Consider the following 110890-nt stretch of genomic DNA (forward strand, 5'->3'; position numbering starts at 1 on the left):
CAAGCCATGATTTAAAGCTTGGAATTTTCACCCCTACTTCCGATCCTCCATAGAGGCGAGGAGGGCTGGAAATAGGAGTTAGTAATTGATCATGCCCACATAAGGAAGATCCCATTAGTAGGTGGTTCAGAGAGATTCCAAGTACCAGATGCATTCCCATTTGGAGGGCGATGCATCCCAAGTCCACATGACAAAAGTTCTTGTACTCAGGATTCTCCCATACCTCGTCCTGTGTATCTCTTCATCTGGCTGTTTGTCTGTGTCCTTTATCATATCCTTTAATAAACTGGTAAGCATAAATAAGTATTTCCCTGAGCTCTGTGAGCTGCTCTAGAAAATCAATCAAAACTGAGGAGAGGGTTGTAAGAACCTGCAGTTTGCAACCCAATCAGACAGAAGTTGCGGGTAACCTGGGGACTTACTACTTGCAATTTATACATGAAGTGGGGTAAAAGAGGCATTGTGGGATTAAGACCTTAATCTATGGGGTCTGACATTATCTCCAGATAGACAGTGTCATAATTTAGTTAAATTGTAGGACAATTACCTGGCATCACTGAATTGCTTGGTATGGGGAAAAAACTTCACACACTTGGTGACCAGAAGTAAAGTATTCTCTGTGGAGTGTATGGTGTTGAGTGGTGAAAGACTCTCAGGAAAGTGAACCCAGAAGGAGGTGGGGAGCTCAGTTTTTCCCTACTTTGGAGGGAAACAAACTGAACTTTGAAAGATCTTGTACTCACTACCTGGAATCTCCAGACCTCAGCACAAGGAGGGAGAGTCTGTAAGTCTCACTAAATAGAAGAGATGGTTGGAGGCAAAAGAGCTGCAGAGAGAGAAAGAGAGAGAGAGAGAGAGAGAGAGAGAGAGTTCTGGAGATTTGCAGAAGGGTCCCTTGAGTCTTTGGCTAATATTTGTCTTTCTAAAACCACCTGAGAATGTAGCAGAAAAAACCAACAGTACTCAGAACAATCCTTCAGATTCACACTGGGCAGAGAATAAGCTGTACTAGCTGGAGTGGGAAAATCTCCAAGTAAGTGGGGTATTAAGGAAAGCAAGCCTTGAAAGGATCAAGCTGATTCTAATTAACTGAATTACATCCCAGGAAAAAAATCCCAATATTTAAAGAAGCATCAGAAAATCCAGCAACTAGCAATGTAAATATCCAAAATGGCCAGCATCCAATCAAAAAGAACCAGGAAAATATGGGTGATTATCCCAGAAAAAAACTCAATCAATAGAAACAGATCCAGAAATGACACAGAGGATCAAATTAGCAGACAAGGATGGCTATTATAAATATATTCTGTAGGTTCAAGAAGGTAGAAAAAGTGTAAACAAGTTAAGGAGAACAATGGAAGACACACAAAAAGTTCAAATGGAATTTCTAGAGATTAAAAATACAATATCTGAAATGACATATACACCAGGAGGGATTGAGAGCAGATTGGGCACTGCAGATGGAAATATAGGTGAACTTGAAATCATAGCACTAGCAAATATCCAAACTAAAACACAGGTGGAAAAAAAGACCTCCTCAAAATTTAAGAGAGCTCTGGGACAATATGGAACATCTAAAATGTATATAATAAGAGTCCCAGGAAACAAGAGGGTGGCAGAACAAATATTTAAAGAAACAATGGCCAAAATCTTTTCAAGTTTCATAAAACTATAAACCCACAAATTCAAGAAGCCAAGCAAACCCCTCACAGAAGAAACATGTAGAAAACCACACTAAAGCACATCATAATCAAACTGCAAAAAAAACAAAAAACAAAATATCCAAAGAGTTGAATCTAAAATAAAGAACTCTCAAAACTGAACAGTATAAAACACAAATAAGCAAACCAATTAGAAAATGGGCAAAATATGTGAGCAGACATTTCACCAAAGTGGATACATAGACAACAAATAAGAACATGAAAAAATGTCCGACATCATTAGCCATTAGGGAAATGAACATTAAAAGTATAGTATCATTATAGATCTATCAGGTGGCAAAAAATAGTTTAAAGTGATAATGCTAAATGCTGGAAAGGATGCAAAAAAACTAAATCACTCATACACTGCTGGTGAGAAAATAAAATAGTGCAGATGTTCTAGAAAATGATTTATAAGTTTCTTATAAAACTAAATATTCATTTAACACATAGCCTAGCAACTGCACTCTTGGAAACTTATGCCAGAGAAGTAAAAATTTATGTTCACATAAAAACCTGTACATAAATGTTTATAGCAGCTTTATTTATTATAGTAAAAAACTGGGACCAATTCAAATGGCCTTCAACTGATGAATGATTAAACAGATTGTGGTATGTTCATGCCATGTAATACTACTCAGAAATAAAAAAACAAAAACAAAGAACAAACAATGGGTATGCAGTGATTAGAATGGACCTTTAGTGAATTATGCTGAGTGGAAAAGAAAAGCGAATCATGAAGATTACATACTGTAAAATTTTAAGATTGAAAAGAGATTAGTGTTTGCCATAGGGAAAGTGTGGCTATTAAGGGTGAACAAAGGAGTCTTGTGGTCATGATGAAATTGTAAAAACTATATAGAAATACACACAAGAACAGTACATGTAAAATGGATGAAATCTGAATAAACTCTGGAATGGATTATATGAATGTCGATTTCCTGATTTTGATACTGCACCATAGTTATGTAGAAGGTAACCATTGAGGGAACTTGGGTAAAGAGGAAACAAGGAACTTATCTTTTTCCTTTTGCAACTTTCCATGAATATAATAAAGCACCCAAAGAAAAATATCACATTATGTACATAGGAAAAGGAATAAACTGATTTATACAAGAATATGGATGAACCTCAAAAATATTATGCCAAACAAAAGCCAATCCAAAAAAGTACATATTGCATGATTCCATTTATATAAAACTTTAGGACAGACAAAATGATCTACAGTGACAGAAAACAAATCAGGAGTTACCTGTAGCACAGTGGAGTACAGTGTTTTTGCAAAAGACTACAAGAAAACTTTACAAAATGAAATTTCTTTATCTTGATTATTATGGTTAATATACAGATACATACATACCTTTATCGAATCTTGAACTGTACACTGTAAGTGTATTTTATTTTAATGTCAGTGACTAGCTGTATGATATTGCACAACTGACTTCATCTCTCTGGGCTTCTCTTTCCTCATTTGTAAGATGGAATAAATAATGCTACCCACATCATCCTGTCATCTGAGGATAAAATGAGTTAATAGGAAACCACTTAAAATAATGCTTGGCGCACTAAATCTCTCACATGAGTTTATTATATTTTTTGAAAGCCAGACTGGTGTTTTCAAAACTCAAATCATGGCATATCTGCAGACAGAATGTTCTAGAAAAAGGTAAGATCAGGCAATTTTTAAGCACCTTGACTTTTACTTGGAGGGAGATAGGAGCCACTGTAGGGATATTAGCACAAGAGTGAGAGAAACATTCTGACTTTTTAAAACAGGTCAGTAACACTGACACTGTGTTGAGAATACCCTAGAGGGGTGCAAAGGCTGAAGCACACAAAACCAGTAAGAGATGGTAATAATGACTTAGCCACATATGGCAGTGAGGGTGGTGAGAAATGGTTGGATTCTGTGGAGGTATTTTGAAGGTAGAACCAACACACTGGGAAAGGACATGTTAAGCTTGAGATGCCTAGTAGAGACAGCAAGTGAGCACTCTGGTCTCTGACTCTGTAATCAGGGAAGAGCTCCAGGGTGGAGCTAGATATTCATACAGAGCATTCAGCATACATTTAAACCCATAACACAGGATGAGATTACCAAGAAATTATGGATAAAGGGAAACAAGGTAAGTTTTAAGGACTGAGACCAGGGCATTTCTTTGTTAAGATGTGTTGGGTAAACAAAGTACAGCCAGAAAAATCAAGACTGGGTGATTCCCTGGAACAAACAACCTACTTTCTTCAGCAAATATATTACAAAGTCAGAGACAGAAACAGAGAGGGGAAAGAACTATGAAATTAAAAAAAAAACAACCCTTAGATATATCAATCACTTAGAGACTTTATTTGGATCCTGATTCAAGCAACCCATAAAAACAAAAATTATAAAACAACTGGAGAAATTTGAGCCCTCACTGGATATTTAAAGAGTTTGAAGAATTATTGTTAATATTTTTAAGTTTGGTAACAGAACTGTGGTTATATTTTTAAAGGAGTCCTTCTCTTTTAAAGGAAGAGTGTTGGTTTGCAAATTGGCCTCATATGCAGAGGGTAAAGAAGAAAGAGGCAGGCCACTTCACATTGGTAGGTGGCAGCTTTATAAACAAGCTTGTCTTGGATGGCTGCAAAGACAAGTAGATCTCTACCCCACCACCCCAGAATCTTAAAAGTGTATATACAGAGGCCTTAATGGGGTTCAGTCCGTAGTCAGTCCAGATGGTCTCAACAACACATTCTCTCAAGGCTGTGTCCCTGAAAACGGCTCCCACTGTGGGACCAGTGGGCAGAACATACATTCCAAGGACAGGAAAGGGGGTGGGGAGCCTTCAATTACCCTCAAGGGTCAATCTGGGGTCATGTCCTCACATGGTCTCCTCCAGAAAGGAGTCAGCAAACTGCAACCCAAGGGTCAAATTTAATCAGCGGTCTGGTTTTGTGTGGCTCATTGTTAGGTAGGATGGATAGTAAACCAAGGCAGGGAGGAGGAGGGAGGCATGTCTCACCCACTAACTCAGCAGTTCTGAGCCTGGTCCAATAATACTGTCAGGTGTTCCAACATCACAGGAAACACTATCATAACAGGGGAAGAAGGAAGCCCTTGAAATTCCATGAATCATTTCCACTATCTGGCAAAGAAAGCCTTGAAACTGTGTATTCATCCCAAGGCCTGGAAGATGGAGAAGGTCCACAGTGCCCAAAGAAGAAGCCTATAAGACAACTTTGGTTAACTGCCCACCTCTGGTCACTATCTCCTTTACAAGGGAGTCCCTACTGCTTATAGAAAGAGCCTATAAATAACTTTGGGTAACTAATTAACTGCTTCCTTCACTTATCTGTTTTACACCAAGATGACCAAATGTAATCTGGAACAAGATAAGGATTTGGGCTAAAAGACCCTCAGACATATCTCGGTTTGGGTAGTCACATTCCCCGCCCCGTCCCGGTCACTGCAGGTGAAAAGTGGCACCATGTTTACCTGTTGATCAATATGTAACTTTTTTCACCCACATCCTGCCAACTACAAAAGTTCTCTGGAGAACAGACCTGATACTCTTGCCACCCTTGATCTTGCCTTTTTCCCCCACCTCGGCAAGGCCCATTCTGTTCCATGAGAAAGTATCACCCATAAACCCTACCTGCACACTAATAGACTTGCTGATCTGTAATTCTTTACTGTGTTGGCAAGAAGAATCAGGTTTCTCCCGTAACATCATGCACTAAAAATGTTTTTTAAATTTTTAGATGGTTAAAAAAATCAAAATAACAATATTTCTTGAGACATGAACATTTCATATATGATATTTTAATTTTAATGTCAATAAGCAAAGTTTTAGTGGAATAGAGCCATACTCATTCATTTAAATATTGTCCATGGCTGCTTTCACACTACACCAGCACAGCCGAGAAGTTGGGACAGAGACTGTGTGGTCCACAAAATGCGAAATACTTACACTTAGTTTACTGAAAACTTTGCCAATTCCCTTTTAGAGCTACATACATATTTACAAAAGAAATGTGATATTTAAGATAGTATCACATTATTTTATAATATGGGAGGGAGAAAATAGGAGGGACACAGGTATTATTGTAACTGAGCGAACTGTGGCCTGTTCACAGCATGACCCAACAATTAGTATTGAAGGAAACAAGTTTTTATTTATGGGATTCCAACCTGAAGTTGGGCAGAGGGGAGGCTGACAGCACTCCTGCTCAGAGCCTTGCTCTCCCCTGAAACCTAGCACTTCCCTTGCTCCCTACCAGGCTACAAGCCAAAAGCGTGCCCAAAAGTTCTCCTTCGCCTTATCTCTTCCCAAGTCAGTGGCATAAACAGCTCTCTATCCTCTCTGGAAGGTACACGCATGGATTTCAGAGTTGCCATCCTCTCACTGCAGCTCTCTCCTTCAGGATCTGGGGTGTGCTGTCCTGAGCCTGTGTGGTGGGTGGTTCAGTAAACCATGTACCATGTTACACTGGATCATGGTGGAGTGCAGGGAAGCACACATCCCAAGAAAGTGGCTTCTCCAAACATCCTTCAGAGAAGCAGAAGTCAGCAGCTCCACATTCCTGGTCACAGAGTAGCATTCCAGGCATTTCTCATGGATCTGTGCTCAGTTCACCAGGTTCCCACAGAGCTCCATCATCTTTGCCATATCCCCACACAGCTCCATCAGCTTTCTCCTTACATCCTTCCCTCAGCCTGCATGGTTGCCTTCCTCACTACCCTAGGTCTCATGGCAGAATCCTGACTCCAGGCTGGCATGGCCTCTAAATTACATAACAGCCCTCATGGGGGACCGCTTCACTACAAAATGAATAGCTGCTTGCTGCTTCCTCTCTCAGACCTTGTGGCGGAATTCTGAGAGGAGCAGACATAGCTCCTCCCTCACTACAGGCAGCATAGCTGGATTCCCTTCTCTCTCAGCTCACCTTTATTTTAAATGCTGTCCCAGAGCTTTCTAAGTGACCTCATATCCAGCACCTCCTACAATATGTTACTATTGCCAGTTCCCCCATATCTTTTATTCTCTTTCAGCTGCTATCTTTAGTCAGGGTAAGAGTTCCCCTGTATAAGTGCCTTATAAGCTACCTCCCACCTCCATCTCACCCTACCCCTATGTCAGGAGTCACTGAAAGCTCCTAAAGTCTCATCCACATTTTGCCCAGGGCAGCATCACAGCTATCAACTAGCTATAAACTTGTTATATTTATGCAAAGTATCTTAAATGTCGTACCGCCCCTACCCCCATCACCCAACTGTGGGCTTTGTGAAATTTCTCCTATATCCGGGGACCCCACTTTGTACCTTGTTACATTGTGAGAAACATTGGCTATGGGTTGACAATGGAAGCTGGGTGATGGGTACATGAGGTACATTATATTCATTTGTCTACTTTTGTATGTGTTCAAAATTTTCTACACTAATGATTATCTTAAAGAAAAGGTAAAACAAAGAAGACTTCTGTGCTGTGAATAAAGAGGGTAGATAAGTGAAGAAAAACTGGGAATGGGGGCTGAGAGGAACAACCAGACAGCTAGGAGGAAAACAAATGAGAATATGGTGTCCTTGGGGTCAAGTGTGGAGAGGGAGGACCACTCCAGAGCTCCTGGGTCAGGTCAGATGAAGTCTGGGAATTATACTATGCTTACCTGACTCTCAGCCCACAACCCAAATACAGAAACCCCTGTAACAGGAACTGGAAGGGAACCCCATAATGGACAACCATATCTGTCCAGATTATTTCAGAGGTGCCCCAGCATTCTTGTCTAGCTTGTTATGCAAATAGATTCTTTATCCCACAAGGGGACCTCCACAACCAGCTTTAGAAAGAGTTATGCTCATTTTACTGCCCATGGCAAAACTTTTTCCAAAAGTTTTGGAAAGTTTTGAAATCTCCAGACACCAAAAGCTGTGCATTCCAAACTGGATTGGGGTAGATGCATCCTGCCCCACCAATCCCTCCCCCAGGATGGTATTTTCAGTCTCATAAAAACTGTTACTGGGTTTGGGTCTTTTTGGCTCTGGGGAGCCTGTGGCCTTATTTTCTCCTTTTCCTTTGGTCAGCTGCCCTGGGGCATTGGCCTCATTCACAATTCTCCAGTTTCCCAAACAATGGAGCTTCTTGTGCTTATGGCTAGTCTCCCTATTAACTCTACGGAGAGGTTTAAAATTACTGAAACAGATGCCTGCCCACCACTTTCTGTCTTCATGCCAGTGAAACTCCAGCCCACTGGTTTTAATTAAAATTCCTTTGGGTCACTCTTTTTTAGGAGACTGGCCAAAAGGACTGAAAGGCCTGAACAGAGCAATGGCGATTAGGGAGTCGATAGCTTTCTCCATGGGTCCCACCCATTTGCCACAAAAAACTCCCCACTGCAGACAGGTAGGTGGAAACCAGGCAAGCAAGGACAGCCTTGGTGGAACCTAAAATGAAAGAGGCAACAATAATCACATGCCTAAAGTGAACAGTATCCTAAGAAACCACGAACATTTGGGTGAGCAGAGAGGCCAACTGTTCAGTTTCCCCAGACTGTCACAGGGGAACCAGAGCAAGTTGCTCACCCTGTGGATGAGATACGTTTCACCTGTGAAACTTGCAAAGATACTGGGAGGATCCTCCAGTGCTGGGGCATCCATCCCAGACACAAACCAACAATCCACAATGACATGGTGCTTTACTGTCTGCAAAGCAGCTCCCTTTAAGAGGTCTCCACATAGGATTGGGCCCGCAGATGCGAACTTGGAGATTTTCCACCCCTTGTCCTCCCACCAGAAGGTACATTTTCATTACTGTAATGCAAAATGTGCTAACTTGTGGCTTGTAGGATACCACGCTGACTGAACTGCATTGGGTTTCTTTTCAAACCTTGGTGTTGAAATGGCCAGGCTCACAAGGGGTGTAGAAATCCAGGGAAGAGGCACTTTCTGAACCAGAGGCATGGAGGCCTGAGCTCTTGTCCCAGCCCTGCCCCTGAAGGTGAGACTCAGGATAGCCATTCCTTTTCCCCTCTTAGTCTCCAGAGAACAAATTGGAAGGCTAGGGATCCCTTAACAAAAGGAAGAGACAGAAATAGTCTCACAGAGCATCCTTCACGTGCCCGGCCGTCCCTTGCATCTACTCTTTCTATCGGCTCTGAGGGGTAATCTCAAAGAGGAGGTCAGTGCATGTGCAGAGGTCACACAGCAAATGGCAGAGGAGGTCCCCAAGCATGGTTGCCTGACTCCCTGGTGACTGTAACCCCAGCAACAACTGAAGGAGAGTGAACTCAGGATACACCCCTCTTCACACCTTGGCACTTCATCCTTGCAGAATCTCTGAGGCAAATATTACCATTATCTATGTCACAGATGAGGACATGGCTTCTAAGAGGCTAAGTGACTTACCCAAGGTCACACAGCTACAAAGTGACAGGACCAGATAGCAAGTCCAGAGCTATATGAGTCCAAGCACTTACCAGCTTTGTTTCCCAGCCTCTGTGCTCATCAGTCCTGAACCTAAAGCTCCAGTGGCTGGTACCATCTCAGGGATAGGAATCTGAGCTTTAACATGAGCCATCCATTACTAGCTGTGTGATATTGGGCAAATTCCTTAATCGCTCTGGGCCTTTGTTTCCTCCTCTGTACAATGAGGATGGTAAGAGTAACTCCTTCACAAAGACTGTGTAAAACGTTTTTAAAGTTTAAAACATGCAATTCATGTTTTATCCAATGCATGTGCTTTACCTGCATTTTCCCATTTCTTGCTAACAGAGCTCTGAGGTAAACTATGTAATATATGTCAGAACTAAGCCCAGCAGGACACACACAACAACTTAATGACAGGTAGCCATTACCTGTTTTGCTGCTGATATTACTATTACAAAGTCGTCGTCATTGCTGTTCTTATTACTGTTAGTGGGGTCGCATCCCCAGTAACTTTCACCTCACACACACACATACACACACACACAGACACACACACACCCTCCATGGATACCCCTTACCGAGACCCAAAGCCCTTGTACCCACCTTTTGCCAATCCCCCATCACCCGCAGTCCCTTGCATCCTTTGTGTCCCTTCCCGGGGGAAGGCCCTGGGGTGGACCCTGAGTCTGCTCCCCTGAGCCCTGAACTGCGCCCACCCGCGTGCCCTGTTCCTGGCCCGCGTCCCCTCTGCCTCTTCGCCGGCTGCGCGCTCCTCACCTGCAGTGTCCGCTTTGCTGCTGTGTGTCCCGCCGGAGGGGCGCGGGGTGGAGCGGGGTGGGGTGGGACAAGGTGGAGGGAGGCGGGGTGGGACAGGGTGGAGCGGGGCGGCCCCTGGCCGTGCAAAGCCATCCCCTGAAGTGGCCCAGGTTGGAAACCCAGGTACCCAGCGTTGCGCGATGGGGTGGGGGATGGGGGGGGATTTAGGGGGCTTACAGGTCCCGCCTGGGGCCTCCTGTCTAGATCCGAAGAGGACCCGACGCAGACAATTAAGCGCTCTGGTCGCCTCTCTCGGAGTTGGCAGTGGGAAAGGAAGATCAGCTGTAAACATACAGCTACCCACGGCAGGGTAGGGACTCTACTTGGATCTACATTCAGACAAACGTCTATTAAAAGTTTATAAGATAATTGGAACTATGTGGTTGCGAGGTATTTAATGGTTAGGTTTTTTAGGTGTGGCAGTTGCAATGTGGCTCTCTGTTTAAAGAGTCCTTATTTTTTAAAGACATATATTTACAAACTTGGAATATGATGCATGGGATTTGCTTGGAAATGATGGGCACAAAGGAATGGCAGGAATGTGGATGAAACAATATTAGCCACGTGTTGATGATAATTGCTGAAGGTGTGAGGAGGGGTCTTATGACTTTCTTTTTTTTAATATGCTTGGAATTTTTTATACTAAAAAGATTTTATAATAATAGAACTATAAATATGCTTAGACCCCTTGGTCAGTACATGTGACCAAATTTATCTGAAAGACAAAAATAACTCCTCAGAAGTATAAATGGTTTGCGCACCAAAATATTTACTAAAGCAGCGGTACATAGTATACAAACCACCTCCCCCCCAAAAATGGTGGTGGTAGAAAGAGACTCAAATTAAGAGTCTACCATAAGGAAGTGGTTATATAGGCTATAATACATCAACTCTATGAGTTACACACCTATTAAAATGGGCACTAACAAAGATCAAGAATACTACAAGGAAATGATTTTATACTCAAAAAGCCAAATATTAAGTAATACATGTGAATGCACTTTTATAAAAACTGAAAGAAAAATACATTGAAATATTAGTTTTGCATGGTGGGTGGGATTAGGGATAACTGTTTTCCATCTTTTCTTAATGAAAATATAATTTTGAGCTCTAGTGGTTTCCTCGCAATCCTTCACATTTAATGAAATATCTCAATACCTGAAAATGTTTTAAGTAAAGACTGAATTTACTAAAGCTGACTTTTTTTTAACTTAGCAAAATTAGACATTCTCTTCAGAAATGGCCAATTGTACTGTTCTGTTGCTCATCTGTTGTTGTTTTGTTTTGGGTTTTTTTTTTTTTTTTTTTGATCCTTGCCTGAGGATATCTTTTATATTGATTTTAAAGAGAAGGGAAGTGAGGTGTGGAAAGAGAGAAAGAGAGAGAGAAACATCCATGTGAGAAAGAAAAATTGATCAGTTGCCTCCAAATGTGCCCCACTGGTATTGAACTGGCAATCAAAGTATGTGCCATGATCCAGGATCAATCCTGAAACAGTTTTAGTGTACAGGTCAGTACTTGAATCAACTGAACCACCAGGCCAGCGCAGGTGGTTATTTATATTATTTATAAATAGTTATAATACTTACCAACATCCTCAAAAACACCCTTTATCCCCAGTCTCTTGATTTAATTCTTTAAGCAAGAAGCTTCCTTTCAAGCCATTAGGGGTGTCCAACCTGTGGCCTGTGGGCTGCATGTAAGCCAAGATGTCTATGAATGCAGCCCAACACAAAATTGTAAATGTACTTAAAACATTGAGGGGCTTTTTTTGTGATTACATGTTGCAGTGTATTTAATGTGTGGTCCAAGACAACTCTTCTTCCAGTGTGGCCCAGAGACACCAAAAGGTTGGACATGCCCATGCCTAAGTGATGGAAAATGTTTTTCATCCTTTGTCAATTTTATTTAGAAAATAGGTGTCTATGAATTTCACATGATTCATCTTGAAAAGATAAATGTACAGTGTATCTTTGCATTTTTACATTTTTTAATGTTAAAAGTTTGCGCATTTGTATGTGTGGGTACATACATACATAGAAAAGGAGCAGGTAGATATATGTCAAAATATTAATAGTGGTACTGTCAGAGTTATGGCATAGGTAAAGTTTATTTGCATTTTCTATTTTTTCTATAACAAAAACATACTTATAAGGGAAAACCTTGTAGGGCTTTATGATGAGCACAGGCATCTTATAAATAATAATAAAAGCAAGGTGGCACAATACAGTGTAGGAAACTGTTTTGTTCTACTGAGTATAAAAAGGGCTGTGATGCATGCTCAACCACCTCAGCTCTACCATTTAAAAAGTGCTGGGGTTCAAATGTATTTAAAACCAATATTCTCCATTGATTCCTGAAAATGATATAAGAAAATGCATTTGGGCATTCTATCTCTTTTTAATTATTTTCCAAGACTTAAGAAATGAAGGTGTATAAGACATTCCAATTTTTTTCTATTTATTTTTTTAATTATTGTTTAAGCTGTTATACGTGTTCCCACTTTTCTCCCTAACCCATCCTCTCCCCAGCCCAAGCCAATCCCCACATTGTTGTCCTTGGGTTGTGCATAAATATTCTTTGGTTCATCCCTTCACCATCTTCCATCTCATCCCCTTACCCTCCTTTTCAGCAGCTGTCAGTCTATTCTATGTATCTAAGTTTCTGTTACTGTGTTGTTCATTAGTTTATTGTGGACGTCAGATTCCACATATAAGTGAGATCATGTAGTATTTTTCTTTCACTGACTTGCTTAATTCACTTAGCATAATTTTCTCCAGGTCCATCCATGCTGTTGCAAAAAGTAAAAGGTTCTTCTTTTTCACTGCTCCATAGTATTCCATTGTGTAAATGTACCACAGCTTTTTTATCCACTCATCCACTAATGGGCACTTAGACTGTTTTCAAATCTTGGCTATTCTAAATAGCACTGCTATACACATAGGGGTGCACATATTTTTTTGTATTGGTGTTTCAGGATCTTTGGAGTATATTCCCAAAAGTAGAGTCACTGGGTCAAAAGGGAGTTCTATCCTTAATTTTTTAAGGATGTTCAAATATGTTTTCCACAGAGGCTGCACCAATATGCACTTCTACCTCCTCAGCAGCATGTTTTCTGTTGATTTATATATGGTAGCATTTCTGACAGTTGTAAGGTGATATTTCATTGAGGTTTTAATTTGCATGCCTCTGATGATTAATGATGTTGAGCATTATTTCATATGTCTATGAGCCATCTGTATTTCCCTTTTGGAGAAGTGTCTATTCAGGTCTTTCATCCATTTCTTAATTGGGTTGCCTTCCTGGCATTGAGTTTTATTAGCTCTTCATATATTTTGGAGATTAAAGCTTTGTCAGATATATCATTGATGAAAATGTTCTCCCATACAGTGGGTTCCCTATTTGTCTTGCTGATGGTTTCTTTAGCTGTGCAAATCTTTTTAAGTTGATATAATCCCATTTGTTCATTTTCTGCTTTGTGTCCAGTGACTTAGAAGATATATTGTCGAAAGCATTTCTATTTTGGATACCTGAGATTTTACTCCCTATGTTTTCTTCTAGGATTTTTATGGTTTCACAATTTGCATTTAAGTCTTTACCCAGTTTGAGTTTATTTTTGTGTATGGTGTAAGTTGGTGCTCTGGTTTCACTTTTTTGAATGTACAAGTCCAGTTTTCCCAATACCATTTATTGAAGAGATTGTCTTTGCTCTATTGTATGCTCTTGCCACCTTCATCAAATATGAAGTGCTCATGGAGGCATGGGTTTATTTCTAGGCTCTCTGCTCTGTTCCATTTATCTGGCTGAGACAACTGTCACTCATTGATTGCCAGGGTTGATTTGGCTGATCTGGCTGGCTGGGCGAGTGTCCCCTTCCTCCTTCACCAATCCATGTGCATCCCTCCCAAAGCTGCACACTCAGTCAAAGAGGACAACCTCCCCTGCTAACAGAGAGGACCAGGCTTTGGTCAAAAGCATATGAGTAGCTGTATGCCCCTGCTAGAACCTCCAAACAAGCTCTCAAGAAATTCCGATTTTTATGTGGTCATTTATTGGAGGGGTGGGGGATGTTGACTCTTCATTTTACATGTATTTAAAGTACTTTTTAAATGGCCTTGTAGTAAAAAAAATATACAATTTAATCCAAATGAATACAGCATACTGGCTCTAAAATCCAGAGGCAAATCTTAAGTTCTAGTTATGTAAAAATACTCTTCTAATTCTCCAAAAGTATAATATTTCATAGCTTAACAAAAGTACTTTGGTATCAGTGAACACTGACTCCAGTTCAGTGAGTATCAACATAGAAAGCAAGCTAAATTACTAATAAGTGAAACCCAGTGCTATATCAGTTGTACTATAAAAACAAATATTGAGGAAATGAAAATCAAAAGCACAATTAGACATGGCCTCATATCCTTTAGAATGGCTACTATAAAGAAAAACAGAAAATAACAAGTGTTGGTGATGATGTGGAGAAACTGGACCTTGTGACACTGTTGGTGGTTGTGTAAAATGGTGTAACCACTGTAAAAAACAGTGTGGAGCTTCCTCAAAAAATTAAACATAGAGTCACCATCTGATCCAGCAATTCCATTTCTGGGTAAATACCCCTAAGAAGTGAAAGGAGTGACTCAAACAAATATTTGTACAGCCACGTTCATAGCAGCATTATTCACAATAACTAGAAGGTGGAAGTAACACCGTGTCCACTGACAGATAAGCAAAATGTGGTCTATATATACAATGGAATATTTTGCAGCTACAAGGAAAAGAAACTTCCAGTCAAGATAGTGGTGTAGGTAAATGCAGTACTCGCATCCTTCTAAAACCACATCAAATTCACAACTAAGTTATGCAAGAATCATCATTCAGAACCGCCTGATATCTAGCTGAATAGAAGTTCTACAACACGGGATTTAAAGAAGCCACATCAAGACTGGTAGGAGGGGCAGAAATGCTAAACAGACTGGTCCCACACCCACATGTGGCAGATGAAAATCAAGAAGGATATTCTGGCTTCAGAGAAACCCCCTGAGAAACAAGGAGGTCCCAATCCCACTCCAGGCACCCCAGCCCAGGGTTCCAGTACTGAGAAGTCCCCATAACTTCTGTCTGTGAAAATCGGGGGGGATTGTGGCTGAGTAGGATGAAGACTTATAGAGCCCCAGGAGTTCCCCTTAAAGGGCCCACACATGGACTATCTCTGACTCATTCCCACTGAGCTCCAGTGCTGGGGAAGCAGCTTGAAAGTCATGGAGAGACATACAGTGAGGAACTGAATTGTCCTGCATCAGGGTGAGAGTTGGGAGGGCAGCATTCTCCCAGACAGAAGTGCTGGCAGATGCCATTGTTCCTTTGATGAGAGCTAGCAGGTGGGCACGACATCTGAGACTCTGTCAACCTGGTTATCACTGTATCACTGTTTGTCCCACCCTGGTGATTTCCTGACACCTAGCCCCACCAAACTTATGGGCCTACCCAAGCTGTTCTCAGTGGCTTCTCCATAGGAAAGGCCTGTCTTAGCTCATTCTTCAGACTTTCCTAAAATCTCTCAAACAAGCAGCATCCAGCCTCAGTGTACCTCGCTACTTACCTCACACTAAGTAGCCCCAGGCCTGGCACTTGCAGCAGCTGATGGTGGTTCACAGTTTGGCCTCTTTTGGACCCCTCCAAGCCCAGCACAAGTAGTTACCATTTATAGATTCCTTTGTAGCTCATGCTGGGTGGCCCTGGGCAGAATGCAGGCAGCAGCTGGCCTTGGCTTTCACCTCCTCGCAGGCCCCAGGGCCAGAGCACCAGGAGGACAGCTTCACACCACATCAAAGCACCAATTAACCACCTCTACAGCGGCACACTCAAGGGGCAACTCAGCAGACACCAGAGCCCTGCTAAAGAAACTCCTGCTCTGTGGGGTGGACCCCTGCACAACTGATCCTTCATGGTGGTGAGTGGTCACAGCCAGTCCTTGCAGTCAATTGGCCTGGAGGTAAATCCCTCCCTTGGATGTGCCAACAACAACCAATGCTCAACTACAAAAGGTGGAGGTACACAGCCCACACAGAGTGGAGGATGGGGGAGGAAGGGACACACCTTGAGAGCCCCACTTGGATGATAGGGTAGACTGTTCCACTGGACCCTACAGGATACCTACTACATAAGCCCACTATATCAAGCCTGGAAGACATAACAGCTCTGTATAATACATAAAAACAAACACAGTGCCAAAATGAGGAGACAAAGAAGTATGTTCCAAATGAAAGACAGAATAAAGCTCCAGAAAAAGAACTAAACAAAATGGGGACAAGCAATCTTCTGGGTGCCGAGTTCAAACATTGGTTATAAGGATGCTCAATGAACTCAGTGAGAACTTCAAAAGCATAAAAAAAAAGGCATGGAAACCAGAAAAAACAACAGTCAGGAATGAAGGATACACTAACTGAAATGAAGAATAACTTACAGGGAATCAACAGTGGATAAAGCTGAGAACCATACCAGCAATTTGGAATATAAGGAAGCATAAACCACCCAATCAGAACATCAGGGGAAAAAAGATTTTAATAAAATGAAGATAGTATAAGGAGCCTCTCTGACAACTTCAAGCATACCAACATTCATATCATAGGGGTGCGAGAAGAAGAGAGCAAGAAATTGAAAACCTACTGGAAAAAATAATGACAGAAAACTTCCCTAATCTGGTAAAGAAAATAGACATACAAGTCTATGAAGTACAGAGTCCTAAACAAAATGAACCCAGAGAGGCCCACACCAAGACACATCTTAATTAAAATGCAAAAGGTTAAAGACAAAAAGAGAATCTTAAAAGCAGCAAGAGAAAAGCAGTTAGTTACCTACAAGGGAGCTCAACAGAAATTTTGTAGGCCAGAGGGACTGGCAAGAAATATTCAAAGTGATGAAAAGCAATGAACTACAACCAAGATTACTCTACCCAGCAAGGCTGCCATTTAGAATCTAAGGACAGATAAAGAGCTTCTCAGACAAGAAAAAGTTAAAGGAGTTAATCACCACAAAACTAGTTATTACATGAAACGTTAAAGGGTATTCATTAAGAGGAAGAAAAAATATCAAAAATATGAACAATAAAATGGCAATAAATACATATTTATCAACAAATGAATCTAAAAAACCAAATAAAGAAAGAACAGAAACAAACTCAGGATACAGAGAAAATTTTTGATGGTTGCCAGATGGGAGGGGATTTGAGGAGGATGGGTGAAAAAGGTGAAGGGATTGAGAAGTACAAATTTGTTGTTACAGAATAGTCATGTGGATATAAAGTACAACAGGGAATATAGTCAATAATATTCGAATAACTATGTATGGAGTCGAATGGGTATGAGATTTCTCAGGGTGATCACTTAAAAAGTTATACAATGTGCAATCACTGGGGTTTACACCTGAAACTAATATAATATTGTATGTCAACTGTAATTGAGCAATGGGAACATTATGCTATGTGAAATACATTAGGCAGAAAAGGACAATTATTGTATGACTTCACTTACATAAAGCACCTAGTCATCAGATTCATAGAAACTAGAATGATGGTGCCTTAGGCTGAAGAAAGAAGGAATGGGCATTAGTATTTAGTGGGGGGTTTCAGTTTTTCCAGGTGCAAGAGTTCTAAAGATGGATGACCGTGATGGCAGCACACTGTAGGTGTACTAAATACCACTGAACCATACACCTGAAAATGGTTAAGATGGTAATTTTATGTGTATTTTATTATAATAAAAAAATGGAAGATGAATGACTAATGGTACTGTTCTGATAAACTAATAATTTTAAAAGTAAGGCACTAAATGGGATGTGGTATCCTGAATTGCTTCCTAGAACAAAAAAGTTCACTAATGAAAACAACGGGCCAATAGCCTGTAGTGTACTTAATACTAATGTGTCAATGTAAACTTATTAGTTTTTTTAAAAGTATTTCATTGATTAGGCTATTACAGTTGTCCCATTTTTCCTCCCCTTTATCCCCATCGACCCTGTATCTCCTCTCCAACCAGCATCCCACCAGCATTCCCTCCCCTCCTTAGTTCATATTCATGGGCCACAAATATAAGTTCTTTGGCTTCTCCATTTCCTCTACTATTCTTAACCTCCCTGTCCATTTTGTACTTACCAATTATGCTTTTTTTTTTTAAGATTTTATTTATTTATTTTTAGACAGAGTGGAAAGGAGGGAGGAAGAGAGGGAGAGAAACATCAATGTACAGTTACCTTTCATTTGCCCACCCACTAGGACCTGGCCCACAACCCAGGCATGCACCCCAACCAGAAACTAAACCAACAATCCACCCCTTGGTTCGCAGGCCAGCTCTCAGTCCACTGAGCCACACCAGCCAGGGCCCTATTATGCTTCTTTTGCCTTCAACTTTTTCCCCCTTCATCCCCCCATTCATAACCGTCCATGTGATCTCCATTTCTGTGTTTCTGTTCCTGTTCTAGTTGTTTGTTTAGTTTGTTTTTGTTTTTTAGGTTCAGTTGTTGATAGTTGTCACTTATTTTCACTGTACTATTCCTAGTTTTGATCTTCTTTTTCTTAGATAAGTCCCTTTAACATTTCATATAAGGCGGCCTTGGTGATGATGAACTTCTTTAACTTTACCTTATTTGGGAATCACTTTATCTGCCCTTACATTCTAAATGATAGCTTTGCTGGATATACTAATCTTGGATGTTGGTCCTTGCCTTTCATGATTTTGAATACTTCTTTCCAGTCCCTTCTTGCCTGTAAGGTTTCTTCTGCGAAATCAGCTCAGAGGCTTATGGGAACTCCTTTGTAGGTAACTCTCTCTTTTTCTCGTGCTGCTTTTAAGATTCTTGGACTTTGGCCAAGATGGAGGCATAGGTACATACAATTTAGCTCCTCGCACAACCAAAAGGACAACAAATTAAAAAAAAAAACAACCAGAACTGTCAGAAAATTGAACTGTATGGAACTCCAACAACCAAGGAGCTGAAGAAGAAACATTCATCCAGACTGGTAGGAGGGGCAGAGATGGGCAAGCAGGGATGGAGAGGACCCATGACAAGGGAGAAGCTGGAGGAACGGGCAGGCAAGGCAGCAGCTGGCATACCAAGCGGTCCCACATTTGGGTGCGGATAAACCATGAGGAACAGTTGGGGAGCAAGACAGATCGCTAAAGCCAGGGTTTCAGTGTGGGAAAAGAAAGCATCAAAATCCCGGAGGTAAAAACCTGTGTGGTTGCAGCAGCAGGAGAAACTCCCAGCCTCACAGGAGAGTCTGGTGGAGAGATCCACAGGGTCCTAGAACATACACAAACCCACCCACCCAGGAATCAGCACCAGAAGGACCCAATTTGCTTGTGGGTAGTGGGGGAAGTGACTGAAAGCTGGCCAAGAACTGAGCAAGCAGCATTGTTCCCTCTCGGACCCCTCTGCACACACAGTGTCACAACACAGCGACCTGGGTTGCCCGACCCTGCTGAAATACCTAAGGCTCTGCCCCTCCCAACATAACAGGCACACTGAGACAAAGAAATATGGTCCGAATAAAAGAACAGATCAAAGCTCCAAAAATAGAACTAAGCAATAAGCAGATGGGCAAACTATCAGATGCACAGTTCAAAACACTGGTAATCTGGATGCTCACTGAATTGGTTGAGTACGGTCACAAAATGGAGGAAAGAGTGAAGTCTATCCAAAGTGAAATAAAGAAAAATATTCAGGGAACCAAAAGTAAAGGGAAGGAAACAGGAACTCAAATCAAGGATTGGGAGCAGAAGGAAGAGATAAACATTCAACCAGAACAGAATGAAGAAACAAGAGTTCAAAAAAATGAGGAGAGGCTTAGGAACCTCTGGGACAACTTTACACAATCCAACATCCAAATCATAGGGGTGCCAGAAGGAGAAGAGGAAGAGCAAGAAATTGAAAACTTATTTGAAAAAATAATGAGGGAGAACTTCCCCAATCTGGCCATGGAAATAGACTACCAGGAGACCCAGGAAGCTCAGAGAGTCCCAAAGACGCTGGACCCAAGGAAGCACACACCAAGTTGCATCATAATTACATTAGCCAAGATTAAAGATAAGGAGAGAATCTTAAAAGCAGAAAGAGAAAAAGAGACAGTTATGTACAAAGGAGTTCCCATAAGACAATCAGCTGATTTCTCCAAAGAAATCTTGCAAGCAAGAGGCTGGCAAGAAGGATTCCAAGTCATGAAAGGCCAAGGACCTGCATCCAAGATTACTCTCTCCAGCAAAGCTATCATTTAGAATGGAAAGACAGATAAAGTGCTTCCCAAAGTAGTTAAAGGGGTTCATCATCACCAAGGCCCCATTATATGAAATGTTAAAGGGACTTATCTAAGAAAAAGAAGACCAAAACTATGAACAGTAAAATGGCAACAAACACAACTCCAACAACTGCACCTAAAAAACAAAAAACAAAACTAAGCAAACTAAACGAACAACTAGAACAGGAACAGAATCATAGAAATGGAGGTCAGAGGGGAGGGGGAGGGGGAAGAATGAGGGAAAAGGTACAGGGAATAAGCAGCATAAATAGTAGGTACAAAATAAGCAGGGGGAGGTTAAGAATAGTATATGAAAAGAAGCCAAAGACTTTATATGTATGATCCATGGGCATGAACTAAGTGGGAGTTGAAGATACTGGGGGGAGGGGCCATGCAGGGTGGAGGGGAATAAAGGGGAGGAAAAAATGGGACAACTGTAATAGCATAATCAAAAAATATATATATCAAAAAAAGAAAAAAACATTAAAAGATTCCTTATCTTTAATCTTGGGTAATTTAATTATGACGTGTCTTAGTGTGTTCCCCCTTGTATCCAATTTCTTTGGGACTCTCTGAGCTTCCTGGACTTCCTGGAGGTCTATTTCCCTCACCAGATTGGGGAAGTTCTCCCTCATTATTTGTTCAAATAACTTTTCAATTTCTTGCTCTTCCTCTTCTCCTTCTGATACCCCTATGATTCAGGTGTTGGGACATTTAAAGTTGTCCCAGAGGTTCCTAAGCCTCTCCTCATTTTGTTGAATTCTTGTTCCTTCCTTCTGTTCCAAATCATTGATTTGAGTCCTGATTTCCTTCCCTTTACTGTTGGTTCCCTGTATATTTTCCTTCATTTCATTTTGCATAGCTTTCACTTCTTCCTTTATCTCGTGTCAGTACTCAACCATTTCTGTGAGCATCCTGATTACCAGAACTTTTGAACTCTGCATCTAATAGGTTGGCTATCTCCTTTTTGCTTAGTTCTTTTTCTGGAGTTTTGATCCATTCTTTCATTTGGGCCGTATTTCCTTGTCTCAGTGCAGCTGTTACATTGTAAGGGGCGGGGCAACCCACTTTGCTGCATTGCAGCACTGTATGTGGGGGAGGGGTCAGACAGCGAACAAGTGCTATTTGTTCAGCACTCTCCCTGCTTTCAGTCACTGTTCCTGCTACCCACAAGCAAATTGGGCCCTTTTGGTGCTGGTTCCCAGGTGGGTGGGTTTGTGTACATTCTAGAACCTGTGGGTCTCTCCAAGGAACTCTCCTGTGAGGCTAAAAGTTTCTCTTGCCACTGCAACCCCGAGATTTTTACAGCCAGAGGTTTTGAGGCTTTCTTTTCCTGCACTGGAGCCATGGGTTGCGTGGTCCGTCTCACTCCTCAGCTGTTCCTCACAGTTTATCTGCAGGCAAACGTAACACCCAGTCCACCAGCCACCACCTTGCCCACCTGTCTTCCAGCTGCCGCCTTGCCGTGTGTCCTCTCCACCCCGGCTGCCTGTCCCCACAGGTTTTTACAGCCAGGGGGTTTGAGGCTTGTTTCCTTTTGTTGAACGGTCTGTCTCACTCCCCAGTTGTTCCTCCTGGCTTATCCACACATGATTATGGTATATCCCAGTCCACCAGCCACCACCTCACCCACCCAGTCCACTTCCTTGCCGCCGCCATGTCTTCTCCACCCTGGCTGTCTGTCTCCGCCCCTCCTGCCGGTCTAGATGAATGTTTCTTCTTTAACTCCTTGGTTGCTGGACTTCCATAAAGTTCCATTTTCTGGCAGTTCTGGTTGTTTTGTTTTTAAATTAATTATCTTTCTTTTGGTTGTGCAAGGAAGCAGAGTATCTACCTACACCTCCATCTTGGCCAGGAGTCCATCTAAACTTATTTTTGAAATATTAACATGACTACATAGGATGTTAACATCAGGGAAACTGCGTAGAGTATACAGGAACTATCTGTACTATCTTTGCAAGATTTCTCTAACACTATTCCAAAATAAAAGTTTATTTTAAAATGTTTTAACCTCAGCTGGTGTGGCTCAGTTGGTTGGGTGTCATCCCAAAGACCAAAAGGTCACAGGTTCAATATCTGACCAGGTTGCCGGTTCAAGTCCCTGCAACCTGGCCAGTGGGGGTGTGTACAAGATGGCAACCAATCAATGTTTCTCTCTTCCCCACCCCTCCTCTCTAAAGCAATGAAAAAAAAAATGCCAATGAGGATAGAAATGAATGTTTTAAAAAGCGAAAACTAAAAAAAAGTTAAATTCCTACATAGAAGACAAAGGAAATGCAAATATATTAGAATTAACCAAGAAAGTGGAAAAATATGAACATGTATACAGGTAAGTACAGTAGGTGTGAAATTTTTATTGTACTTTTCACTGTTGCCTAGGTATTTTCTCATAATCCACTAATTGCAAAAAGGCAGGCTATTGAATTATATTGCAGTACTATTTCCTTAACAATTTTGGTGCTTTTTTTCACTTGGATCAAAAATGTTATTGTGGATACAGTGTCAACTTCTGCCAATTCATGATTTTATATCTCTGATAAGCGAATTTTAAGTTTGTGAGCATCCTGTTTTGAGTCAATAATGAACCCAATTTTATACTCAGTGGACTCCTAGGCAGTACAGCTCGGACCAGACAGCTTTGACTCACTGTACCGTCTTCCAACTATAACACGGGTGCACTGAATATAAATTTATTTGGGGATATGTAGGTATCTGCACAAATGTGGTAGGTCACTTTATCCACTGGAAGCCCATGTTCAATGTGCTGTAATTGTTAAAAGAAAAAAGATATGAAATTTCATCAGTCATTAAGTGGTGGGAAGCAACTGGTCAAAACATCTTCCTTCATTCTGAGTCTATTTGAATACTATACTCAGAACGAAGTAAAAACAAAGCTTTATTCAGAAAGATGACTTGAAACAATAAAGTTTTATTTCCCAGCCCAGCTTCTTTTCTGTTAAAGGCCAGCTACGTAAAAACTGGTATGACTTACAGAATAGAAAATATACTGTGGCTTTTAACTACTCTGCACAAGGGAGAAATGACTAAGGGTATTTTCTCTTCTTTCCTTCCCTTCTCTGAAATCAGTGGTCTAAGCACTGAAGGGCTTACAGCTGGCAGGTGTAAGGGGTTAGGACTCTCAGGTGCAGCTTGCATTTCCTCTTTCCATGACCTAAGGTCAAGTAGCTTGCTTTGACCACAAACAGACCTCTTCATTTCTCTAGCACAACCTAAACTTGATATGCACATAAGGAATGCTGCAGACAAGAAGGCAGCTTTATTGTACTTGGGGGGTGGGGGGGGGCGGGGGGTGGTGCCGGGCTGGACGACAGGATTCCTTTTGGGGGGGGTGGGGGGGAAGCCATTGATATTGAATAAGCAACACTGCCACCTAGTGAAATGGTGTCACACCACCAGGACTTCTAGGACCATCTATGGAATGGGAGATTTATTGGTTTAAATTTTCACCATAAAATATCACTTTTGATAGGCTGGTCTTTAGAGAATCGCAGATTTTAAGAAACGATTTTTATCTTTGAAATGCGTAAATATATGTTTTCTCTGCTTTTTTGAGTAAAGAGTTTTTGTTCTGTTTTTTTGTTGTTGTTTTTAGCAGACCTGCAAATTAAGTCTGAATTTCAAAGTTATGAAACACTTTGGGGCGGCCTGCCTTTTGAATATCCATCACTCTTGCACTCTTCTTATTCAACGGTCTAAATGGCAACCCGATTGTGACAGTTCATAAAGAAGAAAATCTCAACTGTACAAGAACTGCGTTTAGTCATTTCCTCCTTCTATTTTTATAATCTAGGGTGCTAAGCATTTGCACTTCACTTATTTGAATTCCTGGGGGAAAGCATTAGAACGCACCAACAATTATGCATAAATAGTATAACTGAACTCATTATGACTACACAATAACAATGGAAGATACTGATGTGAGGATGTGGGAGTGCCGTTCTTAATAGTAAAGTAATTCTCCTCAAGGCTTTAATTCACCTTTATACCCAGGTGTGGCAGTAAATGTGTTGATTTTCACTTCTGTAAGCACATAAATGGGCATATTTAATGAAACACCTGGCTGAAAAAATAAAGTTGTAAGAATAACATATTGTTAATAACCACAGTCTCAAATTGGCATCTCTGTTATTACTGAGATTTTAGATTCTGGGTTAAGTGCTCTACTCTTTGGAATATCCACAATGGTTATTGATCAGCTAATGAGTTCCTTTACTGCAACATTTCTGGTTAAGTGGTTGGAAGCATTCACATATTCTAGAATGCACAAATCTGACACTGTCTCCATCAGTCCATACTCTTGACAAATAATAAATCCAGTCAAGGATTTCGAGAAGAACCAAGCTCTAGGAAAGAGGTATACAAATGTAGAGTAAGAAGTAGAAATAAAACATCTTCAGGTTGCATTTGTTTGGTAGACACAACTGAATGTTTCAACTCTTGAGAACCTGAGATTGTCCAGAAAAACAAAGTTCTGAAGTGCAGGATGTTAGCTATTGCAAAGTCAGAACCCAGTGTTTTGCATTTCCCAAAGCAAATGAATTGGGGAATGGGCAGTCCCTGAAGTACTAACCTCAATGAGGTCGTTCTTTTGAGGGTTGGTCTCCACTGTCTTGGTGGTCGTGCTTTGTAATAATCCCCAACCCTTCTCATCTGAAGCCTTCCTTCATCATATGTTCAAGTCAACTGCGTCTTTCATCTAGTGCTACTATGTGGGCATCCCTGAAATCAAAGTAGTAAGAGATTCTAGGGGAGAGCCTTATATGAACTCAAACCTGATACCAAATTCATCTCCAAAAAAGTTTATTAGCATGATTAAAAACATTTTTTTGAATAATGACAGAAAGAATGTCTAAACATCAAAGCGTACCAGTGGCTATACCTTATAATCAGTATTTGCAATTGAATGGATGCCTTTATTGCCAGTCTTCATTTTATTAAAAACAATCCATATTTATTGTTCCATTTGGAATCATGACTATTGCTTGGACTGGGGAGGAGTCTCCCACTGTAATTAAGTATAAAAAATATTTTCCATAATTGGAGACCTGCATTATTAAGAGCTGATAAAAATCCTCAAAGCGTCGGGTTTTGTTTTTTAAAAAACATTCCTTTTACACACGACAAAGGAATAATTAGTATTTTGGCTTTTTAAATTCCTACATGATATTTAGAACAGCAGTCCCCAGAGATCCCCCCTTCACGTAATGGAGAATGCAGACCCTCTCCAGGAGGGCTCTGCAGACTGTGGCCTCCACGGGTTTACACTGGTTTGAGCACAAAGACAGCATCATCCAGAACGTAGTAGTCATTATACATGTCCCCTTCACACAGGTAGGGCAGTCTGGTGAAAGCTTCAATAACAAAACCTGCTTTCCTGAAAACTTCAGGCAGACTATTCACTTGTTCTTCCCAGTTCTGTCCCTTGATTTCCAAAATTTCCGATGGTTTTTCCCACTTGCCACCTACTAAAACAAATGAAAACATTAAGTTAAATTCTTGAACAAACAAGTTATTTAAAGAGGGACAAAGGGAAGATTATGTGCTGAGCACGGGCGCTTTAATGACTCACCTGCCAGGTACCCCTGAGGTAGGTGGACAGAGACCAGGTAGAGAGGCTTAGAAGGGCTAAAGAAGGAGCCCAAGCTTACAAAGCTAATGAGTGTAATGAGAGCAGAAAGGTATATCAGGTTTACCTGGACCCAAAGCCTATACCATTACCTTCTCTGGCAAAGTTTCAGATATCACCCCCACTTTGACTGATCCACCGACGTATAATGGCTAATGGTTTGGAAAACTCCTCACTAAAAACTAGAATATTGAAGCAAGAATAACACATGATACTTGAAAGAGAGTTCTGGGTAAGTGCCAAAAATACCACGAATGTAATAAACTTATGCAACATATTAACTACAGAGGTTTGTTAGGCTGAAAATAAAACTAGGTTAATACAGTACTTTAATTTATAAAAATAGATAATCAGTGTGTTTTTCAAGGGAAGTTGAGCCACTCCCTAACTTTTCAGAACAGTTTCACAAAAGTTAAGCTCCAGGATCATAGAGAGATAGAACACTAAAATGAATGAGTCACCCTGGCATTTCTTGGAATAGTGACTGGAATCAATGTCAGTCATTTCCACATCTGTGAGCATCAAATGTGCGGGTGGCGGGTGGGGTGAGGGAGAAAGGGGATGATAAGGTCTTCAAGTTCACATACACACCAAACACTGACTATAAAGAGAGATACAGGCAGATAATGGTGCATATAACTATGGGGTGCTTTTAGATACTATGATGGTGTAAAATAAACACATATATATATTAAAAACATTACTAAATTCAGATTAGGAATAACTTTCTATAAAAGAGAAAATATATCATTGACAAGTGCCAAGAGTACAAACACTACAGTGGAAAGATTTTCATTCTCAGTGGCACAGTACTTGAACCTTATCCCAGAGTTGTGGGGGCAGGCAAAGCCTGGGAAGCTGCTTTCCCCAGCCTTTCTTGCCACTAAGGCACTTGCACCTGGCCTGAGCTCAGACACGCTCGCCTAGTCCTGGGATGAAGATAGTGGCCCAGGAGTGGGGCCCAAAGCTCCTTCTCTGGGGTTGGAGCAGTGGCGGTGAGCTGAGCCTGGGGCAGCACTGAGCAGTACTGAGTCTGGTCCTCACCACGACATCTGGTGCTTGGTGCAGTTTTGTAAGCTTCACATCAGTTTGATAGTGATTTGGGGCATTTTTCTTGGCTGTAGCCCCCATACACAATTCTCTGGTACTCCAGTGACTCTCTAACTGCTCACCACAAACCTTTCCATAAATTCCCCTTTGTTTCAGTCAGCAGAGTCAGTTTCTGCTGCTTACAAAGAATCTCCAAGAGTTGGGGGCGCAGGGGCTGGGGAAGGTATGGGATAACAGAGGTTCCACACATCTGTTTCACAGCACATTAAAAAGCAGTCACACAAAACTAGGCATAACTACTTAAGGGCACACAGCTTACTTTTCATTGTGTTGTGATATTTATTCTTCACTAATCTTCCTTTTGTCTCTACATGAAGACATTTCCTTCTGCTTCTCCATTCCCAGAGTTACTGTCCCAGCACTGAGCACACAGTAGGTGCCCCAGGACCAGAGGTAATTGCTCTGGAAATTTAAAGGGTCACTATCTATCAAACAATACTCCTTCCTGGGAATATGCACAAATCACAATCTTACTCAAACCATATAAAGCCTGTGAAGATTTGTAAAATCCAAGAAAAATTTATCATATGTACATTTAGAAATGTGCTCTAAGCTAAAATCTCAACTTTAAATGGTGAAACTGGGTTACAAAAAATATTTACACAATTTCAAAAAGTTCCTGATTATGGTTCCTTAATAAGAGTTCCTCTCTTCAGTTCTTCCTTTATAAAAAGAGAGAGAAAAAAAAGCCAGCTCTCTTTAAATGCATACTCCTCACCACACATACACAGATATGGAGGCTGTGAGAGCAGTCAAGATCATTCTCGGTCTGGAAATCAGTATGACTCTGTTTTATGTCGGTAAGCTCCTTCTTTTTAATTCTCTCTCCTCCATTTTATTTAAATCAATCGCTAGTTTTTGCCTAAAGCATTTATATGTTAAGCTCATATAGATTAATTTTTAAATGTAAACATTATGGATATTGTCTAAAGCAGTAAGTTTGCTTTTCCCACAGGAAAATAGGTGACAAAATAATAGCTGAGAAAGTTTCATGTCAACACTGAAAAATTCCTTTTGCTATTATGCTGCTTTATAGAGATAGCACCGCACAAAAGGGTTGAAAATATTCCTAAAATTCCATGTGCTTGTCATCAACAATTTACTTCCCATATGGTGAGTTCCCAAACTCAGCACATAGAGGCACTGAACAATTCTTGAATATTTTCAGAAACTAATGTTTCTGAAAAGCCCAATTTCTGTAAATTAGAGTAATTATCTGGGGGAAAAAATTGCCATGGCTCTTTTCTAGAGACTAACCATCCTAAAATACATCTATTTTTAAAATTCTTCCTATATCTGTTTTCTTCCATGAAAAAGAAAGTGTTTCCCACCTCACAGTTCTAATAATTTCATCATAGTTCTAATAAACCTAATGATCTCAGATTTGCCCACAAAAGTTGGGTCACAGGGCAGAGAAGGCAGCAAAACCTCTTAAAATTTTTTCATCTGTTAAAAAAAAAAAAATATATATATATATATATAAATTTTAACAGTGGTTATTTTGGGTGAAAGAACTATGAGTGACCTCTCACTTCTACTTTCAGTAATATTTTGTATTTTTCTATTAAATACATATTTCATTTATAAACTTTTAACTAGCGTTATTTTAAAGAAGAATCCTGATCTTTTAAAGATGTACCCTGAAAGATCCTCACATAGAATGTCTGGGATCTGCCCTAAAACAACATGGGAGTGAAGGAGCCTACGGGAGGACTGAGTCAGCAGGCAGGATGCAAGATGGGGCTGGAGTCAGCGATGGCAGGGGCTCACTGAGCTAGCCTGCTACTACTGCTGCATGTTTGAAACTGTCCGTAAGAGGCTTTTCTTCAGTGTCAAAAATTAGTTTTCCACTTATTTTCCAGTTCTGTTTTTTAAAATAGTAAAGTAACCTTCTTTTATTCCATCCATCAAGGAGATAAAATTTCAACCTTTTCAGAGGGTTCTGTGCTAAAAAGAAAAAAAATAATAAAAAAATAAAAAATAAAAAATAAAAATAAAAATCCTACAGAACATGCAAGTTCTTAAAGAGAAATTTTTCACGAGAGCAAGCTGGGGTGTGACATATTACCCAAACTTCTCTTTTTCCCTAGACGTTGCTTAACTGGTGCAGGGGAGATACAGAAGTTTCCTCATAGGTCTGTGCTCTTACAGGAAACCCTACAACTGGTTTGCTCCCACGCAGGCTCTTTTCTCAGAACTGCAAAACAGGCGGAGACACAAAACTCCAGAGTTGGAAATATTTCTTTTACCATGGGGCATTAGCTCTCCAAGAAAAGAGTTAAAAGCCAGCTTTTTTTAAGAACTTCATCAAACAGAGGACTTGGATTTGAGACACTGTCGGTTAATTCTGTTATGTTTTGACATGGCCATTTCTAATTCAAACTTCCAAGATTCTATGATTACTCGTTACAAGCTGTAAAGTGTTTGTCTAGGCTTCTAAGGCAGTAGTCTGGGTAGGAGGCTGAGGGACTGTTTATGAAACTTAGCAGTGAACCCAGTACCTTCAGCTGGTCTTCTTCAGGTGACCTAACCCTCTCACATGATTTATATTTATCAAATCATCACTAAAAAGCTCCCTGCTCATCTCAAATTGTACAAATATTAAAATTAAAATATGGTGAGAACAGATGTGCCTCATAACAAGACATGTAAGAAAAATGTTAAGTGAAAAAAACCCATCTGAAACATAAGCATCAGGTCAGGTGGATGATTCTTCTATTTCATTTACAGACTCACACAAATAAAACCATTTGGAAACACACAACCAGGCAGAAATGAGACTAAAAACTGGCAAAAAATATATATATATATTTTATATATATATATTAGGGCAGAACTTCCAATTACAAACAAGCAAGTGGCTTTCCAGATTCACACACCTGGGATGAGGTCAAGGTAGGGTCACCCTGTGTGGCTGGGGAAGCAGCATGACATGGTGGAGGGGCCCTGGCCCAGGTGTCCGTTCCCAGCCCCGCCAGCACCTTACTGGGACATCCGTAATTACCTCTGAAATGGGCGCAGAACACTGTGGCAGTAGGAAAAGTGGTACAGGCAGCAGAAATTCCCTACCTGCTCTTAAATATTGGGTTGGCCAAAAAGTCCATTATGTTTTTTCCATAAAATAAAAGATACATTTTTCATTTTCACCAATAACTTTATTGACTCGGATATTTTGAGTATGTTGGCTATCTCCCACTATTGGCTTCTAGTGGGTAGAGGCCAGAGGTGCTGCTAAAATAAACATCTTCCAATGAATAAGACAGCCCCACAGCAAAGAATTATTTGGACAAAACGTCAATAGTACCAAGAAAATTCACAAATCACATTTGATCAGTCACAGCACCTTCTCCATATACTGCACAAATCTTTCTCTGCATTTCAGCTGCATTTTTACCTTTCTTGAAATAATAAAGCATAATGCACCAAAAATGTTGTGTATCTTCTTCCATTTTCAAATTAAAATGGCTGCACAAAAATTCACCAGTTTTAATAATTTTTAAAAATACATGCTGATATGACAGCTGTCACAATAGAATCTAACAAAATTGTTTCAAATGAAGTTTAAGACAACCACACACTACTAGACCCTTCATATGGGAAAAAACGTAACAGACTTTTTGGCCAACCCAATACTTCCTGTAGGTTAGGCAAGTAAATCCTCCTACATCAATGGTCTCAAATGTCCCACTAACCCCACAAGACATAGAATACTCCCCTATTCTTCTAATGAGGAAGCTGAGATGCACTCAGAGCTGGGATCCCAACTCAGGTCTGTGCCCTTTATCACCATACTGTTCATCAAAGAAGCTACAAGGGACTACAAAGCAGTGATAAATACCCAGAAGAAATCAGTTTGCTTAGCCGGGCATGGCCCGCTCATAAGGGCTCTGTTCAGTAACCAAGCCAGGGTGGCATTTCCCCAGGTGCACAGTTTTCTTTTATAGTGTTTCCCATAAGGACAACTGGGCTCACAAAAGGGACAACTGTGAATTGCCATGAATTCCTAGCAATCCCAACCCCCACGAGGCAAAATCCCCAAACACATACTGCTCAGGTGGCTCAGCCATAGAATCGACACTGGCATGAGGGCTTTGATCCCAGTACCACACTGAGCACAACGATCCTATAAGGCCAGGGGTACGGAGGAGGACGTAGGCTCTGAGAGATCCCAGAAAAACCTGCCAATCAGTCCAAACCTGCCAATCAGTCCACCAACAGTGAACATGGGGTTCCTGAACTTCTGATCCGGATCTGTGACCACCTCTGTTCTTGAGGCTGATCCCACTGGAAGTTTTCTGGGGCTGTGCCCAAGTAACCAGACATCACTGTAAACCAGCAGGTTAGCATCAAGAAATACAGGGAGTCAGAAAAAGTGAGGACCACCAATGTCTTATTTTTATATTCTTGTTTGTGTTGAGAGTAAGGTTAGAAAAAAAATTCGGAGTTCCTGAGCCCACAAACGTCAGCAAGATAGAAGAACAGGCTGTCTTCCTCCCACAGGTGCTGCAGGCAACTGTACCATCTCTGTCTCTCAACCACCTGTCCTCGAAGTGGACTACACTCAAGTGGCTGTGACCGTGCCCTGCTCCTTCTCTGCAGCGGGGTGCCCTTCCAAGCAACCCAGCAACCTGTGGTTTCGCTACGGAGCTCACCAGCCAGAGACTCTCTGCTTGGATGGGTGCACAAGTGAGACAGACAAATTTACAGTGAGGAGGGACCTGGCACAAAACCAGGTCTCCCTCACGGTCAACAGGCTGACATCCAACGACAGTGCCATCTACATCTGTGGAATAGCTTTTCCCAGTTCACAGGACCCGAGGGCCAAGCAAGCTGGAGCCGGGACGGTGCTGGTAGTGAGAGGTCAGTCGGTCATGGCTGTACTCCGGTACGCCGCATTGTGCTCAGCCCTCTAAATGCATTACACCACTGAGACACAGAGGGTATGACAGAACTCTATTGGCTTAATATGCTAGACAGGGAAGGGTCATGACCTGAATACAAGCCAACATGCAGTTTGGTTAAAAAACCACTGTGACCCCCGCCCCCAGCCTCCAGCTTCCACAAAGTGAGGGGTATGTTGAGCGCTATGTTCTCCCCCCACATCCAGACATTATTAGTGAAGGTAATCTTTCTATCTATTACAGTGAGTGGTGTGACGTACTGAGGCCAAAGGGAAACTTGTGATGGTTTCTATCAGCTTTCTCAGAAACTGGTCTGATATTGCACCATCTAGAACAAAACACTGAAGGAGTGCCTAAGTGATCATAAATTGGACTCAGAAAAAATACATGTTATGGAGAATAAATAGAAATTTGAACAGAAGCCACAGGGGTGTCCCTGCCCCTACCATTCTGGGTGGACAGAAGAGAAAGGGACCAGAGTGACTATGGCTTCTTGAGATTTGTTAAAACTCATGACAATTTCCTCATTCAAGTGAGGATACTGAACCTAAGGCCTATATATTAAGAAATTAAATTTTAATATTTCAGAAAAAAAGCTGCACATGATTCTGGGGAAAGGAAGAGAGGGTATTAACTCCTTGACTCCTTTTTATCTCTTCCCTTAAAACGGACTCCAACATGATGAGCACTGAGATCATGGATATGTGAAGTCACCCACACAGGCCTTTGAGGGCCTGAGCTCTCCTGTGTTAGAATCCCTGCTTTCAATTACTAGGAGTATTTCCAGGGGCTTTTGATAGTCCCGTGCCACTTCACCCTATCTGATTCTCACCTATAAGATAAATCATAAATGAATTAATATACATAAAGCACATTTAATGGTGTCTGATTTATAGCAAGTACTAGGTAAATGTTAGCTTCAGATATTAAAACAAAAACAAAACAACTTTGGAGATCTGCATGGCTCACTGCATTAGTCTTCTATAAAAAAATATCATCCAAAGGGAAAAAGGGTTTGAAGAAGATAATGGTCCCAAAACTGCAATCTCATGTAAAGACAAATTCTTGTTTAGGAGCAGAAATGAAAGTATCATTAATACAGACATAAAAATGTCCTGCCTTTTCTGTAGAACTCCTAATTCTAGCACTTGAAATATTTTTTAAAAATTTTACACATCTGTTAGTTTCAGAACAAAAATATATGTCACATAAACTGAGCTCACAAAATAAGCATCTATGGGATATATAGTTTAAAAGTATAGGTTATTCAGATAATGACTACAAATCAAATTGTATTTTGTACTTCAAATAATCAAACACTTGAATGCAGAGCGTGTTACCTATGCCTACATAGAGCACAGGACACTTCCTACAAGGAGGGAGAGTTCAGAATGTGAAAATGTATTTAAGAATTCTACCTCCAAGACTTTATTAGAAAGGAAGGGAACATGCAACAACACCTGTCTTTTAAGTGCCTAGTGATCGCCAAGATCCTCATTGCATGGCATTCTCGGGTCCCTTTACAAACTGCATTAGTCAGCTACGTATAATGAATGGCTCGAGGTCACAAATGTCAGCATTAACAAATAGAGGGGAAATATCTTCTTCACTCCATAAACAGACTCTCAGTGACACTGTACATCATTTCTACCAAAAGAAATCGTAAATGCCCTTGAACTGTCTTAAAATGTTTACCTAACTTTAAGTAATGCTTTATATAAAAAGTGATTTTTATCATTATGACAACTAATTGAATTTTTAAATAAATTGTTTTAAAAACAAGTAACATTTTCAGCGTAATACATTCTAAAAAATGTTAAACTGACTTTAGCTATATGGTATACTTGAGTGTCTTTTGAATCAAAAGACAATAAATAAATTTTTATGAATCATCAAGCAGAGTAAGTTCATGTTTCACCTCTAAAATGTAGCTTCAGTTAAACTTTAAACGTATATTTGCAGTAATAAGTTTCAATAGTGACTGTAGCTCTCTCTGTTTTTGTAATTAACAAGAAATGAAAGGTCTAGGCAAGGAACTGCAGGGCCTCCTGATCGCTCTGCTATCACTGCTCTCCATCTACGTTGCTGGTGTACTCGTGATCTTCATCATCCTCTCCAAAGTAAGTCAAATTCCCTTGCATCTGGATTCCTACCTCTCCCTACATGAGCTTCAGAAACAGCTCATCCAATTAACATCTTCTGTGTAGCTACAGGAAATGTCACCTGTAGGAGAGGTCAGAGAAGAAGGCATATATTTTCATCACAGAAATTATTACTGACAGGAATACACAATGTCTTCTCTTTAAAACCCAGTAATATGGGAATAAGGACCCCTTCTTTAGAACCATCATATATGCTAATTTTCTGCTGGGGGTGGGGGAAGAACGGTTTAAGAATGAGCAAAAAGGGGTGAACAAAGAAATTAGAAACCCTAAAATACTTTTTAAAGGCCTAAAGTTTTTGAGAAAGGGTATCTCCTGGCTGCTCATATGCTATAAGAAGGCTCTGTAAATATTCTATTATGATTACTATAAATCCAACAACCAACATCAGTCTGAGTTATTTTAATAATATAAGCATCTCAAAAATGGCAAGAAAATGATTAACTCTTACATTATAGCATTAAATATTAAGTATAAATCTTATGGTAGGAGAGCTCTGCCACAATTGTTTCGAGTACATAAAATGTCTTCTAAGATTTTACTTTTCTTCTTGACAGTCAAAATCTAACACTTTAAGAAGCAAAGAAAAAGAAGATTCCCAAAAGGTACAGGCCAATGCTTGTCTTTTACATTGTGGCTGTTTGTAACTATTTCAAATCTGAAACAGTTTAAGAAACACAGAGAGCATCAGGGTAACTTTCAACCACAGCTACTGTTTCTTATTGTTGAGAAACTGGATGGTAACTCAAATGATAAAATGGGATTTAAACTTTATAGTTTTCAGCCATAAATTCTAATTAATATACTCAAAATACCAGATATGGGAAAGTGGGCTGGAGGAAGGGAGGGGGAACATGGTGATATGCAACATCTATCGCTTCTAGTCCTAAGGTGGGGGCATTTTTTTTTTCTCATTTGTACTTACAGAAAAAGAGTGCTAGGCGTATTTTTCAGGAAATTGCTCAAGAACTTTATAATAAGAAATATGTGGGAACAAGCCAACAACACGTAAGTGTAAAGTATGAAAAAGATATTATGCAGATATAATGTATGTTTGACTAAAAAACTATGCTGCCGATAGCCAACAATAATCACGGTTTCCTGTAGAAGAATTCAAAGGAGGACTTGCACAAATACAATGAGTCTTTATGTAGAACCTGTTTTGGTAAATACATAACAAAAAACATCTGATACAATATTAAGAGACCAGGCAGGTATCTCAGTAGCATGGACTCTTTCAGAAGCACAGTGGGCACAGGAAATGTTTCAATATAGACAAGGCTGCTTTTGTGGGTTGAAGACTACTTTGTACAGTATGCAAGAGTAGGCATTATATACATATTGCAAACGCTTGCGGATCAAGTTATAGTAAACATTACTTGTTATTAATAAAGCAGAAATAAATTCACAGAAGAAAATATACAGCTAATGAAAATAAAAGCTGATTATTTCTTCAGGCTTTGGGACTGGAGTGGTAGGAAGAACGCATTGACAATACCTTCTGATAGTGTCTCTAAAGTCCTATGTAAACAGGTTTTGCAAGCGGGATGCTATTTTAAAGCCAGTAGAGCATATACTCAGTTTACATGCCATGTGACTAGACTGTTCATATTTGAATTAAAATGATACAAGATAATGAACTACTGAGATACTTTCTTCTTAAACAGCAGCCAAAAAGGCAAAAGTAACAGGTTTCTGAAAGAGATGTGGTTTCTAAAATCAACTTTTAAAAAGAATTTTCATCCAGGAAAGAGTATCATCTAAGTAGTCATTTCATCCTTCAATGCACATATAAACACATAAAGAATTGGTCTGGCTACCAAAGGTGCCACTCTGAATAATTATAAATGCCTGTTCACACTCTTCTTAGTGAGCCTGGGGCATGTTTTTCAGCAAAGAGGCAGAAGGTAAGTGGCCTGGAAATAAGAATTATAACATGTTCTAAGCCAGGACCTTAACAATGGCATCTGAACAAGAAAATTAACTTTCAGTTCCCACATCCAATCTAAGTAAAGAAAAAATGGCAACTTGACCTATAAGATTATCAGGTGAGTACTTAGGACCCGAAATGCAAGATGGCACAGTAGTTGATATATTGCTTTTAGCATGGCATTATTGCTTATATAATATTGAATATTTACTATTACAGGAGAAAGACACTTATGAAAACAGAAGAGTGCCTGACAACTACGAAAGACCATAGAAATGCTTTAATTTTCAATTAAGTCCTGAAAATCCATAAGTTACTGCAGTGTTAATGAACATACACCCATCAGGACTTTAAAAACACAATCAAAGATAAATGGAAAAGACGAATGGCTACAAGATGCCAGAGTACAAGGAAACAACAACTAACAATAATTACCAAAATACTAAAATGAAATCAAACTGCAAATACTTTCCAAAATCACTAAAATTCTAAGCAGTCTAACATTTTCAGAAAATTCCGTTTTTATAACATTCATCTTATATATTGTTTTATTCAACATATGAAGTGTGTGATGACTATTATCCTGAAGATCTGAAGCCACACCACATGCCTCAGTTTGAGTGGAAACTGTGCAAGTGACAGGCCAATCAGACTAAGTTGGGAGGGAGGGAGAAGAAAGGGAGGAAGAAAGTGTCAAAACCTGAGCTAAAGAAAAATCATCTTGCAGAGTACCTGGGAGTAAAAATGATCTCCTTTAGTACTGTCATGGACAATGGTACAATGCACTCTCCTGCCAGGTTGTACAAATGACTCACATCACACTGCCAACAAAAGGTGAGACTAGAATAGAACATAGTAAAAAGATGGTAATTAAAATATAGAAAATCCAAGGCAGAAGGCTAAACAGAGAAAACCTCAAAACGAATACACCACAGCCAACTTCATATGTCAGAATTATGCCCAATAGCTGCAGGGAAGGAGTGGGCAACACCTTGTACTTCACAGTGTCTAAGCTGTAACCAATTTAGGAGGGAAATATCAGACAAAGGGCTGATTCAGGAAGAATGTTTATGGAACTCATTACCATCTCATCAAGAAAACTTTCTATGACTTGTTCCTTGAAAGTTACTTCAGTGCAAAAAAAAAAAAATCTATTTAAAGTACCCACAAGTGTACATTCACTAAATATGAGTTACAACCTATTACTTTACTTCAGTGGTTTCTTTTAAAATGGTATTAAATGAGGTATATTCTTATTTCTTTTTAAAGATTTTTAGTTATTTACTTTTAAAGAGAGGGGAAGGAAGGGAGAAACAAAGGAAGAGACACACCAATGTGTGGCTGCCTCTCATGTGCCCCACAACTGGGGACCTGGTTCACAACCCAGGCACATGCCCCGACTGCAAACCGAACCCGTGATCCTTTGGTTCACAGGCTGGTGACCAATCCACTGAGCCACACTAGCCAGGGCAAAATAAGGTATATTCTTATTTTAAAACCCCAGATAGAATGTTTAAATATTTTAAGATCCCTTTGAAAATGTTTTTCGAGGATGAATTGAATCTGTGATCTTCAACCTTTCTAGTCACACATGCCAGGAAAAATGGAAAGAGAAAGGGGGAGCACATGAACTATTTATGTGTGTACACATATGTTGTATGTAAGTATAATGTCTGTGTGAGCATGTATATGTATATATATGTGAGTATCTTAGACACCAAAATAGAAATTAAACAATTGGCATAAAAATATACAGTTGACCCCTGAACAATGCAGGGGTCAGGGGCACCAACTCCCTCTCCCCACTGAACAATCAAAAATACACTTACTTTTGACTCCTCAAAACTTAACTACTAATAGTCTACTCTTGACCAAAAGCCTCACTTACTGGTAAGTCATTTAACACATATTTTGTATGTTATATATGTGTATTATATACTATACTCTTACAATAAAGTAAGCTAGAGAAAAGAAAATATTAAGAAAATCCTAAGAAAGAGAAAATACATTTACAGTAATTACTGAAAAAAAAATCTGCATATAAGTGGACCCATGCAGTTCAAACCTGTGTTGTTACAGGGTCAACTGTAATTAGAAATGCTACTATTTTCTTCCCATATCCTAAAATAAAGTATCTTGTGTACTCCCTGGGGTGTGTACCCCCACTTTGAGACTGCTAGCTTCAATGAAATAAAAGAACTTTTAAACAGGATGGCAAAAAAAGAGTAGGCAGTAACACCATCCAGGTGAACAGAAGTATTGAATTAGATCATTTACTTTCCATTTCCGAGAAGCATTACATTTTGGTACTTCCAGGGCTGAAAATATACTGTTCTTTGCATAACTAACTGGCAGACAAAATCCCTAAGATAAACAGGTATTGATATTTCATTGAGAATAAGCCTTACCCACTACAAGCAAGGACTACATTTCAAAGACTGATTTTTAAGCTGAAATTTGGAATACACTTTCCCAAAGTTCGAGGGAGTTCTTCTCCCTCAGGTTACATATGAGTGCCTGATGTGTGTATATTGTCCATTCTTTTATTCATCCACCCAGCCAACAGTATTTATTGAGCACAATACTATTACTCAGTGGCCTCTAGATATTATCCATGGGTTTTGTGAATGTCTACTCTCTCATGCTTCTGCGTATGCCGTTTCCTCTGCCTAGTAAAAGGCTTCACAGAAACAGAATAGCATGAGTGTCACCTACCACATGAAACCTTCAGTAATTCCCCCAGGGGTTAATGAGTCTTCCCTAAACCCACAGTACTTTGCCATGTTTCTTATTGAACAATCCTGCCATTGTCTGTTTACATCTATCTGCTGTACTATTCTGTAAGTATTTTAAGGCTAGAAGCACATTTTTCATCTGTCATCTTTGTATTTCCACTGCCTAGCACTGTCTGGTACGTAGTAGGCTCTCAAATGCCATCATATGAATACCACTGAACAATGTTTCTACAGAAAAATGTTTTCAGCACTTCAACCGAGATATGAAGCACATTCATTCCCTAGCCACCAGCCCTCACACCCTTATCCATAAGGACTGTTTACTGAATCCCTAACTATTAATATTCCTGAGTATTCAGAATTTTTACTAGAAACAATTAAGCTATAGCTTTCTGTTTAAATTTAGTTTCCCATGATAATGAAAACAGAATAATACTGAAAAAACTAAAAGAGGGAAACAGACAGTCATGGTTCTAGTGTCTACACACCCTTACAATACCTCTTAAACCACATACCAAAAGACGGGAGCAGGATTCTCAAAATAAGCCATTTCTTTCTCTCTGCTACAAAAGACTTGTGAGAATCTGAACCTCTGACTAATCGGCACGTAGCTAAACCTCTATGGAGTCAAGTCACATAAACCAATGGAAAATGTAAACTTTAAGCCCAAGTTAGTTAAAAAGCAGAATGAAGGCATGATATTATGATTTTTATTGTTAAAGGAGTTTCACAGGCAGATCTAAAGGACATTAACAAATACTTCAAACTGAAGAACAGATATAGTCAATAAAGCCACAAATAAAAACAAAATAAAAGAACATGATGGGATAAAATAAATCTGACGCATCAAATACCAGTGCGGAGACAGACACAGCTGGGCTCTACCCTACACATGAGATTATTTAATCCTTACAACATACCTTAAGGTAAGTATTAGCCCCAATTTTACAGATGAAACACTAAGCTTAATGAGAGGTGATAAGGGCTGACCCATGTTGGAACACAGGTTGTCCCTCAAAGCCCAGGCTCTTTCCAGGAAACAATCCAGCCAGAGACTTGCTTGTTGTATTTACACGGATAGGAACTTTCAGACTAATTGTGTATAATTTAGCTAGAACAATGAGCCTGGAAGAAAGTGAGAAAGCTGGCAAAGACGACCTTTCAAAAAGCACAGGCCTCACTGGTGTCAGCCTCACTGCTATAACAGGAGAAATCACTAAACTTTCAAAGAGCAGATAACCACGTGCCCTTTAAACTGTTCCACAGCATAAAAGGAAAAACTTCCAATTAGTTTTTACAAAGCCAGCAGTTCACTGATTTCAAAATATGGCACAAATTGCATCCTCCAAATAAATGAAAGACCAGATACAGACCAACAATTCATCAACATTAATGATAATTATTTTTATTTAGAATTGTTGTAAAGACAATCTAGTGATGTATTACTACTCTGCCTAGGCCCACAACAGCAAAGACAGATATATATTAGAAAAGTGTTATTAATTTAATAAGTCAAAGGAATAAAAACACTAGGATGACCATACCTCCATAAATTCTGAAAACAATCAGTGAAATATTCAATAGTGGTTCCTATTTTTGTGTATATATGTGAGTATCTTAGACACCAAAATAGAAATTAAACAAGACCCCTGCATTGTTCAGGGGTCAACTGTATATTTTTATGCCAATTTTTAAACCCTTAAGAAAACAGGATTTAAAAAATATGTATCTCAAGACAAACAAAAGCAACCTGAAGCCAAAAGATAGCATATTTAAAGTAGAAACATTCCATTAAAGTCAAAATAAAGACAAAAATATCCACTGTTAATTAACATTTTCTAGAATAAACTATCAACTCACTTGGAACAAAAGAAAATGTCTGAATATGAAAAGTAGCAAAACCATTTCAAAACACAAGAGAATCAATAAAAAAAATATTGCAAACACTAAGGTAATTCAATAAGACAAAAGATAAAAATATCAACTGCTTATATATGTATACATGGTATTCATTCTAAAACACAATGGAAAAGCCACTTGGCAACAATGTGAACAAACCTGGAGGACATTATGCTCAGTGAAGTATACAAATGCTGCAGGACCTCACTTGTATATGGAATCTAAACAAGCCAAACTCCTAGAACCAGACAGAAGAACAACAGTTGCCAGGGGCTGGGAGGGTGTGGGGAGCAGAGTCAATCAAACGTTCAATTTAAGATGAATATGTTCTGTAGATCTAATGTGTAGTAGGGTGACTACATTTAATAATACTGTATAGTATACATGAAATTTCCTAAGAGAATAAATCTCACAACACACACAAAAAGATAACTACATGAAGTACTCTGTTAATTAACTCGATAATGGTAATCATTTACAAAATGCATACATATATTAAAATCATCATGTGTACCTTAAATACATAAAATTTTCATTTGTCAATTATACCTCAATAAAGCTGGGGACATTTTAAAAATAAAAAATATGATAGGAGAGAAATTTCTACTTAAAATATCTCACACATCCACCATTAGAATAAACCTAACAAAAATTGTGCGGGGCCTTTGTGAAGAAAATTTCATGTTACTGAAGAACACCAAGAATTAACCCAGTTGGAAAATACATCCTATTATTAACTAGGAAGGCTCAATAATCTCTAAATTAAACTATATATTTAATATAGGGGGAACTAGATAAGCTACTAGTAAAATTGATCTGTTATATAAACGAGCCAAGAAAAGTCTGAACAGGCACTGAGGGCAAGCAGTGCCATGATATTAAAACACATGATGAGCTGCAAAGATCAATCTTAACAGCAGAGAACCACACACACACACTGGACTTTAGTCTATGATAAAGGTGGGGCACTTCAAAGCACTGAGGAAAAGATGATGATTCCGTAAACAGCATTAGGATTACAGGCTGGCACTTCCAGCCCTCTAACTGCATCATACAGACAAGCTTAACCCTTCCTTCCTCCAGGTCTTTGTCATACTCTCTCAGTGAGGCCCCTCCCTAAGCACCCTCTTTAAGATTATGGTACCCAAACCCAACCCCCAATTTCAGAGGCCCCTTTCATGCTTTTGCTGTTTATTTTCTCCACAACACATCACCAATGACATGCCATTTGTTTAATGACTGTCTTCCTCACCAAAATGTAAGTTCCATGAGGGCACCTGTTTGTGTATGTTTTTTTCTCACTGTATCCCCAGAACGTAGGTAACTCAGTAAATAATTTTTAAATGAATGAAACTATGCTATGGCAGAGTATTCAGCAGCCAATTCCCTTCCACCTTCACTGTGAGCTCAGCCCCATAGTGCAAACATGTTCACTGCAGATGACCCCCTGACTCCACACCCAGACACACACCGAGATCCAAAGAGTGCATATGTGTATCCTAAGCTCCTTGCCAGTTGCTGGTTGGACAGGAACGTGTGCCCCCATCTTTTCCAATGGGACCTGAGTGCTGGGGAGATCTCTGGACAAGGTTTCCTTCATTGCTCAAAAAAAAAGGTATGGAAGAAAGGCCCTCTCCTTTCAAGATTTAGTCATGCCTACAGGGGATGCTTGGCACCACATCAGCCATTTGTGACTGTGAGGGGAATGTCAACACAGAAGATGAAAAAAACCAGCAAGCTCTGTGCTTTAATGGAGCAGGTATATCTCTGAGTTAACCAACTATGGACTCACTTTCCTAAAATAAACTTTTTTTCTAATCCTCACCCGAGAACATGGTTATTGATTTTAGAGAAGGGAAAGGAGAGAAAGAGAGGGAGAGAAATATCAATGTGAGAGCAAACTAGCAACAGAACCTGCAACCTAGGCATGTGCCCTGACAGGGAATCAAACCCCACAACCTTTCAGTTTATGGGACGAGGCCCAACCAACTGAGACAAGGCTAAAATAGTCTTTTAATTTTTAAAAGCCAAAGTGGGGAAAAGATTGAAGGAGGGAGGAGGAAGGGAGGACAGGGGAAAGTGGTGGGGGGAAGGAGGAGCTAAATGTATTTGAAAAAATAAATTAATTTTAAAAAAAGAAGTTAAAAAAAGTTATTTGTAGTTGCTCCTTCTGTTTCTTGAAGCAAAAAGCAGCCTGATGTATGCAGACCTGCAGAAGAATGCTCACATAGGCCTGGTCAGGTGGCTCGGTAGTAGTGTTGTCCCAATGCACCAAGGTTGAGGGTTCAATCCCTGGTCAGGGCACATACTAGAGGTAACCAGTGAATGCATAAATAAGTGAAACAACAAATCGATGTTTTTCTTGTTCTTGCTCTGTCTCTCCCTACCTCTGTTCTCTCTAAAAAAAAAAAAATCAGTAAAATTTAAAAAAAAGCTCATGTCACTACTATTTATAAAGCAAACTGCTGGTGTCTGGAAGGGGTTTCCTGAAGTGGTTATCACACACTCCGTGGTGTGTACATAAATGTTTAGCAACCTGCTCCAAGAAGAGGCTACCAGTGGTGTGTGCCAGTTTCCATGGTGTAAGTACTTGCACCATGGTCAACTGCAGTAATGGCCACATTCACAATGAGGACACCAAATTCCTGCCAATATATCAACCAGCACTCATAAGCCAGAAAAACCAGCTCCAGCACACCACTGCTCACAGCCCAACAATAACACAGACACATATGAGGTCTGCCTGGAAAAAGTCTACCTATTGTTAATATAACAAGAACAGTTCGCACATGGATATAACCTAGCAGCAATGGAGAGTGGACTGGAATACACATGCATGAACAACTTCGCTGTACTAGTCAGTGAGAGCAGTAGATGCTGCCAAGTGAGCACGTGTACTATATGGCCAGTGTATTCAAAATGACTGAGCAACAAATCTACATCAAATTCTGTGTTAAGCTTGAACATTCCTCTGCGGAAACTATTCAGATGTTTCAAAAGGCCCCAGCCATGGGCAACTGGTGATTGGCTGCTTCATCACAACAACGCGTCCACTCATGCATTCATGTCTCGTGCAGAGTATTTTTGACGAAACAGCAAATCACCTAGGTGACTCAGCCCCCCTACAGCCTAGATCTGGTGGCCTGTGACTTCTGGCTTTTCCCAAAACTAAAATCCCCTTTCAAAAGGAAGACACTTCAAACCATCAGTGAGGTTCAGGAAAATATGACAGAGCAGTTGACTGCGACTGGGAGAACTGTGTGAGGTTCCAAGGTTCCTACTTTGAGGGGACTGACGTGTCACTGTCCTATGTACAATGTTTCTTGTATGTTCGATCTTCTTCAATAAACGTCTCTATTTTTCATAGTACATCACTGGATACCTTCTGGACAGACCTTGTATATGCTGGTAAAGAATAATTTCCTAGACATGTTTCAGTGGCAATGTAAGTATTTATGATGAGCTTTAATTATATAATCCATTTTTTCATGTACACACACATATGCATAGACTATCTTTGGGGATATATTTGATAAACTTGAACAAGATTGTGGAACTGGAACAGATGAGAAACTATTCATTATATACTCTCTTGTAAACTACTGGAACTTTATCATGAATTACCTTTTAATGAAAATTACAATTAAAAAATTATACATCACTACAGTTTCATTTTTGCAATATAATTCTCTTTTTCTTGATTGCATATACTTTACTTTTTTGATGCTTACGATAATTCTCAGTGGATTTAATAACCCCTAACCAAAATTGGGTTAGTAAACCAAATAAATGAAATTAGGCACATTTTGCATTTATTCCAAATTAAGTAACAAAATCATTGTAGTTTAACCTTGAGGCAAACGAAAAAAATTACACAAAGAATCATTTAATCTACATTTGCTTTTTGTTCAAAAATAAATTAAGCCAAGTATGCAAAGTACACTCAGCTATCCTTCAAAGAGCCCAGTACTTATGAATTCACACAGCAAGATCAGTCCTCCCAGTCCTCACAGTGTTACCTGGAAACCATCTGGGTCTAATCAGTGACTTAGAGAAAAAATCATAAAAGAGTACCAAGAAGCAGTGTACAAAATGTATAGGTCACTCCAGGTAACCCACAGCAACAAAGCTGCTTGCCTCAGGTGTGCTGTGTTGCTACAGACTCCTTGGACTCAGCAGGCAACTCTGTGTATCCACCATTAAGGAATTTGTTTTCAGCCTTTACTGGAAACCACCCTCTTGTCCAAAGTGACTCCCCCTCCATATTTAGTGTCAGAAACACAAAGATATAAAAATCATGGTCAAACTGATGTTCTTCCCCTACTCTTCTACACCTCCTGCTATGCCAGGGAGTTGCATTAAAGTTCTACCATATGGTCACCCAATAAGACTGGAAACCAAGACCTTACAACCTGATGACTCATGACTACAATGCAGAGACAGAGCCAAGGCTCAATTATACAGGAATTGCACTGAAATAAGGTCAGGTCTCTGAACTATCAAGAAGGACATTTACTGGGTTTTTCACTGTACAACACATGTATGATATACAGGTAGGATATACAGCATCTCTAAAACAGTGTTTTCTTTACCATGACAATTCAACAACAGGAATGTAAAAATGGACATGGGGAGGGAATATCTGTCTATACTCTTTCTCACCCTCCTATGTCCAAAGAAATCTCCATTTTGTCTGTCATCAACACATATCTAAAACCATTTAGTAAATGTGAAGACAAGCATTAAATATAAACAGACTAAAACCTGAGGGGGAAAAAATAAAGACAAGAAGAAGTAAGGGAGCAAGTGAGTGGCAACACAAATCCATGGCAATAAGCGAACATAAACATTATTCCTTAGGATACAGATTTTCAGTCACTAACCACAATGCTTGCAAAATATTCGTGCACTTCTCAAAAGTGTCCGCAAGCTGCCCTGACAGCATGGCTTAGTTGGTTGGAGCCTCGTCCCATATGCCAAAAAGTTGTGGGTTCAATTCCCAGTCAGGGCACATACGTAGGTATGTGGTATGGAAAGCAGCCAATAAATGTTACTTTCTCTCCCTGCCATGTTCTCCCCCTTCCTCCTTTTCTCTAAAAAAATCTAAAAATCACTCAGGTGAGGATTAAAAATTTTTTGTAAAAATGTCTGCAAGCTCTTAGAGGTTTTTAAAAACTGATTAGAGAGAGAGAGAAAAAAGCATCGATGTGAGAGACAAACATCGATGGGTTGTCTCCTATATACACCCCAACCAGGGATCGAACCTGCAACCTTATGGTGTACATGACAACACTTCAATCAACTGAGCCACCCAACCAGGGCAGCTCTTAAGAGTTTCTGAACCTCAGGCTGAGCTAGGCAGTAAAATTTTTAAAAACTAAAGATTTTTAAATATTAACAGGTATTACTTATATAATCAATAATTTTGTATTACTGTACATTAACTTGCAAAAATGCGAGAGGCCTAAAGTCATAACTTTCAAAATGACCTGAAATGAAAACCACATTAGCTAAAACTATGAGTCAATGTGACTACTACCAGAAGTTAAAGTAGATAAATATGAACAGGAAATCAAACCATTTCTTCCAATATATTCTTCATTCAATATTGCTGAAGAGCAAGGTTATACAATCAAAGAGCCAAATGTTACACAAAGAAATGATATGTGCTGGAACACAAAAGGGCAAAATGGATAACAGCATTTATTACTGTTAGGAGTCTGGGACAATAAATGTAAAATACAAAACAGCTATCACATTCAGCAAGTATATACAGGCGGATTAAAAGGCATCATTTGCTGCTTGACTCAGCTTATAAACTAATAAATAAATGGTGCAAGCTCCATTTAAAAGCACAAAATATGGACCCATGTTATGCTTTCCATCTGGAGTGAGCAGGCCTCACTGAACATTAATTATCACCACAGCAAAGGGGATAGAGTTCCACAAAAACCAAACTGAGATGAACATTCATCAAGGAGGTATTTTCCAGGGGTTAACTGTATTCTTTAAAATTCTAGGCTACTCTAAAAAAGAGACTCACAAATAGCAATAAACACCTATGGTAGGGAAGAGGCAGCCTGACCACACTCACCGTTTTCCACATAGGGATGAAAGGGTAAGACCAGGGCCAGGATGACCCTGCCTCTAGTTGGCTCCAGGACACTTCTGATATCCTTCAACAAAGTCAGAGGCTGATCACAGCGGTCCAGCAAATTCAAGCAGCTGATGACATCATACTGGAACCCTGTATTCTGCCATTCGTTTATACCGAGCACTCTGGAAAAAATCAGAGAGAACTGGATTGATGCAAAACTCCCTTAAAGTCATCTTTAAAAATAACTGAGATGCCAGTAAAGGGTCTAACTTTGTCTTACAAATTAAAACAAATTTAAAATCTTCATTTATAACCTGTATTTCCAGAAATAAAATGGTCAGGCAAGAGAAAAATAGCTACCGTATTTCTTTAAATTTGGCATTTCACCTATTTCAAAACTTCAAAACAAGATTTTCTTTACAAGAGCTAATCGTATGCTTAATAAGGAATGATGGCATGGTGATAAAAATGATTATAAAACTAGAGCATCAAATTCTTCAACATCAGTTAATGAACGAAGAGCTCTATTTCCTACATTAATTGGAATTTAATCATAAAATATATATTTATGTTTTCTATTCCTAGAGTCCCTCCTATTTTTAAGAATGGCTGGGAGTAGTACAGATAATTTCCGTTTACAACCTATAACTTTTGAGCATAGCTGTTCCTGAGAGATATTACTTCATACTTTACAATCTTCATACCTGAGTAACTTTACAGAAGATAAAGCATAGAATATTCCATTAAAACTATAAGGTCAAGAGGAGCAAAGGTTTTTTTTTTTAATATATATTATATTGATTATGCTATTACAGTTGTCCCACTTTTTTTCTCCCCTTTATTCCTTTCTACCCTGCATCGCCCCTCCTCCCAGAATTCCATGGCTCCCCCTTAGTTCACATCCACGGGTTGTACATATAAGTTCTTTGGCTTCTCCATTTCCAATACTATTCTTAACCTCCCCCTGTCTATTTTGTACCTACTATTTGTGCTGCTTATTCCCTGTACCTTTTCCCCCATCCTCCCCCCTGTCTCTGATCTCCATTTCTATTATTCTGTTCCCATTCCAGTTGTTTGCTTAGTTTGCTTTTGTTTTTGTTTTTAGGTTCAGCTGTTGATAGTTGTGTTTGTTGTCATTTTACTGTTCATAGTTTTTGATATTCTTCTTTTTCTTAGAGAAGTCCCTTTAACATTTCATGTAATAAGGCCTTGGTGATGATGAACTCCTTTAACTTTACTTTGTCTGGGAAGCACTTTATCTGTCCTTCCATACTAAATGATAGCTTTGCTGGGTAGAGTAATCTTGGATGTAGGTCCTTGCCTTTCATGACTTGGAATCCTTCCTGCCAGCCCCTTCTTGCCTACAAGGTTCCTTTTGAGAAATCAGCTGTCAGTGCCTACAAGGTTCCTTATGGGAATTCAGTCTTATGGGAACTCCTTTGTACATAACTGTCCCCTTGTCTCCTTTTCTCTTGCCGCTTTTGAGATTCTCTCCTTATCTTTAATCTTGGCTAATATAATTATGATGTGCCTTGGTGTGTACTTCCTTGGGTCCAACTTCTTTGGGACTCTCTGAGCTTCCTGGATCTCCTGGAAGTCTATTTCCTTGGCCAGATTATTAAAGTTCTCCATTATTTTTTCAAGTAAATTTTCAATTTCTTGCTCTTCCTCTCCTCTTGCTGACACCCCTATGATTCGTATGTTGGAACATTTAAAGTTGTCTCAGAGGTTCCTAAGCCTCTCCTCATTTTTTTTGAATTCTTGTTTCTTCATTCTGTTCTAGTTGAATGTTCATTTCTTCCTTCTGCTCCCAATCGTTGATTTGAGTCCCAGTTTCCTTCCCTTTACTGTTGGTTCCCTGTATATCTTTCTTTATTTTACTTTGCGTAGCCTTCACTCTCCTCCATTTTGTGACCATACTCAACCAATTCAGTGAACATCCAGATTACCAGTGTTTTGAACTGTGCATCTGATAGTTAGCTATCTGTTCATTGCTTAGTTCTATTTTTGGAGTTTTGATCTGTTCTTTCATTTGGGCCATATTTCTTCGTCTCAGCGTGCCTGTTTTGTTGAAGAGGTGGAGTCTTAGGTATTTGCCAGGGCGGGGCAACCCAGGTTGCTGTGTTGTGACACTGTGTGTGGGGGAAGAGTCCAAGAGGAAAAAATCCTCCTGCTTGGCTCTCAGCCAGCTTTCAGTCACTTCCCCACTACCCACAAGTAAATTGAGCCCTTCTGGTGCTGATTCCCCAGGTGAGTGGGTTTGTGTATGTTCTAGAACCTGTGGGTCTCTCCAAGGAACTCTCCTGTGGGGCTGGGAGTTTCTACTGCCGCTGCAACTCCCAAAGATTTTTATAGCCAGAGGTTTTGAGGCTCTCCTTTCCCGCACTGGAGCCATGGGTTGCGTGGTCTGTCCCACTCCCTAACCGTCCCTCACAATTTATCCGCACACAAATGTGGGACCACCCGGTCTGCCAGCCGCCACCTCGCCCATCCTGTCTTCCAACTGCCACCTTGCCACGTGTCCTCTCCACCCCAGCTGCCTGTCTCCGCGCCCCCTACCAGCCTGAATGAACGTTTCTTCTTTAGCTCTTTTGTTGTTGGACTTCCCTACAGTTCAGTTTCCTGGCAGTTCTGGTTATTTTTTGTTTTCAAATTTGTTGTTGTCCTTCTTTTGGTTGTGTGAGGAGGCAAAGTGTATCTATCTACGCCTCCATCTTGGCTGGAGGTCTCCCCATGAAAAGTATAGTTCACATACCACTCTTAGCCCTCAATCTTTCCCTCTCCCCCTGCCCTCTTTCTTTCTCAAAGAACACTTCTACTGTGTTACTGTGTTTTAACCACAGAAAGGGGAAATCTTTATGAGTATCAAAAGTCTTTGTAAGCCAAACCATTATGGCAATTTTATAACTTCTCCACTCAGGCTTACTCATAGCTATCAGAATGTAGTATGTGGTGCATGTTATGACAGATGGGGAAAAGGAGACAGAAAAAGGATCTCTGGTAAACAAGTCTTTGACAATGCTGAGCAGATACAGTAGAGACAACCTAGAAAATTCTAAAAATATCATGAGGCCTGCTCAGGAACATTCAAACACTTTCCTAGCCATACCTACTTTCAAAACACATTTTTTTCAAAGTGAGAGGAGAGTCAGATTAGGAATTCAGCATTATTTAAGCCACTGTTGTAACAAATGTCAAACATTCCAAGGTTTGAAATGGAAAATTAATTTCTAATTGAAGGACTATGTTTCAATCATCACCACACAGACCACCAGGATTTTATCAGAGACAGACTGCTAGAGCGAAGAGGGATCTTACAAATCACTTAGTTTAACATCACATAGACAAAAGTCTCCAATAACAAGTCCCTACATCTGATCTCCTCTTTCCAAGTTGTCTTCCATCTGCTTTTTTCCTCCCAACAGTCCAGGAAAAATACTGCCAAGGAAAGATGATGGCTCTCAATCCCCACTTAACTGTAACATGAAAAGTTTTGTTTTTTTTAGTTTCTAACCGTGGAAAAGTGTTTCTGATTCATATCCTTTAAATAATACGCTCTCAAACAGAAATATGTCTAAAACCAAGAAATATACACCAAACCATGTCTAAAAATTATACCTGTATTTCTTCTTCTGAAGCTGCCATATCATAGTTTCAGACAGCTCAGTGGCATAAATTTCTTCAAAATGAGGGCTCATGATTTTTGTGACTTCTCCATCTCCAGCACCCAAATCAAGAAGTCTATGGGTTTTCCAGTCTGGATTAATTTTAAGCAGTTTCTGAAACTGATCTGGTGAGAACACAAACATTGAGCCTCTTCCTAGCAACCTGAAAAAAAGAGGACAAAAATGGAAGAGGCAATATGAGGTAAGCACCACTCATATACATATACAGAGTAATTCTGGTGACAGCACCAACAGCTTTATGAACTTACAAATTGTTTACATGATTATGTGATTAAAATGTTTTATATTTTTTATGACTTATATGATGAAAAAGCAAAGTTAATAAAATAAGGGAATACCTCCAGATAGCATCATTTGTCTTTGGGCTTGCAAATAATACCCCAAAAGGAGCAGGGCAAGAACAGGAATAAAAGATGAAGAGGGAAAAGAATGAAGAAAGAAGGGAAGGGGAGATAAATAAATGGAAAAAAAATTAATGTGAAGAATTCATGTCAAAATAGGAGGGAAAGATGGAAAGAGTAATACAAAACTTATTTATCAGATCACAGACCAACAGAATTGGGCCACAACACTAGTCAAGAACACTAAGTAGAAAAACCAAATATGGGGTTGGGGGAAGCCTTTATGAAACTAAACAATGGGTAAGAAAAAGATAGTTTTAGGATAATAAATTTTTTAGAGAACAAGAGTGGTCTTTAATTTGCATTAGGAAAGTAGATTCATACTCATATCAATGTATTTGTTATACAAGTGGCTGGGCCCTATTATTTCTAAAGATCCTAAAAACACTCAAACCATATCTCCTGGTCAAGATGCAGGCATAGGTAAATAAGGCTCGCCTCCTCACATAACCACATTAAAATTACTACTAAACAACACAACAACCATCATTCAGAACCACCAGAAATCAAGCTGAATGGAAGTCCTACAACTATGGAATTAAAGACAAAAACTACATCAAAACTGCTAAGAGGTGCAGAGACATGGATCGGACTGGTCCCACATCCACATGTGGCAGATAAAAATCAGGAGGGATATCTTGAGAGTGAAGGGTCCCAGCCCCACACCAGGCCCCCCCGGCCCAGGGTTCCAGTGCTGGCAGGAGACACTGCCATAACATCTGGCTTTAAAAACCAGCTGGCACCCTGGCTGATGTGGCTCAGTGAATTGAGCTCCGGCCTGTGACCCAAAGGGTCGCCAGTCTGATTCCCAGTCTGGACACATGCCTGGGTCACAGGTCACTTCTTCAGTAGAGGGTGTGCAAGAGGCAAGCACACATTGATATTTCTCTCCCTCTCTTTCTCCCTCCCTTCCCCTCTCTAAAAATAATAAATAAAATACTTAAAAAATAAAATAATAAAAACCAGCAGGAATTGAGGCTGCAGAAGACAGAAACTTCTGTAGTCCCACGTAGTTCCTCTTAAAGGGCCTGTACACAGACTTACTCAGACTCAACAGCTCTGAGCTCCAGTGCTGGCAGAAGGTGGAAAGGCACAAGACATCCAGGGAGGAACTGGATGGTCCTGCAGCAGGGCAAGAGTTTGGGGGCAGCTTTCTCCCTGAGTGCAGGTAGAGTCTATTGTTCCTTTTCTGAGCCCTCCCCCACAAAGCTAGCAGATGGGTGCCATATCTGAGATTCCATCAACTTGGCTCATGATGTTTGCCCCATTCTGGTGATTCCCTCATGCTCCACCCCAATTTTTGGTCCCACACAAGCAGTTTCCAGTGGCTTTTCCATACAAATGGCCTGTCTTGGCTCATGCTTCAGATTTGCCTAAATCCTCTCAAACAAGCAGCATCTGGTCTTAGTGAGCCCTGTACCTCTTGCTAAGTGGCCTCAGGCCTTGCACTAGCAGGAGTTGGCCTTGATTCACAGCTTGGCCTAACCTGGGTACCCCTAAACCCAGCACAAGTAGCAGCCATCTTGAGATCACTTTGTAGCTTATGTTGGGTGGCTCCAGACAGAACACAGGAGGTGGCTGACCTCTGATGCGCCAAGAGCAATCAAGGTTCAACTACAAAAGGAGAGTGTACACACTCCACATGGTAGGCACATCTCAAGTCCTCAGCTTGGGTGATAGGGGAGGCTATGGCACTGGACCCTACAGGACACCTACTGCATTAGGCCATGCTACAAAGCCTGGGAGTTATAGCAGCTCTATCTAATACATAGAAACAAACACAGGGAGACCGCCAAAATGAGAAGACAAAGAAACATTGTCCAAATGAAAGAACAGAACAAACTCCAGAAAAAGAACTAAACAAAATGGATATAAGCAATCTATCAGATGCAGAGTTCAAAACACTGGTTATAAGGATGCTCAAGGAAGTTAGTGAGGACCCCAACAGCATAAAAAAAATCCAGTCAGAAACAAAGGATACATTAATTGAAATAAAGGACAATCTACAGGGAATCAATAGTAGAGTGGATGAAGCAGAGAATCAAACCTCACTAAGCGATTTGGAATATAAGGAAGCAAAAAACATCCAATCAGTACAGCAAGAAGAAAAAAATCCAAAAAAAATGAGGATGGTATAAGGAGCCTCTGGGACAACCTCAAGCACACCAACATTTGCATCATGGGGGTACTGGAAGGAGGGCAAGAAACTGAAAACCTATTTGAAAAAAATAATGAAAGAAAACTTCCCTAATTTGGTGAAGGAAATAGACATACAAGTCCAGGAAGCAAAGAGTCCCAAACAAGAGGAACCCAAAGAGGCCCACACCAAGACACTTCATAATTAATAGATACTTCGTAATTAAAATGCCAAAGGTTAAAGATAAAGAGAGAATCTTAAAAGCAGCAAGAGAAAAGCAGTTAGTTACTTACAAGGGAGCTCCCATAAGATGGTCAGCTGATTTCTCAAAAGCAATTTTTCAGGCTAGAAGGGATTGGCAAGTGGTATTCAAAGTGATGAAAAGCAAGGTCCTACAACCAAGATTACTCTACCCAGGAAAGCCATCATTTAAAATTAAAGGATAGATAAAGAGCTTCCTCAACAAGAAAAAGCTAAAGGAATTCATCTCCACCCAGCCAGTATTATATGAAATGTTAAAAGGTCTTTAAGAAGATCAAAAATATGAACAACGAAATGGCAATAAATACATATCAACTATTGAATATAAAAAACAAAATAAACTAGCAGAACAGAAATAGAATCATATATACAGAGAACTTTTTAAAAAAAGATTTTATTTATTTTTAGAGAGAGAAAGGGAGAGAAAGAGAGGGAGAAAAACATCTATGTGTGGTTGCCTCTCACATGCCACCCCACCGGGGACCTGTTCCACAACCCATGCATGTGCCCTGACTGGGAATCAATCTGGGGACCCCTTGGTTCACAGGCCAGTGCTCAATCCACTGAGCCACACCAGTCAGGGCACAGAGAGCGTTTTGATGGTTGCCAAATAGGTTGGGGGGACAGGCAAAAAAGGTGAAGGGGTTAAGAAGTACAAACTGGTAGTAAGAGAATAGTCATATGGACGGAAAGTACAACATAGGGAACACAGTAGCCAAGAACATATATGCATGACCTATGGACATGGACAACAGTGTAGGGATGGCCTGAGAGAGTGGGAGTGTCTGGCTGGAGTAGGGGACAGAGGGATAAATTAGGGCAACTGTAGTAGCATAAATAAAATATAATTTTTAAAAAAAACACTCAAAACATAGGAATGTCTTTGAAAAAAAAGGGACTGAGAGGAGTTGAAAGGGAAATCAAAGAGGACCCATGGAAGAGAAGGTAGAGATCATACAAACCCTCATGGAAGCATCATGTGGAAATAACTGTACTCCCCTTTAGGCCTGGTTTTCTAGCTCTCAAATCCTTGTTTGTCTACGGCACAGACCCTCACAATGCTTTAAGTATAGAATGACACAGGGAACTACTGCTGGAATGAGGTGGAGCCCTGGAGCTGGGCTGACCCATGGAATGCCTTTCTATACAGCTGAAGCAGGTCCTGAGCTGCTTCCTCCTTGGACTCTGGGAACCAGTCTGAATACCGCTAGTCTAGGAAATGGCAGGAAAATCTACACTCGACTGTCACATTCTGGAAATAACTGTAAGGTGCAATACATCTGTTATACAAAGACTGGAAAGATATGTGCAACTTGGTGCTCCTGGTAAGACCAGTTTTAGGAAAAACTTTAAACTATGGAGTTCATGTAACAAATTCCCCCTCTCCTTTGGCCACTAATGCCATAGGAGAGTTTAACCAAATCTAATAATGTATTAACAGTAAATCTTCTTCCTCAGAGAAATGCTAAAAAATGGGAGGTGGGGGACTCAGAGAAAAAATATGATGCAGTCTACAACAACTGCTAACTAGAGAAAATTCTATCTGGAAAGAAAGACAAGTTGTTTCTAAGCCTCACTTGTTCATATATTCAAGTAGGAAAACAGTCTGCAGAAAGCAAATCTGAGAAAAAGGAACAAGACTCACTGAAAAAGCTATACAAAGTTTCACACAGGAACAAGTCAGAGCAAGGAGGTTACAGAGGTCATAGGCAGTGTGGCTAGAGATGCATGTGGCAAGTATTGGTGCTGACCTGACATAGCACCAAAAGTCAGTTGCAAAATAATTCTTTGGCTTCAATTTTTCCAGTTATAAAATAACATGCTTCCCTAGTCATCTCCTTGGCATGTAACAAACCTTGACAGGATAATCATAAAATTCTAGAGCTAGAGGTTATCTGAGGCCAGAGCTCAGGTGGTCACTTCACTGGTCTCTATCTAAAGGCACCAGAGAGAGAAGTACTGTCCTACTTCCAAAGATCCCATGACCAACTGTGGCTCCACAAAAAGATTAAAACTGTCAAAAAATAAATCAAAATTCATTGAGCCCAGTGTTTCTCAGCCAAGACCAACTTTGTCCTCTAAGAGCCATTGGAAGTAGGTGGGTGTGTGGGGGCTAGTCACAATGGCTTAGTGGGCAAGACCAGAAAAGTCAGACTTCCTGCAATGTGTGGGATAGTCCCGCACGATGAAGAACTATCCCACCTAAAATGCCAAGACACTGACCTACGTCAATACAAGGTTTCCAGCAAACACATACCATGGAGAGGTCTGATTCTCTAATTTGCCTTTAATTACCAAAGTTAGTGATGTCCATGTGATTTTCTTTTTAAGTGCTGAATAACCATCCTAGGTTCTCTAGCTACAATCTACGTTCTTTCCAGATTCAGAGACTGTAGAGTAGGCGTGTCCCCCTTAAAAGTATCTTCCTTATAAAATAAACACCAAAACAGCTATCAAATATCTCCTTACTTGGCCTTTGCACTCCATCACAAGGAAGCCTAATAAGCATCTTACTTACCATCTTACCTCAAGAAGGTGCCATAGTAATTACTTCTGTAAGAGATGCTCACTCATGGTAACAATCTGTCACTGCCATGGATATGCCAATGGGCTCAAAGGTAAGCTTTCAGATGAGAATAAGGACACATGGCAAGAGTTGTTTTTGTTTTTGTTGGGGGGGAGGGGAGGCAGAGAAGGGATGGAGGTTTAAAAAAAAAAAAGTGAAGAGCTACAGATAAGGAAAGCCAAAAGGGATTTTTTAACCATACTGTCTCTCTTTGACCAAACTGTGCAATTCCACAGCAGGGAATTTTAACCAGGAGTAGAGAGAGGGGCAAGTAGCTCAGAGTTTGAAATCTCCCCCAAATTTTATGCAAAATGTTAAATATAAGGACTAGGAAGAGAAGATTCCTGCCTTTTATTGCTTTCAAACAGGTACAGGGACCCAAAAAGGTTAAAAATCATTGCTACACTGACTTGTCTGCTTTTCAATGAAAAAAAATAAATGGAATAGAACAGAAACTCAATGCAGCCAATTTTAGAAACAAAATGTCAGAATGAGTTATATAAACCCAACTACCAATACAAAAATAACAATTGTTTGCTGGAGAAAACTTCAGCCAATTTCACAAAAGCAATGAAGAAAATCAAGTAAGAAATCTTGAGAAATGGCTCAAGGTGCCTGAAAACATATGTAAGGAACAGATGACAGACTGGGGATGCAGACATTCAATAAACGCTGGCTCCAAAACAGTGGCTTTTAGTGGTCCAACAGGCTTTTAAAGCACTGAGCCCTGCTGCTTTTCTCTTTGCTGTTCTGGATTCTTGATCTTTGGAATGTTTGAAAATATAGCCAAGAAAGGATAAACAATATTCCTAGAGCTTTTTCCATAGATTTAAATGAGAGAACCACTCTAGGGATTGAGAACTCCAATAAGTTTACAGAAGTCTGGTGAGCCTACACATTATGTAAGAACAGATACAGGAGCCTTCACTCAAAACATGTCATCACTCACCACTGGGTTGAAAGAGAGTCCCCAAAAAACTTGTTCCTGGGACATGTGCTTAAGGCAAAGGCCTTAGTCCTCACCCTATCTATGTTAAGGGTTTGGGGTCAAGTATCTTGCTACTCCCTCTGCTAAATCAGCAGCAGCAACAGCATCACCTGTTTAAAATTCAGAATCTCGGGTCCCACCCCAGACCTACTGCCTCAGAATCTGCATTTTAACCAGACCCTCAGGTGATTCCTGTGCACATCAAAGTTGGGAAGCACTGCTGAGTACTTCCCATCAGAGAACTGAGGACTAAAACTAATGAGGCTATTTATTAAGTTATGGTGAACTTAAATATCCTAAGAACAGACAGCTGAGACACTGGATCTGCTGCCAAGGATTTCCTCTAGCAGAAGTGTTGTCACTGCTGAGGTGGTCGACGTCCTGAACAAGATTTCTTTTCTTTTTCATTTTCTTTTTTTAAACCAAGATTCACTTACCCATTGATAGATGTTCTAGACATAAACAGACTAAAAACAGATGACACAAAGGAGTGATATAATTGGATAAATAGCCAGCCCGATTTCTCAATGCTGTTGTTTAGGAAGATCTGTGTTCCTTGATCGAGGTAACTCTGAACAAACACAGCCTGGAGTGATTCACATAATTTCTCTCTGTTGCACACATACCACTAAAAAAAAGAAAAAGAAAAAGAAAAAGAAGAAGAAGAAGAAAAATTAAAACACACAACTGAAGTGTTATCTGAGAAGTCCAAAAACATAGAAGACTAAGTTAAATCTAAGATTTCCAAATATCTCATAGCACTTTGAGGATAATCATCCTCCCTTATACTCGTACCTATAAAGTATAAAACACTTCATAGGTAGTTTCTTGTTTTAAGTCTCATAACCCTTGGGGTAGGAACAGAGTGGGGATGGGGGAGAAGCATTCGGGTGATGCACCTTAGTAGGTGGCAGAGTGAGGCCACAGTCCACGTAATCTGACCCTGGCCCAGTACTCAGTCACGGTACCCTCTGGACCCTGAGATCTAGGAAAGCTCTGTTGGCCTCTCCCTCACTGAGATGCAACATAAGAAGGCCATAAGCAGCATTATTAACCTTGTTTTTAGGTAAAAAAAAAAAAAAAAAAAAAAAAAAAAAGTCACATAATACAATCACTTAACTCAAAACCACTAAACAAATCAATGGCAGAATAAGCAGTAAAATTTAACACTCCAGTGACTGGATTAAGCTCCCTGTCTTCCTATAGACTATATACAGATCTTTAAAATACTGAGGTGTGCTTTACCAGGTCATATAACATTCTTACATACAGGGCAAACTGGGCTTGAGACAACTTAAGAAGTTATTTAAGGTCACACTGCAATCAATAAGATGACAAAATAATAATATGCTAAGAACCAGATTTCTAGGAATAGGCTATAACCAGAACATATTTTAGAACAAAGTTCAAGAACCTCCACTGTGACTAAAATTTAATCTTCCACAATGTTTTCCATTTGCATTTAGAATCAGTGAACCAGAGAAGGGGGGAAGTAGACTGCAGGGTGCATCAGCAGTAGTGTCAGCCCCACAATTATGTCTTGGCTCTGTCATTCTTGTGTGAGCTCAGAGAACTCACTTAATCTCTGAGCCTCTACTCATTCATCTGTAGACTAGAAATGTTACTAGTATCTATCCTGGTACTGAAAGGGTTAAACAAAATAATACAGGCAAATTTTCATTATAGGAACAGACCCACAGGGGAACCCAATAATAACAGCAATGAGCTTCCTGTAACATGGTCTAATAAAGAAGAGTAAACCCAGTTAAAATGGCAGTGTAGGGAGATGGCTCGCATCTTCATATAACCACATCAAAATTACAACTAAAATATAGAACAATCAAGAATAACCATCACTCGGAATCATCAGAAATCGAGTTAAATGGAAATCTGACTACTACGGAATTAAAGAAACCACATTCATGCAGACTGGTAGGAGGGGTGCAGATGAGGAACGACTGATCCCACAGCCATATGAGATGGGTAAAAATTTGGATGAGAGATCTCCAGCAAGTAGTCCCAGTCCCACACCAGGCCCCCCCCCCCCCCCCCCCCCCCCGCCAGCCTAGGATTCCAGTGCCAGGAAGTTAAGTCTCCAAAACTTCTGGCTGCAAAATCCAGCAGGGATTGAGTCGGTGGAGGAAACTGTTGGAACCCCGAGCAGTTCCTCTTAAAGAACCCACACACAGACTCATCCTCAGACTCACTCCCTCTGGGCTCCAGCACTGGGGTAGCAGCTCGAAAGGCATCCGTGACATACTGGGAGAAACTGAAGTGAATGCCATCAAGGCGATCAGAGGCCATTGCCCTTTTTCTAAACCCTCCCCCCACAGAGCCCAGAGCCAGTAAATTGGTGTCATATCTGTGACTCCATCAACCTGGCTAACACTGTTTGACCTGCCCTAGAGATCCCCAGAGACTCCACCCCACCCAACTTACGGGCCCATCCAAGCTGCTTTTCCATATGAATGGATAGTTCTTGGCTCATACTGCACAACTTCCTAAATCCTCTCAACACACAACAGCTGGTCTCAGTGAGCCCCAGGCCTGGCACTAACAGCAGGCAGCCGGCTTAGATGCACAGCTTCACTTCGCCTGGGAATCTCCAAGCCCAGCACAAGAAGCAGCCATCTCATTTGCTTTATAGCTCAGACAGGGTAGCCCCAGGCAAAACACAGGTGGGGGCTGACCTTGGCCTGCACCACCAGGGAAACCCCAGGGACAGCACACCCGGTAGACGGCTACAGACCACACACTGGAGCACCACCACCCAGCCCCTGCACAGCTGATTCTCAGCAGAGGGCGGAGGATTTGTGGTCAGAGGTCACAGACAGTCCTTGCACCTGACTGGCCTGGGTAATTCCCTCCCATTGATCTGCCAACAGCAACCAAGGCTCAGCTACAAGATATGGGTGTATTCAGCCCACACAAATGGTGCACCTCGAGTATCCAGATTGGATGATAGGGGAGGCTATGCCATCGGATCCTACAAGACACCTACTCCATTAAGCCACACTACCAAGACACAGAGTCATAGCAGCTCTACCTAATACATAGAAACAAACAAAGGGAGGCTGCAAAAATGAGGAGACAAAGAAACAGGGCCCAAATGAAAGAACAGATCAAAACTCCAGAAAAAGAACTAAATGAAATGGAGGTAAACAACCTATCATGGAGATCCAAACAACATCTCCAAACAACAATGTAGATGTGGAGTTCAAAACACTGGTTGTAAGGATACTCAAGGAGCTTAGTGAGGACCTCAGCACATTAAAAAGATCAAAGCAGAAATGAAGGACACACTAATTGAAATAAAGAACAATTTACAGGGAAACAACACTACAGTGGATGAAGCAGAGAATCAAATCAATGATTTGGAACATAAGGAAGCAAAAAACAATCAGAACAAGAAGAAAAAAGAGCTTTTAAAAAAAATGAGGACAGTATAAGCAGCCTCTGGGACAACTTCAAGAGGTCCAACATTCACCTCACAGGGGTACCAGAAGGAGAAGAGAAAGAGCAAGGAATTGATAATCTATTTGAAAAAATACTGCAAGAAAACTTTCTTAATTTGGTTATGGAAATAGATATGCAAGTCCAGAAAGCACAGAGAGTCCCAAACAAGATGGATGCAAAGAGGCCCTCTCTAAGACACATTATAATTAAAGGACCAAAGCTTAAAGACAGAGAATCTTAAAAGCAGCCAGAGAAAAGAAGTTATTACCTACAAGGAAGTTCCCATAAGACTGTCAGCTGATTTCTCAAAAGAAACTTGCAGGCTAGAATGGGTTGGCAAGAAATATTCAAAGTCATGACCAAGATTGCTCTACACAGCAAAGATATCATTTTAGAATTGAAGGGCAGATAAAGAGCTTCCCAGACAAGAAAAAAGTAAAGGAGTTCATCATCACCAAACCATTATTCTGTGAAATGTTAAAGGGACTTATTTCAGAAAAAGATCAAAATTATGAACAACAAAATAGAAAAAATACGTATCTGTCAACAATTGAATCTAAAAAATAAACTAAGCAAAGAAAAACAGAGACAGAATCATGGATATGGACAGTGTTTTGATGGATGCCAGATGGGAGGGGGTTTGGGTGAATGGGTAAAGAGGTGAGGGGATTAAGGAGTATAAATAGGTAGTTACAGAATTGCCATGGGGATGTAAAGTACCATACAGGAAAAGGAGTAGCCAAAGAACCTATGCATGACCCACAGACAGGAACAATGGTGGGGGGATTACCGGAAGGAGTGGCGGGGGGTGGGTTGAGAAGGGCAATGGGAAAAACCAGGACAACTGTAACGGCATAATAAGTAAAACATAACTTTTTTAAAAAGCCCATTAAGTACAATAACGAACCATAGGGCCAATCAGTTACTATTAACCCATTATCTGCTGCCAAAAGTAGCTTGTTTCCCCCTGACAAATATGACCATGTATCAGAAGTAGGTGTCCCACAACTTCTTGCTCTCTTGGTAGACCAATTTTCTAGTCATCCTAAGATTACCAAATGTTGGGTGAAATCTTACCTAGTTATACACCAATATAAACAAACAATCAGGCACATCAAAATTTCAAAGATTGACTAATCTTTATTCAAACCCTGTACCCTAAACAAGATAAGCCAAATCCTTCCAATTGTTGATTGATTTGTGTTAATTTACCATTTAAACACTGTTACCGAAACTGCTTGAAAACTGGACTAGTTTTATTTTTACAATTCTATATGACAAGCTCTGAAGCTTCTTACATTCACTGCCTATACTTTTTCCTTGGTCTAAAAATGTTCATCCTTAATCATTAACTAGTTCTTAATACTCACTCTGCCTCAAGGTATGCCCGGTGTAGATCATAAGCCATTTTTTTTCTTACGACCTCCTGGTGCACATTCTGAACTCTGTAATACTAATGCCACTCTGCCATTTATTTTTCATTCTCTGAAGTTTTTAATCAAGATGAAAGCCACTGCCTTGGTAATAGGCGATCAGGTACATTCTATTAATGTGGACAATAAGTCATTCAGGTGAAACCAAGGGGCTAAGAATTCCTTGGCACCCACTTATAAATGGAAAACTGGAACAATGGACTCTGACTTCCACAACTAAGCAATACGTGGCGCCAATAACTGCAAGCATTGCTTTCAAAAGCTAAAAGAAAAACCCATGTTTTTAATAGCATCTCTCTCAGTTCATCAACATTAACACATGTGATTGAACCTTTACTGCCATGTCTTTTAGAAAAGAAACTGCTTATTAAACAAAATGTGCTACAGAATAAAGAGCAAAGCCTTCTCTTTAAAGATAAAGGGTCCAAGTCCATGTTCCTCCTGACCACTTGTGTGATACAAACACCAACTCCATGGCAGCATTCTTCATAATCACCAATGTGGTAAAAGCCCAAATGGCCATCAACTAATGAATGGATACAAGAGTATACATACTATTCTGCCATAAAAAAGGAAACACAGATGCATGTAACAACATGGATAAACTTTGAAAACATTATGCTAAGTGAAATAATCAAGTCACAAAAGGCCACAAAACTATACAATTTCATTTACATGAATTATCTAGAATAGGCAGATCCAGAGACAGAAGTTAGATTGTGAGTGCTAAGAGGTGGAGGGAGGGGACCATGCAAGTGTCTGCTAACGGATTTCTTTTTGAAGTGATGGAAATATTCTGAAATTAGAGAGCTGTGATGGTTGCACAACTCTGTGAATGGGCAGTACTAAAAACCAGTGAATTGTATATTTTAAAAGAATGGGTTTTATGGTATATGAAGTATATCTCAACAAAGCTGTTTCTTTTTAAACACACACACGTCTAGATTCTGATCTTCCAGAAATTAAAAGTGGTTTGAGTTTTAAGTGATCAAGCAAAGTTCTTTAAAAAAGCAAATTTTTAGTACAAATCTGACCATGTTACTTTCCTACTTCACAGAAGTCTTAGTATAAAATCAAAAATGCTTAGTCTGGCCAATGAGGCATGACGCGACTTGTCCACTCGGCCACAGCCTCATCTCATGAGTCCCTACCAACCCATTAACCTGGCCCCTAAGTCACAAGATCCTACACTTTTTTTCTGGAAGGCTCCTTTCCCATAGCTGTCTCACATGGCATCTGCTCTGTCCCATGCATTTCTTACCACCCCAACTCACTCCCTCTTCACCTGGTTAATTTGACTTGTGCCTGAATATTTCTTCAACTATGTTTCCCTTGGACTTCTAGACTACATTGCCCTCCCCCATTCTAATACCTTTTCATATAGCCCATATGTCTCCTCAGTGACATTTATGACCAGTAAACTGAATGACTACTTCCTTGCATGTTCAGTGTCAACCTTCCCAGGTAGACATAAAGTTTCATAAAATAGGATTGATGAATGACTTCAGTATCTGCCACAGATTCAGATGAATAATAAATGTTCATCAAATGAATTATTGTTAAAAATCACAGGCAGTCTAACAGAATTTGGAGTTTCTAGCAAAATCCTGGATGGAACATAAGGATAACCAGCTGTCACTGGGCTTCTGTCAACTTTTAAATCTCCAAGCATTTTGCAAGGCCTTGCTTAAATCCAGTTCTGCAAACAGTAGTTACATCCATCCACCTACCAAAAAATTGAATTACTATGAGCAAGCAAAAATGGAGGACACTGAAGGAGCACCCACCTCGTACCAGGTACTCATTTACTTCTGAATAGTGGCAACCCTGGGTTCTCTGAACAGCTCGAGCTGCTTCAAGTTCCTGTTCAAGATGCATGTTGTTTTATAAGGACCTTCTTTTAAAGAAGCTTTTCTTCATCTCTACCCAGTAATCTGCTTGAGATTACTTTCAGAAAAGAAAAGATGGACTATTCTGTCCAATTAAACTGGATTGGATTTGTTTAGAGAAAAGATAACCTGATATAGATAGCAACTAAATTATTATAGAACAGGGTTTCTCAACACTACTGACATCTGGACCCTTGTTCCAAGGCTGTCCTGTGCACTGTAGGATGTTTAGCAGCAGCCCTGGCATCTACCAATCAGATGCCAGTGGGACTCCCCTAGTTGTGACAACCCAAAGTGTTCCAGACAGTGCCAATGTCCCTGGGAGGCAAAATTACCACTGCTTAAGAACCCGTATATGGGTTTACCAAGAAAATGTCATTGTCCTGACTTTCCAGTAGTGTTTCCTAACTATCTAAACTTAACAGTGGTCGAGGGAACTTAACAGTCCAGAGGGCGAATCAGAAACCACGAGAAACAAGTAATGGGTTATGATCTTGTCCAGGACCTTCAGGCCTTAAATGAGTGGCCACCTTGCCCTTAAGGTGAGATGCTGACTAGAGAGCAAATCTTTGAGGGAGTCCCTGCAACCATTAGCAATTCTCCTGGAATTAACCTCTGAGACAACCCAGCTTCAATAAAAAGCTGCAGCAAAGGGTGGCCTGTCTGTGGGTTCCTGTGCACTTTCAAGTAAATGAGTTCTTTGAATGTGTGCTCCTCAAAGACCACGAAGACTAATGTGCACAGGTAAGATCAAAGTATGTGTGTTAAATTTTCACACTGGAAGGACTGTGTGCCAGGCTGGACTCCTCAGGGGGAGACCACAGTACCCGAAAATGCCTCATCTTAGCATCTTTAAAGCCCAGTCAAATTTTGTTCAATCTAAAGACTAAGAAAATCTTTTAAATAATACATTCTAATCAAACCAGACTTATGCCATGCAATCAACTGCTGATGCCAAATACAAAGTAGGATGTGGTAACTAAACATAACATCTTCTAAAAATGACAGCAACAAGACTGCAAAGACACAAATAATTAGCCAAACAATAAACAACCAAATCAAGTAGATGACAGTAGTTCTGCACATATAACTGGGTGAATTAATCAAAGGAATGGAGTATTAGGTCCTCTCTTCAAGATTTCATTATGCCCATGAGCATCTCCTAATCTTTACATAATCTTGACTACTGAATCACTCCTTCGAAGTAGAAATGCAATTTTCCTATCAAATTTTTTTTATCAGACTGAGGGATTGAGTTAAAAACTTTTCTGAAATTATTTTTTTTGGAGTTTCTCAACCAGTCATACATGAGCTGTATGTTATAAGGGTCTTTATTTAAAACTATAAAGGATTCCAGCACATTAGCAGAACAAGAATATTATTTTAAAAAACCAATATCCTGATTTTTGGTAATGTGGTACAAAAAATAAATATTTGGTCTTTATCCTTAGTTCCAGGTACAGAGCCCCTAAAACTTCTTAAGTGGTAAGAGCAATTTTTTGTTTTTGTTTTTTTAATTTTTATTGATTATGCTATTACAGTTGTCCCCCTTTTTTTCCTCCCCTTTATTCCCCTCAACCTGGACCGCTGTACTTCCCCGCATTCCACCCCCCGCCTTAGTTCATGTCCATGGGTCATACATGTAAGTTCCTTGGATCTCCATTTCCTATACTATTCTTATCCTCCCCCTATTTTGTACCTACTATTTATACTTCTTATTCCCTGTACCTTTTTCCCTATCCTTCCCCTGCTCCCTCCCCTCTGATCTTTTTTTGTTTTTTTGTTATTCAGTATTTTTTTAATTTATAAATCACATTTATTCCATTACAGTTGTCTCAGTTTTTACCCCTTTGCCCCCCTCCACCCAACCCACCCCCAACCCCCACTCCCACAGTCAATTCCCACTGTGTCGTCCATGTCCATGGGTCATTCATACATGTTCTTGGTCCAGTCCCTTCCCCTTCTTTCCACCATTGTCCTCTTTCCCCATCCCCTCTGGTCATTTTCAGTTTGCTCCATGTTTCCGTATCTGTGGTTTACTTTGTTCATTAGTGTATTTTGTTGAATAGAGTCCACTCATAGGTGAGATCATATGGTATTTGTCTTTCATCAACGGATTTATTTCACTTAGCTTAATATTCTCCAGTTCCATCCATGTTGTCACAAAAGGTAGGAGTTCCATCTCTCTTTCTTTCTTTCTTAAATACAGGTTGATTTTACTTTTTTTAAATGTCAAAGTTAATTATAAAATATTTAAAAAATTTTAAATCATTATAAAGTCTCAGGAATTAAACGAACATGACACATGCACAGAAATAATCAAGTAGATCAATAAAATATAATGAGCATTCAAGAGACAAACGTATATATATCTCCCTAACAATGTAATATATGATTAAGTTGATATTTCAAATCAATGAGTAAAATAAGGCTTATTCAACAAATAGGTTCATGGACCACTATTACTTGAAATAAATATAGAGCCCTATTTCACACATTATAAAACAGATATTCAGGTGAGTTAAAAAACAGTATGTAGAATCTAAGGAGTTTTAGAAGAAAACAGAACTAATATTTTTCATGACCTGAAGTAAAATATTCAAACCCAGAAGCTATTAACTAAATATTGACAATATGACTATATTAAACATTTATATAGTAATATACATATTTTAAAAAGTTAAAAGACAAGGAATAGGAAAGTATTTGCAACACATCTAAAACATGGTTAATAGGTTATTTTTTTGTTTTTCTTTTTTTTTTTTTAGAGAAAAAAGTTCAACAAACCTTTAATCAGTAAATGGATAAAGAATACCAAAAAGTCATTTAAAGCTTTTTTTAAAAAAAAATAATATAAATACTCAAGAAATATACTAAAACAGGTTTAGTTTCAATAAATTGTAAAGGAACAATTAAAATAACATCATTGTCACAATCAGATTAATGAGTATTAAAAATATTGGTAATATCAAGTATTGGCAACTCTGAGAGAAACTGGGTATTCATAGAAACTATTTCTGCATCTTAAAGCAGTCCCTTTAGCGTATTTCGCAGTGCTGGTTTGATGGAGGTGCATTCTTTTAGCCTTTTTTGTCTGGGAAAGTCCTTATTTCACATTCAATTTTAATTGAGAGCCTTGCTGCGTAGAGCAGTCTTGGTGGCAGGCCTTTGCTTCTCATGACTTTGAGTATTTTCTGCCAGTTCCTTCTGGCTTACAGTGTTTCTGTTGAGAAGTCAGATGCTAGTTGTATCGGGGCTCCCTTATATGTTATTACTTCTTTCTCTCTTGCTTGCTTTAGGATTCTGTTTGTCTTTGATATTTGCCGTTTTAATGATGATATGTCTTGGAGTGGGCCTCATTGGGTTCCTCTTGAATGGGACCCTGTGCTTCCTGGACTTGTGTGGCTTTTTCTCTCCTCCGATTAGGGAAGTTTTCCATCATGACTTTTTCAAACAGCTTCTCCATCCCTTCCTCATCCTCTTCTCCTTCTGGTATCCCTATTATAAGGATATTATTATGTTTCAGGCTGTCCTGCATTTCCCTCAATGCCTCTTCATTCTTTTTGAGTCTTCTTTCATTTTCTTGCTCTTTCTCGGAGCTTTTTTCTACCTTATCGTCCACCTCACTGATTCGGTCCTCAGCTTCGTCTAGCCTGCTTTTGATTCCTTCTACTGTGTTCTTCAATTCAGAAATTGTATTCTTCATTTCCTCTTGTCTCTTATTGATGGTTTCTATGTCCTTTTTCATGCTGATGTAGTTTGTAGTAAGTTCCTCGTAGTTTCCCTGTAGTTTTTTCTATTTCTCTCTGAGCTCACTGAGCTTCCTTAGAATCATTATTTCGAATTCAGTATCTGATAGTTTACTTGCCTCTATTTCATTTAGTTCTCTTTGGGGGGATTCCTCCTTTCCCTTCAAGTTGGGGGTATTTCTTTGTCTTCCCATTATTTGACAGAGACTCTTCTCTTTTGCTTCTGATTCTTAAGTTGATCTGTCTTGATTTCCTGACTTTGTGGTGTGAACATCTCTGGCTGGAGACCGCTGTTTGTACTTTCTGGATCTGCCTCTGATGATGTCAGATGTCGTCCTTGTCTAACCTTAGGCAGTCTGTTCGAGACTTCCAGTAATCTACTGTTTGTGGCTTTCTCCTTCAGCTGTTAATCTATTCACTCGTCACTCAGCAGGCCGCCTTAGACAGCTCAGGGTGGGGCAGAGTCCCTCAGGGGGGTGGAGTTATTGGGTCCTCTCACACTGCTGCCATATGGGGGAGGAGTCCCCACTGGGATTCCGCAGGCTACTCTCTCTGTTCTCTCCTCAAAGCCTCCCTCCCTAGTCTCACCTCAAGTGTTTCCAGCCCTCTCTGTGCCCCCTTTAGTCAGGGATCTACTGTATGTGGCTGCCACTCTGTACTCAGCAGGCAGCTTAGACAGCACAGGGTGGGGTGAAATCCCACCTGGGGGGGGGGACTATTGGGTCCTTTGGTGCTGGTACCGCTCAGGGGGCATGGTCTCTGCCTGACCAAAATGGCTGCTGCCGCAAGGGGAAAGAGTCAGCACGGAGATCCCGCCAGCTACTCTCTCAGTTCTCTCCCCAAAGCTTCCTTCCCCAGTCTCTCCTCAGGCGTCTCTAGCCCACTCTGCCTCGCCTTTGCCAGAGATCAGGGTAAGTGGCTGCAAATAAAAATCTATGCGTTGGCCCTTTAAACAGTGCTCTGCATCTCCAGCCACCTGTCTCTGGCAGAGAGCACCCCTGACGCTTTTCGCAGCTGGCTGTTTCTGCATACTTCTTGGGCTCTCGTGCTGTGGGCAAGAGATCTCCACTTTTGGTTTAGACCTCACTCTTCTCAGGGGAATCCAACTGGCTGTTTCAGTATCCTTCTGGTGCTGCCGCCCGTGGGAGCCCCACCCACCTTCTTGAGTCTCTACCATACTCCTTACCAGTTAGAATGCGCTAAAGCCAATTCTTTTGTCTCCGAAGTTACAAAGCTTCTCTCTCACTATTGTTCAGTTGTTTGTTCCAGGTGATTTCTTTACCATTTAGTTGTATTTCCAGGTTGGTCCTGGGAGGAGGGCACTGTGACTTCCACTCACTCCTCCACCATCTTGATTCCCTCTGATCTCCATTTCTATGATTCCATTCCTGTTCTAGTTGTTTGCTTAGCTGGCTTTTGTTTTTTGTTTTGGTTTTTTTGTTGTTGTTAGATTCGGTTGTTGATAGTTGTTTGTTCTCATTTTACTGTTCATAGTTTTTGATATTCTTCTTTTTCTTAGATAAGTCCCTTTAATATTTCATATAATAACTCACATGATGAACTCTAACTTTACTCTTCTGGGAAGCACTTTATCTGTCCTTCCATTCTAAATGATAGCTTTGCTGGGTAGAGTAATCTTGGACGTAGGCTCTTGCCTTTCATGACTTGGAATCCTCCTTGCCAGCCCCTTCTTGCCTGCAAGGTTGCTTTTGAGAAATCAGCTGACAGATTTATGGCAACTCCTTTGTAAGTAACTATCTCTTTTTCTCTTGCTGCTTTTAAGATTCTCTCCCTTTCTTTAATCTTGGCTAATGTAATTATGATGCGACTTGGTGTGTGCTTCCTTGGGTCCAGCGTCTTTGGGACTCTCTGAGCTTCCTGGATCTCCTGAAAGTCTATTTCTTTCTCCAAATTGGGGAACTTCTCCCTCATTATTTTTTCAAATAAGTTTTCAATTTCTTGCTCTTCCTCTTCTCCTTCTGGCACCCCTATGATTTGGATGTTGGATTGTTTAAAGTTGTCCCAGAGGTTCCTAAGCCTCTCCTCATTTTTCTGAATTCCTGTTTCTTCATTCTGCTCCAGCTGAATGTTTATCTCTTCCTTCTGCTCCCAATCCTTGATTTGAGTCCCTGTTTCCTTCCCTTTACTGTTGGTTCCCTGCATACTTTTCTTTACTTCACTTTGCAGAGTCCGCTTTTTCCTCCATTTTGCAACCATATTCTACCAATTCATTGAGCATCCAGATTACCAGTGTTTTGAACTGTACATCTGATAGTTGGCTATCTGTTCATTGCTTAGTTCTATTTTTGGAGTTTTGATCTGTTCTTTTATCTGGGCCATATTTCTTTGTCTCGGTGGGCCTGTTACATTGTAAGGGTAGGAGCCTTAGGTACCAGCTAGGGCGGGACAACCCAGCTCACTGAGTTGTGACTCTGTGTCTGGGGGAGGGGTCTGAGAAGGAACAATGGCACTTGCTTGGCTCCTGTAGGCTTTCAGTCACTTCCCCTGCTACCCATAAGAAAATTGGGCCCTTCTGGTGCTGATTCCTGGGTGGGTTTGTGTACGTTCTAGGACTCGTGGGTCCCTCCAACAGACCCTCCTGTGAGGCTGGTAGTTTTTCCTGCTGCTGCAACCCCCACAGGTTTTTACAGCCAAACATTTTGAGGCTTTCTTTTCCCACACTGGAACCCTGGGTTGTGTGGTCTGTCTCACTCCCCAACTGTTCCTCACAGTTTATCCACACACAAATGTGAGACCACCTGGTCCGCCAGCCGCTGCCTCACCACATGTCCTCTCCACCCCGGCTGCTGGTCTCTACCTCTCCTACCAGCCTGGATGAATGTTTCTTCTTTAGTCCTTGGTTGTTGGACTTCCCTGCAGTTTGATTTCCTGGAAGTTCTGATTATTTTTTGTTTTTAAATTTGTTGTCCTTTTGGCTGTTAGGAGGCAAAGTGTATCTACCTACCAAGAATAACTTCTGTAAGCTAAATAGATAGTGGAACTTTCAGCCCAGCCTATACCTCCAGCAAGGGGCTGCGGACTGAGTTCAATCACTAAAGACCAATGATTTAAATCTCACCTAATCATGAAACTCATAAAACTCCTAAACAAGAGAATTCTGGGAACTTGTATGCTGCTGAATACACTGGTGTGCTGCGAGAGTGGTGCACCTGGAGAAGGCATGAAAGGTCTATGTCACCCCCCATCCCTACCCCTCTGCATCTCCTCCTGTTTGACAGTGCCTAAGTTGTATCCTTTATAAAAAGTCAGTAAACACAAGTAAACTGTTTTCTTAAACTCTATGTGAGTCTGTCCAGCAAATCATCTAATCTGGGGTAGAATCCCAGAACCTGTAGCCAAGTGGACCATGACTGGTGGCAAGCATCTAAAGTGAGGGTAGTCTTGGGGGACTGAGCCCTTAAATGTGTGAAATGACACTAACTCCAGTTATTGGTGTAAGACATCTAGGTGATGTCAGAGAACTGGAGAATTACTTGGTGACAGGGTGAAAAAAAAAACAAAAAACAAAAAAACACACGGGTAAGAATTTTATTTTCTGACATTGACAGAACACATACAAACTGGGTGAAGGCCAGTACTTGGAGCAATTGTCCCACCCTTGTTTAACTCAAACTGCAAAAAACTCCAACTAGTGTTTCTGCACACCTCTTCATAACTTTGTCATCCATACAGAGGGTCACAGAAATGGGGGCCATTTCCTATTGAGTAGGCAGCCTATTTCATAGGTTTCCCTGGAGGAGTATCCTGAAGTAGTGGGAAAAGCAGACAGATCGGGGCTCAAAACCCAACTCTTTCATCTGTGAACTGTGCTTTTTATCACATCTCATCTCTCTCACCTTCGACCTTCTAACAGTAAAGTGGGAGTGTACCACCTACTTCCTAGAGCTGTCATGAGGATTAGATGGGATAATATATTTAAAGTGCCTGGCACACAACTGTAGCCCAATAACTGCAGATTTCCTTCCCCTTCCTGTTCAAGATCCATAAAATTCAGTCAGAGGAGAACTGAAGTTGAAGGGAATGCCTAAAAACCACACTGTTGGTCTGGGCACACAGCCATTCTCAAAAGTAGTAAGTAGCCAAAGACCTGAGGCATTCAAGGCCACTAAAAACCATCAGAATGGCTCCACTGATGGGGCCCAAGAACACAGAATCTTTTCTACTACAGTGAGTAGCCAGATCAAGTGCAATGGCATCAACCTTGACAGCTAAGGATTCAAAAGTCACATTCTAAGTTTCTGCAATGCAATCAAATCAGTGCACACATTTTACCAATGACACCTTGAGGCATCTAAACACAGCACAGGCATAAACAGGTAAAGCATTCATTATTTTTCTACCAATGATACAAACCAACTCAACAAGCTCTTTATGTGAGATTTCAATGCGTGAAGTAACAAGGCATCCTCACATCCATGCAGAGGAACACTTTATACAGGTTAGATTAGATTAAGTTGCTTCAGCTTTGATTTCATAAATAATTGTTGACCTTCATTTCAAATACTGTTAATATTTTATTATCCTGAGGTGTGAACAAAGCTTCAGGGGGTCTAAACAACAGTCTATTACTGAAGTTACCATCTTTGTTTAACTCACAAACTTTGGCTAGTGTTTTGAGGTCAGTATCTCCACGGAGTTGGCTTTTGAAGGTCTCCTAGGGCACATAAAGGCCCCTGGTATATCCAGCAGAAGAGAAATTCCAGTGTTGTGGGAAACTGAAGGAAACACTTGTTGAGGGTTTTGGCACAGGTTATAAGGAAGAAAAGAAGTCCTTTTCAAAATCTCTGGTATTCAGCTGCAAAGGCCCCCAGACTCTCGAAGGCAGTTCAGAGGAGGACATGAATCCATCAGCATCCACCTGGCTAGCTGGCTGACTGCCTTGAGCATTGTTAACTCATGCCCGACCTCAGTCCACCTCCACAGATAAATGGGGACTTCAGGAGACCCAATCTGTCCTGTAGCACAACCTCTGACCTCTGGCTGTGAAGTCCAAGTACTTTTCCATTTGGGGAAAAAAAACAAATCATAGTAATTCTATTTTGAATCCATCAGCACTTGTGGCATAGCACAGTCCTGAGCTTATATAAGGTAAAAAAATAAGTCAAATGTACACATGCAATTGTAGGTTACACTTTAATAACTGCAGATATTGAAAGCTATCTGTGCTTGTAAAAAGCCATGCAGTAAATCACCTGAAGAAAATGCCCTGGCTTGGTTCTAGGGAGTCTACAACTCTCTTTTCATTCCATCAATTAAGATGCTTTGAATGACTTTATCATCAGGAACCTAGCTAGTGAGGACTAAGGGTTCTTTCATGTTTCAGTAGATCTATAATAGTTGCATCAACTTAAAGTACTAGGTTAGAGTACCAGCACTAGGCAATGCATAGGGGGGGAAAAAAAAAAAAGACTAGATCCAAACTTTTTGTTGGTATTTTCTTTTAAAGTCCTGAGTCTGCCAATACAAAAGTGACATAACTTGTTTCTCCCCAATGAGTCAATCTACCCACCTTGCAACCTGTGATTAGGAATGTGCTGATTAAGGAAGCTAAAATTTTTCTCTTTTTTTCTGTAAAGGACCAGAGAGTAAATATTTTAGGCTTGCAGGCCATAAAGTAGCAACTACTACTCTGCTGATGTAGGCTGGAAGCACTCACAGAAAACAAGTAAATCAATGTGGTGGCTCTGTTTCAACAAAACATTTTTTTGTGGACACTGAAATTTGAATTTCATATAAGAAATTTTCACATGTTACAAAGTACTGTAATTTTTTGCAACCATTTAGACATGCAATTTACTTCACATGCTGTACAAAAAAGTCAGCCCAGTTTGCCCCACCAGACACATCCCTGCTCTAAGAGAAGCAGGTTCCCTGCTTCTCTTGCCCTAAGTGAAACAGAATCTCAGTTTTGAAACTAACACACCAAACCAAATTACTGAAATGGTGCTACTACAATAGTCTTAAAGCTGCTTTAGCTCAAAGAAGCCTTGCATCTGTAGGCTATAATAACTAAATAGCAATTGTTAATGAATAAACATTGTGGAAGTGCCAAAGTGCTGCAGAATTCTTTTAACCATAGAATCTCCCATCATAATTTCTTAATAAAATAACCATAAGGAAAGCTGCGCTACGTATGGTACAATCAAATCCATAACCTTATTTTCATGCAACTCCAGTTGCCTCACTACTTTTTTCTGCGGGGGGCGGGGGGCGCGCGGTGCTTTTATTTTTCCCCTTTTCACAAAACAAAGTAGAAGAAATAACAAGACAGGATTAAAACCACAAAAGTAGTTAAATTGATAGACCATGTAAACAAGAAAAAAAAAATCCAGATAAGACAACAGGTTTATATACAATGAGGAAACACATGTAAATTAAGGTAGCTTATAGTTTTCATATGAAACATTAAAAAAATCAAACATATGCTACATGGGTGCCACTGTTTACAACAATATTGAAGGGGAGAAAACAACACTTCAAAGTCCAAGTGCAATAAATTCACAGAACTATACTACAGCTAATGAATTAGAGTTTAAGACCTGTTCCCAAATATATCACATTTTGGGCCCTTAGAGGTTCATTCCACATGTCTCACTATGAAAATCACACACCCAAATGAACATGAGAAGGCCTGTGTAAAACTATTAACATGATGGGTGGGGGGAACCATTAGAGTTGCTACTTCACAAGCAGCAAATTTTATAAAGCAAATCTAAGATCCTGGAATACAGGTTGGGGCAAAAGTAGGTTAACAGTTGTTCGTAGGGAATAATTAATAAGCAGTAATACAAGAATGAACTGTGCTCTGCATACTCACAATTGCACATCTACTTTTGCCCCACCCCATATAAAGCGAAGAGGACAGTCTCCTAATTCACCTAACTTCATCGTGGTTTCTATACATGTCTCTTTTGTCCACTTTAACCTTATTTGTAAATGTTTTCATAGTGATTGTATCATCTCAAAATAATGTCTGGATCAATTCTAAGGAAAAGAAGTAATCTCCCCCTAAATATTCAGAAATCACCAGATTAGTCCTCACCTTGAAGAAATTAGCTGCCAAATTGTTAGCACAACTGGTTTAAACACATACAAACCACACATACATGCACACACAAACACATTCATATAAACATGCACACATACACACTTGAATATCTCCGAAGCATAATGAAGTAAATGAAGTATCTGAAACCAGTATTAATTTTCCTTAGAGCCTGACAGATTCAGCTTTAAAAACGTATACCATTAGAAAGTAATCTCTGTTAACAGATATTCTAAGGCTATATCTACGGCTATAATTCTACCTAGGTTCCATAAAAATCAAAGAGTTTACACAGTTTTTCAATTTTTAAAATATGTCCAATTTTATGAGCATTGAAGACATATCAAGTGTGCTGTAGAAGAGGCAGTCACAAGTGTTAGAACAAACATCTACAGCTAAGAGACTCACACCTGTAATTACACTTCAGAGGAAATAAGCCTCCTTTTTACCCTATCCAAAGCCGTATTTCTACCACGTGTTGAAAATGACCTTTTTAATTCATTTTACACCATTATCTGTGTTCCATATGGAGATGTGACATTTTTGTTACTGTACATTATCACTACACTAGAGTTGTTCATCTAAAAATGACTAGTGTAAGTAATCCATAGCAAAGAATGTCCTTTTCAACTTAAGATCACCTACTAGCTTTACGCACACTCCTCACAGTATCATAGGTGTGATACCTAACAAACTGCAATAACTGTGGGATTACAAAAAAAAATTATGGAAATTTATGATTTCCTTTAAAAGTAGGAAAAGGGCCACTTTAAATATTTGCTAAATAAGAACTAAATGCTATTTTTCTAAATAAATTCTTTTACCTCCTTAGATAATTCTTTATTTTCATTAAAACGCATGAAATCAACCTGAGTGTAAACTCGCTGAACACCTGGCATACATAATAAGAAAAGCAACAGAGGAAAATGAGAAACCTATGAAAATGATGAGACACAAAATAGGGAATAAGAATTGGATTCTGTTCCCTGGAAAAGCAAACTGTATTATAAACGCTAGCTATTACCAGCCAACACTCTGGCAGAGTTCAAAAGCCTCTTTTCAATGAAGTAAACTGTACATTGCAGTACGGTGAAATATGAAATATCTCACCCTTAATTCCACAGCTGACCTGCACATACTTCTTTAAGTAGCACAAAACTAAGCTAATGAAAAGACGGCCCAGCCCGCCCCACTGCCAAGTACAACTCTCAGAATTCACTCCAGCCCAGTTCTGGTTTTAAAACCATCCCGGTAAAAACTTACATCCCCTTCTTTCCTACCCCATCTTTCCGCTCAGACAACATCAAATTATGGAGATGTTCCCTTAGGTAGGGCAGGAAGGCTGGGTAGGGTAGGAGCGAGGGCCTGTCAAACAGTTGCTTCGGGCAAAATGTCACCCAAATAAGCCCGGAGAGGTGAGCGTCTGGCGACGCACGGTTACCTTTCTTTATGACCCTTTGTATGATCTGATGTTCAACCAGACAAAAATAAAGGCCAGCTATTCGGGGGCATGGAGAGTGTGCAGCGTGACGGGCTTGGCCTACTCGCTTATACCTCAGACCTGGTGCCAGACGGGTGCCTACCACGGTGGGCCGAAGTGGCCGAGCGTCTGCAGCAACCTTCTGGGTCGCGGGAACAATGCGCGGTCCGGGACGCACACGCTCGGGCCCGCGGCGGGGATACAAGAGGTCTCTGCAGCCAGGCAGATAACAAAAGGCACCGCCGGCACCCGCCAGGCACCTGGCAAGGAAACTTTTCGTGGGGCCGAGGCCGACGCCCCTCACAATGGCCGCCGAGCGCGGGAAGGCTGGGCCGGCATGACCCCGCCCAGCCAGCCAGGCCCGTACCTGGTGGTTCTCCTTCCTGCCGCCCGCTGGCGCCGACGGCCCGCCCGGGCCGCTCGTCATGTCCACGTACAGAGAGCGCGTGATGGGGCTCCGCAGCGTCCACATCCTCCGCGCCAACCACACGGACGCCAGGCTCAGGCACAGCCAGCCCGCCAGCAGTTTCATCAGGGGCACCGGCCGCTGGGTCCGATCACCTCCGGCGCCGAGGCGAGGAGCAGGACGCGCCGCCGCCTGGGGCTGCCGCTGTCGCCCGGGTTCGAGCCATCGTGCCCAACTTGCCCATCCAGCCCCTGCCCGGCCGAGGAGGGGGAGGAGAGGGGCGGACTATGCGCAGCCTTCCCGCCTCCCTTTCCTTTCCGTGCGTGGAACGCCGTAACCGCTGGCAAGAGTTTCCAACCGGAGCACAAACGAGCGGCGGAGTGCGTTGTGGCCCGGGCGCTGTCCTTCCGCCCAATCAGCCAGCCCGAGCAGCCGAGAGGCGGGACAAAGGGAGCGCACGTACTCCTGTCGCGCGTTCCAGTCCTGGTCTTTTCCGGTACCTCGATTCACAGCAGAGATCATTTTAATTCTTTTTAGGGCATGTGCGATCCCTTCCGAAGGGGGCGACTGAAACCTCCCGGTCCTTCCAGGGTGGTGGCCGCAGGACTTCTGGTCTTTCCTCGCCTTGGTGGTTATCTCTGTGCCGCTCATGCCCCACACAGGGCGACTTCGATCTGGTTGTGCGTACCGGCTCGAGGCTGTGGAGGGGTCTTAACTCTCCGGGCATTCAGGTCCACTGCCTTGGATACTGACGAAGGCAGGTCTTCTCTGTAACTGGCTAAGCTGCGTGGCTTCCTATTTACATTCAAAGCCGACGAGCCAGACCCCCCACCCCAGGGGCGTCCATCCTTTGCCAGGGCTGCAAACCAGACAGGAGTTTGGGGGGAAAGGATACCATCCCGACCGGTCCCCCAGGTCAGGCCAGTTACAACTGGCTTCTAAGAGGTATCAGTAGAAGCGCTGCCTTTGTTGGAAGCTGCTGCTGCTGGGTTACCAGCAAGTCATGTTTTGATGTACTATTGTTGACACTGTACAAAAATGAAGGCCCGAAATTAGAGTCCCTGGCTGCAATCGAACTAAGCTCTGGGAGCAGTATTTACCCGGATGTTTCTTTGATCATTAATAGCTCGGGGAGCCCTAGCAACCTTGCAAAACTGAAGGGTTACCCTGTGTTCCTGTGTCTGAAGTTTTTCTTGCTGCTACCCAACTAGCAACTAAGGAATAAATAATATATATTTATATAATATTAATATATAATAAGTATATATTACATATATGTATATATGTAATATATAGTAATTATATATATAATTGTATATTGACATATCTACATATATAATAATATATTTATATAATATACATTTTATATAGTCTTAGTTCAAAATAAATCAACCTTTCTAATAACTCCAATATTGCACTTCAAATACTGTCATTTATGGAACAGCAATCTGCTGATACAGAACAGTTTTTCGTTGAGGCTAACACAATGTGTTATACAGCTTACTGTCTAGTAGGGAGGCAGACCTTACAAGCAATCAAAGAATACAAACATTTTTATTAGCTCCTAAGAATCTCATTTGGCACCTTTCACCAACAGACATCGCGTTGCCTAATGTGACATGGGCTGTAACAAAAACAAAAAAAGAATGGGGCAGGAAAGGGGGAGGGTATTTTGTGTTCTTTTTTTCAAGTATCTTCCCTGACTGCTTTCTGCCAAAACTCCAAATAGCCTTCATCTTACTAAATCTAGTTCAAACCTCTTGGTCCAAATCATCAAAAATGAACTGTAGTAGCAAGTCAAACGGTTCAATTTGTTTACCATGTCACCTCTCCCTCCTGTCTCTTGGGATTAGTGTCACAGGTAAAACAGCTCTGTGCCAAAAAACAAAATAAAAACCTTTCAAAGGGATGGGTTGAGGAAGGCGGTGAAAGCAGCAAAAGTAAATAAAATGGCATATTTCATTTATAAAGACAGAGGAGACAATTAGATATATCCCCCAACTATAAGCCTGATGAGCTGCAGCTCAGAGACTGCAAAATGTGTCACATGAGCGAAAAGCAACTAGGTGGCTGCTACAGTCTGAAGAATTAAGGTTATCTGACTGCCACAGAGCCTAGCACCTCAAAAGGAGATTTTCACCTTATTCCTGAGTAGCAGATCTGGAAAAATAAATCATTCTCACATTACAATACTCTATAATAATAACCAAATACTCAAACATACGTTATTTGCACTGAGCAAGACCAGAAAGAAACCAAAACAGAGTGTGCTCCAATGAGCAAATTCAATACCAGACCTTTTCATAGAACCTGGTATCTCAGCCCATTGCCCCTTGATCCATCTAAGAAGCCTTGCTGTCTCTCTCAGAGAGCCTCCTGAATTATAAATGAGGAGGAAGGGAAAACAGCAAGAGCAAATATACTAAGCAGGAGTTGAGATTGCCCTCTGGAACTGCCTCCTTCCTTCATTTACTAGAATGTCACTACTGCATATTAAAACCTCTGTTATCCATCATGGGGAGCAGAAGAGGCAGAGAACACACAAAAACAAAATACAGGCCAATATCCTTTCTAATGTAGCTTTGAAATGCAGGCAATGATATTCAAAAGACTAAATGACAAGATCTGTGCTGAACTCTGTATAGCTTGGCTCACAGCTCCGTGCACAGGCCCAAAATCTTGGCTGGATCATTTTCCTACCTAGAGTTCTAGGCAAAGAAGCTTTTGGTTGTAATTGTTCTTATTGGCTACATATTATGGCATTTTCATGTTTTCTTTTCAATTACAAAGTAAAGTATAAGGAGAACCTGTAGGGAAAGAAACTTGGCTCTCTAGAGGGCAAAGAATGTGCCAGTCACTATTGGTCATTGTCCTCTATTTGAAGAAATAAAAATCTAGCCCTGACTGGTGTGGCTTTTTGGGCTGAGTGTTGTCCCACAAGGCAGAAGGTCTCTGGCTCACTTCCTGGTCAGTGCACATGCCTAGGTTGTGGGCCATGCAAGAGGCAACCAATACTAATGGATATTTCTCTCTCACATCCATATTTCTCTTCCTCTTTCTCCCTCTCTTCCTCATCTCTAAAAATAAATAAATAAAATCTTTTAAAAAAGAAAGAAAAGAAATAACAGCCTAAAAGAACTCATATAATCATGTTTTCATGGACTTAATGTTTTTATACCTAACAACGTGTTGAAGAGTGTCAGAAAAAGGTACAAGTTTTCCTCAATATTTTTAATAGATGTGTCCTGTGGTTATTAAGCAATGGCCACCTCTAAAAAATAAAATCAGTAAATGTATTCAACATTTTTTTAAATCAGTAAATGTAGGGGATTCTTATCTAGATTTGGTTGATATAATTTCAAACTTACAACTACATCATTATGGTCTCTGATAAATTCTAAGCTAAGGTGAAACTGCAAACAGATTGAAAAAAAAAATGGCAACATAAAGTAGCAGAATTGAACCAGCTGGTTGGAAGACCTATAGCAGCAACATTGTATCTACTGGAGATCTCCCAATGCTACTCATTATTAGCAGGGCGGTTTATCCTCTGAGCTGGTGAGACAGACTGCATGGGTTTGACGCCTGACTCTATGCTTCTTAGTTATGCAATCTGTGGCAAACTTGACCTCTAAGTCTCAGTCTCATCTTTAAAATGGGAATAATAATAATAATGGTTACCTATCTCATGGAGATGTGGTGAGGATTAAATAATATATTCTAAATATAGAGGGTTTAGTGTAGTGCCTCAACACAATGAGTTCTCAAAAATGTTAGTTTGCTCTTGTTTTCAATATGACTTAGATAAATCAATGTCTTCTGAGCCATTCTTTCCTCATCTATAAACTGAGGGCCATGATTCTGAACTGCATACTTTATAATATGTCTGTGAGACTCAGATGTTATGAAAGCTTTATAAAGTGTAAAAACATCAACCAATGTCATCATAATAGGGATACTCAGTCCTAATATGACTGTGGTCTCTGCAAAGCTTTTCTTTTTCCCATAAAACACTCCTCTAGAGCCCCAAATGATAGGCCCTCCTCATAATATATCTATTCCCAGACCCCTTTCTGAGACTAAGACTATGGAAGTGAGGATGGGGGTAGGGGAAAGGAATCTAAAATACAAAACTATGAAACTTTCAAACCTAAAAATCACAAAATCAGGCAGCAAACTCAAACCATATATTTGTCAGGGATCCTTGTCTTTCTAGTAAGAAAGTCTTTCCCCTCTGACATATGCCAGCCATAACCATCTCATGTGCTTAGAAGATTTTGAATCCCATGACTTCCCTCTGATGGCAATCCCATACCTGTTTCAGTTTGTGTCAGGAGTAATATTAGAAAGACAAAGAAATGCCATTTTCACATAGTCAATAAATATTTATGGAGTGCATACAACACCCCAGCAATTGGACTAAATGGAAAGGAAAGCAAAATAAACACAAAATGTGTCAGTTTCCCACAGCTTACTGTCTAGTAGGGAGGCAGACCTTCCAAGCAATTACAAAGAACACACAAACTGCTGAGTGCTAGAAGGAATTGCATATTGTTAGGAGAATTAACAGCAGAGAGACTTAACTGCAGGGCCAGGGATGGGAGAGGCTGGGGGCGGGGTGGAGGCTGTTCAGGGAAAGCTGCCCTGAGGAAGTGTGGCTTTGCTGCCTCGTTTTGACAACTGTTTGCTAAACTGGAGAGCTTCCCAGTTGCCACATTTCTCTTCACTGCAGTGCCCCCTTCTAATCCCTGTTGGTACAAATGGTGTCAAACAATAGTTCAGTGTAATGTTATAAGGAAATTTGTGACTTCACTTTATACTGCCTCCCTGCCCTGTGCCTCAGTTTATTTACTATAAAACCAGTCACTTGTGTGCTTATGTTGTGCCTATACACAACTGCTTCTAGGATCTTTAAAAGAAATATAATAGTTTAAACAACTTAAAATATACATATTTCAACTCAGCAAGATCCCTCTTGTAGCAGGTCTGAGTCAGAGCTCTGATGAAAAAGAGGAGGGTGTTGTTTTCATTAACTTTCTGGGGCATTTTCAAAGGTTCAAAGATCTTTCATCTTGTTTTAAGTGTATTTCCAATCTGTCCCTATCCTTGGCCTCTTAATTGCTATCTCCTGCATATATGTGAGTTTGGTCCTGTCAATGGCTGCTTCCTCTCTATGCAACTGTAAATCATGCCACTGTGTTTTCAATATACTTATGTTGAAACTATAAAGCCTTCCTGTTTTGTGACTATTAAACATTCCAACTATGGTTTATATGAAATACATGGAAAAAAATTGCATGACACAGTCAGCAAGCTTTTAAAATTTTAAATATTTTCTGTAGACAAAATATGTAAATATTTTACAGTAGACAAAATATGCACATAAACATGTGGGCTTAAACAGTGTGTGTAACAGAGCACATCTCTGCTGTCCTGGAAGAAGACCACTATTTTATTTTTGCCCAACTATTAATACATCTGGTCTGAGAATGAAGAACACCACATTTATAAAAGAGGATATTTGAGCAATCAACCAACCTGAAAATCAGACAGAACATTCTTCCTGCTCTGGTGAAAACTGTGATTGATTTAACAACCACCACTAATGTGAGTCTGTTTTACAACTTAGCCCGGGATCATCCTTAAACCGAATGTATGCACAGATCATTAAATTTGGAGGAAAGGCATTTGGCTATTAAGTAACCAGAACCTCAGCACTGTGCAACCCTGCAGTTGCTTCTCTCCAGTCATAGTTTCCCCTCAACAAGCATCCTATATTCCAAATTGACGAAGTCAATACTGAAAGCAGCTATTAAGCTATTTTACAATATAGAATTTATTTTGAAGTTCATTAGCTTTCTATGCTCTTTTGAAAAAAAGTTTTAGGCATTAGGTTAGCAGCTTTCCCTCTACCACTTTTTCCTCATCCAACGAAGTCAGATTCCACCTTCTTCCTCCTGCCACCCAGGCAGGGGTAGAGGGTGGGTGGGTTGTGGTCAGCGGTTGGTGTTGGCTCTCCTCAAAAATCTCACTCAAGTGTCATTTGGTATTTGTGAATATAGGCCAAGCTATTCTCCCTCCAAGCACAGTCTACTTTATAACCAAAGCTATAGATGATGTTAGAGGGAAACTTGCTGCTTTTCAAACAGATACCTGACAATTTTAGACAAAGTGTCTCAGGTTAGTTATATGCACTGTTTTTGCTTTCATAAGGGGACAGACTTACAGATAATTTTCACCACATCTGCAATGCTTATTATGATTATTCAGTGGAATAGGTCTTCAGGGGAAAAAAAAAAAACCCAAAAAACCCTAAGTTATCCCTGTAGGGTTTGATAGCACAATAGGTTTATTTTTTAGACTCTCCAACACACTGTTTGATTCACACACTAGAATTTCTGCATTATTGTACAACAGTATAATACATAAGCATATTTTGATCTTGGCTCATGGTAAATCACATCACATTGGGAGACAGCTAATACTTGTGAGGTGAGCTCATACCCTATTTAGAACTTATATCTGTTTAAAAACAAGTATCAGTAATGTTTAAGGATGTTTAAAGAAAAAAATAAATCAGGTGTTTTAGACATAAAAGGTGGTACATGAGCTGATCATAAAATTACCATGAAATAATTCTGGAAATAAGGAAATAAAGTTTCTGTCTAAGAATCATACTTTAAAAAAATAATCATGCATATAATGGATTACAGCAAAACATTACAAAATCACTTTTTAAAAAAGCAGGTCCCTGAGCCAAGACGACTGCAAATTGGCTACAGGAAGGTAATAACATTCATAGAAATAACAGCTCATGACAGGGTGAAGGGTGGGAGAAGTTGGGTCTGCTTTGAAAACGTAGGAAATGGCAAGGGAGGTTCATGTGGTAACAGATCTCCATCACCAGCCCAGGACACAAAAACCTGGTCTGCCTTTGTTTAGTTAATCCATGTGGATGAGGATGGGAGCATCCACTCTATCAAGACTCCGTGTGATCATCATTAATGTCTTCCCAAAGCACCATGTCCCTCATTCCATGTTCACCACATCCCTTCTATAGGGTGGAAGTGTGCTGGAGGGAACAAGTATCTGTCCCAGTGATAGTTAAGTTTCTCAGTATAAATTAGTAAATAGGGTTTGTGTTTCGTTTTGGGGTTTTTTGCATTGGTTTTTTAGTTTGATCCATGCTAATGTGCCTGGGAGAGATGATCCCATTCCCAATGTACCACATGTCAAGTTTTTTTTCCAGCAAAACCTCAGGAAATGATGAATTTATGCATATCACATTCTTTATGGGAACTGAAGATTACCAGGCTGCTTTCCTTTACTCAATAGCTATTAGACCTCAGTTGCCTTAAAACTGAAATGGATAGAAATGAGGGTTTTCCCAGGATGCATATGGTTATTTTTCAAGGTCTGTTTTTCCCAGCACACTCTGCCAGTCCTAAAACACTATGTCAGTTTACCCAGCCCTCAACTTTATCATCAAAAACAGGGTGATAGGAAACCCAAACTAAGAGGCAGGAAACCCAAACTCTAGTGACATTCCTGATATTTTTCATGTTATCCTGAAAATCACATAACCTCAACTGTTTTGTCTGTAAAAAAAAAAAAAAAAAAAAAAAAAAAAAAGGTTATTAATAAAGATCACCTATACAAAGTCACAGACATAGATCAGAGATTTTTAAAGCTCCTTCCAGTCATAGGATCTACTCCTTCACCTCCCTGCTTTCTTTTGTGAATTATGAATTCTGTGGATTTTCCCCACACAGTACACAAGAGAAGGGGTATCATTTCTTGCGTTTTCACCACACTCTTATTTTTTCTTTCTTTGTCTCTTTCTTTCTTTATTTTTAAATACATTTGTCTCTGCCTCCCGACCACCATTTTCCCTTGCCCCCTCCCTCCTTCCCTCCTTCAGCTCTTCCCCTTTGGTTTTGTCCATGAGTCCTTGCTATATGTTCCTTGACTTTCCCCTTCCCTTCCCTTTCCCTGCCTGCCCCTCCCTCCTTCCCTCTTGTCTCTGTTGATTTCTTTTCCTTTCAGTGTTGCTGGTCATATTATCCTTGCATCTTTGTATTGTTGGTTAGGATCCGCTTATAGGTGAGATCATATGGTATTTGTCTTTCGCCCCCTGGCTTATTTCGCTTAGCATGATGCTCTCCAGTTCCATCCATGCTGTCGCAAAGTTTAGTAGTTCTTTTTTTCCTTTCTGCTGCGTAGTATTCCATTGTGTATATGTACCATAATTTTTTGATCCAATCATCTACTGATGGACACTTAGGTTGCTTCCAACACTTGGCTATTGTAAATTGTGCTGCTATGAAAATTGGGGTGCAAGGGTTCTTTTGTATTGGCGCTCTGGGATTCTTAGTGTATAGTCCCAGCAGGGGAATCACTGGAACAAAAGGCAGTTCCATTTTTAGCTTTTTGAGGAAACTCCACACCGCCTTCCACAGTGGCTTCACCAGTCTGCATTCCCACCAACAGTGTACTAGGGTTCCCTTTTCTGCACAGCCTCACCAGCACCTGTTGTTTGTTGATCTGTTTATGATGGCCATTCTGACCGGTGTGAGATGGTACCTCATGGTGGTTTTGATCTGCATTTCTCTGATGGCTAGTGATGCTGAGCATCCTTTCAAATGCCTCTGGGCCCTCTGTATCTCCTCCTTGGAAAAGCATCTGCCCAGGTCCTTTGCCCATTTTTTGATTGGATCGTTTGTCCTCTTGGAGTGGAGTCGAGTGAGTTCTTTATATATCTTGGAGATCAAACCTCCATCTCATGTATCATTAGCAAATATATTTTCCCATAGGGTTGGCTCCCTTTTCATTTTGCTGATGTTTTCTTTAGCCGTGCAGAAGCTTCTTATATTGATGAAGTCCCACTTGTTTATTCTTTCCTTTATGTCCCTTGCTTTAGGAGACGTATCAGTGAAAAAATTGCTGTGTGGGATATCTGAGAGTTTCCTGCCAATGTTCTCCTCTAGGATTTTGATGGTGTTGCGACTTATATTTAAGTCCTTTATCCATCTTGACTTTATCTTTGTGTATGGTGTCAGCTGATGATCCAATTTCAATTTTTTGCATGTAGCCATCCAGCTCTCCCAACACCATTTGTTGAAGAGGCTGTTATTGCTCCATTTTATGCTTCTGCCCCCTTTGTCGAATATTAGATGTCCATAGACACCTGGGCTTATTTCTGGGCTTTCTATTCTGTTCCACTGCTCTATGGGTCTGTTCTTGTGCCAGTACCAGATTGTTATGAGTATAGTGGCTTTGTAGTAGAGTTTGATGTCCTGTATTGTGATCCCTCCTACTTTGTGTTTCTTTCTCAAAATTGCTGCGGCTATTCGGGGTCGTTTATGGTTCCATATAAATTTTTGAAATGTCTGTTCTATATCTGTGAAATACGTCATTGGTATCTCAATAGGGATTGCGTTGAATCTATAAATTGCTTTGGGTAGTATGGACATTTGGATGATATTACTTCTTCCAATCCATGAGCACGGTATATGCTTCCATTTATTTGTGTCTTCCTTAATTTCTTTCTACAATGTTGTATAGTATTCTGCGTACAGGTCTGTTACGTCTTTGGTTAAATTTATGCCTAGGTACTTTATTTTTCTTCTTTCTATATCAAATGCTATTTTTTCTCTGATTTCTTCTTCTTCTATTGCATTGCTGGTGTACAAAAACGCCTTTGATTTCTGAATGTTGACTTTGTATCCTGCTGTTTTGCCAAATTCACTTATTAGGTTGAGGAGTTTTTTGGTAGACTCTACGGGGTTCTCTATGTACACTATCATGTCATCTGCAAACAATGATAGTTTTACTTCCTCCTTTCCTATTTGGATGCCTTTTATCTCTTTCTCTTGTCTGACCGCTGTGGCTAGGACTTGCAATACGATGTTGAAAAGAAGCGGTGAGAACGGACATCCTTGTCGTGTTCCCGATCTTAGTGGGAAAGCTTTCAGTTTTTGCCCGTTGAGTATGATATTGGCTGTAGGTTTTTCATATATGGCCTTTATTACGTTGAGGAATGCCCCATTTATTCCCATTTTGCTGAGTGTTTTGATCATAAATGGCTGCTGTACCTTGTCAAATGCTTTTTCTGCATCTATCGAGATGATCATGTGGTTTTTGTCTTTTCTTTTATTTATGTGATATATCACGTTTACTGATTTGCGTATATTGAACCATCCCTGCATCCCTGGGATGAATCCCACTTGATCGTGGGGCATAATCTTTTGATTGTATTGCTGGATGCGGTTTGCCAATATTTTGTTGAGGATTTTAGTATCTATGTTCATTAGCGAAATTGGCCTGTGGTTTTCTTTCTTTGTAGGGTCTTTATCTGGTTTTGGGATCAGGGTGATGGTGGCCTCATAGAAAGAGTCTGGGAGTCTTCCCTCCTCTTGGACTTTTTGGAATAGTCTGAGAAAGACAGGGGTTAGCTCTTCCTTAAGTATTTTGTAAAATTCTCCTGGGAAACCGTCCGGCCCTGGGCTTTTGTGTGCTGGGAGTTTCTTGATTACTGCTTCAATTTCCCCAGCTGTTATCGGTCTGTTCAAGCTTTCTGTTTCTTCCTCCTTCAGTGTTGGAAGATTATACTTTTCTAAAAATTTGTCCATTTCATCAAGATTTTCCAATGTCTTGGAATATAATTGTTCATAGTGGTTTCTGATGATCATTTGTATTTCTGTGGTATCCATTGTTATTTCTCCTCTTTCATTTCTGATATTATTAATTTGGGTCCTCTCCCTTTTATTCTTGATGAGTCTGCTTAAAGGCTTGTCGATTTTATTTATCTTTTCAAAGAACCTGCTCCTGGATTGGTTGATCCTCTGAATTGTTCTTTTTGTCTCTATGTCATTCAGTTCTGCTCTAATCTTGACTATTTCCTTCCTTCTCCTTGCTCTGGGATTTATTTGTTGTTGTTTCTCCAGTTCTTCAAGTTGTAGTGTTAGGTCTTTTATTTGAAATGTTTCTATCTTTTTTAGGTAAGCCTGTATTGCTATGAACTTCCCTCTCAGGACCGCCTTTGCTGTGTCCCATAGGTTTTGGACTGTTGTCTGTTCATTTTCATTTGTTTCCAGAAATTTTTGGATTTCTTCTCTTATCTCATTATTGACCCATTCATTGTTTAATAGTGTTGTTCAGTCTCCATGAGTTTGCAAGTTTTTGAAGTTTCTCTTTGAGGTTGATTTCGAGTTTCAAGGCCTTGTGGTCTGAGAAAAAGTTTGGTATTATTTCAATTTTCCTGAATTTGCTGAGGCTTGCTTTGTGTCCTATCATATGTTCTATCTTTGAAAAACTGCCATGAGCATTTGAAAAGAATGTGTATTTTTCTTCTTTGGGATATAAAGTTCTATATATGTCAGTTAAGTCTCTTTGATTCAGTGTGTCATTCAGCGCCACAATATGTTTATTAATGTCTTGTTTGGAAGATCTGTCCATTTTTGACAGTGGGGTGTTGAAATCCCCTACTATCAGTGTGTTGCTATCTATATCTTTTTTGAAGTCATCCAACAATTTCCTTATAAACTTGGGGGCTCCTCTATTGGGAGCATATAAGTTTACAATGTTGATGTCTTCTTGATAGATTCTTCCTTTAAGTATGATAAAGTGCCCCTCTGGGTCTCTCTTTATGGCCTTTGTTTTAAAATCTACTTTGTCTGATACAAGTATGGCAACCCCGGCCTTTTTCTCTTGCCCATTTGCTTGGAATATTTTTTTCCATCCCTTTACTTTCAATCTGTGTAGGTGTTGTGCTCTGAGGTGGGTCTCTTGTAGGCAGCATATGTGTGGGTCATGTTTTCTTATCCATTCAGCTACCCTGTGTCTTTTGATTGGGGCATTTAGTCCATTCACATTGAGAGATATTACTGATAGAAACTTACTCATCTTTTCTCTTTGTACCTGTGTTCCTCTCTCTCTCATTCTTGCCCTTCATCTGCTTAAACCAGTCCCCTTAGCATATCTTGGAGTGCTGGTTTGGTAGAGATGTCTTCTTTTAGTCTTCTCTTGTCTGGAAAACTCCGTATTTCCCCTTCTATTTTAATGGAGAGCCTAACTGGGTAGAGCAGCCTTGGCTGTCGGCCCTTGCTTTTCATGGCTTGGAATATTTGTTGCCATTCCCTTCTGGCTTGTAGTGTTTCTGTTGAGAAGTCAGCTCCTAGGCGTATCGGGGCCCCCTTGTATGTTACTTTCTCCTTCTCCCTTGCTGCCTTGAGGATTCTCTCTTTGTCTTTGACATTTGCCATTTTAATGATGATGTGTCTTGGAGTGGACCTCTTTGAGTCCCTCTTGAGTGGGGTCCTCTGTGCCTCCTGGGTCGATGAGAGCCTTTCTCTCCTCAAATTAGGGAAATTTTCCATCATTACTTTTTCGAGGAGGTTCTCTATTCCTTGCTCCTCTTCTTCTCCTTCTGGTATCCCTATTATGCGGCTATTATTGCGTTTCAGGTTGTCCTGCATTTCCCTAAATGCTTCTTCATTCTTTTTGAGCCATTTTTCCATTTCTTGTTCTTTCTTGGAGCTTCTTTCTACCTTGTCCTCCATCTCACTGATTCGATCCTCAGCTTCATCCAGCCTGCTTTGGATTCCTTCTACTGTGTTCTTCAATTCAGAAATGGTATTCTTCATATCTTCTTGTGTCTTCTTGATAGTTTCTATGTCCTTTTCCAGGCTGATATAGTTTGCTGTAAGACCCTGATAGTTTCTCTGCAGTTTCTCATAGTTATCTTTGAGCTGGCTGAGCTCATTGAGCTTCCTTAGAACCATTGTTTTCAATTGAGTATCTGATAGTTCCCTTGCCTCTATTTCATTTAGCTCTCTCTGTGGGGAGTCCCCTTTTCCACTCATTTGGGGGGAACTTCTTTTTCTTCCCATTTTTGTGAGAGTCTGTTAAGTATTTTTGTCCTTTACTTTTCTTTCTGGGCCTGCCTCTGATGATGTCAGTTGTTGACCTTATAGGACCTTGGGTTGTTTGTTTGAGCCTTCCAGGAGTCTAATGCCTGTGTCTGACTCCTGCTTGGAGCAGCTCTGTGACCCCTTCGGTCAGGGCTGGGCTATTTTTTGGGATCTCTCTGCACTCTCATGCAGGCTCCTTGAGTGCGCTCCCAGCGCGGCAGGACCCCCCGCCTGCCTGGGCTCACATGTGCTTGCCCCAGACCAGGGGGCTTATGCGCAACCTCGCGTACTCATCTGCCCCCCTGGCCGGTGAGCTCCGTGGCACTGGTCATTTTAGGGTCTTCTTTTGTGTATTTTCCCCGCTTTTGGCTCTTTGGGTGCGTTGCTTACCCTCGCCAAATGGGGACTACGGAAATGGGAGGAAGTCAGCTCCAGGACTCTCCGGTTAATCCTGTCTCTGGTCTCTCCTCCAGGGTCTCTGGGCAGCTCTATTAATTTTGTGGGCTGCTCCGCAATCACGGGCGGGCGGGTCAATTTACGCCTGCCCTCGCAGCTCTGTGCACTCCCTCACAGGCCGTATTGGTGCCAATCTGTTCACCACACTCTTTTAAAACACATCTCACAAATTCAGACCCTGGCAACCACTAATGTGTCTGTTATCGTATGGTTACATCTTTTCCAAAATACTGCATAAATGGAATCATACAATAAATTAGTTTAGCCTGGCTTCTTCACTTAGCATTATTCATTTGGCATTCATTCATGCTGTTGTATCATAAGTCAGTTTTGTTCATTGATATGTAGTATTTCATAGTGTAGATGTATCACAGTGTGTTTACCTATTAACCAGCTGATGGACATTTCAGTTGTTTTCAGTATTTTTGTAAGTATTATTATGTATAAATCTACCATAAACAATTGTGTACATGTTTTGTGTAGATATAGTTTTCATTTCTCTTGGGCAAATAGCTACAATGGGATTTCTGGATCATATTACAAGTGTATATATAACTTTCTAATGAACTGCCAAAACTGCTTTCCAAAGCAGCTATACCATTTTAATTCTTACTGGGACTTTATGAGAGTTCTGGGTGCTCCTCAACCTTGTCAGCATATGATATTTTCAGTTTTTATTTTAGGCATTCTAATAGTTATGTAGTGGTACCTCATTTTAGTTTTAATTTGCATTTTCCTAATGACCAATGATGTAGAATATATTTACATGTACTTATTTTCCATCTGTATATAATTTTGGTAGAATGTTTGTTCAAATATTTGCTCCTTTTTTTTGCATTTCAGTTGCATTCTTTTAAGTACACTTTATTGATTATGCTATTACAGTTGTCTCACCCCCCCCCCTTAATTTTCCTCTGCCCTGCACCTCCCTCCCACCAGCATCTGCCACCTTAGTTCATGCCCATGGGTTCTTCATATAAGTTCTTTGGCTTCTCCGTTTCCTATACTATTCTTAACCTCCCCCTGTCTGTTTTGTACCTACTATTTGTGCTGCTTATTCCCTATACATTTTCCTCCCTTCTCCCCACCCCTCTCCCCACTGATAACCCTCCATGTGATCTCCATTTCTGTGATTTTGTTCCTGTTCTAGTTGTTTACTCAGTTTATTTTTGTTTTCTAAGTTCAATTGTTGATAGTTGTGAGTCTGTTGTCATTTTACTGTTCATAACTTTGATCTTATTTTTCTTAGATAAGTACCTTTAACATTTCATATAATAAGGGCTTGGTAATGATGAACCCCTTTAATTTTACCTTTCCTGGAAGCGCTTTATCTTCCCTTCCATTCTAAATGATAGATTTGCTGCGACTTCCAGCGAAGATGGAGGATAGGTAGATATACTTTGCCTCCTCATACAACCAAAAGAAGGACAGAAGCAAACTTAAAAATGGAAAAATAGCCAGAACTGCCAGCCCCAGAGGGCCCAATTTGCTTGTGGGTAGGGTGGGGAAGGGACTGAAAGCTGGCCAAGAGTCGAACAAGTGACATTGTTCCTTCTCCGACTCCTCCCCTACGTACAGCACCACAATGCTTCCGGGTTTGAATATTTTACTTCAGGTCATGAAAAATATTAGTTCTATTTTCTTCTAAAACTCCTTAGCTTTTACATATTGATTTTTAACTCACCTGAATATTTCTTGTGTAATGTGTGAAATAGGGCTCTATATTTATTTCAAGTAATAGTGGTCCATGGACCTTATTTGTTGAATAAGCCTTATTTTACCCATTATTTGAAATCTCAATTTAATCATACATATATTAATCAGATATATATGTTTGTCTCTAGAATGTTCATTATATTTCATTGATCTACTTGATTATTTCTGTGCAGGTGTCATGTTGGTTTAATTCCTGAGACTTTATAATGGTTTTAAATTTTTTTAAATATTTTATAATTTTGACATTTAATAAAATAAATAAAATCAGTCTGCATTTAAGAAGGAAAGAAAGAGAGAGAGATGGAACTCCTACCTTTTGTGACAACATGGATGGAACTGGAGAATATTAAGTTAAGTGAAATAAGCCAGTTGATGAAAGACAAATACCATATGATCTCACCTATAAGTGGACTGTATTCAACAAAATAAACTAATGAACAAAATAAACCCCAGGTGTGGAAACATGGAGCAGACTGAAAGTGACCAGATGTTGAAAGAGGACAATGGTGGAAAGAAGGGGAAGGGACTAGACAAAGAACATGTATGAATGACCCATGGACATGGACAACAGAGTGGGAATTGACTGTGGGAGTAGGGGGTGAGGGTGGGATGGGTGGAGAGGAGTAAAGGGGGAAAAATTGAGACAACTGTAATAGAATAAACATGATTTATAAATTTAAAAAAGAAAAGGAAAAAATAAAAAATAGCATAATCAATAAAATGTATATAAAAATAACTAAATAAATATTCATACATTAAAAAAATAAATGATAGCTTTGCTGGATTGAGTAATCTTGGATGTAGGTCTTTGCCTTTCATGACCTGGAATACTCATTGCCAGTTCCCACTTGCCTGTAAGGTTTCTTCTGAGAAATCAGCAGAGAGTCTCAGGGGAACTCCCTTATAGGTAACTCTTCCCCTTTTTCTTGCTGCTTTCGTTTTAAAGATTTTATTTATTTATTTTTAAACAGAGGGGAAGGAAGCAAGAAAGAAAGGCCCAAAAATATTAATGTGTTGTTGCCTCTCGCACACCCCCTCCTGGGGACCTGGCCTGCAACTCAGCCATGGGCCCTGACCTGGAATTGACCTAGAGGCCCTTTGGTTCACAGGCTGGCACTCAATCCACTGAGCCACACCAGCCAGGGCCTTTTTCTGTTTTCTTAAGGTGCAAGCATATATTATTGATTTGACACTGTTCTAATATAAACTTTTAATATCATAGATTTCCTTCAGTGTACTGCTTTTGCTGCATTCCACAAATGTTGTTATGGTGTTTCCATTTTTGTTCAGTTTGAAATATTTTCTAATTTCCCTTGTGACTTCCTCTTAGACCCATGAGTTATTTAAAAGAGTGTTTTTATCTTCCAGATATTTGGGGCATTTTTCAGGTATGTGTTATTGGTTTCTGATTTAATACCATTGTGATCAAAAGACACTTCATATGATTTCTATTTTTCTCCACATGTTCTTTTTTTCTTTCTTTCTTTTTTTTTTTTTTTTTTTTTTTTAGAGAGAGGGGAAAGGAGGAAGAAAGAGAGGGAGAGAAACATCAATGTGTGGTTGCTTCTTGCATGCCCCCTACTGGGGACTGGGCCCACAACCCAGGCATGTGCCCTAGACTGAGAATTGAACTGGAGGCCCTTTGGTTTGCAGGCGGGCACTCCATCCACTGAGCCACACCAGCCAGGGCACATGTTGTTTCTTTTATTGCCCAGAAAATGGTCTATCATGGTGACTGTCCCATGTGCACTTGACAAGAATGTGTGTTCTGTTGGTTTTGGGCTGAGTGTCTGTACATGCTAATTATGTGAAATTTCTGGTTAGTATTTCACTTCTTCTATATCCTTATTGATTTTCTGTCTACTTGTCCTGTTATTACTGGGAGAAGTGAAATCTCCACTATTATTGCAGATCTGTCTATTTCTCCATTCATTTCTATGAGTTTTTGCTTTATGCACTTCATGTACTTTGAAGCTCTGTCACTTTGAAACTCTGTTTTTAGGTGTATACACATTTAAGACTCATATCTTGTTGGTAAACTGACCCATTTATCATTATGTGATCTCCCTCTTTATCCATGGTCATACATAGACTGTCCTGAAGTTGACTTTGATATTAACATAGCCACTCCAACTTCCCTTTGATTCATGTTTGCATGTTATATTTTTTATCCTTTTACTTTCAACATGTCTATGTCCTCATTTTAAAGTGGGTTTTTTCCAAAAAGTGGGGGTTTTTTTTTTACATATTATGTAGTTGGATCTTGCTTTTATTTAATCAATTTAACAATTTTTGTGTTTTAATTGGTGTGTTTAGGTCATTTGTACTTAATGTAATATTGATATGATTGGATTTAAATCTACCATATGGCTACTTATTTTCTACCTGCTTCCTTCTTTTTCCTTTTTCTTTTTTTTCTGCCTGCTTTTGGATTGAGTAATTATCTCCACTATTGGCTTATTATCATGCCTCATTTTTAAAGAAATATATTTACTGGTAATTCTGGAGTTTTACAACATACACCTTTAATTAATTACAGTCTACCTTAAAATAATAGTATACTTCTTCCCATATAGTATAAGAACCATATAACAAAATGCGGCTAATCCTTTCCTCTCATCTTTTAAGCTATTGTCCTACATTTTATTTTTGCATATACTGTAATTCCACAACACATTGCTGCTATTTTTACTTAGTCAATTATCTTTTATTGAAAATTTTATTGACATAATTATAGATTCATATGTTGTAGTCAGAAATAGTACAGAGTTATTCCATGTAATCTCTACCCAGTTAACCCTAATGGCAACATCTTTCATAGTACAACCAGGTTATGTACACCGATATAATCCACTAATCTTATTCATATTTCCAGAGTTTTACTTATACTTATGTGAGATGGGGATATGAGCAACATAGTTCGATACAATTTTATCACATGTAAATTCATGTACCTATCACCACAGTCAAATATAGAACAATTCCCTCACCACAAGAATTGCTTGTGTTGCCTTTTTATAAACTACACTTTTCTATCCCCTCCCCCCACACACATATTCCCCCATCCTAACCCCTGGCAACCATTAATCTGTTCGCTATTTCTAAAAGTTTTTTATTTCAAAAAATGTTATGTAAATAGAATTCTAGTATGTAACTTCCTGTGGTTGGCTTTTTTTCACTCAGTATAATTCCCTAGAGAGCCATCCAAATTGTTTGTTGTCAATTGTTAACTTTTATTGCTACATTGTATCCTATGGTTTATATGTTGAACCATTTACCTGCTGAGGGGCATGTGAGCTGTTCTAGTTTTTGGCTATTATAATTACAGATGCTAAGAATATTCATATACAGGTTATTGTGTAAATGTAAGTTTTATTTCCCTGGGATAAATGCCCAAAAGTGTAATTGCTAGTCTGCATAGTAATTGCATGTTTGATCTCATGTAAGAAACTAAAACTCTAGCCATTTGCATTCCCACCAGAAAGGTATGAATGACTCTCAATTATCTTCTAAAGTGATTTAATTTTTTAAAGAAGTCATTTATGCTTACCTTCATTTTAACTATTTTCAGAGATTTTCATTTTTTTGGAGTAGATACAAGTTCCTGTCTGGCAACTTCCTTGAATACCTCATATAATAAAGGTCTGTTGGTAATGAATTCTTTCAGCTTTTGTTTATTGAACAATATTTAATAGTAATTTTTAAAAATATTTTATTTATTTATTTTTTAGAGAGAGGGGAAGAGAGGGAGAAAGAGAGGGAGAGAAACATCAATGTGTTGTTGCCTTTCATATGCCCCCTACTGGGGACCTGGCCTGCAACCCAGGCACATGCCCTGACTGGGAATCGAACCAGTGGCCCTTTGGTTTGCAGGCCGTCACTCAATCCACTGAGCCATGCCAGCCAAGGCTAATCTTAATTTTTAAAGACATTTGCACTGTATATAAAATTTTAGGTTGACAAGTTATTTTCTTTCAACATTTTATAGATGTCATAACATTGTCTTTTTTGTCTTGCATAGTTTCTGATGAAGTGTGTGCTGCCATTCTGACTTTTGTTCTCTGTATAATGTGTCTTATTTCTCTGTTTTCAATGTTTACAATTATCTTTGGTTTCCATCAATTTTAATATAAGGTGCCTAGGTGTTCTTCGTTTCATATGTTTTAAAAATATTTATCCTGGTATTTATATTGGTTCTCTGAACTGCTTGACTCTTGAACTTCTGGGTTTGATGTCTTCATATATATATATATATATATATATATATATATATATATATATATATATTTTAAATTCGGCGCTATTATCTCATCAAATATTTCATCTGACCTATTCTATTTTCTTTTGGGTTTTGGACAAATTCCATTAAAATGTGTATTTGGCCATTTGATATTTTCCTGTCTCTTGGGTTCCTTCTCTCTCTCTCTCTCTCTCTCTCTCTCTCTCTCTCTCTCTCTCTCATTTGGGTGTGTGTTTCAGTCTGAGTAATTTCTATTGACGTATCTTCAAGTTTCCCCATTCTTTCCTCATGAAACATTGTACACATTAAAGTTTGCACAAATCTAAACTTCTCCACTAGCTTTAGATCCCCTTTCAGGACTGAGTTTGAATTTAAGGTTAACAGACCTATCTGAAAGATAATGCAGTCACTAGCTCCATGCTTAGCTCTCCATATCTCCAGGCACTGAGAGAAAAACTTTGCTAATTTCAGGGAAAGAAAAGTGAAAACAAATTCAAGACATATACCCTTTTGTACTTCTGTTATTACAACACCCTTGCATGGATCCAGGGACTCAGAATACAAATCAGGTCTACTCCACCCACACCCTTTATACTTCTTATGAAATATGCTTACCTACAGACCAATTAGTGGCAGCCCAGTGAGTACTCTTGTGACAAATACCCAGGGGTTATTCTGGCTAGTGAGAGCCATTGTTAACATCTCAAGAATTTCTCAAGCTGATTTTTAAACACAGCCACTACTGAAAATTAATATGATTATTATTTAATAAATTATATTGAAAACAAAGGTGATACTCAGAATATTACTTTCTAAATTTACTATATCTTACTAATATTTATGCTCTTAATGTTATTAATGTCTGTTGTATCTGTGTATTGGCATTATATATACATATATATACAGTATTATGATGGTTTTGTTTTCTAATTTTATAATGGTATGCTATGAAGCATCTCTTCCCAAATCTCTGTTCAGTGATATCACCTTTGTAGCTTAAAATTAGCTATAGTAGATGTATTTACACCATGGAAATCAGTGTACATTATGATTTAATTTTGTTGATTGTCTAGACTTAGGGGTTGGCAAACATTTTCTGTAAAGAGCCAAATGATATTTTAGGCTTTGTGAACCATATACAGTTTCTGTCACACAACATTCTTTGCCTTTAAAAATGTAAAAATTATTCTTAGATCTCAGATTGCACAACAATAAGCCACAGGTTGGATTTGGTCCATGGGCAATCGTTTTGCCAATCCCTAGTCTAGACTTAGGAAATAAATAAAATGTTAATAATGCAGATTAAACTCAGTACTGTCACATCTATAGTTGTTGCCCTGTGAAAAAAGCACAAGAAATTAAGGACATATTCTTTCCAGTATTCAAAATCTATCATTCAATCAATCAAAAAAACTGTTCATCATTGATGAATGAGGTTCTGAAGTATGTCTTTATTATTTCAGTTTTGTCTTACTCATTAACATAAACTAAAATATGAAACAACATTTAGGTTGAAACTACACTCCTTGGTCAATGACATCAGTGATTTATTTGTTGAACAGTAATCAAGTATTTATTCATAGTCTTGATTTCATGACTATTGCTATGAATTACAAAAACTTAAAGTGGCATTTGTAAGAAATAGCAAGTGACACTGAAATTATAGGTGTGTGTAATTTACAATAAAGAATAGATATGTTGTATTATTTGTAAGTCATGTGTTATATATCTTTTTATCAGTAAAATCTATAATGTTAGATATATGCATACTTTTTTATGTCAGAGAGCCCATTTTTTAAGTGTTTTCAGCACACCAATATGAACAACATCTCATGCTAAGCCAATCATTCCTGGGTAGGAGAATATGAACAGGCACACAGGGTCTGAGTCAGTTAGTTAAAGGTGAATGGCTGAACTGGAAGCCCTGGTGCTCAGCCAGTTGAGTGTGTATAACAGAGCGGGGGTGGAGAGTAGGGGAGAACGAAGAAAGGAAAGAGAAAATGGGGAGAGAGGCAAGAGAGGAAAGACAGAAAGGTGAGCAAAAAAGAGAGAGAAAAGAGAGGGTAGTGAGGGGAGAGAGGGAAGAGACAAGGAAGAGAGAAAGATTGGGGAGACAGAGACGGAGAGACAGAGAACAGTGAGGGTAGTAACGATGTCAGGAACAGAGAAAGCCACCTCGGGCCCTGCCTCTCCCACTCCAGTCCTTTATGGCTCAGCTCTATTTTATCTCCTGTCCCTGGATGCCTGTGAATTTGCCTACTATGTCCTTACAAGAAACCTCACTTTGCCCTGGCTGGTGTGGCTCAGTGGACTGGTTCGATTCCCAGTCAGGGAGAATGCCTAGGTTGCAGGCTGGGTTCCCAGTAGGGGGCACATGAGAGGCAACCACCCATTGGTGTTTCTCTCACTATCTTTCCCCCCTCCTTCCTCATCTCTAAAAATAAATAAATAAAATCTTCTAAAAAAGAAAAAAAGAAATCTCTCTGTATTTAAGGCAGGTCAAGTTGATTTCCTGTTTCTTCACAACCCAAATATTCCTGGCTAAGACAACTAGCCACAAATCGGATATGTGAGTTCTCTTATCATGATCCCTAAATTCCCCAAATCTGACCACTGTCAATCACAGGGAAATCTCCAGATAATGGTGATGCAATATTACATCATGAAAAGGAAAAACAGGGTGCCTCGCTAATAAAAATCAGTAAATGAAGGAACATGAGGCTTAAAACTATATAAGGAAGTGACATGCAGTCAGGAGGGCTCTGGGAAACCCAAAGCAACTCATGTAGCAATTCAAGGGTTAAGAGTGGCAGGTATGTCCTGGGTACAAGACTACTTGGAAGCAGCCAAAAGAGTCCTTAACTCGTATTTAACTTCTTTAGTATATACTCAAAAAGACCTAAAACATGAATTTTTTGTTTTGTTTTATAAACAAATTAGAGGTTATAGAGAATAGTTTTGCCTTATGGTATAATGCAAACTCTATATGAACAGATAAATAGATAAAGTTTTATTTGGATCCCATGATGGTTAGCATTGGCCTTAAAGAGCTTCTGTGTAGTTTGTCTTGTTCCTGACTGAGAATGGACTCCAAACCAAAATCTGAGTTCCTGCAAGGCCCAGTGGGACCAGGCAAATCAAACTAAACACAGCACCATGAAGATCCAAAATTGTACCGGGGGGGGGGGGGGGGGAGATTGAAAACATAGTTTCTCCAGTGGGTTTTTTTCTTATTACTTCAAAGCTATATAACAAAGGGCTTCAGAAAAGTTTTGCTACCTATTGAACCCATTTTTAAAATGACAGAAATTTTATCAAATAATTTTGATTCATTCAAATAACTGAGTAATCCCTAACTTGTAGTTGCTTGGACCAGAGGAGACTGACATGTAAACCATGATTACAATGTCTGGTGAAAAGTAGTACAGCCATAGTGACAGACTACATGGGAGGACAGAGGATTGACGCAGTGTATAGGCATGTGCATCCACACGTTCATAATATTTTAGTCTTCAAATTATCATCCAACAGGTTTTAAAGAAGGTGGGAGCTGAGCCTTCATTTTTATTACTAAAATTACTTCCATTCAACACAAATAGAGGATACAAGAGGAAACCAAGGTGAATAATAATATTCACAAGTAGTATGTCCAGGTTATCTGTCAAGAATTACCATTAAAGCCAAAGATTCCGGAGGGGTGAGAAAGATGGCGGAGGAGTGAAAGGGAGTCATGCTGACCTCCTCCCAAAACCAAACTGGAATTGCAACTAAATAATGGAGTAATCACCTGGAAAGCAGTGGAGCGATAGTGGGAGAGGAGCCTTGGTGCCGCGGACAGCGGATTCTACTCTCACACATCCCAACGGGTGAGAATTGCGGTGGAGGCTCGAGAGGGTGGGCTGGGTGCGCACGGGGCACTGGCACCAGAGGGACATTGAAACAGCCAGTTAGCGTCCCCCTGAGAAGAACGGGGTCTGAATCATAAACAGGAACCCCTAAACTACAGCAGCTAAAGCCGAGAAAATACAGACAAAACGCAACCCCAAAAAGCTTAGGGGCGCTCTCTGCCAGAGACAGGTGGCTGGGGATGCAAAAAGACATTTAAAGGGCAAACACAAAAGTGGCAGCGGCAGCCACCCTCCTTGATCGCTGGGTACAGGCGGCAGCAGGGTGGGCTGGTGCCTGGGAAAAGACTGGTGAGGAAAACTTTGTGAAGAGAACTGACACTGCGGCGGGTGGAGCCCAGGTGATAACGCACTTCCCACTCTGCAGCTACCATCTCGCTCAGGCATAAGGGAATCAATTAACCTGCCTTTTGTTCGCTCTGCACACAGCTTGTACGCCTGTGAGCTACGGGGCTGAGTGCAGACTGGCTGGGAGAGCCTTGAGGAGAGACTGGAGACAGAGGCATTGGGGAAAGAACGGGAGGAGGAACCGGGGAGTCCCGACTCCTTCTCCTTGCCGAAGTCTCCATTGCGCGGGAAGAGGCCACACCCCCAAAGCGCCAAAAGCCGAAAAGCAAACATAGACACCCCCAAAACACCCAGAGCAGGCGCGCACACTTGCGCCGAGTGACTGGTGAGGGTTGGCCAGCGTGTCTGTGACCCATGCAGGCTGGCGAACACGTGCACCTGCCAGCAAGGCCTCACACAGACTGGCACCCATACGACCTGCGAGGGAGTGCACAGAGCGGCAAGGGCAGGCGTAAATTGACCTACCTGCCGCGATTGCGGAGCGGCCCACAAAATAAGTAGAGCTGCCCAGAGTCCCTGGAGGAGAGACCAGAAACAGGATTAACCAGAGAGTCCTAGAGCTGATTTCCTCCCATTTCCATAGTCCCCATTTGGCGAGGGCAAGCCACGCACCCAAAGAGCCAAAAGCAGGGAAAACACACAATAGAAGACCCTAAACTGACCAGTGCCGCGAAGCTCGCGTGCCAGGGAGGCCTGATGAGTACGGGAGGTTGCGAATAAGCCCCCTGGTCTGGGGCAAACACATGCGAGCCCAGGCACGTGGGGGACCCTGCCGCGCTGGAAATGCGCTCAAGGAGCCCTCGTGAGAGCGCAGAGAGATCCCAAAAAATAGCCCAGCCCTGACCGAAGGGGTCACAGAGCTGCTCCAAGCAGGAGTCAGACACAGGCATTAGACTCCTGGAAGGCTCAAACAAACAACCCAAGGCCCTATAGGGTCAACAACTGACATCATCAGAGGCAAGCCCAGAAAGAAAAGTAAAGGACAAAAATACTTAACAGACTCTCACAAAAATGGGAAGAAAAAGAAGTTCCCCCCAAATGAGTGGAAAAGGGGACTCCCCACAGAGAGCGCTCAATGAAATAGAGGCAAGGGAACTATCGGATATGGAATTTAAAACAATGGTTCTAAGGAAGCTCAATGAGCTCAGCCAGCTCAAAGATAACTACGAGAAACTGCAGAGAAACTATCAGGATCTTATAGTAAACTATATCAGCCTGGAAAAGGACATAGAAACTATCAAGAAGACACAAGAGGATATGAAAAATACCATTTCTGAATTGAAGAACACAGTAGAAGGAATCCAAAGCAAGCTGGATGAAGCTGAGGATCGAATCAGTGAGATGGAAGACAAGGTAGAAAAAAGCTCCAAGAAAGAACAAGAAATGGAAAAAAGACTCAAAAAGAATGAAAGGGCATTGAGGGAAATGCAGGACAACCTGAAACGCAATAATAGCCGCATAATAGGGATACCAGAAGGAGAAGAAGAGGAGCAAGGGATAGAGAACCTCCTCGAAAAAGTAATGATGGAAAATTTCCCTAATTTGAGGAGAGAAAGGCTCTCATCGACCCAGGAGGCACAGAGGACCCCACTCAAGAGGGACTCAAAGAGGTCCACTCCAAGACACATCATCATTAAAATGGCAAATGTCAAAGACAAAGAGAGAATCCTCAAGGCAGCAAGGGAGAAGGAGAAAGTAACATACAAGGGGGCCCCGATACGCCTAGGAGCTGACTTCTCAACAGAAACACTACAAGCCAGAAGGGAATGGCAACAAATATTCCAAGCCATGAAAAGCAAGGGCCACAGCCAAGGCTGCTCTACCCAGCTAGGCTCTCCATTAAAATAGAAGGGGAAATACGGAGTTTCCCAGACAAAAGAAAGCTAAAAGAATACATCTCTACCAAACCAGCACTCCAAGATATGCTAAGGGGACTGGTTTAAGCAGATGAAGGAAAAGAATGAGACAGAGAGGAACACAAGTACAAAGAGAAAAGATGAGTAAGTTTCTATCAGTAATATCTCTCAATGTGAATGGACTAAATGCCCCAATCAAAAGACACAGGGTAGCTGAATGGATAAGAAAACATGACCCACACATATGCTGCCTACAAGAGACCCACCTCAGAGCACAACACCTACACAGATTGAAAGTAAAGGGATGGAAAATAATATTCCAGGCAAATGGACATGAGAAAAAGGCTGGCGTTGCCATACTTGTATCAGACAAAGTAGATTTCAAAGCAAAGGCCATAAAGAGAGACCCAGAGGGGCACTTTATCATACTTAAAGGAAGAATCTATCAAGAAGACATCAACATTGTAAACTTATATGCTCCCAATAGAGGAGCCCCCAAGTTTATAAGGAAATTGTTGGATGACTTCAAAAAAGATATAGACAGCAACACACTGATAGTAGGGGATTTCAACACCCCACTGTCAAAAATGGACAGATCTTCCAAACAAGACATTAATAAACATATTGTGGCGCTGAATGACACACTGAATCAAAGAGACTTAACTGACATATATAGAACCTTACATCCCAAAGAAGAAAAATACACATTCTTTTCAAATGCTCATGGCAGTTTTTCAAAGATAGACCACATGATAGGACACAAAGCAAGCCTCAGTAAATTCAGGAAAATTGAAATAATACCAAACTTTTTCTCGGACCACAAGGCCTTGAAACTCGAAATCAACCTCAAAGAGAAACTTCAAAAACTTGCAAACTCATGGAGACTGAACAGTACACTATTAACCAATGAATCGGTCAATAATGAGATAAGAGAAGAAATCCAAAAATTTCTGGAAACAAATGAAAATGAACAGACAACTGTCCAAAACCTAAGGAACACAGCAAAGGCAGTCCTGAGAGGGAAGTTCATAGCAATACAGGCTTACCTTAAAAAGATAGAAACATTTCAAATAAAAGACCTAACACTACAACTTCAAGAACTGGAGAAACAACAACAAATAAATCCCAGAGCAAGGAGAAGGAAGGAAATAGTCAAGATTAGAGCAGAACTGAATGACATAGAGACAAAAAGAACAATTCAGAGGATCAACCAATCCAGGATCAGGTTCTTTGAAAAGATAAATAAAGTTGACAAGCCTTTAAGCAGACTCATCAAGAATAAAAGGGAGAGGACCCAAATTAATAATATCAGAAATGAAAGAGGAGAAATGACAACTGATACCACAGAAATACAAATGATCATCAGAAACTATTATGAACAATTATATTCCAAGACATTGGAAAATCTTGATGAAATGGACAAATTTTTAGAAAAGTATAATCTTCCAACACTGAAGGAGGAAGAAACAGAAAGCTTGAACAGACCGATAACAGCTGGGGAAATTGAAGCAGTAATCAAGAAACTCCCAGCACACAAAAGCCCAGGGCCGGACGGTTTCCCAGGAGAATTTTACAAAATACTTAAGGAAGAGCTAACCCCTGTCTTTCTCAGACTATTCCAAAAAGTCCAAGAGGAGGGAAGACTCCCAGACTCTTTCTATGAGGCCACCATCACCCTGATCCCAAAACCAGATAAAGACCCTACAAAGAAAGAAAACCACAGGCCAATTTCGCTAATGAACATAGATACTAAAATCCTCAACAAAATATTGGCAAACCGCATCCAGCAATACAATCAAAAGATTATGCCCCACGATCAAGTGGGATTCATCCCAGGGATGCAGGGATGGTTCAATATACGCAAATCAGTAAACGTGATACACCACATCAATAAAAGAAAAGACAAAAACCACATGATCATCTCGATAGATGCAGAAAAAGCATTTGACAAGGTACAGCACCCATTTATGATCAAAACACTCAGCAAAATGGGAATAAATGGGGCATTCCTCAACGTAATAAAGGCCATATATGAAAAACCTACAGCCAATATCATACTCAACGGGCAAAAACTGAAAGATTTCCCACTAAGATCGGGAACACGACAAGGATGCCCGCTCTCACCGCTTCTTTTCAACATCGTATTGCAAGTCCTAGCCACAGCGGTCAGACAAGAGAAAGAGATAAAAGGCATCCAAATAGGAAAGGAGGAAGTAAAACTATCATTGTTTGCAGATGACACGATAGTGTACATTGAGAACCCCGTAGACTCTACCAAAAAACTCCTCAACCTAATAAGTGAATTTGGCAAAACAGCAGGATACAAAGTCAACATTCAGAAATCAAAGGCGTTTTTGTACACCAGCAATGCAATAGAAGAAGAAGAAATCAGGAACAATATACCATTCGATATAGCACGAAAAAAGATAAAGTACCTAGGGATAAATTTAACCAAAGACACAAAAGACCTGTATGCAGAAAACTATACAACATTGAAAAAAGAAATTAAGGAAGACACAAATAAATGGAAGCATATACCGTGCTCATGGATTGGAAGAATTAATATCCTCAAAATGTCCATACTACCAAAAGCAATTTATAGATTCAACGCAATCCCTATTGAGATACCAATGACGTATTTCACAGAAATAGAACAGACATTTCAAAAATTTATATGGAACCATAAACAACCTCGAATAGCCGCAGCAATTTTGAGAAAGAAACACAAAGTAGGAGGGATCACAATACCGGACATCAAACTCTACTAACAAAGCCACTATACTCAAAACAATCTGGTACTGGCACAAGAACAGACCCATAGACCAGTGGAACAGAATAGAAAGCCCAGAAATAAGCCCAGGTCTATATGGGCAACTAATATTTGACAAAGGGGGCAGAAGCATAAAATGGAGTAATAATAGCCTCTTCAACAAATGGTGTTGGGAGAGCTGGATGGCTACATGCAAAAAATTGAAATTGGATCATCAGCTGACACCATACACAAAAATAAAGTCAAGATGGATAAAGGACTTAAATATAAGTCGCAACACCATCAAAATCCTAGAGGAGAACATTGTCAGGAAACTCTCAGATATCCCACGCAGCAATTTTTTCACTGATATGTCTCCTAAAGCAAGGGACATAAAGGAAAGAATAAACAAGTGGGACCTCATCAAAATAAGAAGCTTCTGCACGGCTAAAGAAAACATCAGCAAAATGAAAAGGGAGACAACCATTTGGGAAAATATATTTGCTAATGATACATCAGATAGAGGTTTGATCTCCAAGATATACAAAGAACTCACTCGACTTTACTCCAAGAAGACAAACGATCCAATCAAAAAATGGGCAAAGGACCTGGGCAGACACTTTTCCAAGGAGGAGATACAGAGGGCCCAGAGGTATTTGAAAAGATCCTCAGCATCACTAGCCATCAGAGAAATGCAGATAAAAACCACACCGGTCAGAATGGCCATCATAAACAGATCAACAAACAACAGGTGCTGGCGACGCTGTGGAGAAAAGGGAACCCTAGTCTACTGTTGGTGGGAATGCATACTGGTGCAGCCACTGTGGAAAGCAGTGTGGAATTTTCTCAAACAGCTGAAAATGGAACTTCCTTTTGATCCAGTGATTCCCCTGCTGGACTATACCCTAAGAACACCAGGAAACACCAATACAAAAGAACCTATGCACCCCTATGTTCATAGCAGCACAATTTACAATAGCCACGTGTTGGAAGCAACCTAAATGCCCGTCAGTAGATGATTGGATCAAAAAATTATGGTACATATACACAATGGAATACTACGCAGCAGAAAGAAAAAAGAAGTACTAAACTTTGCGACAGCATGGATGGAACTGGAGAGCATCATGCTAAGCGAAATAAGCCAGGGGGCGAAAGACAAATACCATATGATCTCACCTATAAGCGGAACCTAACCAACAATGCAAAGAAGCAAGGAAAATATGACCAGCAACACTGAAAGGAAAAGAAATCAAGAGAGACAAGAGGGAAGGGGGTGGGGGCAGGGAAAGGGAAGGGAAGGGCAAAGTCAAGGAACATATAGCAAGGACTCATGGACAAAACCAAAGGGGAAGAGCTGAGGGAGGGAAGGTGGGAGGGGCAAGGGAAAGAGGTGGGGGGAAGGTAGAGACAAATGTATTTAAAAATTAAATTAATTAATTAAAAAGAAAAAGCCGAAGATTCCTATGGTTCTCAATTATATTCCAGATAGGTCTTTTTTCCCATTTAAATCATATATATTTATTTCACACATTTGGAAGAAAATCAATTAATCATATACAGTAAAACAGGCTCCTGATTATCTGAAGCTTCTTTTGGGTTACCCGGGCTCTCTAAAATAGCACCTCGTTAATTCACCCAAGTGAGGAAATAAGAGATCAAACTATAGGACACAACAAGGGAATATAGTTTGTTACATTTTCATAGTAAAACCAGTTGCTGTTACTTGGACATCTGTAGTACTCATTCACCCAAAAAAAAAGTCATTGCATGGTTATTAATGTGTTAGGCGCTGACCATGTACTGGGCATTCAGTGGTAGGCAAACCTGATGAGGTCCAGGCCCATGTGCTACCGCACTACCAAACTTTCCGCACTACCTCCTAGTCAAATAATTATAAGTTATTTACATATGATGACATGATACTGTGAAAGTTTGGTGATGGCAGGTCCAAGGCAGGCTTCTCTGGGAAAGCAGTATTTAAGGTGAGTTTTGAAGAATAAGTAGGTGTTAACTAGAAGGTCTCTGCCTAGAATCACTTGCAAAACCTCCACCCATCACTACCTCCTCTCTAACAGCCAGAGCTGGGAATGTCTCTGATGCTCTGGACTAGACTGCATCTCTTAGGCCTGGCCATCCCTTCCATTACTGCCCCACAAGAGCACCCTTCACATCAAGTCCTTCTCAGTCCAATAAGTGAATGATTATGACCTACCCATTCCTTGTTCCTCTGCTGCTACTTTCTGGGCTCTGAGACAAACACAGAGGCTTAGGTCATAGGCTGTACCATCTAACACATACTCAGTGTAGCCTCTAGAAGTAATAGAGGCCCCAAGGGTGCTGTCGGGATGTGGTTACACTACTGCCCCACCCAAACTATCTATGGAAAACCTCATTTCTGGGCCATATGGTGTTTTGTCTTCCCAGCGTTCCTTCCTTTAAGAAAAATCCTCTCCCCTCTTCCACAGTAAGCCTGTCTCTGCCTAAAGACTCAGTGGTCTGCTCCACTCCCAGCCCAAGGTCAGGCACCCACCCAAACATGGTCAGAGTACTCCAACCTCAGGCTACAACCATACCTCCTGGATGGGCCCCATGGTTCTCACAGAGACTTTCAGACCCCACTTGGGAACTTTTGCTGTGCTGTTGGGACAGACATATGTTTCCTAGGATCTTAGACTTTTAGGCTCATGTAAATCTGGAGCTATATTGCTGCCATGTGGTAAAAAGCTTCCATCCAACACAGAAGGAAGGTCAGAGACAGAGAAAGAGGTTTCTGACATCACCTGAATACTGATCTAGATCCAGTTCTTCCTGACTTTCAATTACATGAGCTAAGTTCCTTCTTTGTTTAAGCTAGGCTGTTTCTGTCACTTGGCAGCCAAAGTGGCCTGAATTGTATACCATTCCCATTGTCATTTATGTTCAATTATCATAAATTAGCTGCCTCTAACCACTATGGGGAAAGGATTCAGTGATTTCTCATTTGCCACTACTAACTAGGACACAGGAGGTTTGAAACAGCTGAGCACAGATTTCACAAATAAGACAAGATCATGATTGTACTTTTGAACTTGATGTTGTACTAGGTGCACCCAAGCACGATGCTGCTCTCACCACCTTTGCTCATTCACTAATTGAAATCAAAAGACAAACCAGATGGGAGAACTGGATAAGGAATGTCAAACCAGTAATAGAAACCCAAGTCCTGCTTTGAAGCTGCCTAAATTACACTCTTTTTAAAGACAGAGTTCTGATCAAAACCTTAGAGAGGGTTAAAAACCCCACAGAGCCATGGCCATGAGTTGCTAGTTATGGAATTACTACAATATGTCCTCACAAGTCTCATGTTTTATGAAAAGACTAGTGTCAGCTTTTCATAGAGCCAAGACACTTCTATGCTTTTTTCTGAGTGTCTGGTTAGTAACAGGAACCCATTATCCTTTGGTATTCTCTAGTTATAACAGATTCCAATTTCAGAAATATCAAGAAATTGGATTCCAGCCACCAGAGGTTCTCTCTGGGAGACTACCTATCTCCAAAACAGAATAGTGTTTTCCCTTTTTTTTTTTTTCATGGTAAGTGGGAGCATGGGGAACCCCTGTGATATCTGCAGAGGCAAAGCTTCCTGTGAGCATATAGACTATGCTGCAGAGAGAAAGCCTTAGGCTGGAAGTTCAAGAGAAGGCAAGGAAATGAGCATTTAAACAGATAAGACACTTTGATAACTACCATATTGTGGTGTAGGCCCACTGCTTGCAGACTTACCTTGTTATTACTGAAGCCACAACCACTTCAAGGGCTTTATGCTTTCCAAAGCAAAGGTCACTTTCTACTACTTGGTTGAATCACTTGATGCTTTTCAAAAATTTCCTTCATCCTCCTGTTGTTTTCTAAGATTTCCTTTCTCCTAAAATGTTATTCTAATCTTGGAGGGATGCCTATGGTTCACCCTGCTGTGGCAGGGAGGAATCTCCTGGCCAGTTATGCTTTCAGAATGTCAATTCCAATGCTAACAGGTTTTTTTTTTTAACTTTTAACATTTTAATACCATTCAGATCAGTGTGTCTGGTTTGTAAAAATATAGAATGCTTCAAGAATTTGCATATTATCCTTGTGCAGGGCCATGCCAATCTTCTCTGTATTGTTCCAATTTTAGCATATGTGCTGCCAAAGTGAACACTTAATTACAGTTTCTGAATGAATCTCTGGTAGAAAAATAATTCTTAAGCTCTTCTTATAATAGCATTCACTCAATAAATATTTACTGCATGTTTACTGTTTTATATATTTACAATATAGAGTAAATGCCAACAATAGCCTTACATTCTATCAATAGTAGAGGCAAAGAGACAATAAATAAATATGTTTAATTGTATCTTATATAATATCAGTTGCACCTCTGCTTATGGAAAGATTTTTGCACAATTCTCTCTCAGAATGCTCTACATTCAAAAAGAAAAAATATCTACCTGCAGGTTTAATACTCTAAAATATTACTGTCTGGTGTCTTTTCCCTCTTGTCTTAGCTTACATCTGCTACACCATTTGCAAATTCAGCTCTGTGAGATAAAGGGGACCATATTATTAATCCCCCTCTCATCTCTAATTCTATCATATTTAGGACCTTACACACCACAAAACTAAAACAAAGTCTGGCTCCTTTCCACTCTTCTTTTCCACTATCAATATAAGTTCAAAAAGCATACAATTAATAAAGCTGTTTCTGATGGAGTCAGTGAAATATGTCATTGCATAAAAATAGACAATCATGTAAATGAAGTTGCAACCCAAATTAGTATGAACACTCCTGCAAGAGAAAAGAGGAGCTCAGGATGGAAATGGCCAGAAGAGCGGAAATACAGTATCATGGCTGCACAGGCTCTTCTGAATTTAGGTTGGGAAACTTTTTTTTTACTTTTTAAAAAAATATATATTTTATTGATTATGCTATTACAGTTGTCCCATTTTTCCCCCCCTTTATTCCCTTCTGTGCTGCACCACCCCTTCCCCCAGTACCAGCTCCCCTTAGTTTATGTCCACGTTCATTCATGTAAGTTCTTTGGCTTCTCTATTTCTTATACTATTCTTATCCTCCCCTTGTCTATTTTGTATCTATGAATTATGCTTCTTATTCACTGTACCTTTTCCCCCAATCTTTCCCCCCTTTTTCCCCTCTGATCTTTATTTCCCCTCTGATATTTAGTTCCTGTTCTAGTTGTTTGCTCATTTTGCTCTTATTTTTGTGGGGTTTTTTGTAGGTTCAGTTGTTGATAGTTGAGAGTTTGTTGTCATTTTACATTCCTAGTTTTTTCTCTTTTTTTTTTCTTAGCTAAGTCCTTTTGACGTTTCATATAATAAGGCCTTAGTGATGAACTCCTTTAATTTTACCTCGTCTGGGAAGCACTTTATCTGCCCTTCCACTCTAAATGATAGCTTTGCTGGATACAGTAATCTTGGATGTAGGTTCTTGCCTTTCATGACTTGGAATCCTTACCAGCCCCTTCTTGCCTGCAAGGCTTCTTTTGAGAAGTCAGCTGACAGTCTTATGGGAACTCCTTTGTACGTAACTGTCTCCTTTTCTCTCTTGCTGCTTTTAAGATTCTCTCCCTTTCTTTAATCTTGGGTAATGTAATGTAATTATGATGTGTCTTGCTGTGTGCTTCCTTGGATCCAACTTCTTTGGGACTCTCTGAGCTTCCTGGATCTCCTGGCAGACTATTCCTTTCACCAGACTGGGGAATTTCTCCCTCATTATTTTTTCAAATAAGTTTTCAATTTCTTGCTCTTCCTCTTCTCCTTCTGGCACCCCTATGATTTGGATGTTGGATTGTTTAAAGTTGTCCCAGAGGTTCCTAAGCCTCTCCTCATTTTTCTGAATTCCTGTTTCTTCATTCTGCTCCGGCTGAATGTTTATCTCTTCCTTCTGCTCCCAATCCTTGATTTGAGTCCCCGTTTCCTTCCCTTTACTGTGGGTTCCCTGTATATTTTTCTTTGTTTCACTTTGCATAGCCTTCCCTTTTTCCTCCATTTTGCGACCATACTCCACCATTTCTGTGAGCATCGAGATTACCAGTGTTTTGAACTGTGCACTTGATAGATTGGCTATCTGTTCATCGCTCAGTTTTATTTTTGGAATTTTGATCTTTTCTTTCATTTGGGCCATATTTCTTTGTCTCAGTGGGCAAAGAAATATTTACATTGTAAGGGTCAGAGCCTTAGGTACTAGTCAGAGCGGGGCAATCCAGGTGGCTGCATTGTGACACTGTGGGTGTGTGAGGGGTCTAAGAGGAAACAATGCCACTTGCTCGACTCAGCTGGCTTTCAGTCACTTCCCTTGCTACCCAGGAGCAAATTGGGCCCTTCTGGTGCTGATTCCTGGGTGGGTAGGTGGGTTTGTGCACCTTCTAGGACCCTGTGGGTCTCTCCAATGGACTCTCTTGTGAGGTTAGGAGTTTCTCCTGCCACCACAACCCCCACAGGTTTTCACAGACTTTTTTCCCCCACACTAGA

General features: G+C 40.2%; 2 protein-coding genes and 1 non-coding gene across 4 annotated transcripts; 1 reads left to right on the top strand and 2 right to left on the bottom strand.

Annotated features, from left to right (window-relative positions):
• Window positions 1–24996: 24996 nt before the first annotated feature.
• On the bottom strand, window positions 24997–76517 carry METTL9 (methyltransferase 9, His-X-His N1(pi)-histidine). Of its 2 annotated transcripts, none has more exons than XM_054580905.1 (5): window positions 76164–76517; window positions 57161–57351; window positions 50303–50512; window positions 46682–46866; window positions 24997–25686 (listed from the first exon to the last, which is right to left on the bottom strand). In XM_054580905.1, the coding sequence occupies exons 1-5, from the start codon at window positions 76326–76328 to the stop codon at window positions 25484–25486; spliced, it is 954 nt and encodes a 317-aa protein (XP_054436880.1). In that variant the 5' UTR covers window positions 76329–76517; the 3' UTR covers window positions 24997–25483. The 2 variants fall into 2 exon arrangements, with proteins under 2 accessions (XP_054436880.1, XP_054436879.1); XM_054580904.1 differs by having other exon boundaries at window positions 24998–25689.
• IGSF6 (immunoglobulin superfamily member 6) lies at window positions 27659–37248 on the top strand. The gene is made up of 6 exons (XM_054580906.1): window positions 27659–27760; window positions 31461–31820; window positions 33875–33981; window positions 34581–34628; window positions 34951–35031; window positions 36173–37248. The coding sequence occupies exons 1-6, from the start codon at window positions 27664–27666 to the stop codon at window positions 36224–36226; spliced, it is 747 nt and encodes a 248-aa protein (XP_054436881.1). The 5' UTR covers window positions 27659–27663; the 3' UTR covers window positions 36227–37248.
• A 31937-nt stretch (window positions 76518–108454) lies between the features above and the next one.
• On the bottom strand, window positions 108455–108560 carry LOC129076812 (U6 spliceosomal RNA). The gene has a single exon (XR_008529758.1). It is a non-coding gene; the product is annotated as a U6 spliceosomal RNA (small nuclear RNA).
• Between the last annotated feature and the right edge of the window lie 2330 nt (window positions 108561–110890).

Source organism: Pteronotus mesoamericanus, unplaced genomic scaffold (genome assembly GCF_021234165.1).
Source record: "Pteronotus mesoamericanus isolate MK-2021 breed Mesoamerican mustached bat unplaced genomic scaffold, CSHL_Meso_final contig_64, whole genome shotgun sequence".
Taxonomy (NCBI): Eukaryota; Metazoa; Chordata; class Mammalia; order Chiroptera; family Mormoopidae; genus Pteronotus; species Pteronotus mesoamericanus.

What these genes read in the sequence shown, in the direction of transcription:
- METTL9 (XM_054580904.1), bottom strand. Translation starts at nt 76,328, where the DNA reads ATGAAACTGCTGGCGGGCTGGCTGTGCCTGAGCCTGGCGTCCGTGTGG. An exon ending in CTTCAGAAGAAGAAATACAG is followed by an intron (nt 46,867 to 50,302) that starts GTATAATTTTTA and finishes GATTTTTTCCAG; the next exon opens with AGTGCTCGGTATAAACGAAT. An exon ending in TCATCCCTATGTGGAAAACG is followed by an intron (nt 25,690 to 46,681) that starts GTGAGTGTGGTC and finishes CATTTGTTTTAG; the next exon opens with TAGGTGGCAAGTGGGAAAAA.
- IGSF6 (XM_054580906.1), top strand. Translation starts at nt 27,664, where the DNA reads ATGCATACTCCTCACCACACATACACAGATATGGAGGCTGTGAGAGCA. An exon ending in TCTTCATCATCCTCTCCAAA is followed by an intron (nt 33,982 to 34,580) that starts GTAAGTCAAATT and finishes TCTTCTTGACAG; the next exon opens with TCAAAATCTAACACTTTAAG. An exon ending in TGGGAACAAGCCAACAACAC is followed by an intron (nt 35,032 to 36,172) that starts GTAAGTGTAAAG and finishes TTACTATTACAG; the next exon opens with GAGAAAGACACTTATGAAAA.